The 113439-nt window shown below is 44.8% G+C and overlaps 1 protein-coding gene across 2 annotated transcripts; it reads right to left on the bottom strand.

Moving 5' to 3' along the window:
- Positions 1-13717: 13717 nt before the first annotated feature.
- Positions 13718-104082, bottom strand: BICD2 (BICD cargo adaptor 2). Of its 2 annotated transcripts, XM_082060110.1 has the most exons (8): positions 103633-104081; positions 55531-55743; positions 36686-36838; positions 33951-34403; positions 31954-32973; positions 30781-30932; positions 18074-18284; positions 13718-14958 (listed from the first exon to the last, which is right to left on the bottom strand). In XM_082060110.1, the coding sequence occupies exons 1-8, from the start codon at positions 103870-103872 to the stop codon at positions 14953-14955; spliced, it is 2448 nt and encodes an 815-aa protein (XP_081916236.1). In that variant the 5' UTR covers positions 103873-104081; the 3' UTR covers positions 13718-14952. The 2 variants fall into 2 exon arrangements, with proteins under 2 accessions (XP_081916236.1, XP_081916235.1); XM_082060109.1 differs by lacking the exon at positions 13718-14958 and having other exon boundaries at positions 14987-18284; positions 103633-104082.
- Positions 104083-113439: the final 9357 nt, after the last annotated feature.

Raw genomic sequence — 113439 nt, 5'->3', positions numbered from 1 at the left:
CTTGGAGTCCCCAAGGAGGGCAGCAGAGCCATTCATCTTTTAAATGCTGGGGAAAACTGTTGCTCTTACTTCATAAATGTAAGGATGGTGGATCCACTTCCCTCTGTGTGTCTGGTGTAAAATGAGAGTACCACCCTAGATCATCAGGGGCCCTGACCAGAACACCTGCTGTGCGTCTCTCCGCACGCACCGGAGGGGATGATGAGGACGAGTTACCGACCCCTCCGGCTCGAAGCCAGCGCATGTGGCAGCCAGCACACTCCTGATCTCTCAGTGAGCGCCTCTGTTTGCTGGTCACAACCACAATACCCAGGCTGGACTTGCGACAGAACACAGTAGTGTTACAGAAACCTCTGCGCATACATTAGATTCTATTTACTGCGGGTTTGCATTTCTATTTTTAGGTTGCTGAAAGCCGTGGGCTTGTCAGATGCATATATTCATCTGCAAAACTGGGGATGAACTCAGTGACCCAGAAAGTCCTTTCAACTCCCATGTTTGTAATTTATTTTGTGTCACGTTATAAAGTAAATGAGGAGTTACACCTTGTCACCGTTCGATTAAACATTTCCAAACAACACTGACTTTCATTCTACCCTCAAAAACAAGATATTCCTTATGAATTGAATCATCTGACATGGCACAGATGCACTGAGGGTGATATTTTTCAAAAGCAATGTCTTCCAGGAACATAAACTCCATTATTCAAAAGGAAAGGGACAGAGGTACCTAAATGCTCTTAGCGTTGAGCGGGATTTACGTTGAGCCTTTTCAGAAATTATTATTTAAATATTTGAATAACATAAAGGGCATTGTAGATTTTACCCCAAAGTTTTCAGTAACCTAAAGTCAGACAAACTGAGATTCTGTCGGTTTGTTGCTTTGATTAGAGAGGGACCAAAACTGGAACCTCTGTCAAACAACAGGGGGAAATACTGGTTCTCTGGGCACCATCAGATGATAAATTAACTCCAGCTTTGGCCTGGAAGAGGCTAGAAATGGTGACTTTTAAGACATGCCACAGTGGGCTGGCAGACACAACCTTTAACTCTCTAGAATTATGGCACTTGGTTTTTGTCATCCTGGTCACTGTTAATCTGGGTTCAGAAACAACCACTGACTTATTTTGAATTTTGATAAAGGCATTCTCATCTCTTTTTTATGTTACTCTACATACATCACATAAGTTATGTAATTATTCCATGACTTATGGATGACCCCACTAATCAGTTGAAGCCAAAATATTTAGTTATCTTCTTTACTCAGAAAAAAAATCAGCAAAGTGGTTAGTACAATATTTATGTAATCTATAACTGAATCATTCAGAAAAACAACATATATTCTTTAAAAATAGATTCTCTTTGACTCTTCGTGGAACTACTAAGAGGTTTTCATACGATAACATTCTTGAATTATCATTTATACAAGTTTCAAACCAGTGATCACCCATTGCTCTCACTGCGGACCCACTCTATGTGTCATCAGGATCCCAGTGAACGCAATACTATCAAGAATTACCCACAACTTGCTCCTGCATCCCCCCAAGCTGCCCTTACAACCACAACTTCATATGGTGATAATTCCAGTTCTGCCCAGCCCATGGTTGGGCTTAGCTAAGCTTAGCTAAGGCACAGATCAGAGCGGGGACGACGCTCCTGCCCTGCAATGCTGTGCAGGTTTTGTGTCACATGGAGGATCTTGTGCTGCCCCTGTCCCCAGGAAAGCAGGGAATACATCTGATTTATTAAAGCACAGTCAGTTTGCATCTCCTGTCCTCAAGGAGCCAAATGACCAAGACTCTCACTGAATCTGTTGGGCAGGCTGAATCAGCATAAGCATCTTGTGTGACCTCTTCAAAAACAGTTTTCAAAGTATAATCCAGTTTATGGACTTGCATAAAGCCCAAACTTCCTTGAAAGTGGAATCTGCAAGTGGCTTTTTAGCCAAAGGACGTTTATTTTTAGATCTTTGTCTACTGAATTATACAGCAGGTGTAATTTTTACCTCGTGCTTACATTTTGGATATACCTAATAGACAAGAGATGTTAGACTATCTGTTTTTCTTCCTACTTGTACTTTTTTAGATGTCACTGTAATGAGAATAGGCAGGCTTTAATTAGCATGGTCTTAACTAGGGATCTGTTTGTGAAGCTTGAATACACCAGCTATTCTACCACATTACTCTTGAGGGAAAAAGTCGAATTGAAGATGAACTACAGACCCAAGAATGGAGTTTCTGGTGGAGTTTCTTTAAATCTCTGAGAGAAATCAGGGGCTTTATTTGTTGATTAAATAAAGGAATTGCTAACTACTTTTGATGTAGCAGGTCCATCTGTTGAGAACTGACACTGCTTTTAGCAGCTGTGCCACTGGAATTAATTATTGTGTTTTCTACATTAGCACCAGGCAGCAAAACTTCATAAACTAATGTAACGAAACGAGGTTTTCATGTTGATAGTTAGGATTCAGTCACCTAGGCCTTGAATTTGCTCAGCTTTGTTTTCCTGCCCGTTATTATTAATGACTGAGTAGCCAATCTCAGACCTTTCTCCACCGGTGTCCAGAAGGGAACAAAACGTGTTTGTGTGTAAATCCTTTCTGCCAAAGGGAGGAAGACTGAACCGTTAAAACCAGAAAAGGTGGCAGCATTAGTGCAAGCCATTACATTTATATCCTTTCGGTGTATTTATCGAATTCCCTTGAAACATTCTTGGGCTGATTTTTTGCCCACGTCTCTATGGACACCCACATCTTACCACGATTCAATAGCGAAGTTCCATCCTCTTTTTCTGGCCTTCATACCTCAGTGATCCCCACTGAAGCCCAGATTTTCAGTCTGTGTTATCAGAGACAGGCCGTTTGGCGCTGGGGTTGTTTTTTACCAGATGGTAAAAGCATCTGTGGTGTTATTTCTCTTCTCTGAAGAGTGATAATAACCAAAAAGGTCCACCATGGGTTCAGGTCCAGTGCAGAACAGAGCGATCAGCCAGACACCACTTTCTTTATGACTTTTAAGACCATGCTGTGAACAGGCACTGGATTTTTCTGCAGTCATTGAAATAGGAGAAAAAAAGATCTGTTAAGTAAGGAAATTGCCATTAAAGCCATAATGAGTAGGGGACACAACCAAAGCACCCAAGCAAGCACCATTCCACAAGCAAAGCTGTTCTCTGAGCGACTCAGTGCACGCAGGGCCCTGAGCCGGCAGGTCACCCTCCCCAAACGTCGGGGGGAGCAGGTTGGAACAGAAACAACAAGAAATAAGGACACAAGAAATGCAGGAATTCACTGTCACCCCTTAACGACAGTAGCTTGGGGGTGGCAGGAAGGCCAATATACATCTTCCTGATCAGCTGCAAAGCAAGAGCAGGTTCCTTGTTCTCTGACTCCTGAAAGTAGCATGAGATCCCAAAGAGTGACGGCATGACAGGGAAGAGAGCCAAAGCACAACAGCTTCTATAAAACTCCATATTTAAGTTTCTTCTATCTGCCATGCATATGTGGCCATGCTATCCATTAGGTAACGAGATTTAATATTTATTTCAATAGTTTTAGCTTTGTTCCTCTCTGTGCAATGGGACATGATGCCTGCTGTAAGACCTTCTGCAGCGCTTGCCAAGCTTCCCGCCTTTCACAAAGACCCTGTGCAAACCGGCAATGCTGGTAAGCGGTGAGCCAAAAAGATGTGGACGTTCTCACTTATTTGCAACCAGCTCCCCCAGAAGTGGCCACAGGCTGCTGTACTCACCCTTGATGAAATCTCAGCCATGCTCTTCTGAGACAGCAAAGTCTCAAACTCTGGATTAAGGACAAGCAAAGTGGAAGATGCAGCTGAGCTCTTGCTGGTCGCCAACCACTCTGTCGAGCCTCTTGACCAGCTTTTGCTGGCCCACATCCCATTCCTACTGGGCATTAAAATCAGCAGGTTCCTGGTGACGGCAGGGCCAGCCTAAGCCCAAACTGGCTGACGATGTGGCGCACTGACAAATGGCACACGCTGGAGGTACCAGAGGGATCCAGAAATGAAAGCAGAAAATCTTTGCACTTGTGGTTCTATTTATTGTCCATCACGTGATTCTCAGGGTAATCGGTTGCAGCAGTGATAACCATTCATAAAGCTTCACGTTCCAAACCTGCCACACCAGCAGCTCATGAGAAGGGCAAGAAATACATTGAGGATGAGCTGGGAAAAGCCCCAGCGAGCACAGAGGAAGAAGAATTCTTCAGTGTACTTATGCACGGGCTTTGCCTTTTAAAATATTTTAATGGTCTATAGGCACCACCTCAAAAATCAGCCACTGGCACTAAATTTAAGCGTTGGCATTTGGGCTTCTGTAGTTTGTTTGTGGGTGTTTTGTTGGGTTTTTGCGTGTTTGTTTTTATCCTGATATCTGCAAAAGAGTTCTTGGAAAGATGGGAACAAGATTTCTCCCCCCTTCTCTTAGCCCACAGTCCATCTTATTTCACAGAGCTGAGATTACCAAGAGAGCTGTTCCAGAAATTTAGTAGTTCTGTAATTAACAGAGCACGAGGGGGCTGAGCTGGAAATTTGGCACTTTCAGCACAAATGCCACATAGAAGAAAAAACAGTTCAGATCTTCAGTGGTGGCCAGACTTGTAAAGAATACGGTTTAATAGGCAGGTGGCCAGACCCTCCAGCCACGCTGCATAGACTGATCTGCTAGTACAGATTTTAAGTCATTTGTCCAAATTTATGCCTTGATTTGCTGGGTGCTAAGAATAAAAACCACAAGCAGCAAGGTGAGAGAACCAGCGTTCCTGTCAAGTCTCCCCCGGGCAGGTCTCCCCTGGCGAGGGCTCCTGCTCTTCATCCCTCTGCTCTCTTGAAACTCACTTGGAAACATTTTCTTCACGCTACTGAGCGCAGTTTTAGACTACCCGGCTTAGACAACTCCTCATGAGAATACTTGTATTCTGTGGCAGGAGCCCTAGTGGTCTGCAATCGTGTGAACATTGCCAACCTTCTGTAAACATACCAGCACAGCGGACTGATCACAGTGTCTGCCCTCACACAGCCGTGTGCTCCAAATGCACCAAACCCTCCAAGGGGGACTGGTGAGGATGTTGCAGAGGTGCAGGCTTTAAATGAGCAAAGGAGAGCTGGGCACAATGTGGTTGTCACGGGGACAGCACAGCTGTGAAGAGCAAGATCTAAACCAGTCAGGGACCAACTGCCACGTTCACAGAGTCCCAGAATGTGAGGGGTTGGAAGGGCCCTGGAAAGCTCATCCAGTGCAATCCCCCCATGGAGCAGGAACACCCAGATGAGGTTACACAGGAAGGTGTCCAGGCGGGTTGGAATGTCTGCACAGAAGGAGACTCCACAGCCCCCCTGGGCAGCCTGGGCCAGGCTCTGCCACCCTCACCGGGAAGAAGTTTCTTCTCATCTTTCAGTGGAACCTCCTGTGTTCCAGTTTGCACCCATTGCCTCTTGTCCTGTCACTGGTTGTCACCAGAAGAGCCTGGCTCCATCCTCCTGACACTCCCCCTTTCCATATTGATCCCCAGGAATGAGTCCCCCCTCAGTGTCCTCTTGTCCAGCTCCAGAGCCCCAGCTCCCTCAGCCTTTCCTCACACGGGAGATGCTCCACTCCCTGCAGCATCTTGGTGGCTGCGCTGGACTCTCTCCAGCAGTTCCCTGTCCTGCTGGAACTGAGGGGCCACAACTGGACACAAGATTCCAGGTGTGGTCTCCCCAGGGCAGAGCAGAGGGGCAGGAGAACCTCTCTGACCTACTGACCACCCCCTTCTAACCCACCCCAGGTACCATTGGCTTCCTGGCCACAAGGGCCCAGTGCTGGCTCATGGTCACCCTGCTGTCCCCAGGACCCCCAGCTCCCTTTCCCCTACACTGCTCTCCAACAGGTTGTTCCCCCACACTGATCTTCCGGCCCCCTCTCCATGGACCTGGCTGGCACCTCCTGGCTTTCTTGCCTCTCTGTCCATGACTTTCTGCACAATTTCCCGTGGGTACTAAAGGTGACAGATCCCCCAGCCCTGCCTGGAGCGTGTCCATCACTGGGACAACATGTCCCAGTGTTCGGGCTCCTTTAGCTTTAGCTGGTACTGGCACCAGCGCCGCCCTGGCTGGGAGCTTTCCATGGGCACCTGGGGCAGCAAACTTAGTTCTCTTAATAAAACAACAGGGAAACTAGTTTAGTTAAAACCATGTTCAAAAGCAACCTAACTCAAGACTAGTCAAATGTATCTGCTTACACACGATACTGACATTCCAATAAGTATAGCTATATTTAGATTGACTCATATTAATTACAAGAAATATCCTGATGTGCTTTGATAGGAACTCATTGTATGAACCAAGCTGAAAGAGGATTGCTGCAACCCAGGAGGCTTGCATGGGCCATTCGGAAAGCACACTCAAAAGCGCTCAAACCTGCCAGGAACACACTTCTCTCCCACACGTTCTCCTCATTTTCTTACACTGTTCCTTCTTTCTGTAGCCTCATGTGCTTCTTCCCAGCCCCTGCTGGCCAGTAAACGTGCTGGCTGATGCCTTTAAGATGGAGAAATGCACACTATGCAGTCTGTACTACCAGACTCTGCTAAATTGCCAGCTGCTTTTTTGGAATTGAGCTGTTCCGAGGCTCCATGCCAAACAATCCCTGCCCACGGCAGATCCAGCTGCTCCACGTTGCTCAACAGTCCATCCTAATCCATTGCTGCCATTTTTCCCTTGCTGCCTCTTTCATTTTCTTGCATACCTCCCTCTCTTTTTTTAAATCCGCCCCATGCTTGCACCCTTTCTCCCCGCTTTATCATTTCTCTTCCTGCCACTTCCTCTTCTCACCCCCCCAAAAAAACCACATAATTTTTTTTTACAAATAGGAATTTGGGGCTAGAGCAGTGGCTGCTTTTGCAGCTTCTATCTGCCTCCGTGGAAGTAACATCCCTTCTGCAACAGGACACAGGTGAAAACTGGCCTTCAGAGCTACGGAGGAAGCAGCAATGACAATTTTGCACCCTACAAATGACACAGACAAGGAAGAAGATGGATTTGTTGCCCATTTGCTGACGGATGTTCTGTCTGGTTTCTCAAAAGAGCCCTGAGCTCCACGGGTATGATGAAGCAGCAGAAGCGACAGTCGCTCTTTACACCTCTTGGAGGAGCCTTCCCGGTGACAGTGAAGAGTCTGTCCCACGTCAGGAGAGGAATCAGGAAAGCTCATGACAACAATGATTCTGAGGGTAATAAGAGACAAAGGGAAGGAGGAAAAGGCATGAATTCCTACCCTACTTTCTGCTGCCCAACCAGCTTCCGCAAGTAGATTGGAAAGGCAGAACACAAACACCATCTTCAGCGCTCAGCCCTTCTCTGGGCTGGGATTCCAGAGACTCCGGGGGTTGAGAACAGCACCAAGAGCCCAACCTCATACTTTACTGAGGCGAAAGATCCTTTAGCCTCTGCCTAACAGCTCTTAGAAGTAAAGTGTTCTCAGCTATTCCACACCCTCATTGTTCCAATTGAAAGCCAAACAAGCTTTTAGCAAATATTTTTTTTTACAGAAAGTAAACATTCAATCAGAAAAGATATATATATGTACATTCCTATGTTGTTGAAAGAAAAAATAAAATACACAGGCTTTCATCCATACAGCACAAAGGAAAAAAGGTAGAAGTTGAATATGCAAACTTTTTCTCTTCCCCTACGATTCTGGTATTGTACCCAAAAACAGTAACTGAGGAAACCCACAAACCCTAAAACCCACTCACAGTGATGCAAAGCCAGGCCTGTAGTTTGACCGGCAGCCTATAGGAAGGTGCAATTCAGAGACATCTAGAAGGTGCCACCACTTCTGATGAGCGGCCAGCGGCACAGCAGAAGGTGCCAGCCACAGCCAGGAGCCCTGTGAAACAGGTGCCTGAAAACTGGATTCACTCCTGTTCCAGCTGGTTCCTCAAGTCACGTCAGCAGAGACCAGAACTGATACCTAATGGCCTCTCAGCAGCTCGCACAAACCAGCAGCACGACAAGAACCCGCAGGAGAAAAGCAGCGCTTGTGTTCACGGCGAGATCTGAAGGCATCAGGTCTGAAGGCCACAGACCACGACTGCCCCGCCAGGGAGAACACACGGAGGACGGGGAGCGTGGGCTGACACTTAGTGCTGACACTGCGTGGTCAGTTCTGGTTTGGCCCCGCTCTTTGAGCACGGTCAGATGTGCTGCTTCAGCTTAGCTGGGTCCCCACTTCCTCCTCATCGTGGCAGCACCTTTGGATACACTGACAGAGTTGCACCCTGTTCTGAGTCTGCCCAGTAACCTGATTTGTTATTCAGATTCAAGCATCTGGAGTCAGGAAAGAGTAAACACCAACTTTTTGCCAACAGATGTGAAACACAGCAGAGCTGTGGCCTGGCAGGCTGTAGTGGTAACTACCATAGTGCTGAAGCAGCTATGAACAGCTGTCCCTGCAGCTGTCCCCGCCGGGCGAGGCACCGGCAGCAGGTTCCTGGGCTGCTCAGGTCACGCTTGAGCTGTTTGACCCGAGTATTTGCACTGACCAAAACCAACTCGCCACCCTAAGCATGAAAGTCATAGGATCATAGAATGTCCTGAGTGTGAAGGGACCCCCAAGGATCATGAAGTCCAGTTCCTGTCCCTGCACAGGACACCCCACAGGTCACCCCGTGTGTCTGAGGACGTTGTCCAGTCTCTTGTGAACACTGTCAGGTTGGGCCGTGACACCTCCCTGGGGAGCCTGTTCAGTGTCCAGCACCTCTGGGTGAAGAACCTTTTCCTCATGTCCAGCTGCCCCTCCCTGGCACATGTTCCTGCCGTTCCCTGGGCTCTGTCACTGTCACAGAGCAGAGCTCACCCTGCCCCTCCTGCTCCTGCTGAGGAACCTGCAGCCCATGAGCTCTGCCCTCAGTCTGCTCTGCTCCAGCTGAACAGACCCAGGGACTGCAGCCGCTCCTCACACGGCTTCACTCCAAACCTTCACCAACTTCATGGCCCTCTTACTGGTGATAGATGGGAATTCTGTCCTTATGGAGAAAGGTAAACCCGCAAATAACTTGCTTTTACAAACCAAATCTTATTTTTGAGACCTGTTACTAAATAACCACATGACTGGCAGCTAAAAAGAATTAATGCTTTCCCCACCCTAATAAGGCACAAGTTCAGGCCATTCTTTAGACCCAGGTAAGATCACACTCCAAAAACCTCCATCCAAAGCTGTCAGTAGCATCGGCTCAATGCTCCTCCCTGACGGAGACACCGGCCTCTAAATGGGGACAGATGAATGCTCAGCTTAATAAGGCTCGTGGTTCATTTGGCGATAACAGGAAGCAAATATCCTACTGCTGGATCAAATACTTCACTCGTTATCTCTTGAAAAAAATCTCAAGCTGCATTAATTTCAATTCCAGGGTAGAACCCACGCAGGAAAATAAGCTAAATATCATTTGAGATTAGTTGAAGCTGCCTGTTTTCTCAATATAATTTGGAATGAGGATACAAACTGTTCCAGTTAGGAATGGTCTCATCACCAGAAATGAAGGGAAAAATGTTTGTGATTATGAAATTGCCCAATGGAGCGTTTTCCTTAGTTAAAGTCAGCATGCACCTGAGTTAAACCTAACATTTCTGTGTGAAAAACAGGGAGAAAGGTTTCGGGGAGAAGATAAAGGAGAAACGATCTTGTTAACATCAAGTAATACAAAGTAGCATATACTAAAATGAACAGTTGTTTTTCCTTCCCTCCTTAGGTACGGAGATTTGTAACTCCTCAAATACATTGCTGTTTGAAAAGCAGTAATCATCAGTAGCAGAAAAAATACTGTTATTGAGAATAATGGATTATGCAGGCGCTAGCAAGAATTTCTTTTAAAAAATTCCTCTCTTTTAATATGTATGATCTCTCTAAAACTGTTACTAAATCATGAGCTTTTAAGTTTTTCCTGCCAGTTAAGCCTATTATAGTAGTTTAGTATTGGACATTCACAACTCAAATATCCACGTGCTGACATTTTAAAAAATGAAATCACAGAGATAATATTTTAAATATAAAGTTGTTCAAAATTCTTGCAACATAAAGAGATTTGGGCAGGTAAATTTCTGGCCTTTGCAGGGTGTCCTTCTAACCCGACATCTGATTCAGTAAAAAGCCAAAGTGTTCATGGCCTCTGCATCCACCTAAGCCAAGCTTTGCCTGTGTACGTAGCCTTAATCAGCAAGAAGTGCATTACATACCTATTGCTATTTACCTAGGACAATATACTACGTTTTAAGTACATTTTAAACTTTCTCTCTGGTTTCCTCCAGCATAATCACAAAAATCAGCTTTCATTACACTGTTCCTGCTTGGTACGTTATCTTTACTTCAGAAAAGGTCTGATTTAATATCTAGAACCAGATCCAGCTTGTTTGCTTCTTGGCCTTTTTTTTTTGTTTTCATTTTAAATGCAGTTACTGGATCTAAGACATTTTCACAGAATCCCAGAATGTCAGGGGTTGGAAGGGCCCTGGAAAGCTCATCCAGTGCAATCCCCCCATGGAGCAGGAACACCCAGATGAGGTTACACAGGAAGGTGTCCAGGCGGGTTGGAATGTCTGCACAGAAGGAGACTCCACAACCTCCCTGGGCAGCCTGGGCCAGGCTCTGCCACCCTCACCAGGAACAAGTTTCTTCTCATCTGTAAGTGGAACCTCCTGTGTTCCAGTTTGCACCCATTGCCCCTTGTCCTGTCACTGGTTGTCACCAGAAGAGCCTGGCTCCATCCTCCTGACACTCCCCCTTTCCATATTGATCCCCAGGAATGAGTCCCCCCTCAGTGTCCTCTTGTCCAGCTCCAGAGCCCCAGCTCCCTCAGCCTTTCCTCACACGGGAGATGCTCCACTCCCTGCAGCATCTTGGTGGCTGCGCTGGACTCTCTCCAGCAGTTCCCTGTCCTGCTGGAACTGAGGGGCCACAACTGGACACAAGATTCCAGGTGTGGTCTCCCCAGGGCAGAGCAGAGGGGCAGGAGAACCTCTCTGACCTACTGACCACCCCCTTCTAACCCACCCCAGGTACCATTGGCTTCCTGGCCACAAGGGCCCAGTGCTGGCTCATGGTCATTTTACAAGCACTTCACTTGATAATTATAAAATGCGATGGTTAAGAGCAGCATGTCCCAAAGTGGCAGGCACAGATTCAGCGTTCGAGATCAGGTCTCAGATTAAGGGAAAGACAGTTCCCTCCTCCTTTGCACTGAGAAGCAGCAACCACCATCCACCGCTTACTCTTACAAGAGAGGAATAGGATGAAATCCTCTTTTGAGTAGCTTGTACACAAGTGTTTTTCTCAGCAACCACTAATGAACGTTTGCTTGAAACTTCTGTATATAAACATTCAACATAATACTCAAAATAATCACACTAACTAGCTGCTTTGCTTGGTTTTGAGCTCACAGAGGTGATCATCGTAGTTTTTCCATGTTTTCACTAAGTCTTTGGGTGGAAAAATACCGTTTCGTGGTCCTGTAGGTCAATCTACATCATCAGCCTTCAAAAACCACAAAGACTGCCAATCTATTTTTGAAACCGTAACTTCTGTAAATATTTGTGTAGCTGAATTTTACCGTTTTATCCAGTGGGATCTCCAAAAAGCACCTACGCCTTTTCTTCGCCTTCATCCTGTAAAATGAGGTACATGGGGACTTTCAGGTCTGCTTCTCCTTATCTAAGCCCATCTGAAAATCGGCCCCGTTCCTCCTCTGGGAAGGCAGTAGCCGGTGTTGAAGCCTCACGTGCAAGAAGGGAGCGACCAGCGCTGCAGGACTGGATCCAAGGCAGCAGGAGCGTGACGTGAGCTGGCAGGTTCCTTCCCAGAGACCCAGCCCAGCAACATCTGCAGCTGGAACGCGGCCGGTGACCCCCCGGGATGGCACGGGCGACATTCCCTCCCTTCTACACGGGAAAGAGTAACATAAATTCATGTTTTAATCCATACCTATTTCCTAGACAAGCTTTTAATCTAAGTAATCTATGGTTTTCTTATTAAAGCATTTTTGAATCACGGCATTTTACTATTTCAACAGGGCTGTTCCGCTGCCATTTGCGTGTGTCTCTGTAATGTTTCTCCCTTAGATGACCCTGCAGGTAAAGCTCCCGTTATTGCAAATGCAGAACTACGCAACCAGGGCAAGCGTCCTGGCAGATACGCTCTGCGGGTTTATCGCACACAATTCAACAAGTCTTTTCGATGCCTCAGTAAAAACTGTCACGTTGCTCTCCAGTTATAACATCGGTCAGCTGGTGTAACGCCCCGACTGCGGGCAGGTACAGAAACAGTAAGCACAATAGTTCTAGGAGTCCTGTCTGGGGACATAAGAGTTGTTAAACTACAGTATAAAGCCAGACTTGGTATTGGTAGGGGCCAATATCAGTTCATTAAGCCAGGAATATCCTTGAATCCATGGGGCAAACCTCAGCCTCGCCCTCAGACTTCAAGCATGGTCCTTCAGGGGTGTTTTTGTGACTCTGCTAATTCTGCTGGATAAACATAATCCAACACATTTTGGAGAGTATATGAGAAATTAAGATGTAGTTTCAGGAACGCGTCACCCCTGTCACCAAAAGCATTTATTCCCTTTCCCACGCCAGAACAAGTGGCCACGGCTGGTGAGTGACGCCGGTTACACCAGCCTGGTCACGCCAAAACTACCCCAGGAAAACCTCAGCAAACAGCCCAGACGATACTGCTCCCAAATAGGAGCACAGAGAATTAATCTTCCAGTTCTGCAGTGAACTTGGGTTTAAGTTTTCCATTTCTCTCAGATAAGAAGGAGCATTCATTGAGCCCCGCGCTGAAAGAGCAGCCGATTCCAACGGCACCTTCTTCAAACACAAAACCAACAAGCAGAAAACGCAATTCCTTTTCTCTTTTATTGATACTGCCAATGTGACTACCTTTACGCAGGCAGATTGCTTTCCTACATTAAATGCTTTTTTATTAATTTAGAAGTAACATTTTGCCTTCTATACCTCCTAAGGTTATCCAATTAACACACAGATATACTTTTAAGAAGTTTCCACATTTTTTCTTTAACATTTCTTTTTTCAGATCTGTGTAAAGGTTACTTGGCAAGAACACATGCATATGACGTTAAATGGAGACCAATCCACCACTAAAAGGTAATGCACATAAAACGTAATACAGTACTTTGACATCATTTCAAATAAATACCCACATACAAATGTAGTAATTTTAAATGCAACAATATTCCTTATGAATCAATACTGTAACAGAAGATGGAAGTATAAGTCCCCACATCTAGGAATAATTATGCTGCTTGTTCCAGGAAACAGAAATCTTCTCCCAGCTGGCAATATTATTTCAATTTGTACTTTTGTAAGGAGCGGGAAGGTTTCCCCGCAGCGAGTACCAATTCAACGGTTCGGATGAGCCTCAACAAGCGGCCGGGGTCGGGACAGCTTGTTGATGCGCTTCTCCATTTCTGTTTCCTGAAATCACACTGATTAGATACAACATGCAAGAGAAGATACCAACGTTTTGTTGTTCTCATTTGCAAACAACACTACGGTTCACTGCGTCCACCACCGTACAAAGCTAACATAACAGCGATATTCCTGATACGTTCTCTGTACTGTTACCACACACGTGTTCAGACATCTTGCTCATTTGCTCAGCATGAGTCCATTTGGTTCCCAAAGTGTATTTGGGTTTGTTTGTAGGTGTTTTTTTTTTCCTCTATACCCCTGAATTTGCATGATGAAATATCATTGACTAACAGAATTTTTTACAATTCCTTGAATATATAATCTCTATAGTAAGACTACCCATTAAAAATGTGCAAAAGGGGAGTTCACTTTGCACTTATTGCTCCAGGTCTTTAATAAACTCCAAACCAGCCGTTCCGTTTCTTCTAAGTCCCAGGACTCAGCCTACGCTACCCTAAGAGTCTCCCTTCAAATGATTAAAGGCACTACTGGCAATAATGAATGACAGAAAGGCGCTGAGAAGTCACACCCTATCATTGACAACTTTAGAATTTTCCTTTCTAAATGTACCATAATTTGGCACAATAAAATGAAAAAGTAACAAAACAATTCCAATTTGGAATTTAACTGGTACAGTTGTATAAAATTCTGTTAATCACTAATACTTCAACTTCCTAAAACCCAGGAATTCTGATATTTATAGTTAATACTAGTTATTTAATATTTTTCAAGTGCCTATTACTGTTTTAACCAGAGCAAAGTCAAGTTTTCTTCTTGTTACATTGAACTATTCCTAAGAATAATAATACAATATGAAAAAAACCCCAGAATTTGAATACCCTGGATTTCTTAATGAACATGGCAGTTAAAAAAAATCAGTAATTTAAACATAAAACTTAACTTTTTATGATCATAAAAAAGCTGAAGCACAGTTTAGCAGAGCTCCTGGTTTTGTCGAATCTCTTTTCTAATCACAATCTAGAGCCCCTACAAAATCTCTGCCGTACAAATTCCAAGATCACAAGCCCAAACTGGAGGGAGACTATGACCACAAACCATCTTATAAACTCTTCTACATAAGGAATTAAAGAAGCTAAAGAAAAATATCCAAATATCAAAAGTGCACAGGTTTAACAATCAGATAAAAAACTGAGCGTCTGCAATGAAATAAGAAATTCCCCCACCCGAACATTTCTAGTAGATCATCAACTAATACGGTGATCGTTACATTTGCAGGTTTCTTCAGCACTTGTAAGTTTTCTTACTGCAGCAGCACTTACAGGTAAAGCTTGTTTGTTTTATAGCTTCAGGCATAGAAGGGAAGTTTCAGGTAGTACATAGGAAAAGGTGTTTTCAAAAGTTAGGATGGGGTCAGTGGTTTCCATTCTTTGTGCTACCACATTTAACCAGAACGAAAGCGGCTAAGAAATGCTGTTACCCTGCTGGAAAGGCCTTCTCCAGGGACTACTCTACAGCTGAAAAACGGAAAAATAAAAGAGCATTAGGGAAAAAACAAACCAACAACACTGTTTATTTCTCTATTAAAGAACTGAAGCCACAAGTGCTGCGCAAGCGGGTTAGTGGGCTGGGGGCTGTTAGGTGGGTGGGGTGGGAAGGGGCTCCCCAAGCTGGACAAGGCTCGACGCGCTTCGCCTGGAAGCAGCAGCTTTGCAGAAAGAAGGTTTCTTACAAGTACTGAATAAAGCTTTGCTGTTGAAGCACAAGTTAACGGCCGTGAATGTGCAAGGAACATTTCCAGTGAAGCTTCAGGTCTCCAGAAACATGCGGGTCAGCGGATCATGCAGAGAACAGCGTCCCGAGGAGCCTGCTCGCAGAGGTAGGTGACGGCCTAAGAAATTCTCCATGCGTTATCCCAACCCATTGGAAGTGATACGAAAGACTTACAGCAAATGTACGTTTCAAGAAATTGTTAACCAAGAATTACAAGAGTCAATCTTAAATAACATCTAAACACAGAAACAGCAGGATCAAGTCGCCTTACCACCATTCCTCATTTCTGTTCAGATCAGGTGCTGCAAGAAGTTAAACCATCACCTTGACAAGCTCAAATAGTGGGCAGGTTGGCTTTCTTGTGTTTTAAAGATTCACATAAATGAATGAAGATGGAAATGACTACTAAGACTATTGGGCTAATAGCAACATTGCTCATACTTGGAACTGAAAGTGTGAGCGAAGACTGATAGTAATAGTCACCGTCTGGTAACACTGAAAGCTTTACAGAAGGTTCTAGTTAATTTAACAATGCATTCAATTCGTTTCTCCAATTCACCTTCTTGCCATCAGTATTTTCCAAAAATACTGCCAGCAGAGACGTGGAAGCAGTGAAAATTGTCTAAAAGCTCCCTACCAGAGCGGAAGCAAAACCGTCACTGTTGCTACTGCAGCAGAGAAAGTGAGCACTCAAATGCCTGCTTTTCTCAAGTCTGTCTTAAAATTACAATTAATGCAGGAAGGAGAAGAATAAAGGCCTTTTGGAAGATTGTGCAGCAAAGAAGAGAAAAGCAGGATTGAAAATTGTTCAAAGATGTCTCACTTCTAAAATATCAAACCTGCTCTTTGCAATATTAAAGCTCAAATGCAGGAGAATTCAGTGTTTTCTAAAAAAAAGTAATAATAGACGCACAGGGCCTAGTTTCTAAAGCCAGAATTGCCATTTGTTTAAACTTCTCAAGCAGTGACGTTTGAGCAACGTATTAGACCTACATCACTCGAGGGGGTTCTTTCCTCCTCTCAACGCAATTCTGGCATTTGACATTGGGATGGTTCCCAGCTTTGTAGCCAGGTTTCTAGTCCCATTTGTTTCAAGTCTCATTGTATGAATTTAGAGTCTTTTGCCTGTGTCCCCCCAATATCTAAGAAGCCCCAGTCACCTGTAGTTTCCCCTCCCTGTGCTCCTTATCACCTTCTCTTAGCACCGTGACATCTCCTGGCTACTTATAGGCAGAGCGGCGATGCGGAGGAGCAGCTGCCGACCGGCTCCGAGAAATGGTGGTGAGATGAGGCAGTGCCACACCAGCGACCTTGGAATGGCTTTAGAAAACAGCGCTAGCAAGCAGACTCGCGTTGCTTTTAGTAATACTATAGGCATACAAAATTATTCCAAAGAGTACAAAATGAACAGGGCTTTACATTAAAATAAAGCGTGAGGCTAGGCACTTTGAAACTCTGGTTCGAAGAAGCAAGCGTGCCGCCTTGTGCTCCGTGAATTTGCCACGATTTCAGAAGCAACGTTTTCGACCTTTTTCTCTTATGTAGGCACCAATTATGAAGTACACTTTCATATTATCAAACATATTGTAATTAAGAGGCTAAAAAGGCTCCTTAAAACGTCAATAGCAGACGATGGTTTATTTGTTTGTAAAGATTAATATCTACGCTAAGCTACTTCATAAATAATTATCAGCAGGATGATCTGGTTCAATTTCCTGTGCCTATAATGTAGAGCCCTGTGAAACATCTGCTTGCATAAGGAATGCAATTTCGTTTGTGTAATTAAAAAAAATGATCAGAGCTCTGAAATACTACCCTATTTCAATTAATACTGCTAGCTGAGAAAAACTGGTTTGTGACCGACAATACTAGACCATAGTCACATTAATTCTACACATATAGGTTGTGTGGCTACAGTAATATATAAAACAGATGCTTTCCAAGTGTTACGCTTGCAAGGAGCAACACGAGACCACAAAGATCCTTTCAGGACATGACGCTTTTCCACAGCATAACTTCTTAAAGTGGAACTGTCTACCAGGTAGGATCCCAATTCTTCAAAGTTAAAGTTTTATATCAGATGGGGTAAATATTGCATATTTTAAATAGAAATGTGCAAGTTTCTTCTGGTTAACCCTCTGAAGAGAGGGAAGCAGAGTGTAAATAACGTACCCTACCAAGCTTTTTCTAGCTTTTATAGCCCATAAAAGCTTTAGGACTCTGGTCAGTGGTGATATGACAGCAAGTTCTCAATATCTGCCACAATAGGCAAATGAAGTTTGGTTCCAGTTTCAAAATGCTCTGCATTTTCAAGACAAACCTCTAATTTTAACATCTGCTTTTCACCACTTCTTCAGCCACAATAACAAGGAAGGTTTTCTGTTCGTTTCTGTCTGTGACCGCATTTATTGAAGTATGCTGCAACCCTGGAGAAAGGATCACGTCTGTGCCTACACAAACTACAATCAGTAGCACCCGATATACTCTATCAGGTGTACTCTTTTAACACTTACCATAAACAGCAAAACCCATACATGTTAATTGTGGAAAAAGCTAATTCCTTTCCACTGTTAACTTGTTAATAGCATCCCCATACTTATGAATCCGTTACAGTTAAGACCACCATAATACAATTTGTATTACCTGGTTCAACAACATACTAGTACAAGTCAACTCACTGCGACATTAGATAGTGGGGATTTACGCTGACAGTTACAGCATAAAATAAGATGCATAATACGATTTTTTTTCTACACACGTGTCCTAGTCACAATAGATTTTGTATTTCTCGCTACAAAAAACCTGGTTGTTAAGGACAGATCCTTCAGACCTGTCTCCACAGGACCGAACGTGACTTACGCTGGGGTTACTGCTCTTGGCCTTGGAGGCGGATTTTGTGCGCACCCTTTTGGACTGCTCGTGGTCCAGCTCCAGGTGCTCCAGGCGCTGGGTCAGTGCCAGTTTCTGCTGGATAGCCATCCGCAGCAAGGAGTTCAGAGTCTTCTTCTCATCCTCGGCTGCCGCCAGCTGCCGCTGCATTTCATCCAGCTGTGTGACGTATTCGTCACATCTGCAACGAGATACGTTCATCTTTAGCCATCCTGTTTCCCTCTATAAAACACGAATCCCTTGTGTCTGGCTGCTATTAGCAGAGTGACAGCTCTGCAGTTGCTTGCATACACATGCTTTTAAACATGAACTTCAACCAAACCTGTAGAAAATTGTGATTACTTTCCACTGGGTTTCTTAGAATCCCACACTCGGCACTTCCGTTCACACCTCTCGAGATGTGCTATAATTAACAGCATCCATAGATAATGAAGGTATGGAGCCTGAAACAGAAGTGCTCCTGTCTGAAGGCTGCCAAGATCTTTCCACAGCGAGCGTGGAAATCACTTTTGTCTGTGTTCACACAGAGACCGTAACGGTTCTGGGCTTCAGGCTGCACAGGGACTCTGGGGGAATACCAGGAGTGCTGTAAAATGACTGTTACTAAAATAGCTATTAAAACCATCTGATGAGCACCTGAACCTTGTAGTTTGATACTCTAGACATAGAGTTTGAATAGCAAACTTGCAGTGGTGACTGAACAGCATTGTTAAAAACGAGCGTTTTTTCATAATTCTGCTTTAACCTGCTCTGATTCCTTATGTACATATTCTACAAATAGTGACTTATTGCTGTTTAATCTATAGCAAGTTCACTACCAAAATTAAATTTAAGACAATTAGACAAAGGAACAGAGTGTTGCTGGGAACCCTGCAGGGAAGCTGTTTCATTTACAGTCATTTTCACTGAGATTGGGTGCTATTTAACTTGCACAGTGTATCGTGAACAGCTTAAAAAAATTAATGTCTTTACATGGAGACGTGTATTTACTGCACGTGGAAGATAAATTATACATATGGATAGGAAAATAAATATTCATAAGTACCAGCTGGAATCCACAATGGCCACGTCTGTAAAATACAGCTTCTTCATAAGAGCAAAAATTTCAGCAGAGAAGTTCCTTTTAACATCAAAATGGAATCCCCCCGACTTTAAGGGACAGTTGTCATCATTAAGTAAAAAAAAAGAGCAGGCTAGGGAAAAAAACCCCACAACAAAACACCACCACTACAAAACCAAACTGCATTCACATACAGATTTACCAGCTGTGCTTATACTGTCAAGTCCTGAACGCTGCTCTCCCTGATTTCAAATAGCAGGAGTAGGCCTATACTCCTAATTATATTTGCTTGGGAAGAAAGAAGGGAAAGGAAAAAATAGAATGTTATTTTTTTAATACATATGGAGAATAACCAACAATCCAGAACTATTCATCTAAAACCCGTGTGAACACCGTGTGCTGCAGCTCGGCGCTGAGGAGGGAGGGAGCTCAGGGCGCTGAGGAGCGGGAACCTGTTCTCCCGAGTCTCTGGCGCCCAGCACGGTCTCTCTCGTACTGTGCAGCGTGTCAGGGGTTTCGCTTTTTAGAAAACAAACCCCGGAAGCTTAGATTTGCTAGAAGCCCAGAGCTGCCCGTTCCTCTTCACAGCCAGACGGGCCTTACAGGGCAGAACCAGCCCTCCCGCCTCAGGGCGTGGGAGCAGAGCAAGGGCCGGACCTCACCCGGTCACCAGCGGAGGAACGTGGACAGAAACAGCCTTGGGAAGTCGGAAAATATGAGAATAGATCTTGGGGGCATAACAGTCCTGCCCTGCTGCCCTAGAACATCCACCTGTTGGAGAGCAGTGTAGGGGAAAAGGAGCTGGGGGTCCTGGGGACAGCAGGATGAGCATGAGCCAGCACTGGGCCCTTGTGGCCAGGAAGCCAATGGGACCTGGGGTGGGTTAGAAGGGGGTGGTCAGTAGGTCAGAGAGGTTCTTCTGCCCCTCTGCTCTGCCCTGGGGAGACCACACCTGGAATCTTGTGTCCAGTTGTGGCCCCTCAGTTCCAGCAGGACAGGGAACTGCTGGAGAGAGTCCAGCGCAGCCACCAAGATGCTGGAGGGAGTGGAGCATCTCCCGTGTGAGGAAAGGCTGAGGGAGCTGGGGCTCTGGAGCTGGACAAGAGGACACTGAGGGGGGACTCATTCCTGGGGATCAATATGGAAAGGGGGAGTGTCAGGAGGATGGAGCCAGGCTCTTCTGGTGACAGCCAGTGACAGGACAAGGGGTAATGGGTGCAAACTGGAACACAGGAGGTTCCACTGAAAGATGAGAAGAAACTTGTTCCTGGTGAGGGTGGCAGAGCCTGGCCCAGGCTGCCCAGGGGGGTTGTGGAGTCTCCTTCTGTGCAGACATTCCAACCCGCCTGGACACCTTCCTGTGTAACCTCATCTGGGTGTTCCTGCTCCATGGGGGGATTGCACTGGATGAGCTTTCCAGGGCCCTTCCAACCCCTGACATCCTGTGTTTCTGTGATCAGACACCTATCTTCTTTTCTGGGGGGTTGAGGAATTTAGAATTCCTTATACTTCCCTGAGTTTCAAAGATTGTTCAATATAGAATTGTCTCTTCCTTCCCAAGAGACAAAAGGATTCTTTTTACAGCTAGAAGTAAACACTGGATTAAGACATTGGAGGTGACCAGGATATAATGCTGGGTCACCAGCTTAAAAACGAAGAGGAAAGCAAAAACGTTTGAGAGAAATATTGTAAAGATTCCACTTAACTGACTTAGGCTCCTCTGCCTGGCGTAACTCTGCACTGCCTACTTTCTTTTTATTAAGATTTTTAAAAAACATTGAAATATAGTGGAAATTTCATTTGAAATTAAACAACCAACCAACCCACCCCATGCTGATGACCAAAGAGTGAGTTGGGGGTACTCTACTATTTTTTTCTTTATAAATAGTTCATTCTTCTTTCTTCAGCTCTTCTAAACTCTATAGAAAATGCTCTTTGTTGTTTTGCTCATTGAACAGTTATTTACAATGGATAAAAGCTATTGTACATAAGGCACAGACTGAACATTACTGGGAGGCCTGAGGGCTATGGGATTTCCTCCCAGTTTTCAAACAGAATCGTTACATCTGAGGTGAGAAGTGCAAGTCTGGCTATATCACAAGTTACCTTTCTGCTTTCTTTTCTACTCACACCTCAAACCTGACTCCTTCAAAGCTCCAGTGCTGCAAACCAGGGGAATGTCCAGAAAACGGCACCAATTCCTTGAGGAACATAATGCAAGTGCTTCAGGAAAACACGATCTGGCAGCACAGTGACCTGTCCCCATCACCCCGGTTTCATTCTCAGTACTACCCTGCCAAGAGATTTGGGCAAGACAAAATAAGGGGGAGGTTTTTCCCCTTTCCCAGATCCCTTCTTGTGAATCAAAATGTATCCCCAAGGCAAGAGGGGCAGATTTCTCCCCCCACCCCACCCCACTTAGGAACAGAAAACAAAATAAGACATTACGGAAAAAAAAAGCGAATCCATTTCAGTAAAGCAGAGTAGGGATTTCCCACACAGTCTCGCTAATGTCCCTTAATCGTCTTCTCTAAACGTTTCTGATGTTCCTCTAATGCCTCTTGATCAAACACAGCGAGTTGTGCCAAACCCGATAGCTGACTCTAACACAGAAATGCTGGTCAGAGGCTACGAGGCAGCAAAATCATTTTCATGTGAGCCAGGCTATAATTAAAGCCACGAGTTTGCCTCCAAAAGGTTATTGTAGCAAGTCATTATCTCATCAAGCACAAAGGTTTAAAACATCACACGACTCTCCTCAGAAATTACATGGCATTCACTACTTCAGATCTCTAAATTAGCTTCTTTTTTTTCCATAAAACTCCGCACAGGGAGTTTTCCCTTCCTTTCCAACCAAAAGGAAGCGTTACCAGTAGTTTTTACTGCACCTGAGCAACTGTTCTCCCATACACCGGTGAGGACTGGGGAGGCAGGGCTGATAACTATGACTCCGCACAGATTGGGCATCCTGATCCTCTTTTCCCGACCTTTCGGTCAGACGAATCGCTCCAGCCCCAAACGCAGCCGCTCTCCGACGGGTTTCCCTGCACAGGGGATGGGGACCTGTCCCATTCACCGTCTGCCTTCCTGACTCCCCGTTTTATTTGCTCAAAAAAATTACCCTCTCTAAGCATATAGGGCAACAGAGCCCCTAGCACTACTTAGCTTAATGCAAACTAATAGTAGTAGTACCAACGGCAGCATATTTTTTGTGTTATCTATATTTTTGCTGCTTTGCAGCTATAATAAAAGATCCTTCCCTTTTACAATTTCATTTGACATGTGCTGAGCTACTTCCCCGCTGTATATTCAATGCGAAAAATCATTAGAAGGTCGGAAGAGAAAATGCCTTTGTTTTAAAAACATCTCTGAAAGCAAATAATGGAGCTTTCATGCTTTAAAGAAGAATAAGAAATTAGTGTAAGCCTGTTGTATATTCACACATTCGCAGTTTAAAGTGGATTGTGAACAGAGGGCTTTGATGTTGCCTGTTTTCTTATGACTGGTAATTAACAACGATGAAAAAAGGAGCTTAAGGAAACATCAACCAGGCTTTTAAAAACACCGCTAGCTAACCCAAACTTCTACACAGAGGAAAGAAATATCCTGCATGTTAAACATAATGATGAGAAAAAAATTAAATCATTTAAAACACTATCTGAAGCCAAATTATTGAAAGCTGCACACCACTGCTTCCCACAAATGCCATTTGTCCCTTATTTTATTGAAGCTTTAGCATGTACTATACTATATAAAACATACAGCTAAATTCACTACTGAATCAAGATCTGTTCTGGGATAAAATAAAACGTCCCCAAATGCACCTGGGTATAATGATACTTTCCCCTCCTCCTCTGCAATCAATGCAAGGGCCGTGTGACAACTTCCAAGGCAGATGTGACAGAGAAGGCCTGTTCAGAGAAGCACCAGCTCCTATAGCCAAAGATTAAATTGTCAACCTACATAAGAAGTTAAAACATGGAAGATTCAATAGCAATTTTTGGCTTTATTAAAAACTGGGAACTATATTAGCAGAGAAGCGGTTAAAACGATGTGTAAATGAGCACTGGCTGCGTTCGGCTATAAGGGATATCGGCCACTCGCTACTTCAAACTGAATCTTTATATTAGAAATTAATAGGAAGAGTGAATTTTAACACTGCCCCCACACACTCCCTTACGTCGACCCCTTGTGAAAACGAGCTCATCTGCAGAGAAACGGACAATTTTGTATTACAAAGGATGAACGCAGGAAGATTATGAGACGGTAACGAAGCTCCCGAGTCTCCTTTCAGAAGGTGGCCCCAACTCTGCCCTGTGGGGCAGACGCAGGTGACCCCACCACGGCCCTACGTTTACAGCAGATTTAGGCAAATTAGGATTACAGATAAACAACTTCAAGGGAGTATCTATGGAAACCTTAGTCAATTGCTGATTTGTAATTCCTTCCTCAATACCTCACACACTGAAAACTCACCTGAGTTGCAGATCTGAACGGAATAAATGCTATGACCTTTATTCATATAAACCATTGGGATTTTCACCAAGAACTGAGACTAGTTTATAACAAGCTGTAGTTTTCCAGAATGTTTATCATCAGCCATGTGTAATCAATGTCCATTAGTAAAAGCTATTAAATAATAATAAGGAGACATCATAAACTTTTACAGCAAATTCTGTCCTAGAATTTAAAATAAAACTCCTTTCTTTTTTATAGTTAAAGGCTGAAATGACTTCTAATCTAGTGGCACAGGATTGTTAATTTCCAAGCTATGCCCCAGGCAGGATGTTTCCCCAGCCTGCGCTGAGCGGGTAACGCCGGTGCAGGATCCGTCCCACGGAGCTGTGCACACACTGTGTTCTTAATACAGATTGTGAACACTGACACTTCGTACTAATTGCCAAATGAAACCAAGACTGTCTAAAAGTCTATGGATACAAGTAGCTGCCTCTGCACCAGTCCCCCATATAAGGTATTTTGCAGCAACTCCCGATTAGAAACAAAAGGGCAGACAAGCAACATCTGGCATTGTCTTTACTCTGAATATTTCTACAGCAGCACTATTATATACGGAAACACCTCCCATGTTTTACACTCCTTAGCAGCAGGTGTTCAAACAAAGCACACAGGTAAGTGGAATGGACAGAGCTACCCCAAAAAATAACTGGGAGAAGAGCACAAACTCCTCGTTGCCACCCATGTTCAGGGTCCACCTACAACGGGCACCTTCACCAAGGCTGAGTCTTTATATACCCAGCATTACTTGTAGCAGATATTTTGATTGCCAGACACATTTAAATTCTAGAGCAGGCACATCATTATTATAAACATGACTATGTGCAAGACATCACTCCTGTCTTTTTGTAGCACCTCTAAGACAGCCAAATGCCTTTGTCGTGCGTGGACGTCTCCTCGCTTTCACGTGGCTGCTGGCAGCCCAGACATTTTTCTTTCCAGATGTCATTCGTCACCTCTAGATCTCGCCCCAGGAATAGGAGGCAAATGCTGTTATTCCCCTCTGGGAATCCCATTCTGGAAATTTTCAAAGTCACATTTTCTGTGTCTGGCCCCTCCGAGCGTTTATCCTATGGGATATTTTTAGAGAAGCTGAATACTTCTACTGTGCAGAGACCAGTATGAAGACCCTTGAGCTGTAATTCTCAACCTGGAAAGGTTCCGTGCGCTGTTCTGTGCATGAATTTAAACTCCTTTATATTCTGCAGGACTTTGATGTCCATGGACACAAGAACAGTTTCCCAAATGCTTTGGATATTTGGAAAACTGACCGAGCTTTTGTGATTCTGAACGGACATATGTATTCATTTGAAACACCTTTTCTCCACTAATGAGCAACAGCTAGCTGCTAATTTATTGTGTGTATTCATGGGTTTGTTTATCACAAGTACTATCTTGTAATTTTAATCTCATGTGACACGCTGTCAGTCTTTCCAGTATGTTCTAACACTGGCCACTTGTCCCCTTGCTGACTTGTTATGGAGTTTGTCTCTACGTTTATTTAGTTTATGAAGCACTGGAACTTGGGCCTAGATGTAAATAATGGCTGTCCCCATTTGTTCTTGGTTTTTCAAAGACATCTGTTACTGCTACATTTCTTAATTACCGTTCTATCTTTATTTTAGATGGACGAGAAATGGCTGTTCTCTTACTATTCTTGCTTGTTCTCAGGCTCTGGAAAAGAAACCAAAAATACACAAGTTGTGAAACATGTGTCTTTAATCAGAGGAGCGAAGATGTATCCTAAGACACTTCTCTGAGCCAGTTTAAGCCTGTCAGGGTTTATCAGGACAAACGCAACTTCATATAATAGTTTGGTTTTGTAGCGGAGCGCTGGGATGCGGCCGGTCCCACGGGAGGGACGGGCAGAGAGGAGATGGGGGCGTCCTCCCGGGAGCGCACGGGGCGCCTCTCACCAACGGCACAGGCAAGGAACTTGCAGGATGTATCCAAGGACAGAAAAATGGCACGGGGAAGAGAAAGGTGAAAACCCACTTTGCATATGGTAATATACCCTTTGCTACACTTAGCAGAATTTTTGGAAGAACGCCTACCCAAATTCGAGCAAATAAAACACAGGGAAAAGACTAGCACAATAAAACAACCTTTTTCTTTTTAAAATGTAAAATTGTGTTTCAGCTCTCTCCTTGTCCAATCCACAACAAGCTTTTCTCAGCGTATCCTTTCCCTGGCCGTGAAGCGATGGCCATACTGGCCTCCTCCTCTTCATCTAACCATCCTTGAAGGACTTTAAGCCTCAATTGGCAGCTGATGAATCTGCACACCTGTGCTTCATAATTGGAGCGTATTCTGGAAAGTGCAGACTCAGAGGTGTCCTCCAACCAACCAGAAGAAACCTACAGTCTTCTTACTCCTTCCTTCCTTACTGAAAAGCTAAACAAGCCTCATGCTTAAATGCCAACCTGGATTTTTCTCATCTGTTTTGATACAGTATGTTTTTTTCTCCACAGTCGATCTTAAGAAATCCGAGCTCTAACATGCTTGCGGTTTGAATGACAAATTGCTTAGAGGCAACCTGGAAATATATCTTGACCTACAAGAGAAGGAAACTGCGCTTCACTCCCACCCAGCATCATTAGAAAACAGGACATATTTCCTTCAGGTTCCCTCAAACACTAGGGAGACGCTCTTTGTCTAGCAAAGAAAGGAATCAGCCTTTCTTCTGACAATGTTTTAGGGTAAGATGAATTCATTTACCTCAAATTTGCTACTAACCCCCCCCCCCCTCACACTTCAGTAGGGATTTCTATTGTTCCGTATTAAAAAATATCCTTCCATTTTCTTAACTGACTAAATGAGAGTTAAACAGAAATCAATATTTCTGTTTACCATCGAATATTTCTGGAGGTTAAACAGTTTTTGTCAGGACCAAAGAGCAGCAGCTCCCCCAGCATGGTTTGAAGCGACCTGAACGCCACCAGCGGTACCCACCTCTAGCCTGGGAATCCCTGTTCTCACTCCCTGCTTTTTCCTTCCTTGGTGCTGTTAACATAAGGTGTTGGTCACGTTAAAATCAATACATCCTCAGACACTTTGAAAGACACTTCATTCATATGTACCTGAACAAAGACCTGAGTGAAATGAGTTAACTGCAAATATGGGCTCTTTATACTTTTTCGTTATAGAGATGCAGTAAAACTCAGATCAAACTCTGAGAGCAAATACTGCATTCTAAAGTATTCTGTAAAGTATTTCCATTGTAGATTTCATTTGCAAACAAGCTAGTTATTGGTTTATACCACCTAAGGTAAAAATTCTAAGATGAGTGGCTTCTGTGAAGCCATATTCTCTTTTGCCACTTTGCAAGGATTTATTCTTTAAAATACACAACATGCCCACCTCAGATATTATTCTAGTTCAACGTTGCAACTCTGCTGTGAAAGTGACTGCTTTCTTTACAGTGTTCAACCATGTGAATACGAGCTATTCTGTTTTAAATTGCTAAGTACATTAACTCATAACTGCAGTAGTGCCTTTGGTGTGATGGATTTTGACAAAGACTATTTTGTGAAACGTTCTTTCAAACAGCTGCTCCAGATAGCAGGTAAAGTGCAGGAGCCAGATGGCATCCATAAAGAGAAAGAAGTACCAGTTGCCAACTTGTAATAAAGCTGAAGGCTGCATCCGAATGCACATTTGCTGCATCATTGCCAGGGCCTGGTTATTGACGCTTTGCAGCCCCCAAGCTGCCTGTTACCAAGCACAAACCTACTCGACAAAGTAAAACAAAGGTGATGTTCAACTTCTCTTTGCATTTGAAATGGAGAAGTGATTGCATCTTCTTTTTTTTCTGGTCAAGAGAGATTTTACTACAAAATGTCTGACTGTAATGCAGTGATACATAAATAGTTATTACAGTCAAATTAAGCAGATAAATTCAATTTTCAGCTCTACAGGACAGATTTAAATTTGGCTTCCAGTGGCTGCAGTCTGTTTGCATATATAGCAGGGATGTGTGTTGATTAAGAAAATCTGGACTTAACAGGACAGCTATTGCATGTACATCTATAGTATGTTAAGCGTATCTTGATTTATTCCTTTGTACGACAGTTTAATTTTAGGCACACAGGGCTGCAGCAGTCCCTGGAAGCTGTTCATCTGTGTTTTGCAAGCCTTTCTTTGTCTCTAGGCTCAGGTCTTATTGTATTTTCATTACCTATTAAAAATAGCTGGTAGTATTGTCAAATTAGTGGGATTAACCTACTTTAAAAAGGAAATTAGGTCAGTTACTATATTCATGCCCAGCCTTAGACTCTCACGTATTGTTACAGACCTCTTGCGTCCTCCGAGACGGGCAGTTTCCTGCGGAAAATACAGCCCTGTGTGCAGCACTCTGCTACACCCACCCCCAGCACAGCACTGAAACAATCGCCCTGGTAAGGGCCCCGGCACCTGCCATCAGTCTCTGCTGATAAAAACCTCTCGGCCAGAGAAGGACCGTGACTTACTGCAGGCTGCTAAGAGATGCTCCATGAGCAGGTTGTTTGCGACGGGGAAGACAAATGGGGCGGTTACATACTTCTGATATTTGAAACACACCTGAAAAATTGGACTTCAAAGCAGTTTTTGAGGTTATCTTCACCAAAGCACCTAGGAACACCCCTTCCAAACCTACCGTACCTGAAATGGAGATGAAGCAAGAGCTGCCATGGAATGCACTCACCAGCCAGCAAGACAGCAAACCTCTGAGAAGAAACCTGTTCCTGGTGAGGGTGGCAGAGCCTGGCCCAGGCTGCCCAGGGAGGTTGTGGAGTCTCCTTCTGTGCAGACATTCCAACCCGCCTGGACACCTTCCTGTGTAACCTCATCTGGGTGTTCCTGCTCCATGGGGGGATTGCACTGGATGAGCTTTCCAGGGCCCTTCCCACCCCTGACATTCTGGGATTCTGTGATTCTCTCTGGCCAGAGATCAGGAAGGGAAGGTGGGACTGGACACTACCTGCACTAATAGTCTAGATAGCTCTTGTGGCACCTGAAGCACAGGGCACACTGGAAACAGAAGCAATTCCTCCTGCTCTGTGCAAGCTGCCCCATCTCAGGCCACATGCAAAGGCCAAGGCCCAGCTGCTTCTCTGCCATGCAAGGATCAGGAGTGCAAGTGCTCACAAGGCAAAGGCTCAGCAGACCATATCTCCACTCACTCCATCCTCAGCTTTTTGCATCCTCCTTTGCTCTTGGTCCCTCATTTTTTTCACTAGCGTTACTAAGTAAAGCACATATTCAGAACTGAGGATTGTGCATCTGCGAGCAGAGCTCACTCCTGCCTCCAGTCACCCACAGCTCCCGCCAGAGCTCCAGGGTACAGCCCTTAATTTTGTTCCTTTCAAAAAACCTTTTATTCTGCCTCCAGTTTCCCCCATGCCATAGAATCTTCATTATTGTCTTCCTGGTAAGAGGACAAGATTGACCTTTAGATAATACACTTAGAGAAAGGCAGAGAGAACTGCCCTTCTGGCATTTCTCTGACAATTCCTCCTCTCCAAACCAGTTCACAGTCACTCTCACACCAAGGCAGGAAAATTAACATACAGGGAAAACATGCAGCTACATGTCATTAGCCAGCTATCCGCATCTAGGAAAAACAACTGAAAGCTAATAGTTTGCTTTTTCTCTTTCCTCTCAGCTTCAAGCTGACCTACAAGTGAAAAAGAGATTGCAATTCCTGCATATTAATTACACTCCAGAAAAGGGGAAGACAGAGAGGAAAGAAAGTAGGACAAATCCAGCCTGTACAGGGCATTTCTTCCTCTAGAATAATAAGCTGCCACAATGCAACTTTTAGCATTCCTTGGTGTCCACTTCTCCTTTCCACGCTTACCCACGTGCACAGATCCTGCTGAGAAAGGCTGAATCGTCAGGAAGTGTAAGGTTACTCAAGGAACAGGAGAACCGCTGCAGAACCAGCCCCACAAAAAACATGCAGAAAAGCCTCAGGCATCCTCATAAACACCCTTGGGATTCCTTAGTACTGTACTTGTTAGCAGGTAACAGAAAGAAAACCTTTGTTGGTGTTGTTGGTATAGGGCAACAAAGATGCTGAAGGGAGTGGAGCATCTCCCGTGTGAGGAAAGGCTGAGGGAGCTGGGGCTCTGGAGCTGGACAAGAGGAGACTGAGGGGGGACTCATTCCTGGGGATCAATATGGAAAGGGGGAGTGTCAGGAGGATGGAGCCAGGCTCTTCTGGGTGACAACCAGTGATAGGACAAGGGGCAAGGGGTGCAAACTGGAACACAGGAGGTTCCACTGAAAGAGGAGAAGAAACTTCTTCTCAGTAAGAACACTGGCCCAGGCTGCCCAGGGAGGTTGTGGAGTCTCCTTCTGTGCAGACATTCCATGGTTGGTTTTGGTTTTTTTGGGTTTTTTTGGTTGGTTTTTAAGTGTCCAGAGAAAAGCAGGGAGCGAAGCAGCACACAGCACATACAGACTCTCCCATCCCCTTGAACCAGCTGAAAAGAAGAGTCCAGCTTACAGCCAACAGCATCCTTTACAGTCTCCCTTCTCCGTCGTCTTTAGGCAACGCATGGAATACGCAAGCAAATGCACATTGCCAGGGATGTCCCTGTGAATCCCGCTAAACTGGGTCTGACAACTTTGAAATCAAGCTTTTTCTTTTCCCGTTTTCCAGGACCAACTGAACGTTCCTGAGCTGTGAAGCAGATCTAGATTCTGTAACGTGATGCTGTTGCCTCAACATTCAACTGCAAGATGGACAATCTGACAGTAAGATGTTTGCAACATCTTTACTTTTTTTCTGGATCATTACAGGTCAAGCAGAGTCCCATCTCCATTGTGGAACAAACGCTCATTTTGCATTGTTAAATGTCATTTCTTCTCAAAGATAGTGGCTTCAAGAACCAGGGATAATCTTGCACCCACATGAAATACATACTGCCACAACTTCTTAGTTTGTAGCAACATTCTATATCCCTGGCATTTTCCTCAGCAATAGGAATATATCACAGACAGACACTGTAAGCAAAGAGAGCCCACCCTGCCACTCTGCATGGGGAGGCGGGCAGATGTTCCGCTCTTCCCCAAACAAGCAAGGAACGCCATTTTGCCGAGTTCATACGTTCTTTACCTTGTAGCAAACATTGCCCTCAGGGAAGAGAAGGTCGCAGCATCTTCTTTCAAAGCCTTCAACTCATTTCGCAGCTTCATCATTGTCTCTGTAACCATAGCTTTCTCGTTTTCATACTTGCTTTTTAAGTTGGCAAGGGCTACCTCCGCAGTCTGTTGGTTACCAAGAAGAATAGAAACGTACCAGTTAATGAAACTCTTCACCAAGTGGCTGGCTAAAACATTTTTAATCACTGTTCACATAATCAAACATTTACTTTGCACTGGAATGTTAAACTTCTAGTCAACTTTTCTTGTACAAATTAAATAAAATTTCATGTTTTAACACTGGAAACAGAGCAGACATATGGGTCTCCTACTCCCATTAACTCTGCAGCAGCATCTAGGGAGTTACAGAATATAAATTTAGTGACACTCATCTCCAGCTACTAAAAGAAATTAAACTGTTCTTTGTGGTACATATATAAAGTCTATTTATTATCTCTATACTTAAACGCATTCATCAATCACTTGCACAGTTCTCTAACCCTTAGAGCATTTTACCTATCTTGCATTTTGGGGCACCTTTACTAAAATAAATATGCAAAAGAAAGCTGAAAGTATGTATATACTTCTTAAACAACACAATACCTTTTCTGCAACTGCAACTTACATTACTTTAAAGGAAACAATGAGGCATGTCACATGGTGTCCTAATGGCTGTTATTTCCATCTCCTGCACTGCTAGTATGTATCAAATAGCACAGCCCAATCCCCAAAGACTAATTTTACCTCTCACCCCTATTATTTGGACCATGTTCTTCTATCACATCCTCATCTTGAAAGGCTTCCTTTTATTTTGAAATTTGAGAGGGTACACAAGCTTAAGAACTCTTTTAAGGGTAACTACTGGAATTCTTTCAAGCAGAAAATAAGATTTACTTCTTCATTTTAGGTGTCTTACATTAAATACAATCTGATATAATCCAGACAGCAGCAGACTGCAGCTATAATAAAAAGTCTCAGGAGTGTGTGACCAGCAGAAGGCAGTGAAAGCCCCAGCGTGCAGCGGACCAAACAAACAGCAGCAACAAAAGCCTCCCTGAGTTGAAAGTACAGCGGTGTGATAAATTCTCTTATCTTTGTGACCTAATTCCCCGACTCTACAACCTCCCTATCTGTGAGACCTGGTTACCTGTTTGTTGGCCTTCAGCACAGTTCTCAGCGTCGCTATCTGTTCTCTCTTGGTGCTCAGCAAGGACTTCAGCTTCAGGATTTCCTCCATGAGAGCCTCCTTGTCTTTGTCCACCACTGGCCCAAGCTCTTGAGTGGCAACACGCTGCCTGGACAACTCAGTTGTTCTGTCCACGGCAGCTTGCAGGTGTTTGATCTGATCCCGGATTATCGCGATCAAGTTGTAAATGTTCATTGGTTCTTTCCGAGGATCCGACACGGGAGATGGCAGAGATGACACTGGAGATGGGCTGCTGTCACCGCTCCCGTTCTCTGCCTTTCCTAGCTCTATAGTTAACAGCCCTTTAGAAAGAAGAATGGGCGACCTTCTTCCCTTGGTCTCTGGACTACTGCGTCCGCCTTTACCTTCCTTATAGTAATCCAGCATCACTCTGTTTGGAGTTTCATTGTTGCACATGCAGACGTGGTGGTACAAATTGGCCAGTTCTTCACTGAAGGTGACCAGTTCATCTTGGGCCACACTGAGGCTGCCCTGCGTTTCTCCAGCAACATCGCTGACTTTCTTCAGCTCCTTCTCCAGCCTGGCCACCTGTTCTCTATCATGCCGACTGGATTTTTCTAGCGAGGTGATCTTTTCAGTGAGAGCTTGGCTCTCAGTCTCGTATCTGTTCTTCTCTTCCTCATACTTAGACTCACACTCTTTGTATTTGGCCTTAAGACTTTTAAGCTCTTCTTTTAGGTCAGTAATCTCTGCCACAGCCACTTTGTACTTGCACTCCAGGATCTCTGGCCCATTGATATCAACTTCATAATAGTCTCCATCTTCATGGCTGTCTCGGTCCTTCTCATTGTCGAGGGCAGACTGACGTTCCTTGCTGACCTGGAGCTTCTTCATCGCGTTCAGGTTTTCTGTGAGCCTGCCGACTTTCTCATGCTGCTCTGACAGGGCCCCCCGGGTATTTTCCAGCTGCTTCTGAGATTCCTGCAGCGTTGTTAACAAGTTCACCTTTTCTCTTTCCATCTGAAATGCATGAACACAGACATGTATGTAAAGGGAACTGTATCACCTACGTGTTTTTATTCTAAGAGACAGCAACTTAGCCGAGGTCCATATGGTTACAGAAATCTGATCACGTGCACATTATGGAAAAGGCTGCTTAATTTATTCTGAAGCTACCGTACCTTGCCAATTCTTACTCATTTCCACTTCAAAATGCACATTTTTACACTTTTCTTCCCTAGCTGATGGTCCCATTGTGAAAACAACCTTTCAGCTGAAGATAAGCTAATTTTTACTGTTATCTTGCAAATTATTAAGTAAATATTAGAAAACATGCAGCTAGTCTATGGTGGAAGCTCAGAGCTTCATCAAAGACTCAGAAGTACTTAAACTTTTGAAGTTTCTCCTCTCAAAGTTCTCATTTTGAGAACATCCATCTTTTTTTTTTTTTTCCACAAAGGCTTTTTCTTATAGAACACTTTAAAAATGCTTGGCAAAATAACGAGAAAACATTTCTAGGCAACACAAATATCGACCTTGTTTCAACCCCTCCATCCTCCAAATAGCACAAATATAACACAGAAGTGCTTGGTACTGATTAAAACTTCAAGTTCTTTGAACTAATTAAAGAAACTTGTTATGGGGCACAAAAGTCCTTTTCATGAAGATCACTGGAGGAACTGTCAATTTTGGAACAAAATACTACCTTTCTCGCTAGTGACATAACGAGTATACAGAGCATGTGCTGCATAGAAGATGCAGTACAACCCTCCTCCAAACAGCTTACGTGACTGCCAGCTTCTTTGCATTCAAAACAAGCGCTATGGATTTCCACTGACAAACATTTAACATCCTCAACTTCTACATCAATCAGAGCCTTTACAAATACAGTTCATACCGTATGGTGGCCATGTGAGATATCAAACGACTGAAATTACGGTACAAAACGACTCTAGCAGCTATTTGGAAATACCCAGTTGTTTAGGAAACCCATCTACCTGTACGAGCTGTTGTTTCAGCTTCTGGATTTCAGAAATGTTTAATTCGCTCAAAAGATCTGAAACCAGACTGGGGGCTGGAGGGAAGCTTTCATTTTTCTTGGGCGTTGATGTACTATTCTTGCCATTGCTGAGCTTGCTGAGGCAGTTTTGTTCCAATCCATTCATGATTTCATCATTATTGGGCTCCGTGGCTTCATCACTGAACTTCAGTCCATCCAGGGAGATGTTCAGGTGGCTGTTGTACATGGAGTCGTTGATGTTCATGTAGTGGGAGAGCTCCTTACGAAGGTTGTTCTTCTGCTCCCGCTCTGTCTTCAGGGTCTCTAAGGCCTCCTCCAGCTGCCGCTCCGAGATCTCCTTCAGCCGAATGGCATCTTCCAGCTGGCTGTTGAGAAACTCCGTTTCCTCTTCGAGCCTTTTGATTTCATGTTTCAGGCCTTCAAACTCCACCTGGAGGGGGAAAAAACACCCTAATGAAAATGTATGCCCACAAGACATCAAGTGATTTTACTTCTGAATGTATTATTTCATTAAATATGGTGAGACTAGAATAATCTTTTCAGATCTGGAGTCTAGTTTTGGCACTATGACTGTAAACACTGCTTACATCATTCACCTTCACAGACACCATGGAATACAGTTTTTAAGCAGCTATTCCAGCTTAATGAAGACAGGTGGGAGATACAGCATGTGATACAGAGGCGCCACTAAACAGGCTTTCCCAGCACATTATGCAAACGCTTTCTCTGTTTGATTAACAAATTTCTTGGCCAACCTTCCCACAAACTCAAGCTCAAACTTCCAAAACCCGGCGTCGCAAAGCTGCTACAACAGGACACTGCGCTTAAAACTGTTGGGATGCACCGAGCAATCAAGCTCTGCTTTTATACATTAAAAATAAAATGGTTTATTATTTCAACGTATCTTGAGAGGACTACAATTTGGGCTCTACACTTCAGACTCATAGTGCTGCTACATGAAATTTGATGGCATGTTATAAGTTTTTACCTGCAAAATTCTTTTCCTCGCCTTGAAACAAAGGAAGGAAAAGATACCACACGATAGATATACAATCCTATTGATTTTTGCCAACTGCTGAAGGAGTTTGAGATGCCAACATACACCAGTCTGGTAGCGCTGAACCACACCTGACTTAAAAACCAGGATCCAATCATGTTAATTCAGTTTTGCAAGTTAAGCCTGGGAAAACGTGATGTTTTCTTCTAGTTATGTCAGTGTGATAATTAAAGCTTAATAAAGTTAATCAAGTAGGATTAGGACAAGGTAGAAAATGAAATAACCCATGGCCATGAAAGGAATTAGCTCTTGGTTCTATATATGTCTGCTGAGCAAAAATATTTAAGATCGCAGTCTATTTTGGAAGGTTCCAGAACACAACCACAGTAGTCAATAACTCCTAGATAGCATCTGAGGTTAAACTTGGCTCGGCCCAGAATGCCAGCATTCTTCAATATTCTTATTTTAGAATGTGAACTTGGAGCTGGGAACTTTCACTTGCTCCTCTAAATACAATGAATGAGGCAAAAAAAAAGAGGTAAAAAATGAAATTAAACAACGGCGCAGGCTGGTTTTTACCAGAGCACTGTCTCTTCCAGCCTGCACCCAGACACAAGGGCACCTTCATCCCCACCGCACGGCGTCAGGGCACTCAAAACAGCACCACCAGGCCAAAGGCATCGAGGTGAGAAGGGGCCCAACATGGAACCCCCTTCGGGCACAGCGGTGAGGCCAAAGTGATAAACACCGACATGGATTTTCACCTGGAGATAAATGAAATACATTCGGTATCCCAAATACCTTGCTCGGTAGGGCAGCTTTTATTCAGACCGCTGAAGGAAATGTGAAGCAAATCCTAAAAAGCTTTTGCTATGCGCACACTCCAACAAATTGTGTTAACACTACTGTTTTCTTCAAGAGCTTTTATTTCAGGAATATGATACTGTTTTCTCAATTGAACCTTGAGTTTTATGTATAAAATGAGACTGATGGGTACCTGAAGAATAAAAATAGCAAGTCTCCAATTGGCAGATGAAGAAAAGTGAACCGTGCCAAAGACCACATCTAATCTAATTATCTCTGCAAATGATAGCTCAGGGAAATTCTTGAGTTGTTCTAAAAATGCAGTTTTCTAAATTTGTGAAAATAGCTGGAATTGTGCAATTAAATGTGACTTTTCAGATGAGCAGTAGCCACGCAGGTCTGACAGTACAGAGAAACTACAACAGTCGTCCGCGTGTAACGAAAGCAGCTAGAAGAGAACAGTACAGAACTGGAGAGAGAACCTGAGCGCTATACAGCAATAAAAACATCTGCTCAGAAATACACCCAGTTACAGATACAGTAGACGAGGATGGAAGGATGGATGGAGAATATTGCAAAGAGACAATGAAAGCCTAGTGTAGCAAAAAGACTAAACCAAGTAACAAATCAGACTGGTAGAGACGTCACTTCCATTGAAGAGAGAGAAGGCAACGGAAGGACTAGGAGGTCCTTATAGAAGCAATGAAGTCTTACGGCTGTGTATAAGCAGAGTCAGCAAGAACTTAAACACTTGTGACAGCTCTCGGTACTAAAAGATAAGAGCTTATGTTCTCAAAAGTAGTACAAACACAGACAAGGAGCGGTTGGATGTTCAGATGCGACAGAACCGTGCTGTACCACAGGAATTCACTGGTGCTACCAAGCAGTGCTCATTCTTTGGAAATACTTGCCTGATTTTGCTTCAGGACAGACACTTGTTTCTGGAGACAGATGTTTTCCTCTTCGAGCTCAGTGTAGTCCTGCAGCAAACGTGCTTCTCGGAATTTATATTCCTTAATATCATCTCGCAGACGGGCCCTTTGGATTTCCACGTTCTGATTGACCTGGAAAATCAAATAAATTCGAAAAGGATGGTGAAATGGTCAGCTACAATTAAATTTCAAAATTTTATCTTTCCTAATCAATTAGATTCTATTCAAACAGGCATTCTTCCTCTCCCTCCAAAATGAAATTACTGAAATCCAAATCATCTACACAATAATTAGATTTTGGTATTTGCTTCTCTTACATATTCTCATTGTTGACTCAGAGAAAAGTTAATGAGTGAGCAGAGTGTGCTGGTTTGACTGACAGTGAATTAGTTTTCTTCACGCAGTTACAAACCTTTCCTTTGCGTAGCTAGCACAGCCGATATTTGGATTTAGTTTGAGAACAAGAAGATAATAACACCCCAGGACAGAGTTAATGGGTTTTTCAGTTGTTGTTGTCTGGGAGCCACAGTCTTTTTGAGGCCTCTGGCTGCAGGTGTGAGGCAGCTGGGCAGGGGGACATGGATGGGACAGACCTTTACTGACACCCAGACCGATCAATAGGAACATTCCACGCCATTAGTGTCAGGCTTCAGATTTAAGGAGAGTCAGCATCTTCCAGCTAAAGGGAACGGAGACAGAGACTGAGGCCTGTTCTGGTGTCTGCTCTGTTCTAGCGGAGTTCTGTTTGGGATGTTCTTCAGTTTGGCCTTTTCCCATCCTGCTGTTCCGCACAACCTCTGGGCCTTTCTGCCTCTATCTCTCTTTTCTCTCTGGGATCGGCTGTTCAGGACCAGGTGCTCCTTTACTTTATATTCTATTTCCATTTTATGTATATTTTATCAGTAGTGGTATATTAATATTACTTTGTTATTTCATTAAACTGTGTATATCTCAATCCACGCGTTTCTCCCTTCCCTTTTGATTCTCTCCCCTATTTGGGGGTAGCGGACGGAGCGAGCGGCTGTCGTGGTTATTTTGCCAGCAGGGGTTAAACTGCGACACAGGGAAAGCAGCACTCACACCTACGTTGTCTCACTGGCTGTAAGCACCAAACAGTAGTTTTCCAGATCAGAAGTCAATGCCTAAATCTGTTAATGCTTAAATATGAAGGGTCTTTTCACAAGAGAAAGACAGATTCAGATGACTTCAGGTATTCTTACTTGGACATGTATTTGTTGCTGCTTTTCAAGAGATCTTTTCTTTATGCCCAGTGCAATAATTTGGCCACGTGTTGTAATGAATCCTTCTGGAGAGAGACACTGAGTTAAAGCTCAAATCCAGGATCCCAGGTAGAAAGAAATAGCAACTGTGGTTGACTTATAAAATGTTCGCTCCTCTCGGCCCCAAGACTTACGTATTACCTTAAAAAAATTTTAACCAAAAAGTCACCATTGTTTTGGGATAGATAAGAAGTAAAAATCAATATAGTGGTGTACAATGATCTTCAGATCTTTTGTGAATATATATGGACAATTAAATCAAGCTAGCACTTATCCAGCTATGTGAATGGTTCACTGTAGCTAGCTCTATTTTTTCCAACATTATTTTCCTTCTGTCCACACCTTCAAATACTTAACTAAAACAAAGTGAAAAATATGTTCGAAAACATCAGTGTAAATATCATCAGAGACAGGCAATACAGTTCCCTATAAAAACAGTATCCAGATATTTTAGCAGCCATGCATGTGAAGTGACAGGATGGTTTTCCAAACAGTTCTAAATCGGCTCAAAGCAAACACGAGCTCATGAAAGAGGCATCCCATCAATTCGGCTGCTTAGGTTATGCTATGTTCTTTCTGTTTTCATCTATCCAGCAGCCGAGCCAAGAAAGCTTAATCCTCTGGTATACAAACTCAGATTCTGCTGTGTTCTCCCTTTCTGGTTAGAAACGAGAATGTCAGCAATGAGTAAGATGTGGTCTCGCTCCTCCTGCGAGTGCGCAGAAGCAATACAACAGGTATTAACAGGTTCCTACAGAGAGGTGAGAGATAAAGGAAATGATTGTGGCAGGAACATATGCCAGGACTCGGATCTGGCATGTGCCGAACACAAACACAGAATCACCTGCAACTGTTAAGACCGATAATTTAAATTATAGCTCCCTCACACATCAGGTAGAGATTAGACTATATAAACTTGCCAGTTTATTTCTAGCAATGAGGAACACTACTTCCCAGCAGAGTGAAAAGCTAAAATAAGCATTCATTGCTGAAACAAGACACTACAGTACAACGATGCCCATGAAAACCTGTCACATCCCATATTGCACACCTGAGCAAGTGTAGGCTCCGTCTTCGCACAAACCCCGGGCCACAGGGAACCTGCGGCACAGGGAGCTGAGGGCTACAGGCTGATGTGAATTCACATCCAAACATGTTAACAACCTCAATGAAGACCCCTTGCCTTCGGCAGAAAGAGCCTCCAGCTGAATAATCCCAACTATTAGGACTGCAAAAGGCTCTTACATCAAACTGTGTTTCATACAAATTAGGAGATCTTATCTGTAATTTCCCCCCATTCCCAAGCAAGTGGAATGCAATGGAAGACCTCCCACAAAGCTTTTTGGCAGCTTCTCTCCCCACCATTCAGGGGTTGCTTTGCTCCTCCTCCTCCCTGGATAATTTAATCTTTGCAGAGGTCAGTGCCTGGAGAAATCACTGGAGCCAGTCTTTTTTGAGAAAGAACGGTTTCTGTCCAGTCTTGCCCGTTTAACTCAGAGCAACAGTAAGAGCCCATTATTTAATGCAAAAGTATCGCCGTGCTCTGCCTAGCACAAGAAAAATCATTCTATTTCAATGCGTGTACAGGAAGGGCAGATTTAAAAATAGCTCCCTTGTTCCCTGACTGGGCAAGGAAGATATAACCTAGATTTATTGGCTGTTTAGCAAGCTGCACATTCAGTTTGCTCTTAGCATTTTCTTGTCAAATAAATGTGTGTGCCTGCAAGCTGCAATGTTAACTGGGGTGCCATGCTCCCTCATATAACTGGTTTCTTCCTTCCCTCTTGCCCTGAGCTGACCCTGAGCACAGGGGCGAGGGGGAGCTGCAACACAAGCGTTAGGCTCTCAGCTACACACAAAAAAATACAAATCACACCTCCGCTCCAAGCTCATCATACAGCACTTTAAAACATCATTACCACTGTGCGCAGAATGGGTGGCCATAAAGTCCTGTTGAGAGATCATCTGCCCGACAAAGCTCCTCCGCTTCTCAACCTTGAGAACGTTCCTACACACAGACACCTCCCACCCCTCCTGCCCAGAACACACCGTGATCTGAACGTGCAGACACGGCTGGTGGAGGCTGAGGGCCAGGCACAGCTCCACTTATAGCTGATTTCTATACATATATAAACATATAAGAACTACCACCCCAAATGTATGTTTATGACAGTTGTTCAGCATTCAACTATTCCCACTGACATTCGACAGTCACCGAGTTACTCAAATGTAACTATCACAGCTTTTACACTTCAGTTCCGTTCAGGAGTCACAGACACCCCTCTCCGCTCCTACACAACAGAAATGGACTATTCTTTTGATACAAAGCTTTGGGGTTTTTAATTGTATCAGCACCTGTGCCCTCTTCTCCAAACACTGCACGGGAAATTACTAAGAAAACAGTTGTTATAGGCAACAGAAAAATTAGAGCGCTCTCAGAAGTGTTTTACAACACAAACACAAAAGAAATATTGCAAAAGACAGACCACACAACCAGCAGAGAAGGTCACTGCCCGCATCAGGCAGACTATTTTCCAAAATTTATAGCGAGTTTTTTTGGTGTTGTGATCATACAAGCCCGTTTGAGAAAAAAATAAAGCAGATATTACACAAAACTGTAGTTTGGACTCTTCTCCACTCTTCTGTTACAAGTCATGCCATGCCATGGTCTATCTGATGAAAAACTGCTCCACTTTCTAAGCCTTGGTGTGACTGCAGACAGAAGTAGACACAAATAGGGAAGGAAGGGGGGAGACAGAATACTGTAGTCACTTAGAAGCAGAAGAAACAGTGTTTTGTTTGTGTGTTTTCATAAATAAGTCAAGCTTTAATTGCATTTCATACAGAAAAAAAATTACTGAGCCAAAAAAACCCCAAGAGAGAGATGACTCATAGCCCAGCCGGTCTCCCTTCCCAGGTGCCTCTCTGAAATATTATTTCACTCTGGGAACAGGGGAGAAAAAACCCAAACAAAGAAAAACCTCCCCCCTGCAAAAAAAAACCCAGCAGTGGCAATTGCAGCCAAAAGCAGGAGAGAAGCCCCAAGGGCAGCAGCACAGCACTTGTCCCCAGCGCTCTCGTGGAAACCACAGTGACGCTGCGATGCCAGCGCGGAATCCCAGAGTGTCAGGGGTTGAAGGGCCCTGGGAAGCTCATCCAGTGCAATCCCCCCATGGAGCAGGAACACCCAGATGAGGTTACACAGGAAGGTGTCCAGGCGGGTTGGAATGTCTGCACAGAAGGAGACTCCACAACCCCCCTGGGCAGCCTGGGCCAGGCTCTGCCACCCTCACCAGGAACAAGTTTCTTCTCATCTTTAAGCGGAATCTCCTGAGTTCCAGTTTGCACCCATTGCCCCCCAGCACAGCTCAGCAGCGTGACATGCGAGCTCCCGTGTCACCACCTCAGGCTGTTCTGCAACTCATCCTAAAAGAACTTACCAAAAAAGTTCCTCACCTCACCCCTTGTGAGGTTTCCTACACTGGGGCCAGCTATATGCCCACTTTATGCATTTGGAGCCACTGAGCAAATCTGACCCAATTCCTCTTTCCTAGCAGAAGCTGCAGTCTTTTTATTCTTTTTATTTTTCTTTTTTCTACCAGGAGGCAAGCTCTGCAGAGCTCTAATTCACGGGAGACAGGCCCGGTGTTCCCAAGCACAGCCGGGTTGGAACTTCACAACAAATATCCTGCAGGCAACAAAACTCAGAGACGACAGGGAAGAAGAGGTGGAATACGTGCACCTCGCAGCACATTCATTCTCCTGCAGAAAGTGCGGAACAGAGCACACCAGCTGTGTATCCTAACGTACAGATAATGCTCCCAATAGCTCTGAAACGTTAATGGAAGACATGCAGCTACCCTGAAGCTTTGGTAGTAAATGTGCACAACTGCTTGTTTTTTAGTAGGTTTGGGTGTTGGTTAGTTTTTGTGGGTTTTGGTTGTGCTTGTTGTTGTTTTTTTGTTGTTGTTTGGGGCTTGTTGTTGTTTTGTTTGTTTGTCTGTTGTGTTTGTTGTTGTTTTTTTTCTTTAACCTGTCCTCTTAAGATCCAAACACCTGCCCCATGACAAAGCATCTCACTGCAGATACATGTCAGTGATTAATGCCGGGGCACCACCCTACTAATGTACTCAGCTCAAGACTTCTTGATTTTTTCACAAACCATTAAATAAAAAGCTTTGTGAAGCTGTGACCTTAAGGATGGGTTTATTGCGACATTGGAGAACAAGGAAACGCACTGTCATGGATTTCTTTCCTGCACACCTGAGGTGAGACTCAGTTACTACAGCACATCCTGGAGCCATTTAAATCTCTTATAGCTTAATCAGCATTAAGTCTTGCTACAATACATGTGTCATATTGCTTAATGTGGCGTCTGCTGTTTCAACAGTTGATCCAATCCAGAGCCAAATCAAAAACCCACCCTCGGAACCCTTTCTCCGTCATGGGAGGGTTAACACCTGCGCACGTAGAGCTGGGATGAGCAAACCGCCACTTAGTCTTGTGTAAGAGATCGCAGCCCTGCTCTAGCGATGCTCTCCCACTGCAAGGTGACAGCTCCGGGGAGGATAAATACACTGTCCCCCAGGCTTCATCTGCCCACCCAAATGGGTGGTCTGTAGCCCTGGGTGTCTGGGACAAGGCAGCAGCAGTGCCGTGTCTTCACAGAAATAAACCAGACCAATGGTGTGGAAGAAGCTGGGAGGACTGGAATAAATCTGGGGGCACTGAAAAGTCTCTGAGATCAGAGGACAACTTTTAAAAGCCATCCAAAACCCATTTTAAAACTGGAATAAGTCAGTTCCTGTCAATGGTCTCACTTCCAAACAGTGATCTCACCACCTATAAAACTGTGCTGGTTTTGAGCTCTGGGAGCACTAGAGGGGACCCTGCTCCCAGTGTGTGTCCCCAGCCACACTGCTTTGGAGACCTGGGCTCTGCACCTCGGCTCCGGCTGAGCGTGGGAGGCTGGGTGGAAAACGCTGACCCAAACTTAACAACAACGTTATGAATGGCAGTGTGAAACGTTATTATTACAGTCTCCCCCTTCCTGCACTGAATTGCTTGCTAAGAGCAGTTAAACTCCAGCTGCTTTTCAAATATCAAATCTAAATGCTTTGGCAGCTTTCCATGTCCTTCACTGCCACATAGAAAACATTTAACCCTTCCAAGGCCTGCCAATAAACTCTTAGGTAGCTGCCATCTCTTACCTCCAGAGGGGCTGGTGGAGCCAAGCGCAGCTCCAAGAAGGGTCACTGCCACCCCAAGTGTCCCCAGGCAAACAGCGCAGAGGTGGGTGACGCTCAAGAGCAGCCTCGCTCGCTGCTGCACCTGCTGAAAGCTGCCGCGGCCTCAGCGAGCAGGTTGTGAGGGGTGTTCTGTGGGCTCTGTTTGTATTCTCAGATGCTAATGAAACAAACTCGAGGTTGTTTCAACAAACCTCCTTCAAGTTGAAATGAGAAGGAAGAAAAGAGCTCAGTAACCAAGACGACAGCTCTCTGCATTCAACAGCACGACCGTCATTGCCCCAGGTTTGGGAAGACACAGGAATGTCATCCCCTGGAGGACAGTTGAACTTGGATTTACCCCTGGAAGAGACAAAGTCCAGCTCCCACTGCAGTAACTCTCCCTATGGATGCAAACTAGAAAGGGACTGGAAGGGTAAAGCACGCTTCCAGGACAACAAAATGAACTAGAAACCAGAAGCATAAAGAAGCATAAGAAGCATAAAGAACGTTCACTGCCTCTTCTGTGGTTTTGTCTACAGCCCACACTTGTGGGAATAAAGTAGTACCAAAAGGGTATTTCAATTAGTAACTCGAAATCACATATACATATATATATATATATATATTTTCAAGTCAGTTGTGACATCAAACAGTTTTCATATTTCACAGAATCACAGAATGTCAGGGATTGGAAGAGACCTCAGAAGATCATCTAGTTCAATCCCCCTGGCAGAGCAGGATCACCTAGTTGATGATAAGATATTTCAGATTGAGACTGCTTATTAAAATCTAATAACCCAAATCAGGCATTACCTATATCTGCACTCCTTAACAAAGAACAGCAATGAAAGCTACAAGTGAGATATTGCTCTGCCTGGAGAAATGTGGTGGCTCTAAGGAGGTACACAACAGGAGGTCACAAAGCCAACTTTGAAACAGTAATTTGCTGAAATTGAGTTCAGATCCTTGAAAGTTCTCAGGGCTTCATTTCCTGACTGAAGCATATAATCTGGACTCCTCTAATGCACCAGCTGTCTTAGGAGAGTCAAACACCTGCAATTCACTGTGATCATTTGGTAGCAAAGCCCAAACAGGCCAGTTCCCCTAACTAGAGATCGGCCTACATCCCTGGTTTTGTGAAGACACTCCGCCTCTCAAGAGCAACCATGCTGCTGGGGTATGGCTCGCAATAGATCCACAACAGCCCTCATCGAACAGGGACTATTTTTGGTGAGATGTGAACTCACCGTGTGCTGGAGCTCCGTGCTGGGACTTGGGGTGCGCTGGACCAGCTCCGGCCCCGGAGCCCCGAGCCCAGCCTGGGCCATAGAATCAGAGAATCATTTCAGTTGGAAGAGACTCCCAGAATCATTGAGTTCAACCATAGCCCAACCCAGCTCTAGCACTAAACCATGTCCCTAACAACCTCCTCTAAACGCCTTTTAAACCCCTCCAGGGCTGGTGACTCCAGCACTGCCCTGGGCAGCCTGTTCCAATGCCCCACAGCCCTTTGGGGAAGAAATTGTTCCCCACATCCAACCTCAACCTCCCCTGGCGCAACTTGAGGCCGTTTCCTCTGCTCCTGGCGCTTGTTCCTGGGGAGCAGAGCCCGACCCCCCTGGCTCCAAGCTCCTTTCAGGCAGTTCAGAGATCAGAAGGTCTCCCCTCAGCTCCTGTTCTCCAGCTGAACCCCCCAGGTCCCTCAGCCGCTCCCATCACACTTGTGCTCCAGCCCCTCACCAGCTCCGTTCCCTTCTCTCAACTCGCTCCAGCACCTCAATGTCCTTTTCTTACGATGAGGCAGAGCTGCTGCTGCTCCCAGGTACCAACAGCCTCGGACAGAAGGAGACAGGCCAGCGACCAGGGTGAAAAATCTGCAGGGAATCCCTTCTAACACCATCAGACATTCCCTTGTCAACATCCTGAACAGTCTCGCTTGTCCCTAACCAAGCTAAAACAAGTCTAATGTTTTAGTATTTCCATAAACCACCTAGAAAAGGTGATAAACTTCTCAACAATTTTCTCCCTGGTCAAGTCTTTTTCGCTGTTGTCACTTTTATTTTTTAAACATCCTTCTGTTAATCAGTGATAAAACTGCACTTTTACCTGCTGTTATGTCCCTTTGCAAGTCCACGTTAACTCTGCCTCATTAGAAATGTCCACAAACCACATCTTTTCAATAATCACAAGTTTCTGATGTTAATTAAAGCCTGCCCTCTTCTGTTACAGGTCTGTCAAAGACTCATTTATTTTCTTACTCATATTTCTTACTCTTATACTAAAGGCCTATTTTACCGTTTCCCTCCAGGACAGTGTTCCGGGCAGGTTTAACTGCACCGTACTGCACCAGCAGGCCAGGAGCAAATTTCTGCAACTTCAGCGCTAGATACCACAAATCGGTAAGGCTTAAAAGAATTTACAATTAAAATAATGTTGACAAAACGTTGAAGTTAATACAGTTATTAAAGATTAGAGGTCTACTACTGACTTAATTTGGCCATAACTAATTTATATGTAAGGCACGAGATAAAAACTTGGGCTAAATTTATACTTGCAGCATTAGTGGCCTATTTTCACAAGATGCCGCACCTCCTGGATGGGGAAAGTGCTTAGTTTACACTACTCAATCCTATTGAGATACAATCATCTCAAAATCACTGGCTTAGAGCCCCATCACTACTCCAAACAATTTTAATGAGGTCAATCCCGAAGGAGTTATCTATCTAAATTAATTATACCTATGATATTACTTTATGAGTAGCAGAGGCATACGAAAGATTTTGCTTATTATGGAAGTGGTACTTCTTTACAGAAAATCCCATGGAATAGAGGCAAAGGCTATAATATCATATGGAAGCTTTATGGAGGCTGGATTAATATATATATATGTATATATATTTTCCCTTTACAAGTTCCAGCACGGTTCCTGCTGCCAAACCAGGATCACTCAGCATTCCCAATTAAAAGTTGTTATTTTCTAATCTAGCAGCAACATTTTCTAGTAACACTTCACATCCAACACACTGACTTGCACACAGTTGCACAAATTGCAAGTGTCTGCAGTGCAAAATTTATCTAAATGAAGTTGCTGTGTATAACTTGCATGAAACTAAAGGTGGTGGTGAGAAAGAAGGATCAAGTGAAAAGAGATGGAAAGCAAGGACAGAGCTGTGGGAGATCAGTCCGGGCATAACCCCAGCTGCTGCCATATCACAGGCTGTATTTCTGCTTTCCAACAGACAAACTGAAGGTTACAACAGGAGCAGGACTCAAGCAGCCCAGATTTTCTTTCAGCAGCCTTGTTTACCACTTAGCAGGGCAGAATTAATAACTTTCTGATGACTTAATAAAATTACTTCATATATACTAGGACTAAATGATGACATTTCCTTCCCTTTTCACAGTTGTACTTGAGACAGTGTGTTACATCTAGCTTGGACTCTATAGAAATAAACAGATGTGCGACATGGCAATTGGATCTTTGTCAAATAATGACTACATGCTGCTTCCAGAGATTTCCTTTGTCTCATGACGCTTATCTTAGAGCTACAAGAGGCTTTGAAAAGCCAAAAGCTCTGCAGGGTCAGTTGTTCTGAATGTATTTATGCCACACCAGCCTCTTCCTTGCAGGACACGCTTTGGAGGCAGCACGTGTTGTATACCAGTTGTATACCAGTCATCCGCAAGATACTGTATTGTTCCAGTCGCACTCAAAAGTGCACGATCTGTGCCTCTTAGAGGGCCACTGACCTATATTTCTGTAAAGCAATTAAAAAAAAATAAATCTTTGGCCATATAACAGTAACACACTGCCCTCTTTCTATAAGAAAGGATTATTTTCCTAAGAACTGTTTCCATAAACCACACTAAAATTATACTGTATAAAAATCTACATGTAGGCAAAACTGGCAGCAGCAAAATAGAAGAGTCTCTGCATCACACAAAAAGCAGTGTTCATGGACCCCAGGCCAGTTTTTCCATCCACAAGAGTTTTTGTCTAATTTCCTCTGAACTCCAATGGTTGAGACATAGATACGATCAAACAGCTCTGTTAGAATAACCACAGAACATACATAGCCATTATTAAGACACAGAAAGGACAAGTCTCCATTCTAGATTCTGCATTTTAGGGCAAAATACCATGACAGCAGAAGTGGCAGTGCCCTATTCTGCGAAGTAGTTGGCAGTGCCTGTGCTGACAGGCCGATCTATATTGCCTGGTAGCCATCAGCTGTCCCAACTAATACCTGCTATTTTCATATTGGCCACACAACTGTAACACTAAGAACTTCCTTGGATATTCTAAAAACCAGATCTAAAAACCAGTAATTTATCACAGAATCCCAGAATGTCAGGGGTTGGAAGGGACCTGGAAAGCTCATCCCGTGCAATCCCCCCATGGAGCAGGAACACCCAGATGAGGTTACACAGGAAGGTGTCCAGGCGGGTTGGAATGTCTGCACAGAAGGAGACTCCACAACCCCCCTGGGCAGCCTGGGCCAGGCTCTGCCACCCTCACCAGGAACAAGTTTCTTCTCATCTTTAAGTGGAACCTCTTGTGTTCCAGTTTGCACCCATTGCCCCTTGTCCTATCACTGGTTGTCACCAAGAAGAGCCTGGCTCCATCCTCCTGACACTCCCCCTTTCCATATTGATCCCCAGGAATGAGTCCCCCCTCAGTCTCCTCTTGTCCAGCTCCAGAGCCCCAGCTCCCTCAGCCTTTCCTCACACGGGAGATGCTCCACTCCCTGCAGCATCTTGGTGGCTGCGCTGGACTCTCTCCAGCAGTTCCCTGTCCTGCTGGAACTGAGGGGCCACAACTGGACACAATATTCCAGGTGTGGTCTCCCCAGGGCAGAGCAGAGGGGCAGGAGAACCTCTCTGACCTACTGACCACCCCCTTCTAACCCACCCCAGGTACCATTGGCCTTCCTGGGTACAGGGGCACAGTGCTGGCAGGTTATCAGGTTCAAATCAGCCATCTTTTCAATCTCCTTTCAGGATTTCCCCTTCAGACCTGGCTACGTAAGCACCGCTCGGGCCGGTGCCAGTCTGACACAGCACAGGTGTCCGTGGGTCAGGGAAATGCCAACTGTCCCGGGTTTCTCCCATCTGCTTCACTTTTAGAGCAGCAGACACCTCCCTCTGGGCAACCAAATACTAAGAAGTAGCAGGGGTTAACGAGTTAGCTATGCTCACTAATTAAATAGAGGGAGAGAATACCATGCAATGTCAGTTATAAAAATCTGATAGCCTTCTTCATCTGCAGGTGATCCGTTGGCCATTATGGGGAGAGAAACTTGATATGTTATGACCTCAAACTTACTTCACCTAAAAAAAACCTAAACTTGAAAAACAAAATATGGGTGGAAAAAAAAATAATGGATCCTGATAGTCACAAGGGCATCAACAGCACAGCCACGTTATTTCCGACACCACAGGCTCATCCCCAGCTGGCACTTCGTGCTGTGCCCGAGCGATGTTTGTCACAAGCCACATTCTTAAAACCTACCATATGTGCCTTGAAAAACAATCTCAGGGTGCAGTTCTGAGTTGATTTATCAGCACAGAAGCACTAGGTGAAACAAAGGAATTACCCCCCAAGCACATTACAGTACTGCTTTGAAGCATACTGTGGTACATGCTCTTTCCTATTTTCAAAAAATGCCACCAAATCTTGCTGGGACAGGTTGCCAAGGGTCACCTACTTAATGGAAGCCGTGCCAAGCAGGGGCGAAACAAAGCGATCTCCCTGCTTCTGCGTCCTAACTTCACACTGCACTCAGCAGGAAAAAACAAACCAACCAAACAAACCAACCTCCCACCTCTTTAATTAATTTGCAAAGTAACTTCAAGCCATTGTTTCACTCATTAGAGCGTTTCCAGCTACTTCGCCAACTGTGCATTTTGTTTTTACATCCGTTAAAAGATTACAGCTGCATACAGGAGACTTGTTCCCTCCAGTGCTCTTGCCAGTCAGAAACCATGAGCAGAATAAAGGTCGCAATGAAGGTTGTGAGGAGCCACGACTGAAGAGGAAGACTCATCCTGCTATTACAGCACCCATACGTACCCAGCAATTTAATTAGAACAATGAAAAGATCCCCAAGCGAGCGTGTTACAGCTTAATTCCCAAACAATACAGTATTGGGGAATCTTAACTAATTGAAACTCTGAGAATCATATTTAGAGTTTTATAATGTCAAAAGAATAAGAATTTATTTTAATATTTCTTTAAAATCTGAAAATATGCAGTGTTCAAATGGTGACTTTCAGTGCACCCGCTTTCAGTATTAATTCGTTTTTGGACACGGAGTTTCTAGGCAGCAGCCACGACAGCAAGAGAAACGCTGTTGTTAACATCTTTCCTCTGAATATATCAGCGCACAACAACAAAAGAGAAATCACGAGCAGATGCCTCCTTGAATACGTGCAAAGCACACCAACCGAATTTCCGCAACCGTTCGTCTTCTTCGGAACGGATTTTTATTGTGTTTCAAATGGCTAAAAATGACAGTATTTTTGTAAAAATACTCAGCTCTCATAGCTCTACAATGAAAATAAAAAGGTGGGAAGAGAACAGCTGCCTGCAACGCGCAGCTATCGCACCGCAGTGCCGCCTCCGAACCTCCCGCACCGCACAAAAGGCAGGGTTTACAAAATAAATACAACAAGACTATTCACACTGTGACCCTTCTCATTCTTTCAACACCTTAACGGACAAGAAATCCAGTCCTGCACGCTAAACGTGATGCCTTCAAGAAGCGAGCTCAGCACTGCTTTGCTTTTGGAAATGGAGCTTTACCAATGTGCAAACAGCCACTTTTACATTTGGAGCACGTTTAGCTGCTGATTTCCAGCCAGGCTGCTCTCTTCAGATATAACTCTTGCAGTTTGTTTTAGCATTATTTAAATACGCCTCTGTATGCACAGTTTAAAAAGCCAGCAATGAATCAAGGAATATCTTCTATGCGCTGCTGTGGGCTATTATTGGAGCATTACACCTGGGCTCAGAAAGGACAGGAAAATCCACAGGTATTCGGCTCTGCAAAACCCCTTTGTGCTCAGAGCCTTTTCCATTAGAAGCTGAGGATTGCCACAGGAACAAGGAGAAATGGGGGAGAAACATCTTTATCCCCAGAGCCTTACACTGAAAGCCTCATCACACTGCTGCCTTACACCCAAGTTCAGTGCTGATAAACACATGGATTCCTATGAGCTTTCAGGGCAAGAAAAGACGATGTACAAATGCACCAGCCTCCTGCAGCCTTTCCCGTGCAACATACGGGAATAGCAGTAAGTGGTACACAAGGCTGAAACATAAAGCCACCCACAAATCCCTGGCACAGAAGCTTTCTAGCAGTGCTTACTATATTCTGCAATGAAGAAATGACATTTTTTTGTTCGCTGAAGAATAAACATGTCAGGGCTGGTTGGTTAGTTTTTTAGGTTTAATCTGAGAGCATGGGTGAGCTTCGCAGGCCATAAACTTAGTGAAAGAAATTATTTACGGGATTTGACTGGAGCATGAGGGTTGTTAGAGTCACTTGAGACTCCAGAAAACCAAACTCATGACCGATTCCGCCAACGTCAGGCACGACAAAACTGACAGGTCTTTATAGGTCTCCGTGCTGGGTAGCCTTTTTCTCTAGGGTTAAAAACAAAGGAACAAACAAAACCCCAGGACAAACAATTGTGTGTCTGTGTTCAACACAGACCTGAAAATCCCAGCATCATCCACAGGAAAGAGAGGGAGAATCCCCCGCGCACAGCAGGGCCAGGTCACTGCACGGTGTGCATTATCCTTCACATTGACACACACTTTCTTGATAAAGCCTATTAGACAATAATGCAGAACAAGAAAGTTTCTTCGGAACAAACCTCAAAAAAACAGCTTCCATTTTATAGACTCTGAGGAATAAAATTACTCATACACTGCTGATAACTTTTTAAAACATACTATTTAGTCCATATTCTATTTTACCATATCACATCAGCTATTTTTCTTCACAGGTAAAAGCACACACGTTAAAATCTATTTCCTTCTTTAGTTTACATAATCAGAACAGCTTTACTTCCCTGGGAAAGAGTCGCTCACTTGTTTTTCAGCTTCTCTCTGCGAGGCACAGCCACCTCATGACTTCACAGCCAAATCACGCTATGAAATCTGTTTGGGTGCCACTAAACACAGGAGAGATGAAAGCAGATTAAAAAGGAATGGCAATTAGCAATTACTCAGGAGCAATTACTCCTTCATTGCCTCCTCCAGGACACAGGAGCTGCTGAGCTAGCTAATGTCAGCACTAAAACCCATCATCCGTAACCACCCTGCCGGCCTGTCTCAACAGGCCAGAGTTAGATAAGTCACCCAAAAACGTCAAAACCGCTTGTGTCTGCTGCAGCAGCTCCAGGTGCACCCAGTGTCACTGCTCCTTCCCAAACCAACTCAATGCTTCCGTGCAAGTGTCCTAACAAGACACAAAAGGAACGACGGCACCTTGAACACGCAGTCTTGAATGCATTTCCAACCGACACGGGTCTGCCTGGTTTCAAGGTGCCTCCGGTGCCCTCGACCATCCTCCTCCTGCCACTACTAACGACTGACCAGATTCTTCCAAAAAAGCCCCAGCAACTCCATGTGCTATCAAATAGCTACAAAACAGCAGATAAAGCCTTTTGCAGCCAGCCCTGACAAGCAGGTCTCCCTCAAAAATAAATCAGAGATTCAGCGTCAGATTATTTCCTTCCTGACTGTTTCTTTTTCTTGTCTTTTAAACTTTTAGTTTTGACAGGAGGAGCCCTCTGCCTCACCAGAGGACACATAATCAAGCATTTTCCACATCCTTCCTCTTTTCTGTGTCCAATCCAGAACGATTGCAATGGAAGTAAATTTTCCTGTTCCCCCCAGACACCTTGCAAGTCCATTCTTTTGATAGGCAATAATATGGGACTTCCAAAATACAGACTATAAAGACTACATCTGCCTACAAACATTCTCTATAACAAGATGGAGAAGAGCCACAGTATTTTTTTCCTTCCTCAGCAGTCAGAACAAACAAAGGGAGGAATTTCCACTATGTCTCTGTGGTATAAAGCAGTAGATTGTATTCCACCTTCATCCTCAGTGTGTTCAGACGACAGCACCATTCTTCACAGCACGGGCTCCTCGGACTAAATCAACATCAGATTTTTACCATACAGCAGCCTAAAACTAAGCACAGCAACAGGGACTGGGGAATACCACGCTGCTTATCCTGCTCACTAGCTTACAACAGCCACAACATGTTCTCCTTGATTCCTCTTGAGCAACGCTTGCAAAATGAATATGCTATAAATCATCACAGGAGGCCTGTGTGTTTCCTCCTGTTTCCACTTACCTGGACAACAATGGTGAAGTAGCAACTCTGAACTTGTGCCACTTCCTACTGCATCGTATGAGAGAAAAGCCAAGTTCCTTAAGAGGGTCATGCTGGCTTGGCTTTTTTGTGGGCCAGGAGAAGGTTGATATGTCTATTCACACATCCTGTCTCACTGTTCCCTACTACTTATAAGACAAACGAAATCAAAATGCAATATACAAATAGGCATCTTCAGAGGAAAAGAATCCCATACCACACATGGTCAATTGGTGCAGACATTTTCATTTCAAAACTAAAGCTTTCAGGCCATTTCTTTTCCTCTTCCATACCTCTTCACCTCACCATAATTTATCAGCAGCAGAACAAACAGCTAGGCTAAAAAAGGGAAGGAAAGAAGAATGCATGTACCGAGATGCTGCTTAATCTCGTTATCAATGATCTGGATGAGAGGATCGAGTGCACCCTCGGTAAGTTTGGAGATGACACCAAGCTGGGTGTGAGTGTTGACGTGCTGGAGGGTGGGAAGGCCATACAGAGAGATCTGGACCAGCTGGATTGATGGCCTGAAGCCAATTGCTTGAGGGTCAACAAAGGCAAGTGCCGGGTCCTGCACTTGGGTCACAACAACCCCATGAACACTCCAGGCTGGGGAAGAGCAGCTGGAAAGTCCCCAGTGGAAAAGGACCTGGGGATGTTGGTGACAGTGGCTGAACATGAGCCAGTGTGTGCCCAGGTGGCCAAATGGCCACCAGCATCCTGGCTGGTACCAGCACTGGTGTGGCCAGCAGGCCCAGGGCAGTGACCGTCCCTGTGCTGGCACTGGGGAGGCCAAACCACAAATCCTGGGGGCAGTTTTGGGCCCCTCACACCAAGAAAGGCCTTGAGGTGCTGGAGCGAGTTAAGGGAACGGAGCTGGTGAGGGGCTGGAGCACAAGTGTGATGGGAGCGGCTGAGGGACCTGGGGGGTTCAGCTGGAGAACAGGAGCTGAGGGGAGACCTTCTGATCTCTGAACTGCCTGAAAGGAGCTTGGAGCCAGGGGGGGTCGGGCTCTGCTCCCCAGGAACAAGCGCCAGGAGCAGAGGAAACGGCCTCAAGTTGCGCCAGGGGAGGTTGTGGTTGGATGTGGGGAACAATTTCTTCCCCAAAGGGCTGTGGGGCATTGGAACAGGCTACCCAGGGCAGTGCTGGAGTCACCAGCCCTGGAGGGTTGGACAGACACACAGATGAGGTTCTCAGGACATGGGGCAGTGCCAGAGTGAGGTTATGGTTGGACTCAATGACCTTAAAGGACTTTTCCAAACAAAATGATTCTATGAGATGACACAAAGCGACATTCAGATAAACTCCTAACTACAAGATTCCATTTATTTATCACATTAAGTTTCGATTTTTATTTTTCTCTGAGTTCAGTTTCCAATCCAAGTTTCAAATCAGTCTCATCCAGTTAATTATCATCAGCCTTTATTTCTAATGAAGTAACTAAGTGCATCTTACCACATTTAGCAGAAGAGACCTTAAAGTCTTAAAAAAAAAGTCTTCACAAGAAAACTGACATCGCGCACTTTCCGTCTTCCTGCACTGTTCAGTTCTCACTGGGGTCCATCTCTCACGTTTGCACACAAGCGTGTGCGGGTGACGTGGAAGGACAAAGCACAAGAAAAAACACACCCACGCCCTAGAACCTTTCAAACAGACAGCTCGTCTGAGGGCTGTGTAAAGCAAAACGCAGTTCCAAGTAAAGGTGGCTGAAAAGTGTCAGTATCTAGAAGGAAAAATTGCCTTCAGCTGCAGCAATGCAGGGAGCAGGATGGAAACCTGCCCGTCAGCAAGCTTAGCTTTTGAGTGGCGTTTGGGATCCATTACGGACACGATGCTGCCTCTGGGGTGGAGAGCTTTTCTTTAAGCTGTTCTTAAAGGTTAGAAATATAGACAAGATTTGTGTGTGTATGCTTGCAGGGACGGGTTCCTTCATGTGGCCTGATTCCAGCTCTGTTATCCCACAGCCAGGACCCATAGAATTATAGGAGGGCTTGAGTGGCCCATTCGATCACCTCTGACAATTTGCCCTACAAATCTTCTCTGTTGTACCTTAAAGACAGGATGTGTTGAACTCCCACATCTCCACAGCAGTAACCCACGTTTCCCCGTGAATTTTACCACCACATATTTGTTACTATGTCCTAAAGAAATTAAATCAGACACTCCTGATTTTCAGCTGTGGTGACATAGAGTATGTTGAGATTAACACGTGGGCTCTTAGGTGACCCCAACTCCTGGCAGGGGAGCCCAGGCAATTATCTCCCGGTCAGACAAGACTTGTACCCAGCACTTCAAAGGAAGGTGCAAGAAAGTTTATGAGTAATAATTGCGGATTGTTTACCACATCATGTGCAGTTCACAGTCTCTCTAACTTTTACCCAGTTTAAATTTGAGCAATGGTTTGAGCTCTCAAAACAATCTTTTCTGCATCAGTGCCACAGAGACTCTTGCTGAGCTACAGATTTCATAAGTAATTAAACTTTTAAAGTCAATTTTTCAGTGATTATTTCCCCTCAGAAACAGACAGAACAATAAAAGGTCAAAGATACTTTGAGGTAGTAAATTAAGCAACCTATGAAAAAAGTAAAACACATCACTTTCTGGAGAGAAAACACATGACTATGAATTTTACTGCTAGACCTTTTGTGCAATTCAGTGTTTTGTCAGAACCACTGTGGGCACAACAGGTAGGTTCAGTGGCTGCAACCAGAAAGCTGGATTTACTGGACTGTTGAATTACAGCTTCGGTTGGATGTAATACCTTGCTGAAGTCTCAGAGAGACAACCCATCTTAGCAGCTGCCAGCAGTATTAAGCAGATACCAATCAGCTCAAGAATCTTCCTTATTTTGGTTACACAGCACAAGAAAACATAACCACAATATAAACCGTGGTGCACACTGTGCACCTTCACTTACCTCCTTCAGTTCCTGTGCAACAGAATTAAGGCGTTCATTTTCAGACTGGGTGTTGGCAAGGACGTTTCTGAGCTGCTTCAGTTCTGTCTGCAACTCCATCACTTTCTTCATGTAGTACTCTTCCTTGGTGGCCGATTCCTGAATCAAGGTCTCCTCTCTGCTCTCTCCATCTGCTGCTACCTTCTTGTGGTTGGTGTGGGCCTGCCCAAAAGCCTAGGAGAGTCAGAAAACAAAGCTTTTACTAGGAAACTCAGAATTTTGCATATGTAACTTCCATTGTAAACAGCTGAGAGTATTTACCCTCATATTTCTTTGATGCAAAACAATGCAACTCTTTCCTACACCCTCCTCTTCTGGCATCAGGCCTTTAAATACTGTCAAGTGGTGATCATGGGGCTCTTTAAAGTGTAGCACCCAAACAATGTTTTGTGATACATGGGATATTTATGTAGAACCTCATATAAACACTTGTGAGAGGGAAAAAGAAGGTATCAGTTTGAGTTTGCTGTTAAAGTGAGATTTTGGTTTTCAACAAGACAACTGCAAGATGACCAGACACTTCTGCACATGCATATTCTCTATAGTGGGATCAGTCTCCTGCAAAAATTGAATCGCTGCGAAGAGATTGAGTATAAACAGCCTGTTCCATTTCTCAGGCTGGGAGCACACTCACTCTTCCTCATCCAGCCATACCAAGGAACATTATCACCACCCTCAGCTGCTGGTGGCTGGAGATCACTGCCCCCTTAACCCCGCTGACCCCAGCGAGGTCAGCAGGGCGGCTCCGGAGCCCGGTTAAGCCGGCGTGGGTCACTCTGGCTGAAGTGGGTCAGCGATGCTCACCCGGCCAGCTCTGCCACCTGCGCTCCCAGACGGCATCTCGGCAGCGCCGCTAAGGGACTTAGAGGCAGCTCACACATCTGACCTCTTCAGCGGAGCGTGCTCCCGATCAGGCCTCTCATTCACCCTTTTACCTCCTCCTGCTTCTTTTTGGGGGTTCTCATTCTGCTTAATGCTCTACCAGGCGACGCGCCGAGCTGCAGCGCTTTTCAAGACAGGAGCACCAGCCCATATTGACACCCCAGCTGCTGCATAGCAGTATTTAAGAAACCCATCAATGGCTTTCACTAATAGATGTTATAAAGCAAAGAGTTTAACATTTTACATAGGTATATATTAGTAACACACAGCCTGGCAGATGGACCCAAGTCAATGAGATTAATGAACGCAAGCTTTTAAGTGCTGCATGTGCCCGCACTGCAACCCAGCCCAGGATGTATTTGGAGCTTTCAGGTGCCACAGCATCTTTTGGGATGCCAGCGTCCATAGGGCAGATTTTCATAGCCAACATTAATACCAGGAGTGAAGCCAGGTCAAGGACAGATCAGCATCTCACAAAACTCCTTGTCTAGTCATGTGTTGCGTTTTTCAATTAATCATCTTTTGCTAGCTCTTCAAAAATATACTGTCAACGCAGAGGAAAAATCTGCTTTGAAGAGAAGCAGATTGCAGTATTTTATTACCTCTGCATGTTAGACCAGATGCAGTAATTATTGAACAGAGCTGAAACATGATTGAATGTGCTAGCCCTGCCTACAGTTAAAGACATCCACATATTGCTCCTATCAGCCTACATTTTATTTCAGATAAGCAATTCAGAGATACAGGAGAGAAATATGCATTGAAGAAATTCTAGCCAGGTTCACTGAGATGACCCAAGGGAAATTAAAAAGTGTCACATTTCAGACAGAAAGTAAAGCACCATCTGTGTAAGTCCTTGTCAAATGAGTTTCAACAAAGCAGCTTAAGAGCCTAATACCTAAGATCGCCATAAATGTTAAAGGGATAGCAAAAAAATGCAAGCTTCTCAAACACACTGGCTTGTTTTTCCGTAAAAAACCCCTAAGATCCCCTTTTCTAGAGTTGCATTTATTACAAATCTGACACAGAGAAAGGGACCCTGGGCATCCGTTTCCCCAGTGAAGCGGCACCGTGTTCTGGTAGCGGGACATGCCAAGCCCCATCTGATCCGCCAGTCCACGTGGGATTCAATCCAGGAACTCGGGAACACCGCTAAGGGAGAAACTCTTGACAATAACAACTATTCACTCTTAAAACTTTTGACGTAGATGCTAGGCCTTTCTTTAGCAACCAAAAGGAAAATGCCATCATTTTGCAGAAATCACTACTGACAGTGAGTATCTGAACACAGAAATTGGCATAGCAGATGAGACTGGGTTTTTTAATCCAATATCCTGTCCCCTACAGAGGCTAATGCCAGACGCTTCAGAGAAAGGTGCAAGAAAGCTCATAATCTCCCACAACTGGTGATTGTCTCAAGCCTTGAAGCAGAATGCTTAATGTAAATTTGGAAGAGCTACCAACATTTAGCTATCCATGTAAAATAACCCCTTATTTTTCATGGTTTTATGCATTTTTGGTCTTAATGAAATTCTACAGAAATAAATTCTGTATTTTAAATCATACTCTCACATGACCGTTTTTTGTCAGTTTACAAGTTTCCCACATTTCCATAAAAGAGAATGCATTTCTGTTCAGAGACTTGAAGGTGTGTCGTTATTCCATGATCCTTGGTCGATCACCCACTGTTTTTCAAGACTTCCATCGCACCCTTCTATTCCCTGCTGAAGATGAGGTGATGTTCAGAAAACTATCACTGCTTTCCATGCCATAAGACAGTTGGTCTCTTTTTAGAAAGTGCCTTTTCTTATGGCTTGTCTCAACTCACAGAATCCCAGAATGTCAGGGGTTGGAAGGGCCCTGGAAAGCTCATCCAGTGCAATCCCCCCATGGAGCAGGAACACCCAGATGAGGTTACACAGGAAGGTGTCCAGGCGGGTTGGAATGTCTGCACAGAAGGAGACTCCACAACCTCCCTGGGCAGCCTGGGCCAGGCTCTGCCACCCTCACCAGGAACAAGTTTCTTCTCACATTTAAGTGGAACCTCCTGTGTTCCAGTTTGAACCCATTGCCCCTTGTCCTATCATTGGCTGTCACCAGAAGAGCCTGGCTCCATCCTCCTGACACTCCCCCTTTCCATATTGATCCCCAGGAATGAGTCCCCCCTCAGTCTCCTCTCGTCCAGCTCCAGAGCCCCAGCTCCCTCAGCCTTTCCTCACACGGGAGATGCTCCACTCCCTTCAGCATCTTGGTGGCTGCGCTGGACTCTCTCCAGCAGTTCCCTGTCCTGCTGGAACTGAGGGGCCACAACTGGACACAAGATTCCAGGTGTGGTCTCCCCAGGGCAGAGTAGAGGGGCAGGAGAACCTCTCTGACCTACTGACCACCCCCTTCTAACCCACCCCAGGTACCATTGGTCTTCCTGGCCACAAGGGCCCAGTGCTGGCTCATGGTCATCCTGCTGTCCCCAGGACCCCCAGCTCCCTTTCCCCTACTAGCCCAAGCACAGGGATCTGCAGAGCTCAGCTCACAGTGAACAGCTATGGGCCCGGGCTCGGGGAGCAGCCCTGCCGAGGATGCTGCTGCTCTCGGGAAGATCCAGCAGAAACCCGGCCATTCGCTTGAAGGTGTTACTGTCAGGGCTCGGAAAGCTGGGGACAGAACTGATACTGACTGGACTCTGACACTAAACAGAACACGGGAAATTTTCTTCCGCGACATGGTCATCAGGACAGGCAGCCTGGAACAATCCTGTCTGGGTGGATTTATAAGGGAACATTTTAAAAGCACCTCAATTCTAACCAAGTTTTATTCTCTTGTACATACTTAGAAATGACCTTATACACTCATGTTACAAGCCATTTTTGTAACTGTAACAGCCTGTGTGGAACAGGAAATTTAACTTTAACAAAATTGTGTAAAATTACAGGGCAATGCAATTACTTTCCATGGCTACAGCCCAGGCCTGTTTTAAACCAAGCTATTAAAAGGAAAACTGACTTTTTACCCATAATCCTTTATTTAGCCAGAAGCCCAGCATCTACTCATCCACTTTTCCTTTAACACTATCTAAAACACAGAAATAGAAGCCAAATCCTCTATTTCTAGCTACGAAGGTACCAAAACGGTGAAGAAAACTGTTCACAGTTCTATCAGAATGATACTCTTAGGAGTATAATCTCTTCACAAAATAAATGAGCTTCTGACAACTCATTAGCACACACCTTGCTGGACACGAGGGCTGCAAAGTTTCGTGTTCTGCTGCTTGTTGAGGTATTGAGTACTTCTCTAACAAGATTAAGATTTCGAACCTGTTTTCAAAGAGTTTCTTCACATGCAGATGTTCACTGATCACATTAAATGCAAAGAATCTCTGAGACACACACTTCTTGGCGAGTTTTGAATGCTGCGATTCTCTCAGAATAGCTGCTGTGATATGGGAGATGCAAAGACTGATCTCGGTCATGCTCAAAAGCAAGACTCTAGGCCTTGTGGAAACTGGGAATAGTGCTGCTTTGTTTGCCTCTTTCTTTGATCTGTCACTCCAGACCTCTACTTGGCCAAAAGCAGGTCCTAAAAGCAATGAAATTCACCCAAAGTATGCTGGTTATGCTTCCATATTTGCTTTTTATCCGGGGTGCAAGTCGAGACACGCACTGAAACACAGCAAGAACGCAACGGCAGAGAAAAAGCCTCAGAGCTGCTTAAAGCAGATGGACTGACAAGAAAAGTGCCACAACCCACCCCCAGAGACCTTCCAGAGGAACAGGCAGCAGAAATAACATTTCCCTCTTACCCAGTCAAAATGATGAGGAGCTTCCTGTGTCATGAAAGAACACACCCAAGAAAGCTGAAAAATGTTTCAGTGAAGGAGTTTCATAAGTTGCTTACACTGTCATCTAAAACGGAACTAAAACGGTCTCCATTTAAAGACACAGAGAGCAGAGAAACACAACTGCTTATGCGTGATTTTAAAGATGACGAGGAAGGAAAATCTTGAATGGGCCCAGGGCTCCACCACACAAATCAGCTTCTGGACAGTGACAAATACCGTGCGTTCCTCCAAACTTACTCTTCATTCGATATTGTGAGGATTTTATCACGCAAGAAAAATTAAACAGGAACTGAAGGGTTTTGCTGAACTGAGGCCTAAGACCACGGAAATGTAACTTCTGCTTCCTGTATTAAACAGCATAAGGTATTACTGAGGATATCTATAATATTCAGCTTTTAAAAGACATGTTCACCAAATTTTTGTGAGGTAAAAAAAATTAGGGAACACAAGCTAATATAAAAGCACCTCTGTATCACTCTCTAATTGCTGGATCTCTGCGATGTTACCCAAGTCTTTGCACTTACAAGTTACAATTTACATCCCAATAAATTAAACAATAATCCTAGTAACATGCAGAGGGGAGGTGGGGGGAGAAAGAGTACTTGGGCTTGCAACAAACATGAAAAACATTATATATATATATATACACACACACCTTGCACAAATAATATTTAGCTGGTGTAATTCTTCAGCCTGAACCAAACCAAAATGATCTTTTTAAAGAAAAAGTTACCCTTTTTTTTCCCCTTTTCTCCTTTGCTCGGCTTATCTCACATTCTTTGGTTGCTATGACAGAAACAGTTGAGAATTAATAGAAGAAAAACCCAACCCAAGGAATCAGAAACGAAGGTCAGATCTTCAAAGAGATGCAGGTACTTAGTAACCAGTTCATAGGTAGCCTAGAGCCAAGTACTGGGAACCCCATAGAGTTTGCTAATGCCCCTTGATACCCCCACCATTTAGTCCCTTTTAAACCAGGTGTCTGCTGTTTCACCACAGCTGACCTGAGTACACAGTTTATTCTTTGATAAACTAAAACTCTCTCATACTGATTATTGGCCCCAGTCACTGAGGAGTCACTAAACACCCATTTCAGCAGCAGCAGGGGAAAGCAGCATTAAACTATTAGTGATTTTAACGTCTATTCTGTAATTGCTTAAAATTTGCATTTACATATACTCATGAAGTGAAAGCACTGCAAATTTGAGTACATCCCTCTTAGTCTATAAAAGTCCTAACAAGGGCACGTAATAAACCCCCCATATAACAGCAAATTGCTTTTAACGCGTTGAAATGAATGCTAGCCAAGGATATTTTCAACCTAAGTGGCTTTAATGCTGCGCTCAAGTTGCATCATCTGACTGAAAAACAGCAGGGAGGAGGGAGCCGGTGTGCCCAGCATCACCACCCAGCACCCCTGGGTGCTGCACGGATACAGCTCTTTAATACACCCCCCTGTGCAACCCTGAGAGACAGCCTCTATTCCTTAGCACGTCAAGAACACCAAACCTTTCTTCAATAAACACATGTTTTGGGAGTTTCTAAAATCTTCCTCTCCATGTGCTGGTAGAGAGGACAGACACATCAATGAACCGAGGCAGCGGCACATCTTGCAGCGAACGGCACTTCTGCCAAATTTTCATCACGCGCATCAGTTCGGTTTCCTTAAAATGAAAACAGTTCAAGGGCAAAGAGAAAAGAAGGATAAAGAAAAACTCAGGTAAATAATCAGTTTTTTCCTTGAGCACAGCTCCTGCTCGCTCGCAGCCCTTGGAGCACACAGATTTCCAAACGGGTGAAAATAGACACCAAGAAGAGTCTAAACAATGGGCTTTGGGTTTTTTGGTATTAATGAAAACCATGCAAAACCTTGCACTTCAAAAACCTTTATTGGTTCACAAACACATATTTCAGTGGGATTTAGCTACAAAAAGCCTCCGAAGGAAAGGTGATCTTGTGCGCAACAGCATCACAACGGAGAGAGCAAGTCAGAAGCAGGACCAGCAGGGAAACGGTGCCATCCGCCTTGTCTTGGACCTGTGCACCTGGTTAGAACTGAGGGCATACAGCCCACCTTCCTTAGGAGATAAAGAGGCACCTACGTGCCCCTTAACAATTTGCTGCCCAAAGCAACTTGCCTGTGGCATTGCCAGTCCAGAACTACAGTTGCTGGGGCCAATAGAGTTCACTAATCCTGACTAAAAGGGTTCACACTAATACTGACTGCAAATACAGGATGTAAAAGAGGCGTCACTGATTGTATAATAGCTGCTTTTTTATCTGTAGACATATGGAAGAAACAGGAAAATAAGATTCTGGGCACAACGCTAGGAGCAGAGGACAGACACCAGCTTTACAGCGGCAATATACAGAGAAACAGTTAATAAACAAGACTGTGTCAAAGACTCCTGCCATGGTCCCCAAGATATATCAGACAGCAAAACAAAACACCCAACCCGAAGCCTTCACATACTGATTAGGATCATGGACTTCAAAGGAGTCCATGACAAATGACATCACCTGAAACTGCTGGGGACAGGACAAACAACACTGTCCTTTTAGGATTCATACACTTTTTAAAAATGTTGGGTAACTGGATGCCTTTGCTATCATATCTCATTTCCCTTCTTTTAGAATTGCATGATAGTCCCGATGCCTGGCCCCGGCATCCCACCCTAAGGGCAGGGTGCTACCTCCAGCAATCCTGGTTTTTCAAAAAACCTTCATGGACATGCATTACAAACAGCACAACCATCCAGCACCTACAAGCTCCAACTTGCTTTAGACACAACAAAACTCCAGTATTGCAGTTTTCAAGATTATGCACTTTAGAGGCTAAGACTTAATTTCCCTACCCTATAGAGCCTAAATGCAGGTGTGCCCAACCTTCCTTTGTTCCCCAAACTGCTCTGTCTCAGACTTCTTTGTACTGTAGGTTATTTTGCTATCTTAAGGGGTCATATTGCTTTATTCGCATAAATATGGAGCTAGGAAAGCAGATATAATTACCTGCTTTTTGCTTACCACAGATTCCCAGATAGCATTAAGGTTTGGTATACAAGCTCTGCATAAGATCGACAACATATAAAAATCATTAAAACTCTTGGAGACATTTCTTGCTATTGATATTGAATTTTGAGGATGTTTCCTTGCTTATTCCACAAATGTGGTATGATAACAAAAAAGCAAAGAGAGATTTAAAAGATAGAGGTCCGAGATCAATTCTTCAATCATGCCGGTTATCTTTCACTGCAAAGAAATGAGGGAAAATACAACTGCTAATGCAATGGAGAAGAAAAAGAAATGCTAGCTTTGAGTGAATGTTTAACCACAAATCCTTCAGCTGAAGGAGAGTCAAGATGTTAGTAAAGTATTTGCAGTAAAGCAATTAACATTTTATACCTAGCCTGGAATGAAAGCTATGTGTACTTCTGGAGCGACGACAAATTTGCTTTTACACACTAACAACATCTGAGTGTAGAAGCAAAGGTCAAGACATTTTGGAAAAGTTGAAGTCCAGGCACTGGAGCTTAAGATTGTCTCTAATTGTCAGGGATTGCTGCCTTGTGCTGGTGGCATCGCTCTGCAACTGCCAGATGCCTTTTTCAGATGTTGGTCACTGTCAGAAACACGCTGGACTGAAGAGGTGACAGATCTGATTCAATATGGGAATGTATTTGTACTCCCTTACCCCTTCCCACACTCAGCAGCAACCCTGCCCTTAAAATCTCATACACCAGTGCCATGCAAAAAGTTAAAGGAAAAGAAAAAAAGGCACAAGAAAGGGTGTGAGGAGGAGAAATTGTTGTCATTAATATTTACAGATATATAAAGGGGGAGTGTCAGGAGGATGGAGCCAGGCTCTTCTGGTGACAACCAGTGACAGGACAAGGGGCAATGGGTGCAAACTGGAACACAGGAGGTTCCACTTAAAGATGAGAAGAAACTTGTTCCTGGTGAGGGTGGCAGAGCCTGGCCCAGGCTGCCCAGGGAGGTTGTGGAGTCTCCTTCTGTGCAGACATTCCAACCCGCCTGGACACCTTCCTGTGTAACCTCATCTGGGTGTTCCTGCTCCATGGGGGGATTGCACTGGATGAGCTTTCCAGGGCCCTTCAACCCCTGACATTCTGGGATTCTGTGAAATGCTTTAAGCAAGCCACCCATCCTACAAACAGGCCCATGGTGACAAGGGCCACTGAAGACCATCATCAATCCACCCCTTTCCAGACTTTAATCCCCTACCTGTTCCCCCCATTTTGTCATTTGAGGGAGTTTAATCTATATAGAGCAGTACAGACTGCAGCTTTTCTGAAGTGTGTAAAGCCATTGGCAATTTGAGTTTAAATATGCCTCTCAACTTGACTCTGAAAAGCGTTCCTCACCAGGAGAGCTGCCCAGGGAACAGAGCAGCTCCAAGCACCTTTGAAGCAGTTTGCAAACGGTACCACGCAGCGTTGGTTTTCTCCTCCCTCTACATGAAAATCCTACATTTTCAGATTTTGCTCCTAGCAACTTCATTTTAATTATCAATATGGCTCATCAATATTAAACTAATCAGGATACATTAATATGCATCAGAAGATTAATTAGCACTAAAAGCCACACAAATTTTTGTTCTTAGCACCAGTTCAGCTCCTAGTTCTTTCTGCTTATCAGATTCCAAAATAAAAGGCATCTTCTGTGGCTTCTGCAAGCATTGCGCATTTTTCATAACAACACATTCATTATGACCATAATGATCTAAAACAGCAATAGCAAAGTGCAAAAACACTGATCTGAAGAGACTGATGCCTCTTTACAGTGAGCAAGGAATTTAATAAAAGGAGATATTATATTCCTCTTGTGCACTGCATTCATATGCTTTCATTTTACATGTTCTTGTTAAGTGGCCATCCGTGCATTCTTCAGTTATTAGACCAGTGCTTTGACTAACCGCTTCTCAGCAGAGTCCTCAAATGAACGCTCTAGATTTGTACAAGAAGCCCAAAGCCGCAGTGACACAAGCGTTTTCATGTGCTTCCATAAACATCCTAATCCTTTGAGCATGACCTAATCCTGCGTCCCGCTGACTCAGTCCCTCTCGGCTCAGGCTCCTTCGGCTGGTGACCAGGGCTGATGGCAGCACCGGCCTGACGGAGAGCATGGGTGGATGTGCACAAGACACTCACCCCTCCTTCCAGCAACCCCCAGCTCAGCTGCCCCGCTGAGACCAAAGCGGTAACACCAGTGAGGCTGCTGGGCTCCTTCACATTTCTCCTAAATCGCTCATGTCCTGGAGTCCATGAGCCAGCACTGGGCCCTTGTGGCCAGGAAGACCAATGGTACCTGGGGTGGGTTAGAAGGGGGTGGTCAGTAGGTCAGAGAGGTTCTCCTGCCCCTCTGCTCTGCCCTGGGGAGACCACACCTGGAATATTGTGTCCAGTTGTGGCCCCTCAGTTCCAGCAGGACAGGGAACTGCTGGAGAGAGTCCAGCGCAGCCACCAAGATGCTGAAGGGAGTGGAGCATCTCCCGTGTGAGGAAAGGCTGAGGGAGCTGGGGCTCTGGAGCTGGACAAGAGGACACTGAGGGGGGACTCATTCCTGGGGATCAATATGGAAAGGGGGAGTGTCAGGAGGATGGAGCCAGGCTCTTCTGGGTGACAACCAGTGATAGGACAAGGGGCAATGGGTACAAACTGGAACACAAGAGGTGCCACTTAAATCTGAGAAGAAACTTGTTCCTGGTGAGGGTGGCAGAGCCTGGCCCAGGCTGCCCAGGGGGGTTGTGGAGTCTCTTTCTGTGCAGACATTCCAACCCGCCTGGACACCTTCCTGTGTAACCTCATCTGGGTGTTCCTGCTCCATGGGGGGATTGCACTGGATGAGCTTTCCAGGGCCCTTCCAACCCCTGACATTCTGGGATTCTCTGATTCTTGCTTCACCTCACAGACCTCACTACTGTTGAACCCTCAGCAGCATCAAGGATGTTGCAGCCCAAACAGAACAGGCATTTTGTGCCATTATGTCAGTAGAAGAAAATACCCTATAGGAGTTGAAGCTTTTAAGAGACTAAAATTTGAGAGGAAAAAAGGAAAATTAAACCTCCCAAAACACAAGCATGAGGTTTAAATACCACAATACAAGGCTGGCAGCACCACGGCTCAGCTCCAGCACTCCCGGCCTCCCGTTCCGGCTGAGCCAGAGCACCCATCAGACTCACATGAGATTTAACAAGGTTACAGGTTCAGCAGGAAGAAACTCAAATGCCTTATAAAATCACAATGTTCTCCCTCACAGATTAGAGGGACATTCCACAGATGATTTAGAAGGATTATTTATTTATTTATTTAAATGATAAAAAACACACTGAAGCCTATGTTTAGAATATATTGCTTCAGTGCGCTGCTGCTGGGAGGAAAAGATTCAACGATAAAAAGTCTAATTTAGCCTGTCAGCTTTGGTAGCTAGACACTTAAACTGTATTAACTTGCAGAGTCCAGAGGGCTAAATGCTCTTGTGCCTGAATCAATAGCTAAGCAGCAGCTCGATGTATTGTTAACAAGAGCTAGTGGCCAGATGCTGGCCATACTGGACACAGGTGGAAGGGGCTGTGGCCTCCTCTCCTCCCTCAATAAATACTCCTTTGATATGACTCACCAAAAAAAATATCTGAGGGATAAAGCACAGGCTAAATGAAGGCAGTGGAAATGGCTCTGAGCAATGCAGTAGGCACTGCGCTTAATCACCAGCACTTGACTTCTTTTGTTTACAGGCACGAGTGCTGCATTTCCATTGCTTTTGTGATTTGGTATGTAGGATCCTCTTACAGGCGGGAACCAGCGTGTCCAGAGGCTCCAGAGGGATTACCGAAGCTGAGAGCTCGGCTTCAGGTGTGGAAGTTGCTGAAATAGCTAAGAATCAGCTTGCTCCCAAACTGAATTCCTGTGAAAAGGTGTTAAAATGACAGCTCGAGTGAGGAGATTGAGAAACGCGCCCAGGATCCTGCCTGAGGAGCAAGGGCGCCCAGCTCAGGCCTGCGGGACAGCTGCTCCTTGGCAAGGCCAGCAGCCTCACCAGCAACTCGCTCTGGAAATTATTCTTACGTTTCAATTCTTACCCTCATTCAGCAATAAAGCCTGGACTCACTGGCAAGCAAAGTGTTAGAATCGGGACCACCTCAATAAGCACAGGCAAATCGGGCAGCAGGAGCCAAGCGAGAACAGGCCGCAGCAGTGAAGGCACAGGCTCTTCATAAAACATTCATTCCCCGGTACGGAAGTTCAAGCTGACAACTGCTTGCACAAAACCGAACAAAACCCCAAAAACCCACAACAAAACAAAAACACACACACAAAAACCAAACAACAGACACCACAACAACAACCAAGAAAAAATCCCACAAACCAAACGCACACTCACAATGGAAAAATTATAGAAATAATCTTCACACTTTTTTCCGGTTTGTTTGTTTACACTGCAAAATAAACCAGCCATGCTTTTACTGTGTCTTTTTTTATGAAAAAGGGTAGGAGCTAGATACTTCAGGACTAGAAAAGTGCAATTTTGAGTTTGTTTTTTTTTTTCCTAAAGAAAGAAAGTAGAAACTCCTTTGGGCACTTGTAGCTGTGCTCCCTTGGAACTGATTCCCCACTGGTCTCAGACATTAAAAGCAATTTCTTAATTTCAAAGTTTTCATTATGTGAACATCTGCCCATGCCAAAATAACCCCTTTCTTTCATAACGGCCACGCACCAAGTATGAAGCAGCAATTATTTCTGGATGCGCTTGACCCAAGGTGAAATTTCTTGGGCTGTCCCATCCCATTACCCCATTGTCAAGTTAAAATTTGAGGCAGCTCCTGTCCTCTTCATGGCATACAGATAAAACATGCTAAGGAAAAGGTTGCTCTCTGTTGCTTAAAACACCTACTTCACACGTCACCCCAAAAAAACGGCCCTACTAGCATCACAGGAGGGAGCAACACTTTTGCTCAAGCGCAAAGAGAAAAATAAGCAAAAGCTATTTTAAACTACCCCTAGATTCAACACGTCCTGCTGAATCTGTCCCTTCAGACCAGTAGGGACTACTCAATCTGAGAATTAAGACCGTTCCCCCCCATTCCGTGGTGGGGACACCAAAGGCCGGTTGGCAAGGCAAACCGTGCAGGAGCAGCCCGGGGAGCAGCCACCAGCCCCGATGGCAATGGCACAGACCGCACTTGAGCTGCCCTGCATCACAAACAGACTGGCCTGCGAATGGGTCAGGCTGTTGTGCATAATTCATAGCAGCTTCCCCACAATGTGCTAACTGCCAGCCTGTAGCTCTGTGCTGCTATGAAAAACAAGATCGAAAAATTGGTCACCGATTCATCACACCGTGCTGTTGCACCCGCGACACATGTACCCATGCAGACTGCAAGGGGCTGTATCAGGTATAATGCTGCACTAAAGTATTCCCAGCTCTTCAGTAAATGTCTCATATGGCTGTTCAGACAGCCGTTTCATCACTTTCTCCTTCAGTTTACTGACCTAAATTGGGAAACAACAGTCCCAATGCCTTGTGAAGTACAGGATAGTAGTAAATCTACAAAAAAAGGAGGGCAGGAACACAATAAGTAAGTGTTGGTTTTACACTTCAACAATCGCACTCTTCTATTAAATGAAGAATTTGAAACCAAACCAAGCACCAGTCCAAAAACATATTTATCACAAGAAGAAATTTCTACAGCCAACACAGGGGGAAGGATAAACTTCATCGGTGATAACGCCCCAGCACTTCGATGCTTTGCAGCAGTTTTCAAAGGCAATGCTTGCGTTAGTAAGTTTTCTTCATTTAACTTCATTACAAACTCATTTACCAAGAAGAGCATTTACTTGTGCACTTCATAATGAACGTGAGAAGCTTGTGCTGTGTCACGACTAGTATTTCCCACGTATTTCCATAGGATCAGAGCACTGGCCAAGGGCCATCTCTTCAGAAGCATAAACTGCAGAAGGACCACAAACTACAGGGGGAGCACATTTGCGTTATTACATCCAGAATCAGACGACAGAATGGAAAGCGATTATACAAGAGAACATTCTTTTTCATTCCAATTGAATCCTCTGTCCTGCAAACAGCACCATGAAAACCAATGTGTTTCTCCTATTCACCAGCTTCCCTAATTCCTCAGTTACTCCAATAACCAATTTTCTGAGATTAAAAGGTAATCTTCAAAACTATAAGAGGGGTTTGAAAAACATAATGAAAATAGGATCAAACCAACACCATAAAGTATCCTGGCAGCAAACTACGCGGCTCCTGCCCAGCCACAAATGCCCTGGAGTCAGGCGGCCTCGTCACAGCAGGTTCTAATTAAAGGCTGTCAGTTGGAAGTGAGAGATGGGGCATCACTGCCTGCCTGCGGCCACACGCCCGAGTGTGCATATTCTTCTCCTTTAATCTTTTCAGAAAGGAATCTTGCAGGAATATAAGACATGAGTGTCCCTCGTGCTCCTTTCTGCCCAAGTGAAACCTGCCCTGGCGTTGACAACCCAGCCAAGAAGCGCATTTCTCCCCATTTTTCAGCCTGCGTGTCCCACCCCATGTGATGCTGAAATGTCAAGTGGCAAGACGCAGTCTTTAATAAATGCCATGCTGCCCTTTTCTCCGCAGTGAAACACTGCTACATGAAGCTAATTGTACTCAGCAGATGAACCAACACGAGGCATTAACCCTTGCTTTCACTCACCCAGAGATGTTTAAGAGCTGGAGCTTGTTATCACCATAACATTGCTATGGGTGGTACACCACCAAAAGCAGAATGGAACATGCACAATGTGTTCCCCCCAAGAGGAATTTGTTTCAAACTCATTGAACAGACATCTATATGGGAGAAAGGGAATACAAGAGAGCTTGTCTGAAAAGAATCTCTTGCCTTTCCCAATACGTTTGGAAAGCACAGCAATGTCCATGTGTGTGTGCATGCATCAAAAATTAGATAGAACCCAAACCCCCAGTTAAAACAAAATAAATAAAAGGGCAGCTAATCAAGATATCCTCTCTATTTTTAAAATAAGTATAAAAGTCACAAGACCCAAAAAAGTTGTGGTTTTGGTTTTGGTTTTTTTTTTTTTTTTTTTTTTTTTTTTTTGTTTTTTGTTTGTTTGTTTTTTTGTTTGTTTGTTTTTTGTTTTTAAAAAAAGCATTTTCCTTCAGTTGATCTTCACAACATCTCAAAGAGATTCAAAGCGCTTTTTTATATGAATTAGCAGAGACCACCACACATGCTGCCCATCCTGCCCTCCTTCAGCTCCAGGCACAGAACGGTGCTCAGGGTTCAGGTGCTCTCCCTGTGGTGTGTAAGAGTTGATCTGAAGAACAATATTTGGTTGCCTTAATTTTGCGCTTCGAGATCAAGGTAAACGAACCATCATGAGTCCACCACTGAATGGACTGTGACATGGTGTCAGGGAGCAAAGCCAGCGCTGCCAGGACTGTTACTGTGCACTCTGGTTGCCAAGCAGAGCGACCGGAGAGTTTAGAGTTAAAAGCCAAAGCACATCAGTCACAAAGCATTTCATTCATTACTGCCCCCTCCTCCCTCTCCGAAACACGCTGCTCCTGAAGATGCCAACACAAGTGGGTTTCGTGACACAGCTGGTGCTATAAATCAGCATTCGCATCTTCCCAAATAGCGTTCTCTGTCACTCACAAGCACATGTGAGAACTGACATCAAAACCACATTTAGTGACAGTGCGGAGCATTTCCTCAGCCCCGGTGTCCTGCCCTGGGGACAATTAGCAGCATGGTGGTCCCATGATCACATCAGGACCTGCTGATGGCTCTGCCATTAGTCCCCTTGCTGGGAAAGCCACTGGCGAGCTTCAAAGTCTGTCTGGGAGTAAGTGGCTGCTAATCAGCAGCTGCTCCAGTTGGTTCCATTGACTGGTATGGGCATTCATCCAAGGCTTTTGTTTGTTTTTTAAAAAAATTGCTGTAACCATAGCAGGGAAGGCAAATTAGAAGGCCTCAAATGCATTTTGATAATTTCAAGTCTGATGGGTAAAGGAAGAAAAAATTAAATAAAGCTATCCTGAGGCATCTTTGTCTCCTCTGCATCATAACATATCAGTGAACTAATGGTGTAATGCCTGCTGCAAGCAGACATCTGCACAGCTCAAGACCAGGCCTCAAAGAGAAGCATGATGGAGATGGAGATGTGCAGGATGAGGAGTCAATGCTGCTGAACATCAGCACTATTTAGTAGTTTGACAGCAAGAGAAACTATAGACTTCTACTCATAAGTGCAAAGCATGCCCTCCACTGCCCACTGGGTATCAAAGCCACTCACTCTTGCCAAAAATCACATTGTGGAAATATTGATCATCAGGTGCTGACTTCTAAACTCTTTGGCTAAATTTGATGCAATGCTTTATTTGTACAGGCTGGTTCACAATGTCAGTTCAATCCTGTTAAGCAGACCACTGGGTCTTCATCTTGCCCTGCGTATGAATCGGGAAGTGACTGTAAATAGATGATCAACAACAGACTGTGGCTCTTCTGCAGGTGCTCGAGCTGAGCAACTGTCAGGACCAGCATAAAAAGTGATAGTGCAGAAATTTAATGTAGGTATTAACTGCAACGAAATAATTTTGAAAAACTGAAAACCAAGATTAGTGATCTACAAATATTACACCAGACTGACCACAAAGCATAAATCACTGAAGTCCATTAATAGACCTGAGAAGATACGTGATGAACCTTAAAAGGTGTAATTGACACTAGAAATGTTAGAAAAAAACTATTTCTTCTTAAAATGTTAGCTCTTTTCTTAAAGCTCAACAAGATCACACTGAAATTGGGGGATTGGACTAGATGATCTTTTGAGGTCCCTTCCAATCCCAAACATACTGTGATACTGTGATACTGTGAAATTACACACTTCACAAAGTACAATGTAGTGTTATCTTAAGTACATGCTTCACACAACCTGTGTTATGAAAATCATGGAAGAGAAAACTTTCATCAAGCGCTGTTAAACACAAAGACTGTTCAGCAAGTGCCTGATCAACACATCACTGGAAACTGGGCAAATACATCATGGAGATAGCTCTGCTAACTCTATTGCAGTCCTTCTCATCTTCATCTTCAACCTCAGAACATAACTTGAGCGTGAGACAAGGATTAACTAATGTTCAATAACATGAGCACCAGCATTTCCCCCCTCATGCATGTGCCTTTTTGCTCTTCTACATTTAGCATTAAGTATCATACCACAATGCTATTACCACAGAGTCAGCTGAACTTTCATTACAACTAAAAACTTCTGCAAGGAGATGAAAGAAAAATCAAATGAGATCTTGGTCCTCTAAACACAGATGTGACCGTATTTAAGGTTAGGAGGAATTATACTTAGCTGATAAAGCAAGTAGATGCATGATGTCCATCACAACAGACCAAAATGGGAATAGTCTAATTGCACACCCTCCCACCCCACCCCAAAAGATCTTTTATGTTTGTATCTGAACATCTGCAAACAGTTTGACTGCAGTGTGGGGCATACGCAGGGAGAACGTGGGTGGCCTTGCCAAGAGCAGGTGTGGCCGAGTTCCCCTGCGGCAGCGTCCCATCTCCAACCCAGCACCACCAGTTTCCTTCAGAGCCCCAGCCCATGCTCTGCCTGTGGCCAGCCACCGCGGGGGTGTCACTGCAACCACACCGACCTCAGCTCCTCATTTGTTCCTCACCATTGCGAAAGCTCTCACATTTCCACAAGTTTGGAAGCAGACTCTCCCACGCTCAAATATCCCCAGAGGCCAAACACAAGCCTTAGCTAAGCAGCCGAAGCGGATTCACAAACACCAGCTCACAGTTGATCCAGTACCTATGGGGAAGTCATAAGGCTTTTCAAAACAACACATCATGCCAGCGCAACCCAAACACGGTCACCAAACTCATCTTCCAAGAGGTGATACAGAATCCCAGAATGTCAGGGATGGGAAGGGCCCTGGAAAGCTCATCCAGTGCAATCCCCCCATGGAGCAGGAACACCCAGATGAGGTTACACAGGAAGGTGTCCAGGCAGGTTGGAATGTCTGCACAGAAGGAGACTCCACAACCTCCCTGGGCAGCCTGGGCCAGGCTCTGCCACCCTCACCAGGAACAAGTTTCTTCTCAAATTTAAGTGGAACCTCCTGTGTTCCAGTTTGCACCCATTGCCCCTTGTCCTGTCACTGGTTGTCACCGAGAAGAGCCTGGCTCCATCCTCCTGACACTCCCCCTTTCCATATTGATCCCCATGAATGAGGTCACCTCTCAGTTCCCTCCAAGCTCCAGAGCCCCAGATCACTCAGCCTTTCCTCGTACAATGGTGAAGATTCGTGCATACTGCAGGGAAGAATCCAGCCCCTGATCTGACTTCAATGTTGTTAAAATAATGGTTTGTGCTTTCTTTGGTGAAAGCCAATTAATACACAAAATTCTAGATTGCCTTTCTATAAAACGTTGTGGTTGGAGTTGGCAGAGTCAAGAACATGGAGCAGGATTAGTCCTTGCAGAACATCACAGCAGCACAACCCCGAAGCATAGCTTGCTTATCAGTAGACATCTGTTAAGTAACAGACTGTAACTGTGAGGAAATAAAGTGACATTGCAGAATTTCAGGGAATCAGGCTCTTCATCTACTCCATAAAAGCCTGCTGAAGATCCTTCAACATTATGGGTTAACTTAACAATTGAGAGATCTTGCTGCAATATTAAGAAGTACTTTTCTATAAAGTTAGCATAAAAACAAACAAACAAAAATATAACACCTCATTCTCACATGAGAAAGATTACTTATTAAATATGAATACAACTCACTTATGCAACCGATGTTTAATTACAGAGGTCTACAAGGTTGACCATGAATTTAAGTTGGCGCTGTGGGAACTGCTCCCTGTCTCAGCATCCAGCCCAAGGAAATGAGACTTAACCTCTCTCTCACCTCCTCTGCCCCAACCCAGCATTTGCAAATACAGAACTAAGACGACTTTTGTTTTAACTGGGAGCAAGTTTGAGTATTTAGGGGTGAGAAGACAAGACACAGCTTCCACTCACTCTTTAATTATTGGTAACCAAAGGACCACACAAGCACAGAGCACAGCGTTGCAAGTCTTGTTCCGTTCTCCTCAGTACTGAGACTTAGCACGCTGTGGAAAGTTTCAGTCCCCAACAAACGATCTTTGATCTATGTGGTTAACAGCGAGCACAAAGTTCTGCAGTAATACTTCTGTAACTCTCTACTTTTTAAATATTTTTTTTAAATACAACAGTCAATGGACATTAGTGCCTATTGCATGAGGAATCCTGACTCGGAACAACGCTCCCTGCGCAGTGGGCACAACGCGCTCCAGGAACAGCCACGGGAAGGAAGCCGTGTCCTGCAAAACGTATCTAATGTAAAGCTCATCACCCTGCTGTTTGTTGGCTTCCTCTGGTGTGCCAAGAGTAGGGGCTGTTGTGAACAAACGCTGCTCCACGAGGAGGCAGAAATACGGCTGTGTAAATGCAGTTCGGCGCACAGAAATACTTGTGCGTCGTTAGTACCAGAATGGACCAAGACACGAGGCACTTCATGGAAAAATAAAATTAAAAAACAAACCCTCAGACTAATTGTTTAAAACATCTAAGCCCACTTTTAATCACTGAAATAGTAAAGGAGGCTGAATGATACCTGTGGAATCGCTTACTGCATATGTTAAAGTTACCTGTGGTCAGGTGAACTCAGCTGCTCACTTACCTTGTACACGGCTTTACAAAAACCAAACCTACTGGTCAGGCTTTTTGGCCTTACTGGTCTTCAATCATTCTGACACACGCACACAAGACGTATTGTCAAATATACCATTAGTCGCAATTTCTGCACTACAAAAGCAGACTTTCTCTTGTTATCTTAACCTTTCAATTAAAAACTCCTTACACCTGAATAGCAAATCTATTTTCCACTTAGAATGGGAGCAAAGGCCTAGAGTATTTAATTCAACTAGTTTCATAATCTTTTGTGTCTAGCTTGTACAGTATTAGCAACAAACTCCAGATGAGTCTCTTGATTCCATTTCACATATCTTGCTTGTAACCTACGTCCAGGCTTCACACTGAACTACAGCATATCCGCTTACCACTGCCCCTTATGGTTGTATATTGTTTAAGAAAATAAACATTAGACATAGACACATTTGGACCTTTATTTTGAGCTTTAAGTTAAAAAACAAGAGGGATGGTGGAAAAAAAACCATCCTTCTGGTAATACAATTTCTACAATCAGACAGGAGACAGCAACTGCCAACTGCAATAGCACACACGGCCAAGTCAGTGGTGTGCACCATTGAACCCGAAACACGCAGCGGAACCAGCGCTGCGCCCAGCCGGAGGGAGCGCAGCCGGGCTGCTCGCACGTCTCGCCGCTAGTGCTGCCACCGTCACAAACGATTCACGGACAGGCTCTCTGCTCAATTAAACCAAAGGGAGGACAAATGCTTTTCAATCTACACAACTCCACAAGACACTTTTCGGAGAAAAGGGAAGGATTAGGGAAGCGAGAACCGCAAAATGAAGCACTAGTGCATTACTTAGCACCGGCAAACAGGAAGCGAAGGCTTCCTTTGCGGGAACCGCTGTCCCCACGGGTCCCCAGCGCACCCGTGGGTCCCCAGCGCACTGTGACATAGGCCAGGAGGACGCAGCCCCATCACACCACATTCAAACGTGTTAGGAGCTATTTTTACATGGGCCCATCAGGGTTACAGCAGTTGCTGCTTATTTCGGAGCAGAATGCCTGTCAAAATAAAGAAATTATAGACACTGTTCTTGCTGGCAGATGGAAAGAGCAAGAGGTTTTGCTAAAATGGGTAGTGCAAAAGATAGACCTGAGCACAACCACATACGTGCCAAAACGATTACGGATCCCACCACTCCGCTCCAGGCCACAGCACCAAAGAGACTGTGCCCAGACCCAGTTCTCCTGGGACGTGTTCTGGCTCTGTCGCCATCTGAGGGTTCTAAATCACCAAACCCTCACAACACTGTGTCAGCAGCAAAGCAAGCGCCTCCGCTTTCTTCTCGAACTTTGAAATATTTCTCCCGCTTCTCATGATTCAAGTTCATTTTTATTTTCCACTTCACGAGCGTACCCACAGTCTCCAAAGCCCAGACTCGACGGAACTACAGGCTGCTTTGGCACCTCTTCTGTAGATTCTTTCAAGTGCCATATTGTTTTAATAATTAAAGAATGTTTGCAATTACTATAATCAGAAAGATTCCTGCTTGCTTTTTGTGCCCTCTGGCCACTCCTTGGAATGACTAGAAATTAGATTCTTATTCCATCCTATAAATAATAAAAAAATAATCATTATATCAGTTTCACGTTCATTTTCCTCAGTTTCGTAGATACATGGTCACTGTATTTCCAGACACCCATTTTCCTACTACCCAAGGAATGGTAACCAGGTACCCACAACCTTGCATACAGACCTCAGAATTTATCACAAACTCCACTTGAATTATAAAGACGTCCACATTTGGCAGCAAATAACAAGAGGCGGCTTCATTCCTGTTAGTGCACAGGCAAACACAAACAGTCCAACCTTGCAGCACTGGGCTTTGCTCATTAACGCTGAGTTCTTCAATTATGACAACTGCAATCCTGTAGAATTTTAAAGAACTTTTTAGGAGCACCAAGACACTTTAATCCATTGATGAAATTAACCCTAACACAAGCACATTCTTTTATTTCCTTGACATCAAGGCCTCAGCACCGTGACATGTAACAGCATCAAAAGGAGCCACAAAATTCCATGTAACGCCAGAACAAAAGGCATCCATACCATTAACCACCTTGACATTCCCAAACAAAACCTGAGGTCTTATTTTAAAGCATAGAGTCTTCATGAATTCCTAACGGATGTCAGAGCCACACATTAACTAGTTGTGCCATGGTGCGACAGGCACTTTTCTTCTACCTACTGAGTAACTCTGAAGCTCACAGGAGCAATTTAAGGACCTTTGTAGTTAACTATTGACAAATACCATTCGTGCCATTTCCAGCCACGATTGCTGGCTCAAAAAAGCAACTTTAGAACAATGTGTTTCTTGTTCCCACTACCTGCCCTAAATTTTACACCACGTGCTTTATTAAGTTCTGTTTTCATTTACAGGAATGTAAGTATAAAATGGTAAAGACTTAGTCTATTTTCTATACTTGGTTTTATCAGTCTGTATCAGAAGAGATACCTAATCTTCATACATGCTACACAGTTTGTATCACAGAAAGAAACAAGCAGGCAGTACATTTGAAATCTACTCCAGATTTGCAAATATGTCATTCTGGTAGTGATTTCTTGCCATTTTTTGGTACCACTACTCGTTTTCGTAAGACAACTTAAACACACCCAGCAAGCCTCACTCAATACAGACGCTAATTTTTTCCATGGTCTTTCTAAAAAAATTTAAAAAAAAAATCATCAAAACAAAGTCTTCATTCTTCAGCTCTTTATGATTTTAATAAGCATCATGTGTTGTTTAGTATTACAAGAAATTACCACTTGCAGGCTGTGAATGCAGAGGTCCTGCTGCTATGAATTACAGATCCCCACTAAAAGCATCGATGCTTCAGCACTTGCCAGGTTTCCAGCTCTGCAAGGCCCTTGTGTTTAAAACATTCAGCATTCCTTAAATTAGAACTCTCCAAATGACTGAAACCACGTTGCTTTATAGAATCTTGCAGCCCCTTTGGCCAATTCATTTTTCTTCAATTAGATCTATATTTAACACAAGAGCCTTACGAATTTTCAGTTTATCTATTACCCGTCAAGTGCAGAGCTCTCCTCACAAGGCTTTAGTCTAACACAGATACGGAATTGTGAACACAAGAGTCTTCACTAGCAGGGAGCTGCTGCAAAAGCAAAGCACTGTGAAGTCACCCGCTACACACAACGCGCAGCTTGTGCTCCGCATGCAGGGGGCCAGTGACAGTCCCCGCCGGCCACGGTGACATCAGCAGCCAAATACAGCCCAAAGGCAGCACCGCAGAGCGGCGCTGAGCCAAATGGATGGCATTGAGACATTAAAGCTTACGTTATTTTATGTATCCTGCCCGAACAGGAAGGAATACAGGTGAACAGCCAAGGAAACTGGAAGCTAGAATGCAGAACACACCAATAACACACAGGCAGACAAGTGCGGGGTGCACAAAATAGTAAAGACCTTATTAGTCGGTATTGGATTTCTATTTATGCAATATAGCTACACCAACGCAGGAGGTTCCGCTTAAATATGAGAAGAAACTTGTTCCTGGTGAGGGTGGCAGAGCCTGGCCCAGGCTGCCCAGGGGGTTGTGGAGTCTCCTTCTGTGCAGACATTCCAACCCGCCTGGACACCTTCCTGTGTAACCTCATCTGGGTGTTCCTGCTCCATGGGGGGATTGCACTGGATGAGCTTTCCAGGGCCCTTCAACCCCTGACATTCATTCAGACCAAGGCCCAGTCTCTGGCATCAAGATAAACCCAGAATTCTCCAAATGGGATGTAATCTGAGAAACCCAAAGATGGCCTGTGAACATGGTCTATTCTTGACTTCAAAATAATTTCAGAGGAAATTAAAAAAAAAAAAGTTCAGAAAAGAAAACCAACACCACCCAAAACCACCCCAGCAGTCAGTGACCTGTCCCTGCCTGCAATGGAGCAGCAAGCGAGCAACACATAAGAGGCAGGAAAAAGCCATCTTCAGACTGACATTAGCTGTACACAATCACAGGCTACTGAAAACAGACCAGAATTATTTAAAATAAATGACTAAATTATAGCATGACAAGAGCCTGATTATTTTTAGTAATGATAAAGGGGTTTTTTGTTAATTAAAAGACTACGAAGAAAAGAGAACTCATGTAGATTTTTTTTTAATTAATGACTGAACTATAAAGCGCCACAACAGAAAAGGAAACCATTAAAAACAACACCAACACCACCACCCACACCTTTGAAGTTAAAAGCAGCCTCAAAACTTGCAGGATTCAACACAGAAAAGATAGAATAACCAAACTCTTCAGCGAATTGCTCAGCAGACACGTAATACACACAAAGAACAGTTTAACTACAGTTAGAAATGAACAAAAATATGGATCATTACAAGAAGTTCCAGCAGAGTGTCTTGAAAACCTCTGTCTTGGGAGTCCAGAGCCAAGTCTGAAATCTGAAATAACACCAGTGCTACAGAGGATCCAATGAAGCGCAACAGAGATGTTCACACAGCACGATGGATGCACACACAGTGAGAAACCGCAAAAACATGACAAAGGAAAGGAGTGGATCGAGATTATCAAAGACAAGAAACGCGAATAACCTACGTTGTGACTTCATTCCAAAGCTCCAGACATTCAGAAATAAAAGGCAGTAAATTAAGTCTGTGAATTTTGGAGCCTTTGAAAGCAGATAACAGTTAGAGCTCCTAAAATAGCTGGTGGAAGACATCTGTTTAAAGCTAAGTCTATATGTTGTATTTCGTTACAGAATTAATTTCCAGCTAAGATGACTACATACATCTAGTAAACAGATTTTCTCCCCCCTTCAGACAAATTTAAAAATAATTACATGTGCTTCATCATTTCAGGAGATAAGAATCTCATTTTTGCTGTCATACTCCGTGGGTAATTGTTTCCAACTGGTAAACTTAGGTAGGAAGGGCTACTTAGGCGGATGCAGCGTGACTGTACATCCACTGTGTGAAGGGTGCAACAACTCCGTGGTTTGCATGGCAGACAGTAAATGCAGCCACGATGATAAATGTGAAATCCCAACCACAAAAAGCAGATCCCAAATTGCTTGTTAAACAACACAAGACACAACTCTATACACAAAAACCCAATGAAAAGACGTAAAGGCTAAGTTCAGGCACTTTCTTTTTAAGCAGTACTAATGAAGTGGTAGCCAAGTACTGCTTAAAAAGAAAAAGGAACTATTTTTCTTCCTCTGAATGGATGTAATTTGAGTTTCTTGTGCTCACAAGTCCATCGCAGGCCTGATTTCAGTAGGGCAGGAGAGCGCAGGAGGCAGAGCAGCAGGGAGGAATGTTGACATTCCTCAGCAGTGCTCTCACTGACTTCCATACCCACTAAAAAGAAACAAACGTCATTGTCAACTAAAAAAACACCCAAACACATACAAGAAACTTCATTTAGGATTTCGGACGCGTGAGAGGACTTCATTTTTTACCTGCTGCAAGGCCTAATTCAAAGGCTATTTTTCATGAGCATAGCTGTTCAGCCAGCTCTTCAGTTTTCCTGACGTTGTTTTCCAAGCCTGGGGATGTCTATTAAAATTTCCACCATCTCTGCAGCCGGAGGCCCTTCACATGTGTGCAGCCCGCTTCCCGAATAACCGCTACAGATGGTAACTGGTAATCGAAACCCCATCTTTAAACAAGCAAACACATCTTGACTCAAGTTCTGAACTCACATTTAGTAGGAACAAAACGCAGGTTTCGTTGCCGTTAATTATAATCCAAACAGAAAGGTTCAGCTCCCTAAGGTCACCTGCCTGAGGAGCTTATGCATTTGAACCCATGTGCCAGCATCCCCACGAGAACCACCGACCCTGACGCTTCGGTGAGACCACGCGGTTTCAGGAGTCAGATAGTCCTGTACACATACTGGGAGCCAAAACCAGGGCTGATCTTTGGAGGAATGTCAGAGGTTTATATAAGTGAACAAGAAGAAAAAAAAAACAACACAACTTACATAAAAAATAGAAGATTTTACATAATAATACTGTAGGATTTCAGATCCTGTTGCTGGAATCATTCCACTGAAATTTCGCAAGTGATTTCCGCCCCCCCCCACACCCCCTCCAAGGAACACGGAATAAAGGCAAGTGTCTGGATATGTTTTACAGTAGCACATTCATTGATGAGTTGGGCCCCAATTTGTGCCCCCACTTTCCCCCTCCCTCCTTACTACTCAACTGCATTTCCTTATTTAAGAACTTTTTAAAAAACAAATCCACATATTTATGAGCAAATAAACTTTTGATTGCAGCTTGCCCTACGGACATAGTAGTTCACCTAAGAAGAGGCATAAAAGCCCCCTGTTAACCAGTGATCGGAAGGTAGTCCTCTCCTGTCCCTGAGGGTGAAACTGGTTGCATATCACGTTTTCTAATCCAGATCAGTAATCCCAAAAGAGAGGTCAAAAGTTAGCGCCCTCCCCCCCGCAATGATTTCTGTTGTGGCAGTAGCCTGGTGCCAAACAATAATTTAAGCTCCAGTTTTATGCACACAGTTGCCTTGATTAAAACAAACCAAGCCACGGTGCCAGGACTGTTGTGTTTGATCTAAGGCTTCCCCCATGCAGGGCCAGGGGCTGACGAGCTGAGGGACCCAGCCACATGGCCACAGGGAAAGTCATCTCCCCAAAAAATGCTCCCGAATTTCAAACCAAATGCAACACAGGGAAGTGGGAAATAAATAATCTACTTCTCCATAGCCCTATAGGGGATTTTTGAGTAGGATCTGCAGGGACCGACCAGAAAGTTTGATTCCTCTCAAGAAATTATCCAGACCATTGTTGTATGGGTCAGTTGGACAGCAGCCCAAACAATAAGCTGTTTTTAGAAAACTGGGGATTCATCCTCTTATGTGGCATGAGGGAGGGATTTAGCCTTAATTTAGCACCATTTAGAAAAGATTACCCTTTAATTGCAATAGGAGTTGGCAGACACAGACAGCAATGAAAAGCCTTTATCCTGCAAAGCTTCCAGCCGGCCAGTGACAGTTCCATGGCCAGGAGATGAGAGTCACCCCGGGCTGTCCCCAACCAGCCGCTGGGCCCGCGGGGCCGAGGGAGGGGAGGCCGGGGCTCTGGCAGCGCCGCTGCGGAGGTAACGGCATCCGAAGGACGACACACACCCCGCGTTCAGCGACACGCGGATCAGGAAGGGCTGGAGAAGCTGCCACAATACCCAGGGAGGAGCTGTGGCCTTGCGAAGGGCTCAGACGTAAATAAAACGTGGAGCCCAGACAGGCACTGGCATTGCTCAGGGCCCTGGCTGGTTCAGGCAGAGATCACATAGCAGGGGAGATGCCAATTCCTTCCATTTTGGTACCGTTCTGGTTGGGCCAGCAGCCCTCAGCTCGCCGTCCTGCTCTGCCATTCCCTGGTGACACAGGCACTGGGCTGTATTTTCGGGAGCTCTGCCGAACAGACACCTGATGTGCCTCAGGCATGGAGTTGCTAGAGCCCCGCCAAGATTCATCACCTCTCAGCCACTCAGGAGCCCGTTACAAATACCAGCTAATTGGGAGCAATCCTAATGCTCTTCCAGAATGGGGTCCAGAAAAAATTAATTATTGTTCAAACATTTTGCTGCAGCAGTAACTCCTGTCTTACCTCTGTGCACAAACAATAAACTGGAATAATCCCAGTTTAGGCCGGCATAGGACATCCCAGAGCCTGTTGCATAGTTTAACTCAATCCAGCTTTATTTTTAAAAGTTCAATGGCAAGTAGCAGTTTCTGTGCACAGACAAGGCCTTAAGGCAAGGTCAAACCTCCTCCCTCTCCGCTTCTTACCCGTGCTTGGCAGTGCCTGGCACCTCTGACGGCCTCAGGTTTCAACGATGATGCTACTGCCCAGCTGGTGGAGTCATAGAGGGAACCGGGGAGGGGAGAAAGAGGCTCTACAGCGAGGAGGCTGAGAGCTGGAGGAGAAAATCGTCAGGAAAGGACTGATCAGACACGGAGCCACAAGAACTATTAGTGTCAAGGGAGAAAGCAAATCTTGTAAGGAGGAGGCAAAGAGTCCACAGGGAAAAGAGACAATAGTCAAGACAGTGGCACAGGATAACAGTGGCAACAGGGAGATCAAGAGAACCTGCGTGGCAGAGACTACAACTGAGTTCAGGAGGAAACTGAGGAAGAGGAACACAACCAAGGGCAGGGGGAAGTAGGAGTTGGAAGAAGAGACGTGAGCCTGTAGCTGCTGGACCACATTGGCTTTCAGATGTCAACGGGCAGCCAACTGTCCTCATCCCCCTTGTTTGGTAGCTGCTTCCAACTCTTAGCCTAAGGCTATTTGCTTCCCATGCTGGTCTCTCAGGGAAAGATCAAAAGCATGGCACAGCACAGAGCTGTGTGAGGGTCCTTCGAAAGGCCACACATGAACCAAATCTAGCAGAGATACAGGTCTATTCAAGACATTAATTCAGCCTAAGTCTTTACAAAGGACAGAGAAATCATCCTAGCCAGGACAAGGAACAGTGGCGTTTTAAACTTAGCAGTATGTGAGAACTGCACTTTCTGTCTAGTTTTCACACATGCAAGCAGCTGATTTCAGACCTTCTTTCAGCTGCATCAGAAGCTACAGAAGAGAAGTGGATGACCAGATTTAAGCTTCACCAAGTAAGCACATACTGGTTTGAAGCACTGTGTATTATTTGAGAACAACGCTGGACTTGAATATTGTGCCGTTTACCAAGGGCATTCTTCCCTAAACATTTAAGTTGTCTTCAACACCAATAGCCTGGCATCGCACTCAAAAATGCCTTGAAAGCCACTTTATAGGAGCAAACAGTAGCGGGATTTTTGACTTGCTTGGATTTGTTTTCTTAATGAGGGATACATTTTTGCAGTCATGTTATAATATGTAATATTATCTGACTCAATAAACCGTTGCAAAGTACCATGCTCTTGGCATATTGATAAAAGAAGTTCAGTGCTCTGCCACTCTCTCCAGGACCAAATGTGCAGCAATTCCACATGCTCTGGTGCAGCTGCATGGATGCTGAAGTTACTACCAACGGATGACTGAAAGCATTTAACTGCATTTAAGATGTAATGTCGGACATCTCAATTCACATTTGCCCTGCTCTGGTCACAGAGAGGTAATTTATCAAAAGTACATTTTTCCCAGATTCGGAAAAGTAAGCAAGAGACTGAAGAGCAAAGTCAGGACTGAAGTATTAAAGCTATGGTCTTCAGCCTTTCAGAATCAAACATCTGGCTCTTCTTAAGAGCAAGCTACCCACCATTCCTTGGATATTATTACACTTTGCATTCACTGCTGCCCCTGCTGTTCATTCTCTAATGAACACCGGGTATGTCTATATAGGACTGATGTTTAAAACACAATTAATTCAAATCTAATCTACAATCCCAACACAGAACTGAGAGAAGCAGAGCCCCACCTTGCACTTGGTGAACATACTGAAGCAGATCAGGTTTATTTTTTAAGACTACAAGGAGGAATTTTCTGTCTCTCCATGAGCACATTTCGTGTTTAGAGCTGAAATTTGAGCAAATTGATTTGTTGCATTATTAATAGACACTGTTTTGAAGCACATGAAGGCCTAGAAGTTAAAGAAAAACTAAAGAAAGAGGAATTCTAGCTGTCTCCGCAGATGTTTTTCAAACTCCGCAAATGTAGCTTTTCCATTATTACAGCGGTTTCCTGCACTCCAAGAAGAGAAATAGACATTTCCAGACACTAGATCAGTAAGTCCAATGGGAAAACACTATAATTATGCTCTGCTGCAACACCAGTTCCAAAGGCAGCATTAAGACTGATCTTAAAAGAGGAAAAGTTAAACAATCCAAACCTGAGCACTGGAAAGCATTCACATGCACACAGACATCAAGTAGCGGGCTGTTCTTGGCAGCTCCGGCAATCTTTTACCAGTACAATCTAGCTTCAGAGCCTCATTGAACCAAGAGGCAATGAGACAACACTCAGATCTGTATAAACTCCACATCTTGTGGAGGCTCTATTCCCTTGTACAGCAGAGTCCACTGAAGATTAAGGCCACATTCTTCATACAAAGCCTAATATTATGTGCAGTAACACAAAGCTAACACATGACTTACACAGCGTGGTACTATGCAGCAAATAGAGAAGCCCAGGGCAAGAGAAATACTTTCATCAAATTAATCACTTTCTATGGAGACGACCTTGCCACAGAGGAGAAGAATGATAATAAGATGAGAAAATACATTCCTTGTGAAGCACACATAGAAATACAGTGCCAACCTTGGTGCTATTTCAGGCCTATTGTGAGTAAGTACAGGACAGGCCTGTTGCGAAAATAAGGGCATACACAGGCACACTGATGGAGAGAAGGCAATAAATGCTCTTTGAGGATGGTTCTCACAATTCCCAGAGCCAAGAACCTTAAAAGCGAGCAGACGCCTTGCAGGGGCTTCGCCAGCCCCAAAAGCCTCCCTGGATGAGCCAAATTCCAAGAGACATTCCGCAGCTGCAGCCCTACACGCTGAGGAGCATGAAAGGAATGAATGCCTTACCATGCTCCTCGCAAACCCCGACAATGGGGAGGTCAGAGGGAACATCAGACCAATTTTGATGTTAACAGGCTTTGTGTCACGTTCAAAAGGTCTATTTGCTTCAGTCCAAATAACTCATTTATATTTCAGTGTGCTTGGCCACACAGGCTAGGTCAGAACAACCAGCTACCAACCAGTATAGTAGCCAATGTAAATCCACACAATTTCATTCTATGCAGATGTACCTGCAGATATTAGCAGCTGTCACCACAACATTTCTTACTGTACTATTGTTCGGTTTCTACTTGTTTCCCAAGTCAAAAGAGTAAGAAAAAAGGAATCTTTAGAAACATTTCTCTTCCTTGACTCCCCCCACAAAGATAATAATAAAATTGAGCAGATTTATTATTAAGTCCTTGAGTGAGGGGCATCTCAAAAATGAAACAGCCGGGAAAGCTGCGTTCTCTCTACCCTGGCACGTATCCATGGGAGACTGAAACACAGAGCATTTCAATGGGAAAGCTTTCCTCCAAACTTCCAGGCCAGCCCAATGTTCAAGTCCACTGTCCCAGCAGCCCTGAGACAAAGCCTACACCTCAGCACTCAGACAGTCTCTCATCTTCCTAAAAACCTCCCAAAATTCAGAAAGGAAGCTAAAAATCCACACTTCATACAAGCTAAAATCCATACTTCAAGCCTGATTCTACTGCCTATGGACAAAGCTAGGTGCAAGTCTCCCTCCAATTCACCACTGTACTCACCTCCACTGGGGACCCAGAAGGACAGGACAGTCTATTCAACCACAGCTCACCTCAGTCAAAATTAATCCCGGAATACAGGGTTTTTACCATGCCAAAACCCCACAGATGTTAAAGGTGACCCACAACTCATGCACACCATTCTAGGAGTTAAATAGGAGTTGCCAAGGACAGAGAGCAGAATACAGAATCATTTTGGTTGGAAGAGAGCCTTCAAGATTGAGTCCAACCATTAACCTAACACTGCCATTAAACCATGTCCCTAAGACCTTCATATATGTGTCTGTCCAACCCCTCCAGGGCTGGTGACTCCAGCACTGCCCTGGGCAGCCTGTTCTAATGCCCCACAGCCCTTTGGGGAAGAAATTGTTCCCCACATCCAACCTCAACCTCCCCTGGCGCAACTTGAGGCCGTTTCCTCTGCTCCTGGCGCTTGTTCCTGGGGAGCAGAGCCTGGCCCCCCTGGCTCCAAGCTCCTTTCAGGCAGTTCAGAGATCAGAAGGTCTCCCCTCAGCTCCTGTTCTCCAGCTGAACCCCCCAGGTCCCTCAGCCGCTCCCATCACTCTTGTGCTCCAGCCCCTCACCAGCTCCGTTCCCTTCTCTCAACTCGCTCCAGCACCCCAAGGCCTTTCTTGGTGTGAGGGGCCCAAAACTGCCCCCAGGATTTGTGGTTTGGCCTCCCCAGGTCCCAGCACAGGGACGGTCACTGCCCTGGGCCTGCTGGCCACACCAGTGCTGGTACCAGCCAGGATGCTGGTGGCCTCTTGGCCACCTGGGCACACACTGGCTCATGTTCAGCTGCTGGCACCAACACCCCCACGTCCTTTTTTACCAGGCACTTTCCAGCCGCTCTTCTCCACCCTGGAGTGTTCATGGGGTTGTTGTGACCCAAATGCCCTTGTTGACCCTCAGACAATTGGCCTCAGCCCATCGATCCAGCTGGTCCAGAACTCTCTGTATGACCTTCCCACCCTCCAGCACATCAACACTGCCACCCAACTTTGTGTCATCTCCAAACTTACCAAGGGTGCACTCGATCCTCTCATCCAGACCCTTGATAAAGAGATTAAACAGAACTGACCCCAGTACTGAGCCCTGTGTTTGGTCGAGTTCCGTTGCAGGAATTCTCTAAACAAAACAGGTGTTAAAAGAACATCTGAGTTTCAACTCCACTCACAGCAAACATCAAGGGAGGAGGAGAGAAAGAAAAACTGGACATGCTTCCCTCCCATCCCATAAATAATACGAATATACAAAAGTATTATTGTTTTCAGCTCGCTCCCACATTTTTCTTTCCTGCCTTCTCATTCACAAAACACACTGGAAAAAATTATGATCAGCTAGGTATTGAAACAGTTGAGTTACTTTTGTTGGCTTTCATGTAATGGCCAAAACGTAACTGGATTTTGTAGGCTGAATTACCCTGTGGAAGTGGCTACCTTGGATGTGAAGTGCTTTGCTAAAACCAGACAGGGAGTCTTGCGCAATGATGCAGAATGCATGCAGGGTGGGAGCAGGGCTTAAAAACTCCTGAACATGAGAGTGATTAGTAGGATCACTGCAAAAACCTAAATGCAGGAATGAAACTATCAAGCCTGTGAAAGGCCAGACGCTGACGGAAGACAACCCATCTCTGCATTCCTTTCTGAAGAGGCAATACTGCAAGTGTCACAGCAGTCAGCATTCCTTCAGCCCTCCCAAAATCCAGTCAAACACCTAACATATCTCACATGCTCCACTTGCTAAAATCTTGATTCAGCTACTCAATCTGTCAGCAACTATTCACTGCCTAAAAATAGCTGGAGGGAGGGGAATCATAAAATGAGTTCAAACTTGAGAACTGTGTCCCAGACTATGGGGCATATTAGAAAGCACAGCATGTAAAAATAATACAATAAAAATATATCAAAGCAGCAGGAAAATAGAATTGTAGAATAGTTGAGGCTGGAAGGGACCTTTAGAGACCATATAGTCTTAAAGCAGGGCCACCTACAGCAGGTTGCGCAGGACATTGCCCAGTTGGGTTTTGAATGCCTCCAAAGATGGAGGCTCCATAATCTGTGGGCAAATAATAGAAAAAAATGAGAAAGTAAGTTAAACATGGCACATTGTGCTTGCGGTTACTTATGTATATGCTATGGTCCAATCTAGTTTTTACAGACTGTTCTGCAGCAACACAAATACATTAGAGGCTGGAGCTAAACAACTCCACAGCTGGATTTGTTCCAAGTGACTCAAATGTGCTCTGAAAATATTTCTGTGATTACTGAACAAGACTTCATTGTAACCAGTGGGGGAGGGGAGAAATGTTTTAAAACACCCCTATTCCCCAAACACTGCTCCAATTTAGCCAGTTAAGTGCAAGCAGTCTCATTTCCCAGGGATTAGTTTGGATATTTTTGCTTCAGCTCACTTTTAAATAGCTTCCTAAATTGGACTAACAGTAGAGAACATAGGCTTCTTCTTCTAGTGGTAATCAGTACTTTTTTTTTTGTTTGAATAAGTGCAGCCTATTAAAAATAGCTGCCTTATATTTTGCCTATTGAGTCTGAGTCAAATGTGTCTGTAATGAAGCCAGTGTCAAAGCTGCAGGTGGGAACCAGAAGATGTAGCAAGCCCTCAAACCGCACCAGAGAGCCAGAAGAGTCAGTGGAGCCACTGCGTTCCTGCTCACCAGCGTGTCCTGGGCCCTTTCCATCCATCCCAGCCCGGAAGCGTGGCAAGGTGAACCTCACTTGTTGTCGGGCAGAAAGCACAGCCTCTCCTGGCAGCTCGTAGCTCCGCTGCACGCTGTTGTGCGGCAGCTTCCCAGCAGAACACCCCCTCTCTGCCGCCGCTCACCCTCGCCCCAGAGAAACCGCCGCTTGGCCAAGACACGACACACAAGCACCAAGCTATTAACGTTAAAATCTGCTGCAAGATCACCATCAGCTCTCCCCCTCTGACAAACTCAGCTCTCTTGCAAAGATAAACTTCTCGTTGAAGTCTGCTGGTATTTACAGGCAGTCCCAGGGGAGCGAGACAGCTCTGCTGGCTGCATGTTGCTTATCCTGGGGCAGAACAACATTCCTTCCTGCTAACTATGCTTTAGATAAAGTAGCCTTGGCCAAGGCTTATCATTTTATTTTTAAGCCAGTTGTGCATATACTTTTACACCTGGCATTGCTATAATGTTAACATAGTGAACAGAGAAATTACCACGTAGTGTTTATTATATAAATAAACCTGTGCAACACAAAACATGGCATACATGCACAACTGAAAGCAACAGGTAATTGCTAACATTTTAAGAAAAACATGACAAGCTTGTTACAGATGAATCATGTTAAATTTCGAATAAACCTCCCTAATATTTTCTTTATTTTACTCTAAGCCTTCAATTTTGAAGTCTTTCAGTAAAAACCCTTCATGAAAGAAGGAGAGACTTCATAAAGGTTACGTACTCTGCACTCCAACCACAGCGATTTCACAATCGGCAACAGGAACGAAACCAAATCAAAGCCCTGTGGGTTTTACAGAGGAAGGCGGGAGTTGGCTGGTGACTGTCAAATCCCAACCGCAGCATCTCCTGGTTCTGTGGGCAGCTCGGACAGACCCACAGACCCACCCCAGGTGACCCCCAGCCCCAGAGATTCCCCTCCAAGACCATGAAGACTGTGGCTCTTGAGCACTCAATACATACAGGGACAGGCAGGAGGGCGAGAGAAACAGCATCCTTTGAGGGGAAAACAAAAAAATCACGTAACAAAACCCCATCACAAACAACCAGAAAGATCACCCAAAAGGTTTGTTGTTGTTGTTGTTTTTTTCCATGTATTCCCTTTTATCTTCCAAACACAAAGAAATTCTGAGACCAAACTGAACTACCAAAAGGACGCGTATTAATGAGGAGATTGAATTCAGCAACTGTAATAAGAAGGGATCTGAACAAAAGGGCCAAACCTTCACGCAATGGAAAGCATGGAATGACCAGGAGCCAGAAAACGAGAGAGGCAGCTCTACAACTACCCAGCTCACTTTTGGGAAAGATACCTCCAAAAATCTTTTCACAGATCCAATGAAACTCTCCAGCAAAGTTTATTTGGAAAGTAGAAACAACACCCTTTCCAAAATTTTAAAAGAGTACGGTGGGGGGGGGGGGTGGGAAAAGAGAGAAAGGGAAGAGTAACGGAACAAGAAGCGACATCCTCCAGCCCCACAGCTCCAGGAAGGACGTTCCTATTGAACACAGTGCTTGGGTACTCAGAGGGAATGTTTTGATAATACAAAATAAACAAAGATTATAAACAAAGATTTAAGAAAGATTTAACATTACCATTTCAGTCACTAGCTCCTATTCTCATTTTTGCTCTCCCTACCCTTTCCTCCCACTCAACTGGCAGCTACCAAGATCTACCTAAGAGATTGATTTACACATCCTTTCATTATATATTAAAAACTCGATGATCATAAACATCTTTCAAAAATCATTCTTAAGAGCAGCAGATTTAAGGTAATAAACGCTTGAGCTTTTTCAGTCTTCTCCTAATGCTACAATTTCTCAGACATGCAAATGTACACACAGAAAGGAGCAAAAATACAAGCAGCTGCCTCCTCTTGCAAGATATTCACCACACATCTATGCCTTATTAACTTCCAACGTAATACAGAAATCTGTTAGTTGTGTGTCATGGGGATATCTGTGTTTACAATTTGGATTGATGCCTTCAAAGAGATTTCTCAATGCAGTTCACCAAGGTCATGTTAAATTAGCCAAGTCCTTCCATTCAGTATTTAATTGCCTGTACTGTAGTGCAAATGCGAGAGAAAGCGCTAATTACACGGACTGTATTTAGGAGTTTTATCAAGAATTGCTTAAGTACATTAGGTTTTACCTGAAAACAAAATTTGGGAATTTCAGGATGTTATTTCCTTTCTCAAAGGTAACAAGAATTAGAAATTCTAACCTTAAACAGAATTAAAGAAGGAATGGATTTAAGATTAAACTCCAGTAGTAGGAAAACAAAGTCTCAAATCCCTTTCCTTCAATTTACCTTCTCACAAATTTAATGAGGGAAATCTGTAAACTAAGGATGCAAGAGGACAGTTTAAAGACTAAGTTTGCTGTTTCAAAAAGCAAAGGAGGGATTCCAATTCCATGAGGTTTTTTCTTGTTTCCAAACGGAGAGAATTCAACACACTTCCACTGGTTTATTGAAAACAGCTGTGCTCACAACACAGCCATTCCCATTTCCTGCCCATAAAACATTCCCAACCCATTTAAAATAAAGGAGGGAGGAAAAACAAGACACAAATCTGGTACTGCAACTGCAGAACAAAATCCAAGTGTTCACAGGGGTGTCTCCCTGAACTTCCATGTGCCCACCAAACACCGAGACACAGCTCCAAGGAAATGCTAATATAGCACTTTCCTGTCATTGGAGAAGAAAGGTCGTTGCAGTCCTGGTCATTAGGTTTCAGGGTCTGCCTGCATTCCCATTAGATCTCCCGGTTTGTATGTAATTAGAGCAAAACACAGACTAGGCTTTTCTGCTGGTTTTAGAAACATTGCAACAAAGGGTCTTTGAAAGAGCAAGTTTTAACTCTCATTAAACTCAAAGCAGCTACAGAGTTAAGGGTATGATTTTGTGCATGCATTTGTTTATATAAGGAGCTTAAAAGTATAAACGTCTGTACAAGGTTAGATGCTCAGTTAATACTTCAGACATCCATATACAAAACTGTCTCATGACTATCAGAAGTCTCAAATTATTTTGCATTTAAAACTCCACTACCGGAGTCATGTAATTCATCCTTTTCAGGAGAGAAGGGCAAAATGCAGGGGCACTTCAGGTACTTTCTATCACAGCCTCTGCGGGTGCACAAAAGAAATAAGTCAACCTAATTCTCAATTCCTCCTTCCACTCTCTTCACTTCAAAAAGCTTTAGGTGTGAGGGTTTTTGTTTCTTTTAAAGGCACAATTCTTGATATCTTGGCATTGAAGACTGGCAACACTGCAGTGCGCAAAGCCAAGATTTTGGCTATGAGAAACTGTATTTGAGGCTAGACGGGCAGTGCTTTCATGTTTGTCTGCCAGGAATGGGTTTGCTGCACAAGTGTGGGCACAGAGATCAGCACATCCCACGCGAGCCCAGCACACGGCAGAAAAGGGGTCTTAATGTTTTATTAAGCCCTCCTGACTCCAGTTCTTTTTTCTTAACTCACCTATGAAACAGTCATATTGGACTGGCCTCTGCTCCCACTGAAGTCCCAGGTGATCTTGTCACAACTGAATAAGCAGATGCTAGAGCAATTTCACTAATTAGGAAAAGTAAATTACAATTCTGCTTTCATTGGCTCTGTGTAACCTTTACAGTTGACATGAGGCATTAGATAAGTGCTTTCCTGCCCACCTGAAATGGTTTTCATTACAAAAATGCCAGGAGGAAAAGACCATTATATCCTAACACAAGAAGCCTGAAAAACTCAGAGATGTTTGCCAAAACAATGACACAAAAATCAGGCAAGTTTGGATTTAAAGTCTTATTAAAGATACACAAGAAATTGTGAATCAAACCAATAAGCCCAGGGTAATACTTGAAACTGCAATCTACTGTACTTATCTTTTCTTTCCCATGAGGAAAGCGAGGCCTACACATAAACACAGAAGCAATGCCAAATAAACCTGACACAGCAAGGGGATTTTCCGACTTAACAAAACGTTCTGGTTTTCATGCACTTGAAGTTAACTCGTTGACACTATTTAAATGCAGATTTTGTGTAGCTATACAGTTATGCTAAAGATCCCACTTTCACATTAGGTGTACTTGTTATATACACCATAGAACAGATTTTTACATGACAGGATCTCATTCATCTCGAAAACCAACCAGCCATTCAAATTTCAGAACAACCATCCATATTGTTATGAAAGACCAGAAAGCCGGCTGACAAAAGCTAGAGCAGGCGGATTTATTTAAGATCACAAAGCTTATCATTCCATTATAATTGGGAGAAAAGAAAATCGCCGTATTTTTCTAGAGGACAAGGCCAGGACAAAGCCTTCTTAAGGGTACTAACGCTTCAGAGGGTGCACAAAGGTTCGCGTTTTCTTATGTGTTTCGTCACACTAAATATGTTGCTGCATTCAAAATGCAAATTCTTCTTTAAAACCCTCTGCAGCTGTAAGATGTGGGAAAATCTTCCAGTACCGCTGGCTGACAGAATGAAAACCATCACCAAATGTGTAAAATGGACTTGTGCAATGAGAGATGTCAGAGACTGAAGCCTCAAAGGTTTGAGGAGAAAACAACACACATGGAAAAATAGGTGTTTGATGAAGGGAAAAATGACACCTCTTGTTATAGGTCAAGCCTCACTGTTATTGATGTTACAGCTGGGAATGAATCGATCCATCTTTGTTCCTCACTTCAAGATAATATTATTTATGTGAAAAATTATTGCCTGATATTAACAGCCAAGAATATTTAATTTTAACTACTTCTTGGTTAAAAAGCAACACTTTATGAAAGCATCACCAAAAGGCAGGCAAGCAGAATTGCTTGCACAGCTGCTGAAACACAGTGAACTAAGACGTGAGTCAGACTGGAGCCTTTATTCACATAGCTATGTGTCTCAGAAAGCTACTGGATTAAACCGTGCCAGAGAAAAGTTTAAATCGGGATCACTGCTGAATTATTTCAGCTAAATCAGAGACCAAAATTTATTTAGAGAGGTATGTTTTGGCAAAATCATCTTTCTTCTTTTGATAGTATGTACCAAAGCTGAGGGCACATGCTATACGACGCTGCTTTTTTCCGCTCACTGCCCCTCGGGGACAGTTGCGCTCATCCTACAATAGCTGAGTCCCATTTCAAAGGCCAGAATACCCCTCCAAATGGCATCAGAGCAAACCACAAAATAATTACATGCCGACTGCTTGAAAATGCATTCCCCGTGTTTCCTTCCCAGCATCACAGTGCCATAAAGCTTCTCTCACAGCTACTGGCAAGAGCTGGGTTGTGCTGCACACACCTCACTGGGCATCACAACCAAATCCCTCCTTCAAAACACACACAGCCTTGTGGGGGGGGAGTGCAAGACATCAACAGAACAAGCTCCAAACAAACAGAATCCATTGATCATTTGACAACAAAAAGGATTCTGACCTTGAAAAGAGAGTAAAATCAGATGTAACAAACTCTCTGTGCACAGGAAACAAAGAAACTTCTTTGGTTTTGGCAGGATAGATGGCAGTTGTTTTATTTGTAGCAATAGTGAAGAAATAAGCTTATTCGTTCATTAGGTCAATGCACTTCTATGCCTCGGGGCCAGAGCTGAACTCCAGGATCGGTCACTGACAGACAGGACACGCAGAGATAGTTCCCAATGAATTGACTGTAATACTGCCCTGTTGCCTACAGCAGAGCACCCAGCACCACTCCATAGGCTTGCCAAGATCCAGGCAGCACGCTGGCAGCAATTAAGGGGTAAAACCAAAAGACTGAAGGAGACAGAGGACTGTGGCATATTGCAGGGGCTGGGACATACACCACAAGTGCAGCACACCACCAGACATGCCATTTGCTTCAGCGAGAGCTTTATCAGTCCCAAAACAGTGCAGTCCTCCCTGACCCAAGTGTGAAATACAGCCATGAGGACTGCAGAGAAACCATGTCCATTCCCACAGCAAACAGAACCACAGAATGTCAGGGGTTGGAAGGGACCTGGAAAGCTCATCCAGTGCAATCCCCCCATGGAGCAGGAACACCCAGCTGAGGTTACACAGGAAGGTGTCCAGGCGGGTTGGAATGTCTGCACAGAAGGAGACTCCACAACCCCCCTGGGCAGCCTGGGCCAGGCTCTGCCACCCTCACCAGGAACAAGTTTCTTCTCATCTTTAAGTGGAACCTCCTGTGTTCCAGTTTGAACCCATTGCCCCTTGTCCTGTCACTGGTTGTCACCCAGAAGAGCCTGGCTCCATCCTCCTGACACTCCCCCTTTCCATATCGATCCCCATGAATGAGTCCCCCCTCAGTCTCCTCTTGTCCAGCTCCAGAGCCCCAGCTCCCTCAGCCTTTCCTCACACGGGAGATGCTCCACTCCCTTCAGCATCTTGGTGGCTGCGCTGGACTCTCTGCAGCAGTTCCCTGTCCTGCTGGAACTGAGGGGCCACAACTGGACACAAGATTCCAGGTGTGGTCTCCCCAGGGCAGAGCAGAGGGGCAGGAGAACCTCTCTGACCTACTGACCACCCCCTTCTAACCCACCCCAGGTACCATTGGCTTCCTGGCCACAAGGGCCCAGTGCTGGCTCATGGTCATCCTGCTGTCCCCAGGACCCCCAGGTTGCTCCAACTATCTCTGGGCCAAAGATTCCCACTGAGGCCCATGAGCAGACACACAGACCCCAGAGCCAAACGTTTTTCTGTGTAAAGGACCCTCTACATGTGACATGGGTCCCTGCTTCCCCAGAGTCACAGTGCCAAATCCCGCTGGTTCATGGGCAAGGCAGACCACAGCCTTTAGCAGATTCTTCAGGTAGTCTGCAACCTTCAGGTGCCATTTGCCCCCTCCAAAGCGATGCCTGTGTGGGGGGCGAGCCTGGCACACAGGGGGTGTGGAGTCAGACTCCCCTGCCTGGCCTGTATTTCAGTCAGAGTAGGGAAAACAGATGGCAAGAGAGGAGGGGAAGGAAAGCAGGAGGCGGAAAGAAGACAGACAAGAGCTAGAGGAAGGGGAAAATGAGAAAAAAGGAGCAGCTCTGCAGCGATTACACTCAAAACTTCAGCTATTCTCTGAAATTGATGCTCCTGCATTCATTTGGATGGCAAAGTTTATTTATGTCACTTCCCTCTGCTAAGGTTTTGTGGATCATATTTCAAACCCACATTATATTCCTCTGTTGCTGGGTTACCAGATCTGAACAAACAATTCTCCGCAGTCTGCCAAAAGCAGAGAAAGCAAGCGAATGAATGCCTGGAGGATGCATCACACTCTGGAAGTCATCTTGTGGCCCCACGCTGCTACAGATTAGTCACAACTTCACATACAGTAGAGTGAAAGAGGAAATGGTGAATCCATTAACTGCGGGGCAGCACGCAGACCCAGGAACTGCTATTCCCACCCACTCACCCCTTTTTAGGGAAACCAGGCAATTTTCCAAGTCATTATAATTTTCTTTCACATTAGAAGAAAAATGGTCCTAAATTCAAAGAGATAAATGAAGTATTAACATCCCTGAAACTACTGAGTTTGTTCCAGCAGATGCTGAAATGGCAAGCGAGAATTGTGATTTGAAATGAGTAAATTGCAGCTATCACCCTAGCAGAGCTGCATGAAAACTCCCATGTGACAAAACACCAACGACTGTAGGTTTGAGACCTTCAGTTTCCAGGCGGGACCTCTGCCACACCAGGGGCTGCACAAGCTTCTGCTTCAGGGCCGTGGGAACACGCAGCCGTCACCCACGCAGCGGTGCCCACTAGAAACCCCCAGCAATACCGCTTTGAAGAAGGCTGCCCTGCAGCATCTGCAGAGAGAGGCTGCAGCATGCGGTACTTGAACTGGTGTTTCTTGTGCCGCTTTGTGGCTTGAGCCACCAAGATGCTGAAGGGAGTGGAGCATCTCCCGTGTGAGGAAAGGCTGAGGGAGCTGGGGCTCTGGAGCTGGACAAGAGGAGACTGAGGGGGGACTCATTCCTGGGGATCAATATGGAAAGGGGGAGTGTCAGGAGGATGGAGCCAGGCTCTTCTGGTGACAACCAGTGACAGGACAAGGGACAATGGATGCAAACTGGAACACAGGAGGTTCCACTGAAAGATGAGAAGAAAGTTGTTCCTGGTGAGGGTGGCAGAGCCTGGCCCAGGCTGCCCAGGGAGGTTGTGGAGTCTCCTTCTGTGCAGACATTCCAACCCGCCTGGACACCTTCCTGTGTAACCTCATCTGGGTGTTCCTGCTCCATGGGGGGATTGCACTGGATGAGCTTTCAAGGTCCCTTCCGATTCCTGACATTCTGGGGTTCTGTGGGTTCCTGCCCCAGCTGCTGAGCCCTTCACCATGTTTTCCGAATGCCCCGGCAGCCCCTCCATCCCACCCGCGGAGCCTCAGCTCTGCAGTGCCCTCAGCCCGGACTGAGCACTGAAGGATGCCCAATGTAAGTCTCTAATATGAACAGCTTATCTGGGTAAAGACAAAAAGCGCTGCAAGAGAGACTACATCCCAGTACAGACCCTCACCATACCCTCCAGCCTGACGGTGATGCTGTTGCCACCATCGAACTGAGCAGCAAAACTTGCTTAAGATGCTCTTCTCGTCGCCTGTTTGCTGTTGCTGTACCATGCTACTGGTAAGGTGGTACCTGCACAACCACATACAGCATGTCTGTGAACCAAATTGGGGAACAGACCTAATTCAAAACCAAAAAGGATCTGTTAACAAAAAAACAACAACTAAAAAACCAAAAACAACAACAAAGTAAAAGAATAAAGAGGAAAATCTGGCTCTGTTCCATAGTGCAGTTGCCTGTATCCCCTCCACCAGGACAGCAAACACTCAGTGCTGCCACACTTCCAGAGGAAAAATACGTAGCAAATGGAACTACTGCTGCCAAACTTTTCTTTCATGAAACCTTGGGTTTAATCTAATGTAGAAAATTAGAAACAAATCATGTAATGTTTGCTGGAAGGTCAGGGACAGGCCTCATTCTGGGCCAAGGCAAAAACAAGCATCACAAAACAAAAATGAAACACCCCATTTCACCAAGACCCAGCTCTCAGCTCAGACCACAGCACCTTAGGGAAAACCACTAGTCCGGAAACATAGAGGTTTTTTAATAATTCCACCTAAAGGTCCTTACTGTTGACCCAAATATTTATAGATGTTCTATTACACAAGGTATAGTGAACTTTATCAGAAAAGCCCAAGAAGAAAACTTGGCAATTTTACAGTAAAACAATATGAAATCATCACTTTGAGAATGTTATTATTTCTGATTTTTAAGAAAGGCAGTTCAAGCAATAGTGGCAAAGAAAATGAAGTTAGTAACACGAAGCCTTACAGGTTACTATTTCTAGTACAGCAGGAAAAACTGGAATGTTCAGCTCTTCAGGCTTTGTTTTTTCCAGAATAAGGATATGTAAGAAAAGTAGCTTTTCCAAAACCCTGTATTAAGTGTCTATATACCACTGTAGAGAACAGATTAAATTACAGGTGGCTCTATTCTTAATGTAAACCAACTATAATTTATCAAAATATAAGAAGCTTAGTTTACATGGGAATATTTTGCTTACCCCAACTGCAGTTTTCAGTCTGATTTTACACTAGAGACAGCAATTCTGTTCTCTTCTTACATTCCAAGTGTGGCAGGTGTTGGAGTCCAAGTAACAATCACTATTAAATCCACAAGGCAGGTTCACAGCAGTATAACTATTTTCCATTAGTATGTGCAAAACTGTTATCAGTTCCCCAACATCAATTTGTAATTGTACTTTTCTTATTCCGGATTTACATTCATATAACCAGAATTGAGTTTTGTCTAGAAACAAAAAGAAATCAAAACAAACCAAACAAAATAACCCAACACAAAATAATCCCTTTACTTCACGTGCTAAACCTTTGGTTTTAACAGCACTGGAAGGGTAGAGGTAATCTCAAGTGTCATTACAGTCCTTCCCTTTCAGCAGGAATCAATGTGACACCTGAATATCTGGTAGGAGACTGCAGAGGTGTATCTGAGGCCTTAGAGGTATTACTACGGAACATCATTATTTACCACCATTAAATGGAAAGACCTGGCCAATCCAGCACTGAACTATGAGCACAGAGGATTTAACCCCAGCCTGCTTCTGACTTATTAGGTGACTACAGGCTGGCCATTTCTTCCCTCTTTGTCCTTATATTCCAACACACAAAATGAGCATAGCAGTACAACAGCATAATTGGTAAAAGGCTTTGAAAATGGATACATCCAGTGAGGAAAATCACTGCTACTTCAGTAACCAGCTTATATGTCTGTTTATAAGGTATGCAGCATGCAGCATTATATAAGGTATACAGGAAAGGGAACAATTTCTCCTCCACTTTTGAAGGTGCACAGTTAAAGCATTAAACCAGTCTGGATAAAGTATCACATATCCAATTAATCATTACATATGTAAGCAAATTAAGCAAAGCAAAACTTCCACTAGTGACCACAGATACTGTACAGTCCACTAAGAAGAATAAATATTACACCTGGGAATGTATCACCTCAGTTGCATAGTACATCGCCCCTTCGCTTAATGGGAAATTAAGCAGCAAGGTGCTATTTGAATCTTTCTTTCAAAGACAGTTTCCAAGCCTACCCGGGAATCCTCTACAGAGAATTCACATCATGGCATAAAGTCAATACGTGATCCTTAAAGGCAAAAAACAGAAACAAGAGTCACTGCCACCCTACAGAGAAATGCAGAGGCATGTACAGATCAATGCCACCCTTCATTGTAAGCTTCCCCCACCTCCCTTAAACAACATATACATCACATTAATTGTGCTGTACTGACACATGCTTTTAGACTTTAAGGACAGCCGCAATCTACTTGCATACTTTTACATTATTACAGAAATAAATTATTCATCATATAATGCCTGTGCTTTCCAAGGGATTTCAAGGCAAGTAGACCACCACCAATACAACATAACCACCTAACCAGAAAGGAGCTTTGGACAGCAGCCGGTTTCATAACCGAGCTAACAGTTATAAATCTAACTGACATCTCAAAAGCAGCGTGAAAGTACTGAATGAAGCAGATAACCCCTTTTCCAATCTAATATTCCACACCACTTTCCTCTGCTAATCATCAGGAATGCCAATAACTGAATCTCAGACAATCACTTCTGTGAGCTGGAGCACACAAAGAGCTGATCCTACGTTATCTTCCCTGTAACTACAGAAATCCCAGCTCCAGCAGGTAGGCAGCCCTGTAATTTCTACAATTAGCACCATCACAGACAAAGGCTCACAGGGTGACTTACTAGTTGAACACAGCCTACAGAAACAAATCCTTATTACTTCACCTCCTAGAGGGGAAAAAAAACCCCAATAAAACTTATATGTATACAATGTGATGCAGTATTTCACTACAAGAAAACCAGTAGCTTATTGCTCTGAACTAGGGAAAACTTATTTATCTACAGTGTTTAAAAGTTTGAAATCAATTCCTTTTTACAAAAGCAAAGGTGGGACTCAAGATAACAAATTAGTTTACCTGGGAGACAGTTGGTATTTAAATTTAGTTCTCTCAAATGAATGTGACAGAAGAAACGAAGCACAAATTACCATAAAACATAGGAGATCAAAACAGCATGCAAACAGGTAAAAGGACAAACTCAGGGAAGACTCGACAATGTATCAAGGACCCTGACTAAAGTCAGCCTGGTGTGGAGCCTCAGTGCAAGGGCAGGACAGCTGCCCAGTTTCACCAGTAGGACTTGAACTGCAAATACTGGCTGCACACGGACAGCTTTACAAAATGGGTACAGCTCTGAGGATGCCACCTGTGTTTACCAAAGGGATAAAACTGTGGAGGTGAAGGCTATGCAATTCTGCCACAGCCAGGGATGGGGTCAGGTAGGAGAACCTGGCCAGAAACCTAGGGAAGATCTGGCAACTGTAGCAGAGAAGCCTGTACTTTCAACAAAATATGTTACAAAGTTCCCATGCTCAGAGCCCATTTAACTACAGTATGAACAGGGCCGTGATATGGGATGCCTCATAACATTAAACAAATTAAAGTATATCCAAACCTACAACGCCCAGCAGGACAGAAAGCTTGGCCGTGTGCCTGCACAGCACTCAGCATAACATGGCCTTGTGCTACTGAAGTCTCCAGATGTAGTAGAGCAGAACAACACAAGATTATTTATAGAGACTAGAATTGCTGTATTTTAAAAGGCTGCAAGATGTCGCAGTTAAGGAGCAAGAGATGGAAAGCGCTCCTGTTCTAGTCAGTCATGCCACCATCAACCCCATGTCTTTCCCAAGAACAACCGCAGGTAACCCAAGGTGGAGTCCCTGTAGGTTGGAGCTTGATGTGTAGCAAGCCTTGCATGCAAGGCTCCTCCAGCCGAGCCTGGGAAAAGCAAGTTGCATAAACAGCAAAGCTGATAAACTCCTCCTCTGAAGCATGCTTCATGCATTTGCTAGAGGTTTACAAGATATAATGCAGACCAGATTCCTCCACAGCATCACAAGCAAGCTAGAGGAGCAATGCTTTTTCCCTGCGTAGGTTAACTAGCAGAGTACTCAAGCTGTTCCCAAAACTGTATGCCTCCCAGGTTTTAACTTAATTACAACGGGACACGCACACACAAAGGAAATCCTTCAGAAAGTTAAAAGCAAAAAGGAATGAATCATTGCTGATCCTGCCATTTTAATTTTTTTCAAATCTTTTACAAGCTTCTGAAGCGCTACAGGCCTAAAAGAATGAAAAGAAGTTGTCTTCAAGCCTTTTTCCATCAAAAAGCCAACGCATGTAATGCCCAAGTGTTCACAGCACAGCCCAGTGAATAAAGCGCTGCTTGTGACGGAGGCAACCAGGCTCCCTCCCGTGGGTCAGGCGCCGGCTTGCTCAAAGATGCTGGGCCACTCCCTTCACCTCTCAATGCCACGTTTCCCATCCCACCTACCAAACGGGTTTACTGACTTCTCTTTCCCTTTAGCACAAGTTCTATTGCGCTCACCTTCTTTTCAAGGCTACTCTACCCTTGACTCTCACGTAGCATCTTTGCTACTGTATGCTGCTGTAACCACCTTTGTCTCAAGTGGCTTTAGTTAGAGCAGTTCATCAGTTCAGCTTGCATATTTAGTGAACAAGTTTATAGCCATGTAATTCAAAGTAATTAACCTCTTTTCTTTATGCTTCTTTAACATAATAAAAGCAGAATAAAGTTTTATTTACAAGACCAAAAGAAACACAGGATGCAGGAAGTGAGGGCGTTGACAGATTCAGCTGAATTTGTAGCAGTTTGTTTACTTCCCATTTGAAACCGGGTATTTTGACTTACTTGAAATCCATTTCCAACTGAATGAGTTTAAACCAAAAACCCATAAGATACAGTTTGCACCGGTCAAATAAACCCACATATATTCACCTCTTAGGCTGTATAAAATCTTTTGCAACCAAGACAAGGCCTAAATCACTTGAAAATAAGGACGGCGTTTGCCTGCGCAGAAGCAATCACCAGAATAACCAAAGGTACAGGCAGACAAACGAGTTCCCATGGGACATGCTAAGCAGCAGACTGGCAGGGGATGAGCTGTGCTCTCATAAGGAAAGCCAGCCATGTGTCTACATATTCTGGCAAGGGAGTGCCACTCCATGCACGGACTCTTCCTGAGGCAGCACTTTTCCTGTGTTCTAGACCTGGAGAAGATCTTGCATGAGAATGGTATTAGGAAAAAATTCTTCCCAGAAAGGGTTGTCAGGCATTGGAACAGGCTGCCCAGGGCAGTGGTGGAGTCACCATCCCTGGAAGCATTTAAAAGGCACATAGATGAGGGTCTTAGGGACATGGGTTAGTGCTAGAGTTGGGTTATGGTTGGACTCAATGACCCTGAGGGTCTTTTCCAAATGAAATTATCCTATGATGTATGTGACAGTTGACCTAAGAAAACAGTATTTCTTCCGACAAACCTTAGTCCCCTGTACAGATTAGATCTGAAATATAATAATAATAATAATAATAATAATAATAATAATAATAATCCAACAACAGGGAGCTGCATCAAACCAAAGCTGTGTGAACTAAAGCCCGCTATATTATTGTCGTGCTGCTCGGCATGAAGGAAGCCATTAACACCAACGCAAGACTTCTCCCTCCGCACAACAGCAGGGATGTGACAGCCGCCAAAGAGGCGTCCGAGCCCCAAGCCCCGGCGCTCCCCCGCCCTGCCCCGCCCGGGGCCCCGCTCCCCGCCGGGCGGCGAGCGGCTCCGCTCCCGGTGCGGCCCGAGGCGAAACGGGCCGGGAAGAGAAAGAAGAGCATTGACGCGGGGCTCCCCCACGTCTCCTTGGCACAGGAGAGCGGTCAGGGGCACAAAAGCCTTTTTTTTTTTCTTTTTTTTTTCCCTTTCTTTTCCCAGTGGGTTTAACCTCGCAGTCCGGAGCAAGAGCGAGGCCTGGGCGCTCTCCTCCAAATTCTGCGGGAGGGCGGGGGGAGGTTCGCCCTCCGACGGCCTCACCCTCAGCCCACCATCCCCGGGCTCCGAGCCGGCCATCTGTCCGCTCGCTCCCTCCCGAGCCGCTTTGTCCGCTCGCCCGCCGCGGGGGCCCGGCCGCCCCGCGGGGAGGCACCTGCCGCCGCCTCACCTCCTTCAGCTGCTCCATCTCGCCGCGGATGGTCTCGTACTCCAGCTCCAGCTCCTCGTACTGCTGCTTCAGCTGCTGCTTCTCCTCCAGCACGGCCAGCCCGTACTCCGCCGCCTGGATCTTCTCCCGGGTGGTCTCGCCCAGCTCCTGGAAGAGCCGCTTGATCTCGCTCCGCAGCCACTCGGGCTCCGACTCCATCACCAGCCTGGCGTACTCCTCTTCCTCCATGGCCAGCGACATGTCGACGGCCCCCGGCCGAGGCGGGCGGGCGAACAGGCGAACGCGCAGCCCGTGTGCCGCTCCTAGCAGCGGCGCGGCCCGCGGGCGGCCATGGCAGAGCCCGCTCGGGCTGCCATCCACGGGCGAGGCGCCCGCTGCGCTGCGCCGCAGAGCCCCTCACGCCGCGCCACCGCCGCTGCGGAACTCAGCCCGAGCGCCGACCGCAGTGAAATCATTCAAAAAGCACGGCCGGCCCGGCGCCCCGCGGCACGCTGGAGCCGGTAGTTCGGCCCCGCCGCCGCCCCGCGGGGCGCGCCGCCCGCCGGACCACAACTCCCAGCATGCACCGCGACGGGCGGGGGCGGGGGCGAGGGAGGAGAGCGGCCCCTGCCGGGCGGCGGCGGCCGCGCCCGCGGGAACGCGTCCGCTGGGCGGGGCCGAACAAGGACTATAACGGCGTCGTCTGTCACGGCCGCGTCTGTCAGCCGCGGCGCCGGAAATTCATGGACTCACAGAATGCCAGGGGTTGGAAGGGCCCTGGAAAGCTCATCCAGTGCAATCCCCCCATGGAGCAGGAACACCCAGATGAGGTTACACAGGAAGGTGTCCAGGCGGGTTGGAATGTCTGCACAGAAGGAGACTCCACAACCCCCTGGGCAGCCTGGGCCAGGCTCTGCCACCCTCACAGGGAACAAGTTTCTTCTCACATTTAAGTGGAACCTCCTGTGTCCCAGTTTGCACCCATTGCCCCTTGTCCTGTCACTGGTTGTCACCCAGAAGAGCCTGGCTCCATCCTCCTGACACTCCCCCTTTCCATATTGATCCCCAGGAATGAGTCCCCCCTCAGTCTCCTCTTGTCCAGCTCCAGAGCCCCAGCTCCCTCAGCCTTTCCTCACACGGGAGATGCTCCACTCCCTCCAGCATCTTGGTGGCTGCGCTGGACTCTCTCCAGCAGTTCCCTGTCCTGCTGGAACTGAGGGGCCACAACTGGACACAATATTAGCAAACCAACAAACGAACCCTCATGCAGCCCAAGTGAGGGCGCAGCAGAAAATGCACCACTGCACACACGTCCCTGGCAGCTGGCTCCCTGTCTCAGGACTGCTGGAAGTCAGGAGGTGTCGGACGTCGTTAACACAGTGGGTGCCATGCAAAGGACACATAACATAAGCCACGCATGGGGACAAAATCACAGATGCGGTGTGGTGGTTCCCACTTGCCAGAATGGAGGGTATTGTAGGCCACGCCAGTACAGAAAAACCAGAAGGTTGACGTGAGAAGTGTTGTCATCGGCCCCCAAGTCCGCAGTCAAGAGCCGCCAGTGCCTTTTTCCCATTGCAGTTCCTGCTTTAAGTAGTTCTCCATTCGCTGACAGGGAACAAAGCCCATGTTCCCTGGCATCATCCAGAGGACAAGCACATCCATGGGACAAGCTGCTCACATACCAACGGACTGCATGGTGGAAGGAGGAAGATGTCGCAGCAAGTTCAACTGACATAAGCAGTTGTGAGACAATAATACTTGGGCAACTTTGCCACGCTGCTTGAAAAAGAAGTTGCCAATCTGGTAGAAAAATGTGATCAGCTGTTGCCATAGGTTACATCATTGGGCAAGTATGGAGTCAAAGGCACAGAAACTGCGATGCTCGTTTCTCCACCATGGGTAGAATTAATTTCTAAAACACATCAAAGGCTGAACAGGACCCAATGCCTCTCTTATTTGGACCACTGTAATTCCTAAGCAGCTCCACAAAGACGCTGTGAATGTGCCCCTGCTTTGCACCGAGGAGGCTTCCCCCCATCAGCAGGGGAGCTCGTCTGGCTTCCCCGCCGCTTCACCCTCCTTTAGGTAATGTTATAGCATAATAAAAGCTTGGAATGAGTGTGGAAGCGCAGCCTGGCCTGTGCCCATCACCTCCTCCTGGGCACAGCCGGGGTCACTGCCCATTTTGGGCACCGTTCACTGTTTCCAAACTCCAAAGGCTTAGCTGTTACCCCACTGACTCAAGGTATCACGGCCAAGTGTGTTTACGGCGCTATAAGCCTTATGCAATAGGTGAAGAAGGCCAGCTTTTTTTCCTGCTGAGATTTTAAAGTTAACCATTGAGCACAAGGTGGTAGACACACACAGGAACCATCTTGAATGCTAAAATAAAATTGGGTAGTTTTTCTTATTGTGGGAGTTAGCCCTGGTGAGCAGTGCCCAATTCCTTCTCTTGTTTTCTATTTAAGGAAAACAAAACAAAACAAAACAACAACAAAACCAAACACTTTATGGGTAGGAACACTTCGGGACTGGGTAGATCTTTGTGTAAGGTATGGCAATGACTGTTCTTAAAAAAAAGATCCTCCAAAATAAGAAACTGAGAGGCTCAGGTGGCTTGAAAATATTTATGTTCGAGAGTGTGGTGGGTTCTGGCAGAAAGCTGCTAGTGATAGCACCTGCATGCAAGAAATGAGCAGAGGAATTAAGATATGTTTGTCACAAAAGCAAATTCTTAAGATGTCTAAGCATCAGGAGAAAGAGGCAACTTAAATTTGGACATTTGATGGAACACCTGGGCTGCCTTTGGGAGCATACAGCAACAGTGGGGATTGCTCCGTGACCCGAGCGGTTGGATATCCAGCCTGGTGAACGCAGGGCCCACTGCCAGGAGCTGTGAAGGAGGAATGGCTGGAGGGTCCAAATAACGGCACATCTGGCAGACATCTGCCAGGTGCAGCAGGGAGCAGATGCTCAGGATACGTCCATACTCTGCCAGAGAGGAAGGGAGGATTTTCCCCCCCTCAAACATCTCCCTGTTTTCTCCTCTTCCCCCTCACACTGCCAGTCTGGCACCTCTCTCAGAGCCACCTGCAGCTTCTCCAGACCATGCTGTGCCCTCTTGCTTTCCAGCATCTTTGTTCGTAGGTCTCATTCACCTAAGGAAGCCTCTGCTGTAGGTCTGCAGAAAGGGCCAGGTCATCCCAAGCGGTCGACCTCTCGTCAACTGAACTGCAGTAAAGTTTATGCTTCACGCTGCTGAAAATGCTCCCTTTTAAACCATCTTTGCAAATCTGATTGACAAGGAGTAAATAGGCTGCCATTACTTACTCTCTTTTGATGAGGTAAACACACCCTTATTTGGATTTAAACCAAGCCTGTTTCATTTTAGATAAATCATATAGGCACATGTTTAAACTGAAGCAAAACAAGAGCCTCCACCGAGGGGTGTACCACTATAACCAAGCAGATCGTTGCAATGCTATTGCTCCGTCTCTCTTGTTTTTTACCTTCATTTTCATTTTCCTATTATAACTCAAAAGGGTCCCAGCTGCCAAAGGTCACCTACAGGGGAATAATACAGTTATGCAAACACACAGAAATGCAGCACGTGCTTTGGCGGGGCAGATTTTGCTTTCCTCTTTGCAAGTAAGAACCATTTCTACTTGCTTCCACCAGTGTGAGGAAAGAAGTTTGTGTATTTTCTCTCTTCTCATAAGCTCTGAAGTGAGACAGGCATAATCCAGAGCCTGCTTTTGGCTGCGCTGTTAAATGCAGCTGGAATTTCACTGAAGTCAATTTAATTACTCCAAGTTGATGTGACATGGGTAAAATCAGTGGGTCAGAGTCTCGGCCTCAGAGGGGACACAGGAGCTTTGGTGCCTTTGAGGAGCGTTTCTGCTGCCTCCTGCAATGTGCCAGAGTCCCAGGATCCTGCGGGCACCTTCTCCTCCATCACTTTTTGCTGAAGAGTTAATCTGGGTGAAACAGCAAGGCAGCATTTCTGCAGTCAGACGATTTTCCTCACTCCTAGAATATCTTCCTGGCAATGCCAGTTTTCCTAATGTCAAGCAAAGCTCTGGGAATTGCTTCAAGACAAGGCATGTGTAAAAGTCCTTCCAAAAGTTCCTCTCTACTTCCAAGCAAGCGCACTTCTGTGGCATCTCATGTCTGGGCTGGAATTTATCTGTTTTGAATGACTTAATGTCACTCACTAGGTGATGTGTAAGTTTGAAATAGAGCGTTTTCCCTACATCAGGGAAGCCAAACTGTACATTACATCTCTTGCTGGTGCATTCACCTGCCCATTGTGCTTCTAAGTAGCTCAACAAGATGAGAAATGGCTGTTAGTCCTTCTCTGCTCATCCTGACCTGTTCTTAGCATAGTATTGCTCTGCCAATTTTCTAGATTAGATTAAGGATAAACTTTAAAAAAAAATAAATAAATAAATAAAAAAGAAACCAAAACCTCACAGTGGCCTTAAAAGCTAATCAACTAATTTAAAAGCTAATCAACTAAATAATTCATAGTATGTCTGAGCTTATTGTTATTTTCCTCTCATATAAATAAAGCCCTCAAAGACAAGAGCACCAAGTTTAAATAAAGAAAGATCAGAAGGCTGGTGTAGATGCACAGGCTGGTAGTGAAGCAAAGTTCCTGCATTTTGGGAAGCGGTGGGAGCAGACAGAGAGGTGACAGTGTGCAGGGACAAGCACCTTACAGGCCATCTGCTGTAATTCCTGTTATAATTACTAATAACTTGAATTCCTATTAAATTCCTATGATTCCTAAATAAAATTGTTTTATGAAAGCAAAATATTTAATTGTGGTCAATGCCAGCCGCTGGTAACTGAGGCAGGGCTCAAATTCAGCCCTCGGAAATATTACTGTGTGGGTTTAAGATTGTAGCAGTAGCTTCCTATTTTGTACATCTGGATAGAAATAAATAGACTTATAGCTTAGCCTTTGTCCTTTGATGCCTGTTCCTCTGCTCTGGCTTTCAGACAATGCTGCCTTTCCAGAACTGATTGAAAACACCTGCTATCAAAAACCAAACCAAACCAACCAAACAAAAACACACCACAAACAAAAAGTGAAAAAAACAACCAAACCCCCAAATGCAAATGAAGGCAACCCCTGGTGACTAAAAAATCGACAGATGTATAAAAAGGGATAACTGTAATGTGTTGCTATGGGCAGTGGTTCCACTGGATGTTATAAAATCCACAATTAAAATATAATGAAATGCCTCACTGCTCAGTTCAGAGCCTCCACAGGAGGGTTCAGGAAAGCAGAGCACCAGGTTAATGGCACCTTGTTAAATGTATCCATTTAAACAATTAAACCTTAATGGGGTAGTTTTTATAGCTACTGCAGTTTTATACATCTGAATTATTTTTTGTGTATCTGCAAAGCAGATGCAGGAGTGTATTGGTGCAGGTTGTACAGACGGCATTACAAGAATCTATTCACACTAGTTATGGACGAACATAGCTGTACAGTCTTCAGTGGAGATAGCACCGGTGCACAGCAAGAGCCAGGTCCCTTCTACACAGACTTGCCTACATTTACACTGATAAAAAACAGAGGTGCAGCACTACAGAAGCACATGGTTGTACCCAGCAGTCGAATTCCTTGCTGCTATAAACATAATTAATTCCATAGAAAGATAAAAGCAGACATGCCACAGCTTTTCCTAAGCAGTGTCTGTGGGACTAGGTGCCTCCATCCATAGCGTCATCCCACCTCACTGGCCACTGGGACCATTGTAAGGGAAGAGGTGCACTTTCTTCTCAGCACATGCCCCATTTCTTTTGGTAGCTCACTAGGGCTCTCCATGTGAAGGTGGACTGCCAAGAACACATAAAGAAAGAAAGCTGTTGGCAAAAATACAAACAAAAATAGAATTAGTTTTGCTTTCTTCTTCTGGCAGGAAATACAATAGGCTGACCAAAGCAAAAGCTACATCTTCCTTCACCATATCTGGAAAAAGACTGGTAGTTGGAGGGGAAGAACTGGAAGCCAGAGACGGCCTGATGTGAAGCCCCATCCAAAGAACCGCAACCCTCTATCACCCTGTCACGAAGAAATTCACACTATTATAGAGGTAACATCATTCAACATGTAGCACAAAAAAAAAGTTAGTAGTCCTGTTCTTGACTGGAATACCTGCAATTCTTATAGGCAGTCATGGATGCAAATTACATGGTAATTATAGCCCATCATTACAATGAGAAGGTCCACTGACAAAGTGCTATCATAAGTGAAAACCCACATGAGTATGATGCCAAGAACATAGCTGGAATTCTCCTGTTTCCATCTAAGCATACCTTCCACACAGATAACCCATATATATCCCAGACCTCTCACACTCAAAAAAACATGCTCCACTTACTTGTCTCTTCACTGAAACTAGCTGTATTTTTATGTCATTGTGGCTATTAGTTTCAAAGAGTACAGCATTTGTCAGTATTTCATCCGTATGTTTTGCTCTCACAACCTCTGTTTCTGTAACATCTTCCAAAGATCTTCTTGCTTCCCACCTTGCCCTGCTTAGCTCAGCACAAGGGACCAGGTTTCAGTCATCTGGAAAGCTCCTCTTTGTCCCGAAGGTGCATGGTCTCTGGCATAGTGCAGCACCACTCACAACATTTCTAAATCCATCAGCCTCATCTTCACCTGTTAGCACTGAATATTAAACTCCTACTGCTTTAGACCTTTGGCAGATGGACAAGTAATGTCCCATTGCTTCCTGAAGACATTCTTACAGAGAGAAGTGTAAACCAAATGTTTTACTTGGCCAGCTGATTATGTACTGCTATGTAACATCTTTAAAATGCCAACTGATTCTAAATATAGAATCATAGAATCATGTAGGTTGGAGAAGACCCTTAAGATCATTGAGTCCAAGCATTAACCCAACAGCACCAAGTCCACAGCTAAATTGTGTTTCTAAGTACCAAATATACATGTCTTTTAAATACCTCCAGGGACGGTGACTCAGCCACTTCCCTGGGCAGCCTGTTCCGGTGCTTGACAGCATAATTCAGTGCAAAGAAATAAACATTAAGAAAAATCAACCAACTGGAACCATCAAGTTGGGCTTTGAACATGTATTTAGGAATAAGGACGTGTCAGAAATGAGGCCTAAGCTAGGACCGAAGAGAGCAGACATTGACCAGAAGCATCTGTCTCCATATGCAACACTGATTAGACAAACCACACACGAATTTCTGCAAACAATTCTGTGTCTTAATAACTTCAGAAAACTTATTGACATGAGTAAAATGCCTCATGCAAGTGTTTGCATGATCACACAGGAGCCAGCACGGCTGGAGAAGCGTTTTGTTTTGCTCCTTCACTATTGGTAGTTCAGTGAGGAAAGGGATATCATCTCCCAGTTTGACACAACCAGGTAAAAGCACATTAACTTGACATATGTAATGGCATTTAACTTAAAACTAAAGCAGACTAAAGGAAATTGTATAACCCCGTGTAATTTCTTTTACTACATTGCACACCCAAATTAAGTGTCACTGCAGGACTGACTTTTTATTGTTTGAACGCTAACTCATGCTCTTCTCAGCATGTCCTGTACGTTGTGTTTTCACATAAGGTACCTACATAGGAAAGGGGTTGTTCTTCTTTAAGAGCATGAAAGAGTCCCTCTTACCACATAGCAAATTTGGTTTGGAGAGTGGCCTCTAAGTACATTTTGTCTCTTGTCGAAAATATGAGTCAGATCCATGACATACAAACAGCAGGTGAAAAAGCCCTGAGAGCAAATGATGTGTTGAAAGGTATGCTTTGCATTTGTGTGACAGTCTTCAGATAAGATTCACGAAACTACCTAATGATTATTTGAATGTTTGATACAAATAACTACTATTTATATAGCTTCTTATCTATATGGATAGATATGTAACAACTATGATGTATAACAGCTTTCACATGGAAGTACATATTCACTTCTGAGAATGGCTCTGGATTTTTAACCTACTGGTGTAAGCAGTTGAGCAGTAACTCAAGGTGGAGCTCACCATCAACTCACCCCCTTGGGCATCGCAGCCCCGTTCTCTGCAGGGAAAACTGGCTAAAACCACGACCCTGCTGTTATTTGTGTTGGGTGACCCAGACACCCCTGGAGCCCGTACAGTAAGAGAGAGAGATTTCAAAAGCAGAGGGAGAAATTCGACCTCGTTCAGTACCTTCAAAAATCTCTCCCCAAAGGCATAACTCAAAAAGCCATTAATGGAGTAGAGAGCTTTCATTATTTGAAGCATGTTTATTGCATCGCTTTCCCCTGAGGAAAACAGCACCCGGCTGTGAAATGGAAGGCACTTAATGGATTGTAGGAGCAGGAACTAAATATGTTTTCTTCTATAAGTACAAAAGAAGAAAATAGCCAAGCACAGGCACCACCCACAGAGGCTGACTGCTGCACCAGTTCCCCAGACAACACCAGTTTCACAGCTTCTCACTGAGCTTTGCACGAAACCAGTGCAGATGCTCTGCCCTGGGAGGACTATTCCTCCCTGAGGAACGTCGGCTGAAAGACTCACACTGTGCACAAAGCTATCTGAATGGGCTAGAGGAGACTTACTGGGGCAGGGACAGAGATGTTGGACAGACACAGGATCTCTGGGGCACCGTCTCTCCATCGGAGGCACTCTCTCACCAATCCTGCAGGCTCAAGACCTGTGCCCAGCTTTCGGTCACGGAAGGGCAGGTTGGAAGGATGCACCTGGGGGTGTGCAGCCCAGAATCCCACTGAAAGACCAGGTCTCCCATAGCTTGGTTCAGCTACTCCCAGCCTCTCTGGGTAACATCTTCCACTTTGCTCCTTCCCCACAATTTAGGCAAAATTGCTAGAGTGCAATGGTCTCTCTACCAATTGCCCAACTGTGATTACAGGTTTACATCCCTGTTAAAGGCATCCTCAGGCAGGACATTGGAGGAGACTGAGGGGTGACCTCATTCATGTTTACAAATATATAAAGGGTGAGTGTCAGGAGGATGGAGCCAGGCTCTTCTTAGTGACAGCAAATGGTAGGACAAGGACTAATGTGTTCAAATTGAAACACAAGAGGTTCCACTTACATTTGAGAAGAAACTTGTTCTCAGTGAGGGTAACAGAACACTGGCGCAGGCTGCCCAGGGAGGTTGTGGAGTCTCCTTCTGTGCAGACATTCCAACCCGCCTGGACACCTTCCTGTGTAACCTCATCTGGGTGTTCCTGCTCCATGGGGGGAATGCACTGGATGAGCTTTCCAGGGCCCTTCCAACCCCTGACATTCTGGGATTCTGTGATTTCACTTCTTCTGCTTGCACCCTGTAGAAACCTGCCACCCCACCACCCCAAACTGGCCCCTGAGACAAGCAAATGTGTTCCCGTGCACAACAGCTGAGCTCTGGCCGTTAGCAAAGGCGCACACCGGGCCAGAGGCTCACAACTGCCCTTGCTTCTAAGGACCTAACGAGAAAGGGCAAGCAGAGGAAAGAAAGCATTATCCTGCACCTGGCATATAAAAATTCTTCTTTCCAGCAGAATAAACCCAGGATATCCCCTAACTGAATTACTCATGTGGCTGTGGCTGTTATCCTGATGCTGCAGCACAAGCAAACAGAAAGGAAATAGTGAAATGGCAGTGTAGGAAGAAGAAAGGAGAATGGATTCCCCACTCAAGTCTTGGAAGGTGAGGCAAAGCCAGAAGGATTCCTGCTTTTAGGAGATTTACACACGTTTTTAACAAACTAACAATTACACAAACTGTAATTAGGTATCTTGAGTTTTTCTGCTGACTTAGAAGATACAGAACAGAAGG

Source organism: Streptopelia decaocto (assembly GCF_964273445.1).
Source record: "Streptopelia decaocto genome assembly, chromosome: 8".
Classification (NCBI taxonomy): domain Eukaryota; kingdom Metazoa; phylum Chordata; class Aves; order Columbiformes; family Columbidae; genus Streptopelia; species Streptopelia decaocto.
The sequence above is the reverse complement of the archived record's forward strand: the minus strand, read 5'-3'. Positions and strand labels throughout refer to the sequence as shown.

Bases quoted from the DNA above. Each gene is read 5' to 3' on its own strand.
- BICD2 (XM_082060109.1), bottom strand. From the start codon at position 103,872: ATGTCGCTGGCCATGGAGGAAGAGGAGTACGCCAGGCTGGTGATGGAG. The intron at 36,839-55,530 runs GTAAGTGAAGGT...TTGATTTTCCAG, and splicing joins TTGCACAGGAACTGAAGGAG to GTCAATCAGAACGTGGAAAT. The intron at 18,285-30,780 runs GTAAAGAACGTA...ATCTCGTTGCAG, and splicing joins AGGGCAATGTTTGCTACAAG to ATGTGACGAATACGTCACAC.